The sequence below is a fragment of the Psittacula echo genome (assembly GCF_963264785.1).
Source record: "Psittacula echo genome assembly, chromosome: 14".
In the NCBI taxonomy this organism is placed as follows: domain Eukaryota; kingdom Metazoa; phylum Chordata; class Aves; order Psittaciformes; family Psittacidae; genus Psittacula; species Psittacula echo.
In genome coordinates this window covers 1,075,620-1,198,267 of record NC_137750.1, presented here as the reverse complement: position 1 = coordinate 1,198,267, position 122,648 = coordinate 1,075,620, and the positions used below count along the sequence as shown (strand labels likewise).

General features: G+C 43.1%; 1 protein-coding gene across 5 annotated transcripts; it reads left to right on the top strand.

Annotated features, from left to right (window-relative positions):
- Positions 1–1,181: 1,181 nt before the first annotated feature.
- Positions 1,182–62,498, top strand: SPAG9 (sperm associated antigen 9). 5 transcript variants are annotated; one of them, XM_080629609.1, is made up of 30 exons: positions 1,182–1,620; positions 8,038–8,158; positions 19,709–19,779; positions 28,049–28,143; positions 32,790–32,943; positions 36,583–36,793; positions 37,309–37,408; positions 38,509–38,630; positions 41,658–41,715; positions 42,290–42,442; positions 42,530–42,581; positions 43,005–43,135; positions 44,720–44,776; positions 45,643–45,816; positions 46,512–46,641; positions 46,870–46,962; positions 47,242–47,409; positions 48,184–48,355; positions 49,069–49,293; positions 50,025–50,217; positions 51,013–51,135; positions 51,672–51,752; positions 52,242–52,309; positions 53,258–53,406; positions 54,492–54,663; positions 55,634–55,747; positions 57,484–57,522; positions 58,386–58,562; positions 59,346–59,486; positions 61,317–62,498. In XM_080629609.1, exons 1-30 carry the CDS (start codon positions 1,315–1,317, stop codon positions 61,430–61,432), a joined length of 3,966 nt encoding a protein of 1,321 aa, XP_080485735.1. In that variant the 5' UTR covers positions 1,182–1,314; the 3' UTR covers positions 61,433–62,498. The 5 variants fall into 5 exon arrangements, with proteins under 5 accessions (XP_080485735.1, XP_080485734.1, XP_080485736.1 ...); XM_080629608.1 differs by having other exon boundaries at positions 49,066–49,293; XM_080629610.1 differs by lacking the exon at positions 57,484–57,522 and having other exon boundaries at positions 49,066–49,293.
- The last annotated feature ends 60,150 nt before the right edge of the window (positions 62,499–122,648 follow it).

Genomic DNA, 122,648 nt, shown 5'->3' with positions numbered 1-122,648 from the left:
CTACTGCTCTCCAGTGGGAAACAAAGCAATCACCTCGAAGTTCACCATTTCTCAGGCTTTGGCATTTTTTGTAACACTCATTGCTTTATGCAATGCTGCCATCAAGTTCCTTAACTCCCTTGTACACAAAATACTCCTACTTAACGAAAAATAGCGATTTTCCCAATTAGGAATTGTGTCATAAAGGTTGTGCCAGGGGAGGTTTAGATTGGATATTGGGAAAAATGGAGGGCTGTCAAGCACTGGACCAAGGCTGCCCAGAGAAGTGCTGGAGTCACCATCCCTGGAGGTGTTTAAAAGACTGATGTGTAAATGTGGCACTGAGGGATGTGGTTTAGTGGTAGACTGGGCAGTGTGGGGTTAACGGTTGGACTCGAGGATCCTAAAGGTCTTTCCTTTTCCTAAACGATTCTATGATAAAAATAAGGGATGTGAAGCAGCGCTGAAGCTTTTCAATCTCAGAAGGTGGTTTCAACTTTACTATGAATGTCTAGAATAGCTCACACCATTCCCATGACAAAGCACATGATCCAGAATGCACTTCACTGTCCCAAATCCCTGGAAAACCAATCTCTCTTAGTAACTGCAAGATGCTTTCTAAATCGTGTTATTGCAAATAAACCAGGATTCCTGATATTATCTGGAGACCTTATCAGAACTAAGGGGTCCTTTCGCTGTCAGACGAGCCAGCACAGCAACCCAGGAGGGTTTGGGAGCCACCAAGTCCTGAACCCTGGGTTTAGCTCCATCGGTCATCCCCACGAGTCACTCCATCTATTTATGCCTCTGCGGGTGCAGTACATAAGTAACGGCGCTTCCCCGGGAGCTATCAGTAGCACTTCCTCACATCTTTCGTTCAGAGATGAAGGTTTAATCATGCGGCCCCACGGGTCGGAGCTCGGCCTCCCGCTCCACAACCCAACACCCTAACGCCGCACTCCCTGTCAGCAGCGCTCCGCCCCACACCGGGCGCATCTGCTTTGGCTCCGGTGCCCTCCCCAGCGCGCCGCACACACCCGACCCTCCGCGGCCGCTTCGCCGGTCCTGCGGCCCCCGATGGAGGACACGGCGGCACCGGGCTCCCCTCTCACCACAGCCGCCGCCATGGCCCCACCCGCCGGCGCGGCCCCGCCTCTCCCGCCTGACGCGCGCCCCGCCCCGGCGCGGCGGGTGAGGTCAGTGCCGTGCGCCGCCGCTGTCCGCCCCCCGGGCTGCAGGCGAGGCCCCGCCGCAGAGGCAGGAGGAGCCGCCGGGAGCGCGCTGAGCTGCTGCCGCCCCTCCGGGCCCCGCGAGGGAAGGCGCTCGCCGGCAGCCATGGAGCTGGCGGACGGCGTGGTGTACCAGGAGGACCCCGGCGGCCCCGGCCCCGCCATGATGTCGGAGCGGGTGTCGGGGCTGGCGGGCTCCATCTACCGCGAGTTCGAGCGGCTCATCGGGCGCTACGACGAGGAGGTGGTGGCCGAGCTGATGCCGCTGGTGGTGGCCGTGCTGGAGAACCTGGACTCGGTGTGCGCACACAGCCAGGAGACCAGCGTGGAGCTGGAGCTGCTGCGGGACGACAACGAGCAGCTCCTCACGCAGTACGAGCGAGAGAAGGCGCTGCGCAAGCAGGCCGAGGAGGTGAGGGCGGGCACCGGGCCCGGAGCCGGTGGAGGGCGGGGGCCCGTTCCCGAGGCGGGCGGCGGCTCCGCGCTTCTTCCTCCGCGCAGGCGGGGGAGACTTCCTTCCCGACGCGGCGGCGGTGGGGCTGCCGAAGGCGGGGGGCTGCGGCACCCGGGGCCGGGGAGCGCCGCGGCCCGGCGGCGGCTCCTGCCGGCTCCATGGAAGGAGGCCCCGGCGGTGCCGGGTGTATCTGAGCGGCCGGGGGCACCGAGGGAGGGCTCGGGTCTTGATGCGTTTGTGGAGCGGGCAAGCACGGAGCGCCATCCCTGCCCGTGCCGCCCGGGAGCCGGTACGTGATGCTCTGGGCAGTGCCGGGCGGCCGGTGAGCACAGCCGCTGGTGGAGCTGCCGTGTGTGTCCCGTCCCCAGCACTGCTTCTCTGAGAGGCCTCTTAAGTAACTCTCTCGAAGCGCTGGTCAGCAGGTCCAGAGGAGAAAAGCAGCTCTGCTTTGCAGAGCAGACGTGGACCCATGGACCGGCTTCTCTGCTCTTTCACTTTCCCTTTGGATTTTCCCCTTGTCAGGAGGCAGGTTGATCGTGTCAAAGCGGTTGTAAAGGGTATTTACAGCAAACAAGGAGGATGCATGGCGGAACCCATGGAAATCACTGCTGTGTGGACTGAAGTTCTTTGGAGTTGGTGCATAGAAGCTGCAGTCAGCAACAGGTGGTGCAGGCTGTTCAATGACACAGGCTCTGCCTTCGGGTGTTGCTGCAAAAATTGAAATAAAAATACCTAAGAACTATTTCAGCATATATAAGCTTGTGAAGCATTGTTTTCTGCGAGATTATAAAGCACTACGATAGAAAGCAGCTCTGCAGGACAACTTCCTCCAGTGCATTGTCTCCCCAAACTCTTATAGGGAATTGGATTGACAGCATTATCTGTAATAGAACTAGCCATCTTATAAGTCTGTTTCCAGACTTGGTGTCCTGTGCTTATCTCTGTGGCGTGTCTAGTTTCTAAATTTCCCCCAAATCAGAATGACAACACCAGCACTGAGGGTGGAGACAATATTGACAATGAAATCTAATTGGGAAACTTCAGCCCTGTACAAATATTTGTATATGCTATTGTTACAAGTGAGGGCAAAATGTTGTCTGCACGTTGTGGCAGTACTTTGTCAGTTTGTTACAATCAGTGTATCTGTAAACTGTATCAGTGATGTGAACTGTGTCCCTCCAGCTCTTGCACCAATAGACCGTTCCTCTTCCTTGTCAAACATGTGGTTGTTGTAGGATGCCGTATGGATTTCAGTGTGGGGCCTCTTGCCATAAAGAATCAATCGCTAGTTCTAACACAAGCTGCGTGTGAAAGACTTTTTTAGCAAACACTTTATTAAGAGCATAGGAGGACTGATAAATATTTTCTGAACTAATTCATGAGAAAATCAGTCGGGCTTAAAACACAGGCAGCACTTGCCAGGTTGAAAACAAGCAGGCTTGGGAAGAACAGCAGAAACATAATGTGATGAAATAGAATATGGTGTTAATTGTGGTGGTGTGGCTCTGCAGGAGCTGTATGTACTGATGCTGGTAGTGTATTTTGCTGCCATCCCCATTCCTTTGTGTCATGTTACATTAACTTGAAGGCACTGGTGTTACGTAGTCTAAAAACTAGTACTCATGCTGCAAGACACTTTACTAATGCTTTCCAAAGTGCAGTTAGACCAAAGACCACGTTTTCACCTGTAAGCACAAAGGTCACCTGTTATGTGGTATGTGTATGTGAAGATGTCTGTCATAGGTACAGCGCAGTATGTTCGTGAGAGGTAGATGGTTTATTCAAGTCTGATTGTTGCACATTTTTTATGAATGTAGAGATAATCCGATGGGTGCAGTATGGTTGAAACAGAAGGAGGGACATGAATATAGCACTGCTTTTCTTGGACAACAAGTTACTGGCTTAGTGTGTATCTTTCCTTGTGGAGGTTGCTTGTGTAAGCTGACAGCAAAATGGAGATTTTTGAGCTACTATGTTCAGTATTCCATCCCATCTGTTCTGACTGCCCTGAAGAATTAACATATCCCTTTTTACTTTCTGCTTGCTGCTTAGGAATTTTTGTTTGCAGCAGTATCTCGATGAATATGAATAGCTTATTATTTGAATAGGCATCTCCTTACACCATTGTCCATGTTACTAAAGATGCATCTTGAAAGTTGTTGCCTGTGGGCTTCTGTTAAGGTGATTTCAGAAGTTCTGGTCCTACTTCTCAGTCCTTTGGGCAGCAGTCATGATCTTTTTAGTTGCTGTGAAATCTCTTGTCTGGTTCTTACCATGGTGTGTTTTGTGATATGGCTGAAGTAATAGAGGAACCAGCTGTTCTGCTTACAGTTCTGCATAACTTATCTTCCCACTTAGTGAATGCTAGGCAGCGCGCCCTGCCACAAAGAAGTGAGAGAGGAAGAACATTTTGGGGTTCTGCTGTTTTATACACTAATAAGCTTGACTTCTCTAGGAGTACATGGCTCCATACCTGCGTGTATGGTGCTGGCAGAAGGTGTTTTGTGTAGACTTGGAAACAAGACAAAATCTGCTCCTTCTAGCCATGTCAGGCTGTCCAGTGTATCTTTTAGCTTCTCTGCTGTTGGTGGAATTAAGCTGTTCTTGAGATCTTATGTTAAATACGTGGTTGCTACTTTACAACCATGAAAAAGGATTTAACACTATAAAAATCAGTCAAGGCAGCCATCAAGTGCACTTTCCTTACTGTTCCCAAAGTTAACTTTCTTCCTTAGGATTGTATGTTAAGTAAACAGTCTGCAGTAAGAGTTTAAGTATTTTATGGGAGAACAAAATTGAGATCCATTGTACAGAAAGCTTGCTAAAGTAGTGTGAAAGTTACTACGTTGTTCTCAGGAACATTTGTTTTTCTCTACCCCAAGTCCAGCTGAGCTGGCTTGGTAGTTAATTCTCTTTACCTACTCCAGGAAGAACTTGCCATTGGCTGAAAAGCTGGCATTCATTGCAGTAAAAATTACTGAAGGGCATGTCATAGAATCATAGAATAGTTAGGGTTGGACAGGACCTTAAGATCATAGGGTAATAAAGACTGCCAGGTAGGTGGAACCCTGACATCAGATACGCTTGATGTTGGAACTGGATCGTGTGATGGGAAAGCAAGTTAAAACACAAGGAAACAGAAGATGACTTAAATGCAGGAAAAGATGTTTCATTTGGCTAGCACTATATTACTGAGTGATTAAATGGTTGTATGCATATGAGAGGACTCCAAATGTGTATGCTGTGTTGTTCCATTGTGTAGTCTGAGTTTGTAGTTATTGCAATGTTTATTGCTGGAAGCTTTAAGTAGATTAAAAATGGATGACAAAGAGTTCTGAACCTTATTGGTGAAGTACTTTTTATTGGAGGTCTTTAAGAACAGGTTAGGCAAATGTTTGTCTGAAATGACATAGTTGATACTGCCTGGAGAAAATGGGAAGGATTAAATGGGAGTTGCCAAACATAGTTTCTGAAGGTATCACAGGCTTGGATTTCAGCAGCAGGCACATGCAGGAGGAGGCGTGCATCATATCCTGTGCTTATGCCTCATCATATCCTAATCAAAATTAGGATCCAGGCATCAACACAGATCATCTGAGCCTTGAAACAAGCTGACCCGTTAAGGGCCATTCTAGCCATATATTCTGTAATGTTGTGGTATTGGGTATGATTGTTTTAAAGATGGATTGGTATCCTTCAGCTTGTTGTTAAAGAAGAAAGCACCAAAATTGTCTCACTTCTTGTTAGAGTTGCAAGGTACGGCTTTGTGGCTTAGGCAGGATGTCAGTTAAAATGAGGAAAGCTAAAAGTTTATCTGCCTCGTTATTTTGTGTAACCAGTAGCTCAGGATGAAATGAGTATGTCTAATATCCCTATTTTGAGTGGCTAAATGTTCCTCCCATATGTTGTGGCACTTATGTTAAGCAGTGCAGGTGGTTTGCAATGTTTGAATATATTGTCAATGTAAATAAATAAAAGAAGAAAAAGGTCTTTCAGTATGGGTGCTCAGCCTATCTTTGGTTTGCCTAGTCCTGCCATCATAGAATGGTTTGGGTTGGAAAGGACCTTAGGATCATCTAGTTCCAGCCCCCGTGCTGTGGGTAGGGATGCCTCACACTATAGTCATACAAGCGTAGTCAAGACAAGGTGATCAATATCCTAGGGCTCTGCCTCTGTTAACACCACCGGAAGGAGAGATGAAACCAAATAGAAACAAAGTCTAAAGTATTCAGTCCATGATTTGATAAGCTATAGTTTTCAGCAGAGGAAAAACAAGTTCCCCAGCTCTACTTATAAAAATGCTTTGAAGAGATGTAACTTAAATTCTATCTTGAACAAATTGAAGGTAAACTAGTGGAAGGTAATAAAACCATTTAATACAAAACTTGTTTTAATCCTTGCAGTTGAAGGACTTCAGAGGTAATATTAAATGATATCTATCTTTAGTTCCATGAGTAACAATGACATTGATAGCTTTGAACGGCTGTTTATTCAAAAGTGTAATTGTCACTGGTCTTTTGCAAGTTGAGACACATCTGACTTTGGGAAATCATCAGAGAAGCAACTAAACAAAGATGTTACAGTTCTGTAATTCTTCTTTCATATTTTCCCATGTTAAATGTAACAAACCATGTGGGTCTTTAGCCTCAGTGCCAAATTTGTGTCAAACTTTGAAGCCTTTTTCTATAAGGGAGCCTGCTAAGAATAAGCCAGACATGACTTGAATATTTAATATAAAAGGGGCAAAACTTTTGTATCATTTGCTACCAAGGAGACATGAAACAAGTTGAAAGTTGGGGTTTTTCAGCATGACATTGACAAATTAATCTTCTCAAACTTTGTGTTGAGGGGATTGAAAGACTTTTCCACACCTCTCTTTTTCTGAAGCAGGAGAACTCATTTTGAATCATAGAGCCCAAAGCAGTGCTACCTGGGCTCATGTCAGCTGTTTCTCAGTTGTTTCATGGTTTAGTTTCAAGCACAGTCATATGAACACCATGCCTAGTCCTGTGATAGCCTTGTCTGAAAGGAACTCTTGTTCCACTTCATAGATTTTGATGCATTTCCACAGCAGAAGTAACATTTTAAGCAGAACTTTTTCTGATGACCCCGCTAAACTAAAGCTGTTTTTATAGGGTTACGAGTGTCTGCTTTTGTAAAAGCTGTAAGACACAGTGGCTAAATCTCTTTAAAAGTCAGTGTGAACATTTGAAGTATTTTTTGCCACTAAGTTTTCCTAGCAGTATGTAGGAAAACACATTCAAATCACCTATAGCATCACTATTTTTTAAGTTGCTGCTTCCTCTGTCTCTTTGCTTCCATGTGGTACCCAGCTGCAGCTTGCTTTCTCACCCTTCAGCTATCTTGAATGTCTGGGTTTTTTTCTGCAAAGGCTTCTTCTGTGCTCTTCCTCCCTGTATAATGGGCCTTCTGCATAACTTGTGTTTTGTGCCTTCCCTTTGCAGTGCAGAATAGGGTGTACTACATGTCCAAAGATATCTTTGGCTCTTGGTGTTCTTTGTGCTATCAGTACATGGTAAATTTCTGAAGGTTTTGGTTAAGAAAAATAGCAAAAGTACTTTAAAAACTGCTGTTATGATGAATTGGGAACTTTAATGCAATAAAATGTAAACACTCATGTATGCAGCAGTGAGACACGAAGTCGGTAAACCAAGGTAAGCAGCAGAGGATGGTGATCAGCACAGTTGCAGAGTGCTTGGGAATAGTTTTCTGTGCAGTTGACAGATTGTAGGAGATGGTTATTAAGTATTTGATGAAGACTCTAAGCATTTATAATTTATATATCAAATGATGAAAGATTGGTTGGGAATGAAAAGACAGCATATAATTTTGGTTTGCCCTATTGCTGGCGTGTTCCTAGTGCAGTGTCAGTCCCTTTGTGGTTTACAGGTGAAGATAAGCTTCACCCATGTTCAGTCACATCTAAGAATGCCAAGACTTTCTCTATTCGCGTGCAGTGTTGGCAGGCATGTGTGAAGTTAGGAAAGAGGGAAATAATTCATATTTATGTTAGTCCCAAGCTGGCTTCATTGAAGTAGTTGGCACATAGTTGATAGCGATTACACAGAGTAGCCAAGGTGGGATGCTTGACTGGTGGACACTGGGCTAAAATAGTGTTCTCCATGTTTAAATGTGGGCTGTAGATGTGCTTAGGAAACCTGTTTACACCCTTCCTTGCTGGGAAGGACTGATGTACTGTTGCCTACATGCTGCTCAAAGTGGAAGTCTTTTTAAAAACAAATCTAGGAATGATCTCTCTTCTTTCTTTTTGGAGAAAGAATTTGCTCAGGCTTAAAAACCAAACCCAAACCTGTCATTAATTGTTGAGCTTAACTTCACTTTTTTTTTGTTTAGAAATTCATCGAGTTTGAAGATTCTCAAGAACAGGAGAAAAAGGACTTGCAGACCAGAGTGGAAGCACTAGAATCACAGACTCGACAGCTTGAGCTGAAAGCAAAAAACTATGCTGATCAAAGTAAGTAAAATACATTGCACTCCCTGTAACTGATAGTAGTGTGTTAACTTTTGTTCTGTGAAATGATAGCGCAGCTATTTAGCACATGTATTGTCTGATACCTTTATTTTGACAGATAACTGGGTTTAACTCTTGTGTATCTTTGTTTTCCTTAGTATTAAGGCAAACAGATACAAGCTTGTGACTTGTAATCTGATTCTTCTGCTATCCTGCCTGTGGTTGTTTTACCTTTAGACTATGCCATTTTCATATTTACCTACTTTTTCAGGAGAAAACCTGAACATGTAGAACTTATTCCCTGGTTAGTGATTATAAAACAAGCAAATTTTCTTCCCATTAAACTGTTTGTGCTAAAGATAAATGTAACCTTCAGGTTTAGAAGCACTACTGGGATGAGAATACCATTGATGCCGATTTTTCATTAGCTTTTGTATGATTTCTGCTGCATTATTTATTTCTACGAGGCACTTAGTTTTTACAGAAAGAGTTAGGGGAGAAGGCTTCCGCTTTTAGAGATGTTCTGTGTAATTTACAGAAGCTTGTATAAGTTTTGGAGAAGGATAACAATGATCAGTTCTTCTGATACACTGAAAGTTACACTGTGAATGCATTGCAGCTGAGACATTCTGCTGGACTGCTTCTTAGCCAGGTACACCGTCATTGAATGAAGCTGGGTCACCAGCTTTTCTACTACTAGTTGAGTAAAGGGTGGAGGAAAAAAAATACTCAACCCCACACAAATCTTCTCGTTTCATCTCCCTCACCCCCTAATCTTAAATTGAAGATGGAAGACCTATGGTGTTAGTTGTTTCTGTGAGTCTGTTAGTCATGCAATGAAAGTTCTGATTTTTGTTTTCATTTATCCTTTTTGGCACAGTGTAGAAATAACAATCAATATGAATTAATGGAACATTTTGTCAAGCTTCTAAACTAACTTCTGTTGACATGAGACTAGCTTGTCTATCAATTATTATACAACTTTTATTGCTGGGCCATACAGAAATGTAAAGCAAGACTGAAGCAAGCCTGATAAGGTTGAGGTAAGATCAATTGCGAGAAGCAGTGTCAGTTGTCAGAGTAGCCCCTTTTCACAATTATTTCTTCCTTTATTTCTACTCAGCCACCTTCTCTGCCCATAAGGCAACAAGCTGTAGCTCTCTTTTGGAACTGAAGGTGTAATAATCTTCCTGTAAAGTTTAATTTTCAGTGGCATGAGTGAGTCTATAGCATGTTAGAAGTATTAGTGCACCAGTGTTAAGATTAATGTGGGTGACATGCAGAGCTGAACCTTTCTGAAATCTCAGTTGTTTAAAATGCTGTTGGCAGATCTTAGAGGTGTGTACTTCAGGTTCATTGCAGTTAAAATATTCGTGGATTCTGTACTGTGATGGAGGAACACTTCAAGCAGTCTTTTCTAGTGAAAATGGGGATGATTGGTTTCCAGGAATGCATCTTTAAAGGTCAAGTCAAGCTAAAATGGAGAATTTAAAGCATATTGTAGAGACTGGTATCAGAAATGCTGTGTTTCTTGTGAATAGGAATATGTATGTGTTTAAAAGCAACAGCAAAGGGGAAAAGAAAACATTGGAAGGAGAGCTGAGTGGTCTGTTTTCCTAACGAAGCACACTGTTTCCAGAAGGCCTCTGCTCTAATCCCGCAGCCCAAACAACTTAGTAATGGGAGACCCTGTACTCTGACAACAAGATTATGGCATCAAGATTGCTTTGTGTCTTATAAGCCTTTACTTTTTCTGTTAATGTAATAAAAAGTACAAAGTAGATGCACAGAAAACTCATTTGAATTCCTGGCAATGTATGTGGCAGTGCACCTGGAGTTTTCTCTTACAGAAGTTGCACTTACCATATAGTGATGTGCACAGCACTGTTCTGTGTTGTTCTGTGAATCTGTTTGTGGTAAATTCTTGGTTTTGCCTTGAATATTAAGCCTTCAGTGTCTGATTTTAAAGTTTTAATTACATTTTATGTATATATATGTGTGTGTATCTTTGTAATGAGAGTATTTGTATGAGAAACGCAATTGTTCTGGTAGAACCGCCGAGCGTTGGCTAGAACTACTTGTTTTTTATTTGTAAGAAATAGTGTTGGTGAAAACAGTTGTACTACCTTAAAGTTCTGGTGTTGGAGCATTGACTTTTAAACAGTTCCAGAATGGTTTTATTGAAGAAAAACTTTTGTGATGGCTAAGATGTAACTCTGGAGAAGCAATAGGGTTGTGTTGAACATTGAGTTTTGCTTATCATTTGGATTGGTAAGTTGTCTGGGACAACATGAAAGACTGTTGCAGAGATTTTGACGTGCTGCTGCTGCAGAGCAAGATCAAAGAGGATTTAAGCACAGTTGCTGAGTACCTAATGAATATTATGCAAGTGAACTGGGTTTTTTAGCACTCTCGATATCCAAGGTATGAAAACTATACAAGTGTACATATTGGTGAAGTAGTCTAAATCTACCTTTTGTTTTCTGTTTTATAGGCAAGGTGATTTGTATGTCCTATGATAACAGAGGTACCAATGTGCCATTTTAATTCACTGGATGCAGCTACAAGTCGTCTTGATATTTTCCTCTCTTCTACTTCCTATGCACCTAAATTAGTCTGTGGTATTGCCGATTGGTACCCCGTCGACGTGCAAAATGGTGATAGTATTATCACTGATAATGGGAATTGCAAAGCCTGGCACAGAGCAAGTAACCAAATAATACCTGGCTTTGATTTTTTTTTTTTTGTGTCAGTGCAGAGTCTGAGATAAGCAACATCAGTTTATGACATGATTAACAGAGAGCAAGAAAGACTTATCGCCTCATGTAGTACTTTAACTACCAGACTTCCTGCTTCTTGTACACTACTTCCTGTGCTCTATGTGTTTTTCCTCAAACAGCCAAGGCCTGTAAGAACAAGTTTTGTCTATTAAAACATTTTAATTCATTGCCTTAAACACTGTCCAACCTAGAGCATTTAGTGAAGGCAGGTTAGCCCTGGGATAGGGCAGCTCTTAAGTTACATGGTCTGGTTCCACAGGATCGTATGTTCTTAAATGTGCATGCCAGATAAAATTGCTCAAGAAGCCACAGTTTTGTAATGTCTTGAATTATAAGTGCTTGGTTTTGCAATCTTTGTGGCTATCACACTAAAGAAAAAGAAATAAAGAAATATTTCTTTGCACTTCAATTTATCATGTGGGATTGCATTAATAGCCACATACGCAACCAGCTGGGTGGGGATAAATCTGCCATTTGAAATTAAAGAAGTGAAATAAGAAGCTTATTTTGTCAACCGGTTTCTAAGTTCCTGTGGTTCACTGATGGTTTTCATTGCATTACAAACTTAAGCAGTTGCTTTCAGCCACCTCCTAGATGAGTGAACTACCCTACTCTGCTTTTCCATAGGAGGAAATGGAAAGAGGGAGCAATGAGAGTGTGACCTGGTGGCACTGCTGGGAGGAGTGTGAGCCATGGTAGATGGTGAAATCCTGAATGCTGGGGAACAGACACATGCTGAGTTACCAATCTTGTGTGATGTGTAGCACTCGGTCCTGGTATTTGATGGGTTATGGTGGTTGCCTGAGTTTGCTGCCAAAAAAGTGTGACATGTTGCATCCTGGGATATATCGGTAAACTTTGTAACTGCTTAAAGGAGAGCAGAGGTATAAGGATTTGTGACTTCTGTTTGAGTGCAGGAATGTGCTGCAGTGGTGTGGGTCACTGGCCTGTGATTCATCTCCTTGTCTCATTTTGCACTACTGCTCTTCTCCTTAACCATCTGTGGTTACCTCTGCCCTCATGTTAGTGTGTGCTGGCTGTTAGCACTACCTGTGCAGGGACCAGAGGAAAGAGCACCCGTGCTCTCAGGGGTCTGTGGCTTGTGGCAGTTAAAGCAAGTTAAATATCACGGTTCCTGGAGGTTTGTGTAGGGATGATGTTGGTACAAGCAGAGTTCTTGGAAGTGGGTCGTCAGCAAACTTGTGCTGAGTGTGAGCAAATGTCTTGTTTTGCTTTTGTGACTTGACTTTCATGGATTATCTTTCTCAACAGCAGAGGGCAGCTCTGAATGGTGTGGAGGGGGCAGTGAGTGTGGAAATGCCAGGGTTCCAAAAACTTATTAAGTATTAATAAAACTTATAAATATAATACTTTATAATAATACTTTAATAATTTTTTAATAATTTAATAATTTTTAATAATACTTTAATTTAATAATGTTTAATAGGAATTTAATAATGTTAAATGTTTAATAATGTCAACTATTAATCTAATAATGTTAAATAAATTTAATAATGTTTAATACTTAAATTTGTCTCTTCCCTTCCACTTAGTGATGAGGCCGAGGCAGACACCAGTCTTGATATAATTTTATGCATCTCTTACAAGAGGGTGTATATATCTTTCACATTATTTCAAGTCTTTGCTGTGGTGAGACTCCTTCACTCTCCTTGTAATTAGTTTGCAGCATTGGAATGCTTCAAATTTCAGCCTTTAATCTGGAAAACCAGGCACATGGAGCTGTTAAAAACTTGTAATAGAAAATCCGCAGCTCGCTTGTCCAGCAACACTCCATAAGGGCACATGATACTGCTTTGGATACTGCTCAGTCTCCAGTTACTGAAGGGGATAAGAGCCTTTCGTGCTCATGTGATGTGCTACTGAGCTCTGTGGGCACTACAGAGGTTTAGTTTATTTCCCTTTCTTGCCTCCCTCTTTGGGGACATTGTTTCTTTCTACGTATTACAGGCTGTAAGTTAATTATTTTGGTGTAGAAGACAACTGTGGTGTGTTTTGGCTTACTACAGGAATGAAACAACTTTGGGTGTGCTTCCTGGAGAGATCCTTCTCAGAGTAACTTATTTATAAGAGGATCTGAAAAGCATTGATGTCTGCATGGTTGAGGTTCTTTCAGATGGAGGTGGTAGGCTGTGGGAGTAGAAAGATTTGGTTCCTTTTCTGGATCTGCCTAGTGCTGAATTACAACCGAGGTAATGTACTGCGTTTGACAGGACAAACAAAGCACTGATATATTTCCATAGCTCAGTTTATTAAATCTTGGCTTTTTAATTTATGCTCAAGTTAGATGATATTTGGGGGAAAAAAAAAAGGTTTTTTAGGCAAACAAAAACCTCAAAACCCCGACAAAACAACAAAAAACCAAGAAGCAACTCCTGCTTTTCAGAAACCAAATGTTGTGACACAGCTGTTGGGGTGATTGTGTTTCCTATGTCAGGTGACATTACGCAGCAATTGCTGTTGCTTGCTGTAGGTTTTATTTGGAATATGAGACAAACGTTTTGGCAGCTGACCTAAAAACATGCAGATTTGATTTCCTTGGAAGCTGAACAGAACTATTGCTTTTGTTGGCTTCAAGAGAAAATGCAAGACCCGGTTCTGTTATCTGCAGATGTTAAATTATTTGGTACTTGATTTTCATCTGAGCTAAGCAGATACCAGCATTACTGTAACATACACCCAGGTAGACAGCCTCTTGATATAATCTGAAGGCATCTGATACTCTGAGATATACCTGCAGAGAGCTGCAGCGGCAAATTAACACAGACCTGTCTAGTTAAGAGGGAGACTTAATACGAACTTTCAGCTGGGAAAGCTCATGTTGTTTTGAGTTTTGACTCGAGTTGTGATCTGTGCACATGGTGATGTGAATAAGTAAACTGGCATGAAATGCATCTGACAGTAATGCTATTTCTAGGTATGGCTCAACCCTGTATTTATTCTAAGGAATACAAGAAAGCTTTTCAGTTGGTCCTTGGAAGAAGTTGAAGAGTTAGGGTATGTTCAGTAGGGGTCTGGATTGTTCCTACATAGTTTTCAAAGACTGAAACAGCAAAACTAATCTGCTGCCCAACAAAGAAGAAACAGCAGCTTGGCTTCTTGTATTTCTTCATTAACAAGTTCAGAGCTTACTGTTTACTGCTTCTTTCTCAGTGCAGCAGTTTCTCATCCACATGGGTTTGTTTACAAAGCAGATTCCCCACTGCCCTTCCCTCCACTGTGCCTCAGGTATCATTGGCTAAACTTGAAGAATTACAGAATCCCAGACTGGTTTGGGCTGGAAGGGACCTTAAAACTCCTCCAGTTCCATCCCCCTGCCACGGGCAGGGACACCTTCCACTAGAGCAGCTTGCTCCAAGCCCCATCCAACCTGGCCTTCAACACTGCCAGAGATGGGGCAGCCCCAGGTTCTCTGGGCTCCCTGTGCCAGTGTCTCGCTATATAGAGTCTTTCAATAAGGAGATGTGTGATCAAACTCCACCTGAAAGGAAGGCTTTGTTTTGGACTAAAGCATTTCTCAGTTACCTTCTTGCTGCCTTATGCTGGGAAGTCACAGGAATACTTTCTCTGTGTGTTGTGTCTGGAATCAGTAGCCAGCAGATGGAGCAGGGGGTACAGTAACAGAGTCATCCTACAAGGCTGGAGGTGAAAATAAAATGGAGTAGAAAATCAGAGCAGCCGTTGGCCTGCTTTAAACTTGTCTATTAATATACATGAACAAAAGCGATGTGAGGAGGTTGAAATCCACCGACATATAATTAACTGCTTATGTACTTTTTTAAATGAAGAAGTATTGTGCTAGTGGTTTAGGTGTTGGAGTTTGTTATAATAATTCTACTGCTGTAAATGTTGCAGTCGAGAAGAAAATGGCTTTAAATGTCTTCTGGAATTTTAGATCTCTGAGTTGTCACTGGTTATCTGGTTTTAAAAACCAGTCTGGTCTGCTGTAGCTTCTGTGCTCAGGCTGATTTCATGTTGGATTTCCTCAAAAAGTGACTGGTTTCAATAGCCAAATGTATAAATGGAGCCTCCCACTGCTTTCAAAACAGTCAGTCAAAACTTTTCTCATTGAAACACTGTTTTGACCAGACATGTGGAGTGAAGTTGATGCTGGATCCAAATGCTTTTTAACTTGATTTTGAGTAAAAGTTGGCTTGTATATATCCTTGTTCATCTGAATTTCAACCCCTGTGAGGAATCTCCTGGCATAAGGTTGTCTTTATATTAAAAGTTGTAGCAGAACCTTTAAGGAGATGTTTCAAGTTCTATATCAGGTTTGTGGCGATAAATTTCAGTGATTTTGTGGCTCTGAGACAGTCCAGAAGCGTAAGAGATAAGACCATGCAGCTGTATGCATTGATATTTGCTATCAAAAGAGCATTCTTGAGAGCTGAATTATCTTTATAATTTAAAGTGCCTTACTTTTTAAACTGAGAACTAGACCTCTAGTTCACAGTAGTAAGAGCTACTTGAAGATGTCAGTCTTGCTAAGGAGCGGAATTTATCACTTGCTTTACAAATCAGTTTTCTGTGCTGCTTATTTCCAGATGTTATCTCTTTCTGGTTAAATACTTGTTTGATAGCTTCAGTCCCTGTTTCAGTCCATGGTTCATGTGTGTGCTCTTTAGCGACTACTTAATAGGTCGTAAGGTCCTATTGGATTGTGAGATTGATTATGCTTGGTCTATATCTTACCTTTAGCATAGGACCTGCTTTTAAGAATGGAGCTGAGCCAAAGCTGTGCAAGAAGAGCCTTCAGATAGTCTAGTGCTAGGAAATTCTGGTTAATGAGCTGAATCCCTGTCCTGGCTTGTGTAGCAGGAATTTGTAATTCCTCTTGAAGGCATTGTACCAGTTGGATTTGGCGTTCTAGCAGGTCTGTTTCTCTTTCTCCCCCTCAGGCTTATCAGCAGTTTGAGGCAGAGGACAACATACAGATGGAGGGTGTTCCAATCTTGGTAAAAGCCATCAGACTTGGGAGGTAAGCTCTGATTTTTGAACAGGCAGGGTGGGCAGCTTTGCTGCCTCATTCCTAGTAACGCTGTCAGGAGGCAGAAACTCCGGAGGCTTCTCTCTAGTTTGCTGTAATATTTAATCTCCCATTTTTAGGTGTGATTGGTTTGATTTGAGAGAACATCGATTAGGTTTGGTACTTGAGGTCACTGAATGTGTTAGGGTATAGGCAGTGCTGGGGAAGGTCGCGCGTAGCCCTTGGGCATGAGTTTGTGGTGTTGCTCAAGTGGGATGCTTTTTCATCAGCCTTAAAACTACTAGAATATTTGCATTTTATGCTCATACTTATGATGCTGGAAGACCTTCAGAATTTTTCCATGTAGACTTTAACCGTGAGTAGTGAAACTTTTTTGATGTATGTTATATTCTGTGCATGTAATATCTCACACAATGAACTTTTGATGTCTTCTGTGATTTTAACAAGGATATAATGGCTTTATAAAGACATTACAACAAAAAGAATGGATATTTTGCTTTTAGGATATAAATAATCAAACCATTTTTATCATCTATGCATTAAGAACCTGACATCTTAGTGGGGAAAAGTCTTAGACTGAAATACCTGAGGAGCTTTTTCTGTTGTTAGTCAAGTCAAGTTGATGGGAACTGCGATGCTTTGCAGACCCAGTATGTCGGGCAGTGCCAGTGCCCAGCTCCGTTCCTCCCGGGGGGATGTTATCGGCATCGTGCCAGACTTCCACTCTTTGTGTGCTGGTGGCGTAAAATGGAACTGATGACAATTGGTTTTAAATGTAGGTGTCAGTGGACGGCACTTTTTTTTGTCTCCTATTTAGTTTGCTGTTACTGCTGATGGGAATGTACCTTTAATAGTGGCACAATATGTTTTTCCATGGCTTTGAGGCCAGAATCTGGTGGGTCTTCCTCAAAATCCTTCTGGCTGTTCTTCACTAGGTTCAAGTATCTTTTGTCTTCAAGTCTATAGTGGTCTCCAGCCCTCAGGGAATACTTGATCTCTTCCAGATTGTTTAGTTGGAAAAGAGAAACATATTCTGTTGGTTGTTTTGTCAAGATCAAGGCATGTTTTTGGTAGAATGGATTTCCGGTGTCGTGTATCATACTCCTGGTATTGGAAAAGCCTGGTTTGAGAATTATTGATGTGGTGTTTGTTGTGGGTATGTAAACTTAGTGTACATCTGCTTACCACTGGAACTTCCACCTCTAGGACTGGAACATGTTACCCAGCTGGAAGTGGCTTCCAGAAGAAAATGCTGAATGTCAATTAAATCATCTTCTAGGGCCTTTCTTTTAACCTTTGTAAGTAACAAAAATAGTTACAGGATTAATGGAGATACCCTCTTTAACTATGCAGTATCCATATCTATGTACATTTGTCTTCTGTAACTTAGGGGACTACTTAAAATTGGGCTGCAGAAGGAGAAAATGGTGTGCTTTCTTATGGAACCTCAACCCTTGAGTGAATTGTTTGTTATATCCATGATGGCAGGAAACACTCCTGTGGATTTAATGAAGGTAGCTACAAAGAAGGTGTTTGTGACACCAAATGTGGTGTTAGTCTTCAGTAAGTGTGCTGTGTGAAGTACTTTTTCCCAGAATCCACTGGATAAAATTAATCTCTAGGAGCTGGCTGTGCTGTCTAGACACGAGCATACCAACAGCCTCGGGGTGCATCACTGTGGTTTCTTTGCAAGTTCCTGGTGAGGCTGTACTGAACCACCATTTCCCATCCAGCATGGAGCAGTGGTGGTTCCCAGGAGGCAGTGTGGCTGCCAGCCTCCCCCTGGGTGCTTGTTTCTAGGAGAGGGACCTGGTTTCACGAAGCATGAAGCCAATTAGTCATGCAGTTTGCACTTTCTGATTTCCAGGCTATTTGCCTGTCCTAAAGCAGGTTTAGCACAGCGGAAAGGTTTCCAGGCCCTTGGTCTGCAGAGAAGGAAGACGTGCTGGGAGCTGTAATGCAGAGCCCAGAAATGGTGGATTCCCAAGCGAGCTCAGCCATTGCTGACTGGGGTATGGGCAACTAAAGCCATTGAGCTCTGCCTTGTAGCTGCTGACTGGTTGTTGCTAGGATGGCTGTAATGGTCAGCTGTTGTAAAATGTAATTACTTCTGACTACAATGCTGGTGGATAAATCTGGTTTGTCACGTCTTGGCTTTGTAACTACAAATTCTGACACTTGTTTCTGTAGGCACTTAGCAAAAACTTCCATATAACCTCCCTTTAAATGTATGAGGAGGTTTAAAACATCCGTTGCCTAAAACTAATCAGCTAAAATCTTCCATTCATTAGGTATTGTCTCAAAACCAATGTATGTATGTATTGTGCTTTTATATTTTTATAGATGTTGTGCTGTCAGAACTTGTACATACTTACTGCTATTTGACCTAAAGGGGTTTTTGTTCAGTTTGATAACAGTGCAGAAACAAAAGTGTTCAGTCTTTGTTAGTATAAATCAAATTTGATACAATAGGTATTTATAGGTGGAGTGCAGAAGGTGTTGTTAAGGAACTTAATGTTCTTATGAGAGCAAGATTAGATTAGGAGCTAAGAATGTTTACACAGGTTTGAGTGAGTAGACAATTGTGTATTCTGGTTCCAGCATCTGGTTCTGGCAGAGATTGTTTTTTTTAATTGAAAATACTTGCCGTAAAGTATTGTGCCAAAACACAGAGATATGGAGCAAAAAGCAATGGTATAGTGAAAATTCATTGCAGAAGACCCGGTTGGCAATATGAAAATGTGCAAATGGCAGAGAAGGTGCTGGCATTTGTCCTCAGATAACGTGCATTTGGCAACGAGTCTCTGGAGATGGATAACCATGAATTTCAAGTTTCCCAGGGGTATTTAAACGTGGCAAGTGGAATAAGAGAAGCTCAGTTACAGAACTTGAAATGTGCTTATGTCACATAAATATTGTGCCTAGAAGTACCTAAACAAGTAGATGGAATAAGTTCTAAGCAGCAATAAAACGTGTTCTGTTTTGAGCAGAAACAATGAAGTTGTGTGAAGAAAATTCTGAATTCTTTCAGCTTTTCTGCAGATAAACTGCAGTGTCCCTGTGCAATTAGTTACAGTTAATCTCTTAGTAGAACCTTTAGACAATGAGTTCATATTAAATCTGCTAGTTGTATTGCTCGTTTCTTGGAATACCTACAGAAATATTCAGATATTTTCTCCTTAATCTATTGCCTTTAATGCTCAGTGGAATATGAGTGGGTGCCAGCAGAACTCTTCATTTCTGTAGCACAGCATATGACTTGCAGCTATTTTAGACAATACCTTGTTCGTATTTGCCCTAGTTAAACACCTCTGGAGATGATGGGTTCTAGGAAACCAGTGTGGAGCCTTAACTGGACCTCACAGCTTTCATCTGAGACTGTAGGTACATGATGTGACTTCTCCCTCTTCCTGTGGTTCCCGTGTGCACATGTGATCCAGTCTGGATTGATGTGAGCAGTGAGCATTGGTGTCCTTGAATATAAAAATCCCCTCTCAATGGACTTTCAGTCAGCTAGGGAAGATAATATTGGGTTTTTAATGAGAATTACAGCTTGTAAGCTTGTGCTGCTGTTGATGCACTTGGGAAGCTCAAGTGACGAGAGTTTAAAAACACAAGAACCAACAAGCTTTATATGCTGCTCTTTGCTCTTCACTGCTAAGAATACTCTTATCACTGATCTGGTTGCCTGGTCCCAGGCAAGTCCATCTTATTTACTAGAACTCTGCATTGAATTGTAATTCTTGTTTATTTTTTTTCTTCCAGTTAGCAGACTTGAGGAGAGGGAAGCAGAACTCAAGAAAGAGTACAATGCACTTCATTCAAGACATACGGAGGTAGGTTGTTATGCCAAGATAAATTCAGGGAATGTGTAAAAATGTAATCTATGGAAAACTGTTGTGAGCGGTTGGGAAAATTATTGGATGGATTGGTTTATTCACTGATACTTGGATGCTTGGATTGCTAATGTTAGCCAGATGAAGCCTGGTTGCAGCTATATAGTTTTTTCCTCATTTACATCAAAGTGTCTGTTTCTCCATGTTAGTTTGATTACACATTTGTCCATTTTGTAGCTTTGTCAGATAATCAAAAGTTTTACAAAGCAGGAATTTACTTTTTTGTATTTCGAAGTTAGTTCTTCAGAGAAATAGGAAGGCAATTGCAATTTCAGTACTCTGCAGCCGTTTTCTGTGCTGGTTTTACTTGCACCATGGAGGGAACAAAAACTTGCCTCCTACTGAGATTCATGATTAAAGGAAGTCCCTGCCAGATTAATTGATAGCTGTTGAAAACAGGGTTTGCTAATGAACATGGGACAAGTTTGACTGTTAAATAAATAAGCCACAATTTTAAAGTTGGTTCTAAAGCATGAAGGGACTTGCAGTGCTTTGATTTTTAGTAGCAGGTCATCTTCCCCATGCAGGGAGGCTTGCTGACTGACTGGTATACTTATTTTAGGGAATCATTATGTTCTCTGAATTATTCTTATTAATCTGAAGTCCCAATATTGAGTGCAGTTCTCCTCCTTACTCTGATTGCTCTGCCTTTGTTTGAAAGGTCAGCTAGCTGCTTTTAGATCATCACTAGCAAGAAAGAGAATGCAGTACTGACTGTTCCTAGTTCAAAAGACCACATGTGGGGAAAGGGAAAGCAAATACAGATGTCAGATTTGGTTGCCTTTAGTACTTCCTTAGCAATCTTAAGATGGGCGTGTTATACTGACAGCAGCTGAAGGTGTCTTGGAACCACAACCAGCATGTAACTTGAGTATTGTGTGGCAAGACTTCTGTAGCTCTTAAATGAAAATATTAATGTATTTTCTGAAATCCTAATGTATTTAACATCACTTTTGTTATTAAATAGCAGCTTTAGAATGCTGCAGCTGTTGAAAATGGAAATTTAAGTAAACTGAAAAGCTTAATGCTCCCTATTTAAGTTTTACACCCTTTTGAATTGGAAGTACTGTGTGCTTGCAGAGTTTTGGCTTATTTTAGTTAGAACCTCTGAGTACTATTACTATAGAAATGGCACTAACTGAATGTATTGGGCACCATTAATTCAATGAAATGCTAATGGAATGTTCTGGATATCTTTTTACGTAGGTTTTGCTCCAAAACGGACAACAGCCTCTGCTGGTTTGATTCCAATTTATTAAATGCTTTTACATCTTAAATTCACTTTCTTTGGTGTAGGGAGAGGTGTTTCCTTGGGCTTTATTGTTACTGAGGTGACTATGTCCTTTCTTCATAAGTAAGTTGTAATGCAACATGGTATATTCACACATCTGTGCTCCTAAAAGCAGGTCTCATGCTTTCTGCACTCCTTACTTCCTTCTGTCTTTGCTTCCCCAGTCTCAGCATTATTTATTTTTGCCATTTTTAATGTTTCAACTCCCCCTTTGTTTAGAAAATACTTGGCTTCTAAAAACAAACACCTTCAGGTTAGGGTATTTCTGCTTTTGTCTACATAGACTTTGATCCCTGGTTTTAGGTGACAAGTGTGTGTACGTGTTACTTACGAGAAATGCACAAATTCTCAGGCCACCAGCTGGCAGCTGCTGAAATGCAACAGTATATTGAAGATAGGACATGGAGATATGACTGGGTTTGTGGGCTGTGAAAGCTTGGGTCTGGGCTGGGAACTAAGGACAAAGAACAGCTACCAGTGGTGTGGTTGTTGATAAAAGGTTGGAAGCCTTTTTGACACCTCTGTGACTAACCTCAGGAAGTTAACTACATGTTGCTTATTTGCTGAGACATTTTTGAGCACAAGGAGAGAGACTGTTGTGAATCTTGGACAGTATGGACTTCCTGCTATATCTTGCTTTAGTTGTGGACTGAAGTGTCAGGAGGTCAGCACTTTAATGCTGGTATCTGGTGAGTGTTTAAGACTTGAGGACTGAAATCCCTGGGGACTGGAGAGGACTATGATAACAGTGCCCATCTTTCCCCATCCTCTTTGATTCCCTGGTTCCCTTTCTCCAAATGAATTCCAGTGGTTTAGGTCTGTAGTAACTTTTTTAATGCAAGATACTTTGGCAAATATCCAACCTACTTTAAGCACTAAGTTACAAACTTTATTGGCCTAAATATTTCTATTGCAATACTTGTTTCTGAAGCCTTTCATGTTTTTCTAGGAAAGAATATGTTTTTCCTTCTGAATCAGCTTCACCATTGTCTTTGCGAGTGATCTATCTTTGGTACTTACTGCCATGGCAATTGTTTTTATTTCAATTGACCAAATAATGAGCAGAGCATTAGAAAGTGGGTTTTTTTTGGTAGCAGCTCTAAGATGTTGGCGGTGATTACTTTGACAGATGTCTTGTTAAAGATGCAGCCTGACTACATTTTCTGCAATCTGGATTTCTAGCAGTTTTCCTCTAATTCTGCCTGTCTTCAGTATTTGCTTCCCTCTATTCTCCCTTGATTCTTAAATATAGAGCGTAGTATTTCAGACTATGTCTTTCTGTTCCAACTCTTGAGTTCACTGAGGTTCTGTAACTATGTCCTCTTTTGACGCTAACCCTACTTGCCTTTAAGAGGAAATTTTTTCACAATGAGAACCATCAGCCATTGGAATAATCTCCTCGGGGAGTGGTGGGTTCTCCACCATTGGACACTTTTAAGATTTGCCTGGGACATCTAGTCTAGGTCATGCTTTGCCTCGAAAGGTTGGACAGGATGATCCTTGAGGTCCCTTCCAACCTCATACTCCGTAATTCTATGGTTCTGTCTGTGGTTACCTCTTTGCCACAGATCACTGCCCTGCAAGCTTGCTGGCTCAGCAGCTCACAGGAGTTGCACCTCAACAGTTTCAGTTGAATGGGCCAAGACCTACATAAACTGAGCCACGGAAAGCTACACCTGTGATGTGAACTGGAGAGCTGAATCCTTCACTGCAGTGTCATTGAGATACATACACAGTGTCTGTGCAGCTGCAGCTTGGTAGAGCTCTGGGAAGAGCCTTTAGCCTTCTTCACCCTTCCTTTAAATTAGCTTCTGTCTTTCTCGTTGCTCTCCATAGAGTGGGAGATGAGCTAATGGGTGTGAGTGGGATGTATTCCCTTAAGCTTCCTCCCCCAGTAAGTCTGTGCTTGAGCTAACTGCCTGGATTTTAAATGGACTGGAGTATGACAACCTGAGCAGTTGCATTGGCAGGTTGGAAGGTGGAGTGTAGCTGGGCATTGTAGCAGGTAGTGAAGAACATAAATGTTCAGTCAGAATAGAAGGTACGCATGAAGCCTGAACATATTCTTACATCCGTATCATGATCCACTGCTTAGCTAACATACTGTCATCCATGGTCTTCCTCTGCTTGTAGTGTATCTTGATCTTGCACTGATCTTGCTCTGTTCTAATGCTCACAACAGATGAGCAATAAAACAGTATGCTGGAATCTAACTATGCAAAGTCTTGTTTCCATCTTTCTCTGGCTATAAAGGACCACATGCAGGAAGCAGTAATAGAGCCACAGTGCTGTGTGCTGTAAGTTGGATTAGACTTCTGTGCTAGAAGGCTAATCCAGAAATCTTCAGACCTTTGCTTTATAGACTTAGAAAGGAATTTTGCTACTCAATTATAAATTTATCTTACACAAATCTATTTAATAGAAAATTGTTTTGTTATACTACCTGTCTAAAGGCAGTTCTGTCTTCTTACATACCTCTTGGTGCTTTTTTACCTTGCCTGCAAGAGATGATGCCCTGCTGCTAGTGGCTTTTAGAGTAAGCCCCCTGAGTTAGGAGGCAAAGGGTCTTGCTTTCTTGTTTTGCGTAGTTGATGGGGCACACTTCATAACTATGGCACTGGTGTCCTAAAGCCTTGGCAGAAGGCAGTTTTATGAGTCAGTTGGGAAACTAAGGCAAAGCAGTACTTTAGCATCTACTTGAGATTTGGCAAACACTTGTGGCACCTCTATGCACAAATTTCCAAAGTAACATTCCTTTTTTTTCCATTTAAGGAAGTGTTTCTTTTTATCCTTTGGGAAACACAAAACTAAGATGGTTCAATATCGCTTTCCCTGACACAGAATATGGACTTAGTTTAATGAAGCATAGTTCGGCCATGGAAGTTTCTCAGTGTTTTGCACTGATACAGTGTGACAGAGCAGTGAGCCTGTCTCTGGCACTGGGAATGGATTTTGTTGGGTTCATCTGGATAAGCGTATCCCCAGCAAGTCCCTGTGCAGGGAAACAGCCTTCTAAGTGGATTTGACTAGTTACAATTGTGGGTAAGGATGAGTACCAGTCCCGGTGTTTTTGAAATGAGGCTTAAGCTACCTGTTCAAGCAAATAGTTTTTCCAAAGCTTTATGCTAAGCATTAGCAGCTTGATTTATGAAGCCTGGATTTAACATCTTTGCATACTGTTGTATCTGCCAGCAACATTATCTTGTATGTGGAAAAAGGTGGGCCAAGCTCACCAGTGGGAATGATGCTTTTACATCACTTTAGCTCACCACAAATCCTGAAAGGTAAAAGGTAGTTACACGGAAGCGTTTAGGACTTTTGTTCTGAATCAAGTTAATTCTAGAAATGTCTATTACCTTAATAAATCCAGATTATGTGGGACACGAAAAGATCTATATATACACAGTTGGTTGCACATTCGCAAAGGGAGGAGCCACTTGTGCCAAACTTGATGGGATCAGCAGAGCGAACAGCGAGGGCTGTAGCACTGAGCCTGGTCTGACAGCAGAAGAATTACAAAGACCTGTCCTGGGGGAGTTAAAGTGTTGATACAAAAAGGGAGGAGGAGTGAAAAAGAGAGGAAGGTATACAGGAGGTGCCCTCAACCTGGTTGAGGAAAAGGTGCAGGTAACAGTAACCATGAGATGATACATTCACATTTGTTTGTGACAAAGTACTAAGGTTGTGTGCATTGGGAATGGTTGTATTTATAAGGGTAGGAATAGAAAATAGTGACAGGATGGTAACTGTCTTTCAGTGAATGAAGTTTAAGACTTAGAGAAACCTCTAGCACTTTCTGCAGTTGTAGAAGTTGTCACGTGCCCCATGAGGAAACCAGTCTGAGTGCTTTTGAGATGGACAGGCATTGCATGGTTGTCACTTGCATTCAAAGGGAATGGCTTTTATATTTGTGCTTTCACATCTTTAGAAGCTCCTTGTGGTCAGTTTGTACACGTTGTGCCCTGAAATGAGCTAACACATGAACTGTGAAGTGCTGTTAACTAAATAAGGTAACTCTTCTAAATTCTGAGTTTATCTTTAATCCTCTCAGCTGATGGCAGTTGAGCAATGTATTTAACTACAGCAGTGCTGAGATTGGCAGTATTTATGACACCTTCTTTGGAACATTTGGTTGTATTTAAAATAGTTGCAGACTTCAGGGGCAGCCAGGTGAGCTGTCAGGAGAATGATTACATACTGACTGCAACTCTTATAGAAGAAAAAGGTAGTAGATGTAGTCCTTTATTGATCAGCTGTACCTTAGTGTAACTTCATTAAGAATTTTCCTGAGTAGAGAGCAATTAAATCGATTTAATTCTATTTTTAAATTGTAATATTAAAGCATTTTGCTTTGGATAGCTGGGTAATCTCAAAGCATAGCAAAACTTTGGATCAGATTTTGAGCTCTGAGAATTCTGGTGGGTTAGTTCATCAGGTTTTATTTGGATCAGGGTGGCACTTCAGGGATATGCTGAGCCTCAGAGTAATTTAGATTGAGATCATCTCTGGAGATCATCTGGTTCAGATCCCAGTGGTTTTGGGGGAACTCTTTAAAGGTTTGATGTAGATGGGCAGTGAGCTGCCTTCCCAGTAAACTACAATGTTTAATTTAGTATTTCAACCCTTAGATTAACTGGTTTCTAGTAGCTGTGAACCCCTGTGCTGTGTCTCTACAGATTTATTTTGCCATCTGCATCATTTTCGTTTGCAGAACAACACTAAACCACATAGTCCTTTGAATTGACCTACCCTCCAGCCTCTGTATGTGGGTAATAAATGTGATGAGACATTTCAGTAAACAAGAGAATAGACTGAGAGGAGGGAATCAAGTAGGTTAAACCATGTACTTTGCAAAACATGGAAGTTATGCAGGTTTTACTGACCCTGCTCTTTTTTCCCCAATGTGTTAGTTGTTCCCTGGAAGGGTACTGGTTACATAGCTCCTGTTCACTAGCTAAAAAGCACCACACGTGTTGTGTTTAACATTTTACTGTGAGAAACCAATTAGTGTGCTGCAAATTAAAGTGCTTGCAGGCACATCAGCTTTTGTTCAGTAATATCTCCTTTTCATGGTGAGGGGATAAGTGAACGGATACAGCAGAGCCTAGATACAGGATGGTCTAATGGGGAGTTCAAAGTTATGCATTTTTTTCCCTAGAATTTCTAAACTAATTTGAATTGCAATAAACCTGTGTAAAACTGCACAGGAACCATTGGAACACTGAATTTTGGTTGCTTGGTAGAAAGAGAAAAACCAAGAAACATGGATAGTTGAAGGTGAAGCTTTCAATTCTTTTGATTGCTTCTGTGTGTGAGCAAGCATTAAAAAAAACAGAAAACAAATGAGATGATCCTAAAATGCTGCATTTCTATCATTTTGTTGGAGGATAAATGTAAGCTTTTGACAGCAGTTAAAGTATATTATATAATGTTTTTCTAAAAATAGCAGGATTTTTTTCTGGTCTGAATTATATTATTTAGTTCAGGTGAATGCTGGGAAAACCAGGATCTGTACATAACCAATTCTTATTTTAGAGACTCTCCATCAATCAGGGTATCTTAAGCCAGTTCACTCCAGCAGAAAAATATGAGTATATATTCACATACAGCTACTGCTGGCCAGCAGTGTTTGTGGAGAAGCTGATGGTAATTGAAGGTCAAGCTTATGGACTTTGGACACATCAACCCTGACTTGAAAGTAACGTGGAGATGCAGGTTTCCAGGTCCTGCTGAATTCAGTCCTAATGTGTGCAACTGCCCCCAGAATAAAAGGTTATGTAATATTGATTGTGTTAATAAAGCTCTCCTAAAAGTGTGTGTATACTCCTACAATAGCAGGAGACAATAGCTTTATGGAATAGGTATTTTTTTTTTCTATTTGAAGCCATTAAGGTACAACCTGAATACCTGTCAGGAAGAAAAGTACACTGAAATCTTCTGCAGTGCACCTGTGATTTGGTTCTTTTTCTCATGTACCGAGTGCCCTATTCATCTGTGAATGTGAGTGCAGAAATGCTAAAAATACCAAGTGTCATGTAGGCTTCTCTTCGGGCTTTCCCAGCTTTCCTTTCAAGGACATGTATGTCCAAATTAACCTTTTGGAGTGATGCAGCGATACCTGTAACTTCTCCCAGTGCATGTCCTGGATCAGTTACATGCTGAATAGCATCATCCTTTGGCTGATTGGAATCAGGATCTGTTAAATAAGTCATGACTGGAGGAGTTCACATGTTGGCCTGGGGCTGTTGCTCTTAAGAGAAAGAGCAAGCAAGAAAAACTCTACAGTGCTGAAAATCCACCTGCACTCACTCGTTTTTGAGATGTCAGTTTAGATGATGTAAAACCAGACTTCACTTCTAGAAAATACAGAAAGCTTCAATTTACTTAAATGTAGCAGAACCTCTCCCCCCCCCCCGCCCCGAGATGCTGACTTCAAATTTCTGCCAACAGAAATAACCTGAGTCTTAGATTGTGGATTCATTGTGCTTAATATTTGAGGTTCGTGTTGTCTGACGGTACTTTGCAATTAGGTTGTAGGCTTGTTGTGTTGCATAGTAGATGTTAATATCTGCCAGACACAGAGGTCTTAAACAGCCTCCAAGATGGATTTGACCGTGGTACTTCTGTTCAAAACTCCTTTGTAATATCACATGCACTTTATGTGCCCTTAAGATGTTCCCTGTGCGTGAATGCACAAGTTCTCCAACTTATTTATTATGGGCTTCTCTTCTGGTTTGTGGTTTTACACACTGCATAATTTTGCTGCTTCTTTCACCTATTGCTTTAATGCTTCTGAATGCCTTTACTATTTTTAGCATTACAGGGGGAGATTATATTGTACTGGCCAAGAATTAGGTGGTTGTAGTAACAGTAGATGTAGTTAAATATTTCTTGTTGTTTCTCTGTCCTTTTAAACAGATGATTCACAATTATATGGAGCACTTGGAAAGAACTAAACTTCATCAGCTAACAGGGGGTGATCAGCTCGAATCCACACCACACAGTAGAATTAGGTAAGCTATTTACTATGCTCTCACCCTGAAATGAAAGAGAAAAAATCCGTTCATTTGTGTTTGCAAGACTTTGTTCTTTAATCCTACAACAACGGTTTGGCTGAATCGGAAAGATTTGTTGTATGATTGGAATGTGGTAAGAGAACAGTGTAGAAATCAGTAGAAAGAGGCTTTTGCTGTTGCACTGTTAAACGTTGAGATACACTTTGTACATCAGCCTTAAACGATTTTGGGTTTTTGGAGTGTTTGCATTCAGGTAGACTGGGAGAATGTCAGCAGCTGTCCCAAAATAATGGATATGCTGCCGTGGCTTTGTGTACGGGTTGGTGGAGGTGTGCGTTGTGAGACCCGCTTGTTCTTAGGGCTTGATGTGAATATATTATGCAGATTTTGAAGCTTTCTAGCCTATGAACTCTGTGTGGAAGGAGGGGAGAATAACTCCAGGGCTGGCTGTGTCTCTGCGTTGCTGCATCGATGCTGCGAGGGGGAGGAGAGAGGTGATGTCATTGCTCTGGAGCTGCTGCAGAAGAGTGGAAAGCTGCTGCTGATGGCATTGTTTTTGTGGCAGCGGCTGAATGACAGACTTTGCCTACAAAGATACACCCTCGGCCCCTGTGTAGCCTTCTCGGTTCCGGCGTTTCACCATGCCAGCACAGCGCCATGAATCCTGGATGCATGCTGCTATTTGTGTTTGGCTTCGTTGGCGGGGCGGTGGTCATTAATTCTGCTATCCTGGTGTCTCTCTCGGTTTTGCTGCTAGTGCACTTTTCTATTTCTACTGGTGTGCCAGCTCTGACGCAGAACCTACCAAGGATACTCAGGTACTCTGCCCTACTGAACCTTGGCTTCATGTGCTCTTTCTATGTTCTCTGCTTTCCATTTTCCTTTCATACAGAAAGAGCAAGGATAAATTAGAGATGTCAATTGTGTATAGATTTCAAATTCTTTTGTAAACTTACTTATGGACTGGGATATAGCAATATAGGTTATTTTTATACACTCAAATTTCATTGCCTTTTAAGTAAGTACAAGGTCAGTTTATGTGTATCTCTTAGAAGGGTATTACAATGGTTTATTGTAACCTGCAGGAAAAGCTGCGATAATGTCAAGGATAAAGCTCCTGTTCAGTGTATTGTCAGGTACGTGCCTGATCTTGATAGCCATAGATGTATGCAGTCTGAGGCCTTGTACTATTAAATTTCACCTTTTACAGTCTAAACACCTATGTAAGATGAGTTAATTGATGATCACAAGCCCTCAGAAATTAGTTGATCATGTTAGTTTTAAGAAATCTGATTATTGGTTGGTGACGGGAAAAAGAAAATCTGTATTTAAGCATCAGAGCTCTAAAAGCCCGTTCACTATTGTTCACCCAAATGTTATCCTCTCCTCTTTCTCTATACTTGTATGGCCAGTTGCCAACTCTGTCTGTCCCCCCTCAAGTTATGTTCTGTTTGTCCTAGTTGCCTGGAGCAGTAGCAGAGATGCATTAGAATGTTGTGACCAAAAGTAATCTTGACATGGTTTAGTGCTACAATTACAAATGGAGAAGAGCTGGAAAAGTTTTAAAATGCAGCTTTCTGACCTGAAAACCTGGCATACTTTAACTGTGGTTGTAAATTTAATAGTAAACCTTATGTATAAAGTGGAAAATGCTGGGAAATAGTGTTCTCTGAGAGCTGTGTGACTAATACATGGTATATGTAGACTTTCTGTAGTAGATGCCTTTAACGTCCGTCTCTCGGCACAGAAGAGTACTTCCAAAGGTTAAAAGCCAATCAATAGATGCAAGAAATACCAATTATTAATAACTGAAAATAAACATGTATGAATATTTAAATACAAAGAAATACAATAAATTTGAAGCATAACTCTATAGATTGATCTAGTTAGTAAGGCTGTGCTTGCTTTAAAGGATGGGGGAAAATCCAAACCCGAAACAAATAACCACCAACTCTAAGAAGCCAAAGCAAAATATTGAGCTTCAGTAAGTTATTAGACTTTATGTTGAACCAATCAGATGGCTTAAGAAATAGGGTTTTTGCAATGTGCTTTTGTTACCCTAGGAAATAGGGTTTGAGGGGTTTGGGAAAGCCATGCTTTTTCCCGCCCTTAGTAATTGCTTTTAGGAATTGCAAGAATTGGGATGCAGGTCCTTAGTGTTCACAGAAAAAAGATAAAAATATAGGATGAAGGAATCTAATTGTAGAAGCATTGTTTCTACTTTTCAGATTTTATAACACTGCATCTGGTTGCTTATCCGAAATGCTTCAATACCTCACCTCAGAATATTAATTCAGACTTTAAAAACCCATGCCTGCCTCCTGCTCGCTGTTGTATTTCAAGGTGTTTCTTGGACACTGGGGGAGTAGAAGGGGTTCTTTGCTTTCCGGTCAGCAACCAGGGAAATAAGTTGAAATTGCTTCAGTTGAATTGGGTAATTTCTTCTAATGCTGGCACATGAATAATAACCTTCATTCCCAAAATAAACCCCCCTTTCACATTTCATTTACTCCTTCACCTTGCAGCGCACCTGAACTGCGTTTTAGCACATCAAAATACGTTCAGTATGAAACTGATTTAAAACTATTCCATAAAAAAGGCACATGTCAGTTGTGAAAGTGTTTTCTGTCACTCATTTTGTTTAAATTCTCTCTTCTGAAGACCACAAAGAAGATGGGCTTTGTGGCATATCCTGCAAGTAAGCAAATCTGCCTGCTCTGAACCATTGCTCTGGGAGGCGTTTCCCAGGGCGAATGCACAATGTGGGCTTTATCACCAGCTTTCTCTGCCCCTGAAGGGCAGCTTTTTCCTCCTCTTGTTGCTGGATTCCTTAACCAATGAAAGGGCTTCAGGCTGTCTTTTGACATAATCTAAGCTTGTGTGGCGTGTCTTTTGTTCCCCACACACATTAGAGTGGTGGGAAATCTGAAGAAAAGCAGAACCTGTTACAATAGCGGGAACCCTTGGAATCGGATTCTCTTTAGTTCTGTGGCTGCTTTTCATGATGACTTGTCAGCACACTTAGTTTGCAGGTGCTGAACAGTATCTGATGCTTTTTATTTTCTAATCCTGACTGATCTTGCTTTACTTTGCTAAACCACCTCCAAATCAGTGACCTAACTTGAAATAATATAAATGAAAGGCCAAGGTATATGTGATGTGAGAATTAGTTGCAAAGGTTTTTGTGACAAGGAGCATCTTTGTTATACCTGTACTGGAAGGGTTCATGCAATTAAAATTGTTATGCTCTTTGAACATTGTTTTCTTGGTGATGTAAAATTAACAAAAGGAGTTTATGGCTTAATTGCTAAATACAATCTGTTCTTGGCTACCTTTTCTTTTATGTAATAGGGGAAAAAAAACCCAAACCCAATAAAATTTATAGGAATTTTTGATTTTCAATGCTTCCTGTAATATTTTTGCGTATAATTTATATGCAGGTACTAATTCTGCATAGAATTCTGCCTAGGTTGTGTTTCATTTGTGAAAAGCCTTGCAAAAGAAAGTATATGTGGTTGTGATTTGCCTTTTATGATGCTGAAATGTGAAATTTCACATATCTTGATACTTTGGATTATCTCTGCAGGGTACTTACAAGCAATGTTTTCTCAAGCATGATTTTCTGCTGTCACTTGTGCACATTTTTATCTTTGTCTTCAGTATCCTTATTGCTGTGCTAGTTGATTACCGTCCTTTCTTCTGTGTTTCATTGTTCTGACTGAACAAATAATTTGCTTTATCTCAATTCTATGCTTGGCTGGTATTTTTCCTTTCCAGGGCTGGCTGTAGCATCCTCTGAATTGCGTTCTGCACCCTGTTTTTGTCTCTTGCTAGCAGGAAGAATTAATCCTTTTGTTCACTGGTCACGCTACTGATGGCAAGATTGACTTGGGGATTTTCTTTTTTAGAGGGTCAATATATGAAGCTTTGGAATTTCCAAACGTTATTTGCTATAGGGAAGTGATAAAGGTAGCAGATGATGAAGAGTTGAGACGAAGTAATTTGCCTTGCTAACACAAGCTTTTGTATAGCTTTAGGGTGAAGTTAGAGTGTTAAGACTACACAATTTTTGGCTGCGCTAGTTTTTAACGTGTAATTCCTTGATCCAGTTGTTTTCAGTTATACAAATCCATGTAATTCTATGATCTTCAGGAGAAAAATACCATACATTTTGAGAAGAGTTGGACTTCAGGTTGATTTTTTTACAACTTCATCAAATGCTTCAGTTAAGGATTTAGCTGTTGCCTGTTGTAGCAGTTATGTGGTACTGTATCTTGCACAAAATGTGCAAAATGGTCTTTTTAAGAGTGGCTGCTAAAAGCCATAGTTTGAAATAAGGAAGCATTTTCATCTTACACTCCTCTTTGTATTGCAATTCTGTAAAACTTTTGTGAACTATAGATTAGCTACAGTACAACCAATAACTGCTATCTAAAGCCATGGAATAGACTTTGCAATCAGATGATGTGAAATGATGCTGTAATAGCATTGAATTGTGTACATTGTATATTTAATACAGCACAGTGTATCAATGTTTGAACCTATAATTTTACCACTTCCCAGCTGGTTTCAGAGGTGTACAGGAGAGTCAATAGTGTGACATCTGAAATGGCTGATGAAACCTGTCTCTGTCTTTCAAACAGAAAGGAGCGTCCGATATCACTGGGCATCTTCCCATTACCTCCAGGAGATGCACTGCTTACGCCTGACACACAGAGAGAAGCAGGGGAAACGCCTGGGTCAGAGCACTGGAAATTCCATGAGCTAAGCCAGCCACGGTCCCACACAAGCCTGAAGGTGAGCACTCAGCTTGGCTGCCTTATGTGCTTGGAGAAGCTCCCATAAACAGGTTATAGGTTGTTGGTGGGGAAAGAAAGCAAATTGAAGTGGAGCTCAGAAAACCCTAAATCACCTTTGTGTGAGCCAGAGATGTTGCTTACTCAGATGAGCTTTGAAGGAACTTACTGGAAGAAACAGAGCTTGGGTTGTGTTTTCCAAGTGAGTGGTAATACAGGCTACTTCTTCTCTTACTCATAAGAGTGGGTTTTTTCTTTCTAAGGAACCTTTCCAAAAGGTCAGTCACTTGTTCTTTACACATTAGGTTTGTAAGTAGAGAGTTGTAAACAGGTCTGTTGGTTTAATACTGTTTTAGAAGGAAAGCTTTGATTACTACATAGGCAGTACTCTTAAAGCAGCCTCTGTTACTATCAGGCATAGAGCGTAGGTATACCACAGAGCTGAGAATGACCTAACTTTCCTAAATTAGCCTGTGATTATGATTTCCCTTACATGTAGCTTGGCCATAATTCCTGCAATTGTTCAGTGTTCCAACAGTGAGCGGGTGGCATAGAACAAGCTGCAGACATGGAAAAATGGGGGAGTGGTGTTGGAGTGTGATGAATCTGGCAGTCAGGACTAGGGCGCACTAAAACACAACGGGAGAAGGGAGCTGCAGGGTGATGAACAACTCCACAATGTGTAAAGTCTCCCTATATATTTACATCGATGAGGGTATTTTTTCTTTGGAGGACTATGAATGTACTGTTAGTTCTGAAAAGGCAGTCAGCTGAGGGGAATTTCCTCCTAAGTGAACTTCATACCTAGCAGGGAATTATTAAACTGATAAGAATTAAAATGCTAACCACGAATCATTGGAACCCAGGGTTTTTTTTCTCCTAAAGGTCATATGGAGATAATGCGAAGCATAGGTAATGGTTAATTATAACCATATCAAAGTAACAAAAAGGACTTTGGATCTAAAGATTTGTCACTTAAGCTCTTGGCTAGGACCATTTTTGTATCTTAAATTTGTCCTCCACCAGTTAACATCAATAGATTGACAGACTTCACAAGAACTGACTGAAACACAACTTCAGACTAGGTAGAGATAAGGTATAAAGGGAATTCTGTGATCCCATCCTGTCCCCTGAGAAAATTATATTGGTTACTATATATTGTCAAAATAGGCTTCTTGGTGTAGTTCTGAAGATAATGCACTGCTAAAAGAGAATTCACAGCTCAGACTGTAATCTTTCAAACCTAGTTAGGGTAAGTTGATTAGGTCCAAAGCAGCATCTTTGGTTTTAGGTGAATGTAAGGTATTTCTGAAATCATAACCAGGATTTGAAACTTTTTTCTCCTAATACTTTCATTTCCTCTGAATACTTTCAACATGAAGTATAAGGCACAAGCAAGATGCTGCTGCTTTGAGGCATCTGTTTTGCTTTCATGCATGAACATTTAATTAATGGTGTCTCTTCTAAATGTATCACAAAGAGAAGGTGTCAGGAGAAACGTAGACGGAAAAGACAGAGTACTCTGTAGCTCGCTTAGTAGTGACATTGCTGGATATCGTTGTAAGACAACAATACAGTTAGCTACTATTCATTCTCTTCTTATTATTTCTGCAAAGCATTGCAGATGAGCTGCTACTTCAGATTTAATTATCTAATTTTTGAACTAATTGTCCTTTTTCAGGCAAAGTCTTCTGGCAATATGGCCAGAAAAGTCCAATTTGCTAAGCCAGCATAGCAGTGACTTTCAGATGCTTAGGCTTTGGGATATTTTGATTAATTCATTGTCACTTAATGGAATTGTGTTTCATTCTCATTAGTTGTAGAACAAACACTCATGATTGTTTAATCAGCAGTTTCCAAGAGTTAGCTAACAAAATAAAAAATGCAGTAAAGTCAGGAATGTAAAATAGATGGGATCATTTGAAACTCCCATAAGGAAAAGGCCGTTCTCTTTGCTGCTTTCTCTTGTGCTATCAAGCTGTTTTTCTTGAGCTTTGTGTTGGAAGTCGCTGATCAGTTTGTGCTGCATCAGTTAGTGGATGCTTTCAGAATACAAAGATGTAGTAATGTTTGAACAGAGCCAACAGCTCCACTGAGGGTTTATTCCTTGTTTGTGTGAGCTCTGGAGTCCCTTGGTCAGGGGTAGCATTTCCTCCTTCCTGTATCTGCTTGCTGAAGTATGAATCATTATCCAGTGTCTGAACTTCACCAACTCAAGAGGCAATTGAGTAAATTGTGTAGCTTTCCTTCCTTTTTTGTTTTAAAGGGACACACTGAGAGATGCATTTAGGGGCATCTGTTATTTGACTGTATTTTTGAATAATTTTGTCAGAATATCAAATATTATTATTTAATATCAAATATTGTTATTAATATTATTCAGTTTCCCTTCCTTCTCAAAAAGGGATGCTGTCAGTACAATGAATTTGTGCTTCATAAAACCTAAACTTGCTTCATTCCTGCCAAGTTCAGGTTTCCTGAGTGAATAGATAGATCCTCTTTAAATGTCACAGACTTGTCTGAGAGCTTTGCTTTCACTTCCAATTCCAAACAAAATGCTAAAAGAACCTGTTATCAAAACCTACCATCCTGCCTCCCCTTTTTGCATACCAGCCTCCTTGTTTCACCTTGATCTTTACTGAGGAGATTCCTCTAACTCTGTATGCTAGAAAATATTGGCCTAAACAGACCAATTTGTTTTCATATCTGCAGTGAACTCGTTTGATGTTCTGTCTGTTTAAGTCAGAATCAAGATCTCTGCATGCTGGTGTGGTTCTGGTCCTGAATGAGGGGTAAAATGTGAATGAGAGAAGACAAGCTGCAGAAGAGGGCTGTTAGTAATATCAGGTAGTAGCCCCTAGTTATGTCAAACACAGTTGCCTGCCCTCGAGCACAGTGCCTGATGCAGCCCTGTCTGAGTAATGCTCGTAATTGTGAGTCAGGAACTGGATTAATAGCCAGACTTGTGGTTCTTGATGCACTGTCACTGACATGTAAGCTGTTACCAGGAATCGGCTTCTAAGGAGGAGCTGTTTACTGATATTCCATAGTTGATCTGAATTCAACCAGACAAGCAGTCAGTGCAGTTCAGTGTCTCCTTCCCAATGTCATCCAGGGCTTACAGTTAAGACTGGGAAGCATGTGAAAACAGTCTGAATACAAATACTATACATCAGTAAAGTCATTGTTCTGCATCAGTGCTTTAATGTTTACTTTTAAGATGATGTTTGAAGGTATCATGCACATTTAGCAAACTTGATTTGATACCAGCTTTGGGAAGATTGAGCAGTTCATTGTGCAGTTAGGAGGATTACTAATACGGGAATACTGCCTTTGTCTAGGAGACTTTACCAGAAAACCACCATAAAGTTGTGACTATTATTATCAGCTGAGGTCAAATATTAGCATTAAAAACAAGGGCATGTTTTATATGGCTATAACCTCCCTAAGAGAAGTGAAACAGCCATAGTCTGAAGATGAATTTGGCAGTCCTGGCTTATTCTTCCCATTCCTGTTTCTTTGCGTTTGCATATTCTTTAGTAAAACACAGTAATTTTGGTATTTGTTCTTCAGTTTATATGCCAAACTCTAGTAATTCTTTAATTTGAGTTCATTTTTTAATGTAACTGCCCTATTTTAGGATGAGCTCTCTGATGTTAGCCAAGCAGCCTCAAAATCTACTACTCCAGCATCCACAGCTGCTTCAGATGTACCTGTACTGCCTGCAGAAACTCCTCAGAAGGAAGATGTTGAAGGGCTTGCAAAGGGCGCAGATATGCCGAATGAGAAGCTGGACATAGGCAAGAATATTGAAGTACAGGTAGCTCAAGAGACAAGAAATGTGTCCACTGGTGAGCTGCTTTAACTCTTTAGAGTATGGTTCCTAAGGGCCTCATTTAGTCTGTTATGAAATACCTTAATTATTGTGTCACAAATGAGAAATCATTTTTGACTCTGGTTTTAGGAATACAGAGTTTTGATAAGAGATACAGGTCTGTTTATGGGTAGCTTTAGCCCTTATTTTTCTAGAATAAGAATTATTTATGACATTTCCTTGTAAACAACAGAAGTGACACTCATCTAAACATAAAAATTCCTGAGATGATAGACATCTGCTTGGTTTCAGTTGCAGACATAGTGGGAAATAACTGGCATTGGATTTACTTACAGTAAATTCAGGGGATACTTAGAAATTCCACTGTCTGCACTAGAGTATCAAAATCTGTAGGTCTTAATTAATTACCTTGATAAGTCCTTGAACAGAAGTTTACTAAATTGGTGATATGTTAATAACAACTGCATATAGGTAATGTCGTTAAGTGGTGGCGATCTTGTTTATGGAGATGTACCACTTGCTTTTCCCTAGGTGGAAATGAAAATGAAGAAAAATCTGAAGTTCAGGCAATCATTGAATCAACTCCTGAGTTGGATATGGATAAAGATCTCAGCGGATATAAGGGTTCCAGGTGAGTTGTGTGTTATATGTGAGTAGGAAGGCCAATTTTAGAAGGTACCGGACTTCAGTTTTGAAATTGTGACTTCTTTAGTAACTTTACCAAACTGAGATCATGCTTCATATAATGAATCTCTTACCTCTGTGGCCTTACTTCCCCCAATTCCTTCTGAGCTTTTAACTACAACAGCAGTTCTTTATTCTCTTGCTACACCTGATGAATGGTCAGGGTATTTCATATTGCTGCAGACTTAAGAATGTTTACGTATTCTTTCTGTATTTCGAGCAAAGGGTCTAACTAAAAGGCCTTTTCTCAGTAGATCCAGTTTCCAAGCTGGGCCCTTGTGTTTTCACCCATCTCTTTAAAATCTGGATTTGTGGTTGACTTTGCAAGGTTACAGCATTTATTCACCAGATTCTGTTGGAGGAATCTCAGTGTTAGCGGAATGCATTTGCCTGAGTCTGCTTCCTTGCAGGCTTTTCCTTGTTGAAGTATAACATTTATTTCCTAAGCTCTAGAGCCCAATGATATAAATGCACAACTGCTGTTTGAATAGTGTATGTGGGATGCCTGATCTTTTAGGCAAGCCTGGAAAAAATTCGGATCTAGCCCCAAGTCCTTCAAATACATTATGTGTCTGTGTAGTTCACTCCTGTGATGAGGTAGGGAGAAATTACCTTGTATATTGAAGGTTAATGACATAAAATTGTTGTGTGAAAGGAGCCCCTTTTCTGGCCAGAGGAATATCTTGATCTCTGTTTGGTTCTCTCGCATTCTTGTTATATTAAATGACCTTCAGTTTGGCTGAGCTGTTTGTTCTTCAGGCATTTGGGCTGACTAAGTCCTGACAGGGCTGAATTTCTATATGCCTAAAGGTGATATGCTCCGATTTAATAACTCCTGAGCAGCTCAATATCAGCAGCTACCTCAAGTTTGGGATCTTGATGCCAAAGTAATAATTCAAAATAGAATCTAGGACTCTCACCCAACTGAAAGCTTCTGAGAATTTCACTTCTGGATTTTTTTTGGGAGGTAACAAATGATAGAGCTTTCTTCATTGTGGGAATGTTTTCCTTCTGCTTTTTGATGTCTTGTTTTAATTCTTTCAATAGCACTCCTACCAAAGGCATAGAGAACAAAGCATTTGACCGTAACACAGAGTCACTCTTTGAAGAGCTGTCATCTGCTGGTTCTGGCCTAATTGGAGATGTGGATGAAGGTGCAGACTTACTGGGTAAGAAAGGTTATTTAAAGATGCAGCTTACAGGAACTTTCCTTGTTAGTGGAGTGCTTAATTATACTTGCTGGATTTACTGTTAGGATTCATTTGCATTAAAATCATTTGAGTATCATCTTAAGATGGTCATTGGAATGCAAAATAGCAGGAGAAAGTGTTTGTTCTTTCTTTCAATATAATGATATCAGCCTTAATCTTTGGGGGTACTTCTTTATGGTATTCTCTGTTTCAATTTTCCCTCTGTTCTCTGACACAAGGGTTTTTATCTTGAGCGAGAATTTCTGTCATGAACTGGTTTTAAGTAGTTTAATGCAGATTGTGCCCAGTCTTTAATGGCCTGGCTTTATCACCTCTATGGAATTTAACTTGTAAGAGGGGATTGCAGCAGAATGCAGTCGTGGTAATTTGAGAATCAAGCCATTAACTGGAAGGGGAGGGGAAACCCACACTTCTCCCCCTGCTACTTGTGTGCTGACTGAACAAAATATAAGTTTTGGGAATATGAATTGATCAGGAGCAAAAAGGTCATTAAAAGCATCTTTCTGGAAACAACATGACAAGATATTTCTGGCCATATTGATGTTCAGGCCTTATTTTGAGATGATGAAAGCTGGTACTGTGGAATGCGTGAAATGCAAATGCAACTCTTGTGTGTTTTAGAAATGGGTTTTAAGCAGAAAACCAGCCTTCTGCTTCTGTTGTCTGACCCAGCAGAAATACAGATTGTCAGTAGTATTACTTACAACTGTTGTGTGTGCAATCTGGATTTCTGGTTGTTCAGTGTTCCATCGAAAACTTACTTTACACCAGGCAGGTGATGTTTCTCCAAAGTATTACTCACCAGGAGTAATGGGCCTATCTCCAGTCTGAGATGGCTTTTCTTTGTCACTCTGCTGGCTTGAGCAGTGAGGACCATCACATCCTTGTTGAAACATACTAAATCTAAACCTCTTGCACTCTGTTGTCACATGGGCAACTAATGACACATTCTGCATGCAGAAATGCAGATACTGGGGAAATACTAACTTCCATCCATTAGCTATGTGATTAATTGTATAAAGAAATAGAATTACTGTCAGGACTTCTTGATACTAAATGCTTTGTTTTCCATGGGCAAAAAATAATCACCTTTTTAGTGTAACCTATCAAAATGTTGTTACTGATTACTTTGCCATTAAACTACTTCAGTGTGTGCAAAATGAGCACATTGTTATAACTGCATTTGTAACGTAGAATGTGTTGGTCTAAAAGTTTTACTATACAATCATCATTTCACTCTGAGCACAACCATAGTCCAAATTACTCTCTATTACTTAAGAGCCCCATCTACAACCAGGTTAACCAGTGTGTTGCAAGCATTTAGATCTGTTCTAAGAGAGCATTAAACTTCAGTTTGGAGTTCTGTCCAAGCAGTTAATTGGGATTCTCTAATCTGTTTTCTCTTGGGCTGCATACCCAGGGGAATATTCTGGTGTGTATGCTTCTTTCTTAACACAAGTTCTCTGAAACCTGTTGCTTCTGCAGTTAGGCTGTTCTTGGCTGCTGCGCTCATCAAATACATTCTCTGCATTTTTTTCCCTGCTTGGTAACATATTTTTTTTGCCTTTGCACTCTGGCTTTCTAATTTTTTTGTTTTTGCATTATAAAGGGAGTTGAAACCTGTTGGGAAGCAATCCCAGGTGCTTTTATCTGTGAATACTGGAAGCACTTAAAAAGCAATAACCACTTGAATAAAACCTCTTGGTGAGTGTAGTGTGGAGGATTTATCCTGATATTGGTAAAATAGCAATAGCTGATCCAAGTTCCTTCACTGTTAAATATAATTTAAATCCAAAACCCAGAGAGAGAAATTCCAAAAGAGGGAACTTTGGCTTGCATGTCTACTTTTAGATACTGTTTTTTGTTGTCCAAATATCCAACTCATCTGTTAGCAAACTTACTTGCAAGATTGTGCTCGTAGAGTAATTCAGAAAGCTTCCTTCATTAACTTTTCTATTAGTTAATATTGAATCAGCATAATTCCTGTTAGCAGTGTAGTGATTATTTTTGCTGTGCAAGGTGTAAAATAATTATTTTTTTTGCCTGAAAGTTTGTATCTTTTTTTTTGTGTATATTTTTTTTTTAAATCCTGCAAATTTTCTGATTTTAGGCATGCAAACAGGAGGGTGAGAAACTGGTTTTCCATAGTAGCATTTTGATTTGAAATTCTTACTGAGTGGCTTCGCGTTTCTTCCAAGTACTGGGCTTCTAAATTACTTTGCAGAAAATGAGCTAGACTTTTCTTAGGTTACTGGTTTTTATAAGAGATCTAACCAGTAGAAATGATTGTGACAAACTTTAACATCTGTCTCTTGCATAAGTCCTGCTTCTAATCACATCCCATTGCCCTTTGATTTCTTTGGTAGCACCTTTGTTTTAATTCGCTCTTACTTCCTAAGTCTAAATCTTCTATTGCTCTTCGCTCATACTACACCTTACATGAACTGTTTCTTGTTCTTGTTTTTGCTCTACATGGAATGCATGGGCTTTAAAGACCATAATTTCTTTGGTAAGGTATCATTTGCTCTGGGGAAATCTGCAGGGCTTTCACAATCTGAGCTTTATAATTCAGCATGTCTTGTGTCTATAACTGGTATACTTTTGTGTTTAACATGGTATAAAAGACAGTTGAGCATTTTAAACCTAGCTTTGTGTAGTGATACTTCTCAGTAATGCTGTGGTTGTTTTGATTTACTAGTACTGTAATCTTCAAAATGGTTAGAGTAGGTGGAGGTAGCACTAGCCACCAGCCTGTGGCTAGCCAGGGTTGCCTTTAAGCTTTAATTGAAGTCAGACTGGGAAGAAGGTGGAGGGAAAAGCTAATTGTAGAAGGTAGGTCAGTCCTGAAACTTCAGATAGCTCACAACTTTACTGACATACTTGTCATACCTAAAATTCAGCTGGTTTTAGACAATGGCAAAACAAAGGTTTTATGAAAGCATCCATTTTATCTGCTAATTTCATGTGTTTGTTTCCTTTAAAAAGGAATGGGTCGTGAGGTTGAAAACCTTATTTTGGAGAACACTCAGCTGTTGGAGACAAAGTAAGTGAGAATATAGTATGTAAAAAATCCTGGCCTTCTCTGTTGTGTTTTGTTTTACCTTTAATATCTTCGTACACAGAAAATGGAAGTTATACAAATGTACTTTCAGTTCCAAAAGTAGTGGGGCTACAAGTAGTTTGAGTCTGTGGGTCTATCTGGCTAAATATATAGCTTAATTCTTCTAGAATTCTGGTATTTTTCTGGAAATTAAGGATCTAAGAAGCAATAGCTGCTTTTTGTTACTGCTACAAGAAATGCAGTGCTATGTCCTAGTGTGATCCACTCCCTGTACAGTTACAGCTATAACTGCAGAAGCTAATCCATTGGAGCACTGTTGAGGAACTTCTAAGCAAACTGTTCTGATTTATCGGTCCCTTTTTCCTAATACAGAGTTGTGAATGTGTTTGGGCATTTGAGATTTGAGGGGAGAGAGTTTGACCTGGTTTAGAAAGCTGTACTTTTTACAGCAGCTCTATGTAAGAAATCTGTAGGTCTTCAAGAGTAAAATCAAGCTGAAGCTTCACTGTGAGTCCACAGTCATCATTGTAATGGTGTGTTTTAAATGTTTGTGTAGAAATGCACTGAATGTAGTGAAGAATGATTTGATAGCAAAGGTGGATGAGTTGACCTGCGAGAAGGATGTACTACAAGGTGAATTGGAAGCTGTAAAACAAGCTAAACAAAAGCTTGAAGAGAAGAATAAGGAACTGGAAGAAGAGCTGAGGAAGTAAGTTTAATGCCATGGTTGTGAAAAAGACAGAGAAAAAAACCCCACTGTGGTATCTAATGCAGCTATCTTTCATTTTGTATTTAGAGCTCGTGCAGAAGCAGAGGAGGCAAGACAGAAAGCTAAAGAGGATGATGATGTAGGTGTATGTGTGTATGTGGGGTTTTGTATTTATAATTCACAATGGGACATTATAAGCTCACATGCATTGAGTGAGTGCTGCTAAACTGCTGATTAATAAGTAGTGAACTTCATCCATGTATAGGAAAGACAGAAGATCTGAAGAGCACAAGTAAACTTAAACACACCATGTCTAGTTTTCTTTCCTTCCTCTCTGCCCATTATTATGTTCTTTATGTTGAGCTGGTTTTATTCAGATTATACTCCATACAAAGGATGGGAGGAGAGGAAGGTAAAAGCAAGTCAGTTTTACAAAGCCCCAAATGATTTGGAATCTGGAATTGTGCCCTAAACTGACTCTTATTGGAACGCAGAGGCTGACTCTGCAAGGCCCTACTGTGCTCCTTTGTTTGTCCTATGTTTGGTTTTTTTGTGTGTTCAGAGTGATGTCCCCACTGCTCAGCGGAAGCGTTTTACTCGTGTTGAAATGGCCCGTGTTCTGATGGAAAGAAATCAGTATAAGGAGAGGTTGATGGAGCTTCAGGAAGCTGTCCGATGGACTGAGATGATAAGGTAAAAGGTTCTTCCTAGAGCTCCTTGGATTGTACAGACTTTTCATTTATTTTTTTTTAGCTGCAGAGTGATCTGGTCAATGGGTTTTGAGGCCTTTATTGCCCTTCTGCTTGTGTCCCCACATGCCCATGAACAGCTTTGGTTTTAAGTTAAGACCTCATAGCAGCCTTCCAGTACCTGAAGGGGCCTACAAGGATGCTGGAGAGGGACTCTTCATCAGGGACTGTAGTAATAGGACACAAGAGGGAATGGGTTTAAACTTAAACAGGGGAAGTTCAGGTTAGATATAAGGAAGAAGCTCTTTACTGTGAGGATGGTGAGGCACTGGAACAGGCTGCCCAAAGAAGTGGTGAATGCTCCATCCCTGGCAGTGTTGAAGGCCAGGTTGGACAGAACCTTGGGTGACATGATCTAGTGTGAGGCATCCCTCCCTATGGCAGGGGATTGGAACTGGATAATCTCAAGGTCCTTTCCAGCCCTAACTATTATATGGATCTAAGTTATTTGCATATAATTTAACATTTTCTAAATAGGTTCTTGGTGAGACCTCAGTGAAGATGCGTTACTTTGTATGATGTTCAGTAAGCATCCCTTGAAGAAATGTGTGTATTCTGTAACATTTATAAAACTTGGTAATTGTAAGTAAGATTAATTTGATAGGCAGGAAAAATTGATGTGTGTGTGTGTGTGCGCGTACGACTTAAAGCAGTGAGCCAAGTTTTCAAAACAGAAATAACATACAGTCTTCAGACTGAGTGCAATCCATTTGTAAGGACTTAACTTAAACAGCTTTAAAACTGTGCACGGTTTATTAAATATAAACAATAAAGATGGTCATTTGGTCTAATTTGCATCCTGAATATTGAGTTGTCTGGAAGGAATGATTTTCAAAGCAAAAGTGTTCTGCCTTGGAGCTCAGCCCAGCTCGTTCTTGACACATCACATCCCACATGTCCAGAGGTAACACTGTCATTTGGTGCCGCCTGCTGTCAGGCAGAACAATGGCATTTGATTTTTCTATTGTCCTCAATCCCTGTGAGCCATTTGAGTCTGAGAGGAAAAATACATGTTCCCAAGCAGACATGGCTTGCTTTTCTATAGCTCCTTATCTGCTGTAGAAATCCTCTCCTATCTCTGTTACTGCGTCTATGGCTTCAGGAGCAATGACTTTGTAATTTTTTTTTTTTCACTGATGTGTTGAAGAATAAGGGGTTTTAAAATAAAAAGCAGTGGTTAAAATATTAAAGAAATAGGAGGCAGAAGAATTTAGGATGGTTTGCTGTTTTCTTCTAGATGTATTCATTGCAAAATGTTACACAAATTTGTCTCTTCTCTCTGAAAAGCACTCACCAGTTGTGTTTGTTGCAAGTAAATGTGAATGATGTTTCCTGTGTTACTCCAGTTCACAGTGAGAACTGTGAGAATTGCAGTATTGTGCTCTGATCAGAAAAGAAGTGGCAATGGGAAGAAACAGGCTTTGATACTTTTGATATCCTGGGTTTTTTAAATAAGAGTTACATACTGTTCCTTTCCTTTTTTTTTAATTAATGCTTACTGAGTAAAGTTGGAATTCATTTCTTGTAGAGCATCGAGAGAAAATCCAGCCATGCAAGAAAAGAAGAGATCAAGCATTTGGCAGTTGTAAGTATTGAAATGCAGCTCACTGGCAAAACCAAATAAAAGACCCTCACCAATTAGCTGGCACATTTTTGTATGTTAGCTAATTATCTTTTGGCAGATGAAGATGTCTTAACTCTTCTCCTCTTGTTACCTAGCATGCCAGCTCGGTAAGGCTGTCCTTGAAGACAAAATGTATCGTAAGCTGCATCACATAGTGAATGGCTGTGCACTTTGTGAAGTTAAATGCCAAAGTGCTGTATTTTTTTTATTCTAGTCTGATATGCGCCAGGACTCTTGTTCTGATTGTTTTATTATTATTCTTTTTAATGGTGAAAAATAGAAACCTGAATAGCTCGTGTGGACTGCATTTATTTCAGCTTCCTTTTCCTCTATGAAGTCCAGCTTAATGGTTGTTTAAACTCTCCTTTCTAACTTCAAGCTCTTTAAATATGAAAGTGTTATTCACAACAAAATAATTGTCAAATAATCCTTTTGATTTAGTGGTTTGCTGGTAACTGTTCTGTCTTTTAGCCTGGGAAATGGGGTTTGTAAAGTGCTCTGTGCATGAACTAATATGCTTCATAAAACTGTCTTCTAGATGTGATGCTCACATCCTAATTTTGTTGGTTCCCTGTAGATGCTCATTGAAGATGAAGATCCCATTAAATTGATAGACAAATGGGATAAGAATTTCTTGAGAGTTTTTCTTACTGACATGAGTTTCTATGCTTTGAGAGTGTTGCTGAGTGTGGTGGCTGATCCTATGTCGGGCTCCAGTTTCTTAGTCTAACTGGCTTGAGCAGGCTAGCATATGCAGTGTTTTGTCTGCATAGTTAAATTTAGTGCAACTTAAACATCTTGATTCCCATCTTTCTGTTTTCTTCTAGCTTTAGCAGGCTCTTCAGTTCATCTAGCAATACAGCTAAGAAACCAGAACCTCCTGTCAATGTAAAATACAATGCTCCAACCTCACATATTACTCCATCAGTCAAGAAAAGAAGCAGCACCTTATCTCAATTACCCAGTGACAAATCTAAAGCCTTTGAATTCCTCAGTGAAGAGTAAGACATTTTGCTTTTATAATACTAGATATGCTTTATCAAGTATTTACTCTTTTATTCCTCTGAGATAAATAGTATGCTGATAAGTGAAGTATAATGTTCTCCTGAAATGAGTGTTGTTGGTACATAAGATATTAACGTGGTGCAGACTGAAAAGTGTTACTGGATGAGTATTTTGGGAACCTGGCAGTGTATTCTATTTGATAAGTATCAATGCCTTTCATAAAAGTGCATTTAGGCACAGGAGGCAGCACTTGGTACGCTTTTATATACAAGTGGTGTAGCTGAGCAATAACTTTACAGGTACTTTCACTTTAAGTTCAATGGAAAAATAGAACAACATGAGTCAGGCTAGCAAGTATCTGTAATTATTTTTCCCTTCTGTCCTTCTTTTTGGCAATGTATACTTCTGGCTTACAACTTTTAAAGCTTCTAGTGGAGGTACATGACCCAAGTTTTTTGTCTTTAAGGATGCTGATAACAGACTTTCTGGTTTTGCCTGTCTTTCACAGGTCTCTTAGAAATAGCCCACAGGAAACCTGGTGTTCTGTAGGTGATGTGTGAAAAACTAGCAATCTCTTTGGTAACCCAGTGCTTCCACAGAGGTCTTGTATTGAGTTTGACTGCAACTCCCATTAAACAAAGGATTTTAAAGAGCGTAAATAATAGGTTCTTTAATAATGATTCTTCCCTAGAACTGAAGCCAGTTTAGCCTCGCGCAGAGAGCAGAAGAGAGAGCAGTATCGCCAAGTGAAAGCCCATGTTCAGAAAGAGGATGGTAGAGTGCAAGCATTTGGCTGGAGTCTACCTCAGAAGTACAAACAGGTAGTAGGCTCATGTTTTAAAATGTAGTGGTAACAACTTCATGTTTTGTGAAATTTGAACAGAGAATTATTTAAAAGCTTGTGCTTTGTGGTTGAAAGAGTCTTTCTAATAAAAACCACAATGCAAAGCTCTTAATTGTGTTTAACAAAGTCTGATCAATTGATTCCAAAGACTGTAAACCTGTTTTAAATAGGAAAACCTTTCTGTTTCTTCTTTTTTTTGTCCTAGGTGGCAAATGGTGGCCAGGGTGACAATAAGATGAAGAACTTGCCTGTACCTGTTTACCTGAGACCTTTAGATGAGAAGGATACCTCTATGAAGGTAGGGTGTACTTACAGTGATGATAAAGAGACTCAGCCTATAGCTTGAATAGTCTTATTTTGGCCTCAGTTGTTTTCTTTTTTAAATAAAGGTGTTTCTTTCTAAAGCCATAGGGGAAGCTAAGCTTCAGTAGAAATGTACATGTCTTTAAGGTTAATGAATTCCTTAAAATGGACTACATATATACAGTGATTAATAATTTTTAATAAGCATATTTAACAGTGGTGTCTCATTTTTCGAAGTTTCACATGTAAGTGAAGAATTTATTTTTCTTTCAAGCTGTGGTGTGCTGTAGGGGTAAACCTGTCAGGAGGGAAGACACGAGACGGTGGGTCTGTGGTTGGTGCTAGTGTGTTCTACAATGATGTGGCTGGTACGGACGCAGATGGCAACAAGCAGCAAACAGGATCTCAAAGTAGTTTAGACAGACTAGATCAAGAGCTCAAGGTAAGGTCACCTGAAAGGCATGTTGAATAGTTTATATAGTTAAACATCTTTACAAAATATTAATCTACAGTTATATGATAATCAGGCTTATTATAATTAGGCTTATTTTTCTTGGGTAGTCACCACCCCAAGTTGTTTGGGTTATTGAATCCAACTACAAGAATACTGGGATTATCTCCTGTGTACCAGCTTGTTGTCAAATCTGAGGAGCAAAGCAATTTTGCATCAAAATCATGCACTTCTCATACCAGTCCTGCCAGCTTTAAAAGGCATTTGTGACAGAATTGTTCATGCTCTGACTGCCATTTAAAACAAGGGCTTTTACCCCTACAGTCCATTAAACATGTGTTAGTCTTCGTGTTTTCATGAAGAAGCAATGAATGGAATTCATATTAAGGGCATAAAAACAAATGCTTAACTTGGAAGTGCTTTGGGACATCACATTAATCTGTGGTGAGACTGAATATGGTAGCTGGCATGTAATTATGTTCTTATATAGCTTTATACTTGTCTAATTGTATAATTGTGCAGTATAATTATTTTCTATAGTTTTCTACACAAGCATAAAATATGAGGGGGTCTTATATTCCAGATACATAGAGAACAAGTACCTGTATGTGTTTTTACAATGGCATTAAAGATATTTAATGTATCATGTTTATATATAATTCAGTAGTTGATAATGTGAGAACATACAAAAACAAAGGTAATAGTTCTATCCCTGTCCCCCTTCCTGTTGTTTTTCACTTCTGTTTTGCCTTTATTCTCCTTCAGGACCAGCAGAAGGAGCTGAAACATCAGGAAGAATTATCCAGTCTAGTTTGGATCTGTACTAGCACACATTCTGCTACAAAAGTTATCATTATTGATGCTAATCAACCAGGAAATATTCTGGACAGTTTCATTGTTTGCAATTCTCACGTGCTTTGTATTGCCAGTGTACCAGGTAAAGACCTGTGATGGTTTAGCTCTTACTTTAACTACGTCTTATTTGGGTATTCTCATGCAATGAAAGACCAAAGATGGGGTAATTGGTGTGGTAAAATGTCACTGTAACAGCAAGAAAAAGTGTTCAGCTGTAGAGGAAACTATTGGATTTCTCCTGTTCCACTCTTTGGTTGCCTCCTGACCTGAATTAACTCAAAGGTAGAGAGATGTCAGCAACCAGGACTGTTTTGTCTGCTATGTTATAAATTGTGCAATAGTGCCAGTGCTGTATGGAACTGTGCATTTTGTACTTGTTGACACATCATAAAGGAAAAATGTTGGCTTTTTAAAACTCTTCAGCCTCTTGGAGATAAGGAGCAGATCTTGGAACATCCTATAGAGGGAATCCTTGTTATGTTGAGAGTGTATGTGGAGAGTGTACTGAGGAAAGTGTAATAGGAGGATATTATAATTCTGGAGAAGAATTAATTGTGCTTTTGAATTTCTTGGGTTTTGGTTTATGCTTATTGAAGATAATGCTTTTACTTTGTGAGCTTTGGCAGCATCTTTAATGTCTGCTGATCGTGTTAAAATAAGCTTGTAGATAGATATCTGTGTGTTACATCTCAGTTGCTGGAGAGTTCATTCAGTTTGAAGCTTAGTTTGTGACTAGATAGAAAATTGAGTCAGCTTTATCCCTTCCAGAAATGTGAGTTTAATCTCTTTCAGGAGCAAGGGAAACTGACTATCCTGCAGGAGAAGAAGGGTCTCAAGAAGCAGATCCCAGTCAAGTGGACAAGTCCTCTCTGTGTGGAAGCATGACTAGCAACAGCTCTGCAGAAACCGATAGCTTGCTGGGAGGAATAACAGTGGTTGGCTGTACTGCAGAGGGTGTTACAGGAGCACCTGTAGCTCATGATGCAAATGGTGCCTCGCCAATGACAGATAAACAGTCAGGTATGAAAACCTTATGTGTGCCAGGCATGGCCAAACACCACGAGGTGTAAGTGAAAAATTAATGGTGTAAGTATTCAATGTAACAGCTTCCTGTAAGCAGTGATAACATGAAACAAATACCAAATATAGGAAATGGTTTGGAAGTCTGACGTATTTGCACTGTATAATTGTAGCTGTACACTTTGTGGAGGTGACTTTAAATGGGTGTACAAAATTCCTTCTAAAATACTTTTCAGAGAACTCTTAAATTGTGCTTGGTCTTAAAAGAGCTTTTAAGTTATTCAGTATTTGAAGTGCAGATCTTGCTGACAAGTATTAGGGAGAATGTGAATGCCTTCAATCTTGTAAAGCCTTAATAGAGATTTAAGTGAAGCTACTTGCTTTACTGGTATTTTTAATGTTTTCTGTCGTATGCCCTTCAGAGCTATACGGTGATACAATTGTTAATGGGTATGTGGTTGTTGGATTTGTTCACTGCTGTTCTAGTTAATCACTTAAAAGGCAATCTGTACTATGAGTCACTGGTTGGTACTAAAAATGCATTTGACACTTGTTGACACAGTGTAACCTACTAAAGTTTGGGTGTTTGTAATCTGATTTTTTTTCAGATGAGCTATTAAATCTGGATTTTGACCATCTGGTTATTACAGCTATTCACTTAGTGCAGGCTTACTTAAATAAGTAAGAACAATTGCACAGCTGTTAAGCTTTTCAACTTTTTTGTTCCATAGATACTGCAACCGAAAGTAATTCGGTAGATGAGAACATTCCAACAGCAGAGGAGGCAACAGAAGCAACAGAAGTCAATGCAGGGACAGAAGACACAGCTGATATTGCACAAACTGGAGTCTACACAGAGCATGTCTTTACAGATCCTCTGGGAGTACAGAATACAACAGAGGCATCTCCAGTGTACCAGCCAAGGTACACAGTCTCAATCCTCATACCTCTTAAAATGTATTTAGAAAGAAAAATACTATGTTTGTTGGAGCATAACATGAGGATGAAATAACTGCTGGTTTTTTAGCTTAAGTATGTTGAGGTTTATATAAGTAGACTTGGTATAAGACACTCTGCACTTTGCTTGCATGGAAGGTTCCCCTGTGCAGTTGTTTGTCTGTGAACTCGTATCGCTTGAGTACAGATACCTCCACAAAGGAGTAGTGAGTGTCTACCACTTTGTCACCATGTCCTCTCACAGGCTTCATGTGAATGACACAAGAGATGCCTGTTTAAATTCCTTGTTTAATACCTAAATAACTTCCGATCAACTGGTTCTTCAAATGTATGTTACTTTTCTCAGAATAGTCAATCTGTGAGTAGTTACAGGAGTGGAGTAGTTTGAAAGCAATCAGTACTTCAAATCTTCAGCTGTCTTCACTCTTCAGACACAAAAATATCGTACAGCTTATTTATCTTAACGTGTACCTCTGATGCTGTGACTCTTCTGCCATTCTCCAGGGATAACAATTATTGACAAGTGTGAATGGAACCTGAATTTCCTTGTATAAGTAAACATCCACTGGAAGAAATTCATTGTTACTGAGATTTGCATTTGTATCCTTGTGCTTTCCTGCTCAGTTACTGGTTTTGTAAAATGCCTTATGTCCTTCAAAAGTCAGTGTAGAAAGTAACAGCAAAGAATTGAACGTCAAGGTTATAATCTGAGTAATCTGTGCACTTTAGTCAATGTATTTTAACTGTGCTTTTTTTTTTTAGTACTGAGTCAGAGCTATATAAAGACGTTGCAGTTTTGCCAAATGAGCAAGATCTTGTGAGAGAAGAAGCACAGAAAATGAGTAGCCTTTTACCGACAATGTGGCTTGGAGCACAGAACGGATGGTAAGAAAATGCTCATCTTGTTAAATTCATTTCGAAAAACTATTTTAAACTTGCTTCTTGTGCCTGCAGGCCCGATAACTGTCTCGAGTCAAGATTAAGTGCAAGAAGATCTCAAGAAAGCCAAAACTTTGTGCACTTTGCTACATTTAGGAATTACAAAATTCAGGGCGTTGTAGGTGATGAGCAAGCTCTTTTTGGTGGATAACACTTGAATCTGCAGAAAAGTTTTGCTTGGTTTTTTGTAGTCAAAGAAATTAAGGTCTCATGATCCCATAGCGTTCAGTATGTTGTTACACTGGAAAAATATACTGCCCTTTTTACTGCAGATGTATCTGCAAAGGAGTTACGTTTTAGGCCTCTAAAAAGCCATCCTGCTGCTTAGAAGTTTGTTCTTTCAGTCTATACGTATTTTTCAGTGGAAGATGAAAACTTATTTTGCCTTTGGTGGAATTCAGTTGTAGGGTTTTTGCTTGTCTTTTTTTCTGTCTGGTAGACCCTTCCTAGTGCTTTTAATCCCTCCTGATTTGTCTTTGCAGCCTGTATGTTCATTCGTCAGTGGCGCACTGGAGGAAATGTGTTCATGCCATTAAACTTAAAGATTCTATTCTCAGTATTGTGTAAGTCCTGAAAGATGTAAATCATAATCAACCTTTGTTAAAATACTTGCAAATTAGTTTTATATTTCCTCCTTAGATATTGGGAATGTCAGTTGCCATAAATGCATGCATGTTCTTCAAGGGGCAGTAGAAAACATTTGGGGAGTAAGGAAAACAAGAGGAATCTTCTGTCTGTTGGAAGTACTATAAGTCAAATGATTTGTAGCTGTATATTTGGTATGCTTAATGGTTGTATGCTCAAAACAGATGTAGGTTGTTATCCTTGGTGTTTTCTTCAGGCATTGTAGCTAGATGTGTTTTAAGCTTTCTGCACTGGATTTTGATGCCTTGTTACTGTCCCTTCTCTTGAGTATGTTGTAGAAATCAAAACACTAGGGCTAACATCACTATAAAAAGCATGCTGAAATATAAAATGTTTATACCTGTGAACTTGCAGTTTGAGAAATGCAGTCTAATAGTGTATATTCTTGTGCCTCCTTTTTTTCCCAGACATGTAAAAGGAATAGTATTAGTTGCACTAGCTGATGGAACACTAGCAATATTTCACCGAGGAGTTGGTAAGCATCCTATTGGATCTTGAAACTAGTGAGGTTGGAACAGCATTTAGGGAAGAAATGTGCCATTTAGAAACAGAGTTTTGAGAATGTATTCCCCGATGGCATTTTTACAGGTTGGAATCTTGAGAAATCTTCCTAGTATTCCATTTGCAGTTTTGGGTACCATCTCGCACTGTTGTGGTGCATTCCTAGAATTTTTTCGTACTCTTGAGAAGCAGGAGAATGGGATCTATCTGAGCTAAACAGTGGAAAGCCTGTTGATAAAGTCTTTGATCATCATCTCTTCTGCTGCTTTTGTCACACTCAATAGTCATGTCTTCTGTTTTGTTATTAGTGTTAATAATTGTCTGTGGCCAAGTCCTTCAGTGAGAATTTTGTAAACTCAAAGTCTCGGTGGTTTATAATCGTCAAGGATATTGAGTGAATGTCAGTGATGATCTGTGGCTTAGCTCAGTCTACAGAAGAATTTTACTTGGTGTTGAATGACCAAATTTAGTATGCTTTTAGGAGATTTTGGGTGCCTTTCTTAAGATCTTGCAGCATGTTCTAAAAAAATCTTGATGCACTGGCCAACATTTGTGTTCAGTCAAGCAGCAAGTGCCTAGTGCTGTGTGGGTAGTTGCTTGTTGTAATGTATGCTGCTGCCTGTCCAAGTAAAGCGTTTAGCACTGGGTAATTTGCCAGTTTTAAAAGTGTTTTGGTGTGTTTTGAACATGAGTCAGTGTACAACCTTATTATACTAAAAACGAAGTAGCATTTGGGATGTTGGTCTAACTAGGTTTTTTTAATGAGGAGCCTAGCCATAAATTTGCATTGATTTATCCAGAGTATTACAGTGCTTTTAAAAAATGAGACTGTTAAGGTATTTGCCTGTACTTTGAGGTTATTTTTCAACTCATAGGAACCTATGTTTTGTTCTGTTTTTAACTTTTCCTTCTGTTTTTAAAGATGGTCAGTGGGACTTGACGAACTATCACCTCTTAGACCTGGGCCGGCCACATCATTCAATAAGATGCATGACAGTGGTACATGACAAAGTCTGGTGTGGGTACAGGAACAAAATCTATGTTGTTCAACCAAAGGCCATGAAAATAGAGGCAAGTTAAAATGGTGTTTAAAATAATTCAGTGTTAGATTTTAATGCCATCACGTGCTACAGCTCAGACTCCAGAGAACAGTTGTTTGGTCATCAGTACAGAAACAAGCATCCAAACAAATTTGTCTTGGGGAAAGACTGTTACATTTTTCTTAAGATATTTTCAATGTTTTGAAAAACTTTAAGCCATGATGAGACCATTCTCATTTATTGACCAGTCTGGGGGGTTGGGGGTAGTTCTCCCCTTCTAATGCAGAGCTTGTAAGGCTAGCTCCCAGCCTGTTCTCTACATGCATGCCTCATTATGTTCTCCACCCACCCCTAACCTTCTCTATAATCTGTCTTCGCATACTTCAGAGGTTTGTAAGTGTTAATCTTGAATGTACTCTCCCTTCAGTTATGGAATAGGTTGTTTATATGAGGTGTGTCAGCTGGTGTTTGTGCAGTGTTGTGTGTGTACCTGGCATCTCAAATACAGAAAGGATGTAAGGTTTCTGAACCATTAGCAGAATTAACACTTCAGCTTTTACTAATTGGCCTGATGCATGGGCCAGACCATTTGAGAGTGACTGCTCAGCTCTTCGAAAATATCAAGCGCCTAACTGATAATCTGTTTCTGTGAAGACTATATATATGTGTATGAGAAAACCAAAATGAAGGAATGCATACAACAGTGAAGTTGGTTCGTGAATTTTGCATCGTGGGTTTGTATGCAAGAGCAAGGCTTAACAGAACTGGGAAGAAAACCACTTTTTGGGACATATGTATCGTGTGCTGTGGCAGGAGGACCTCATACCAAAAAGGTGCCAGGTTAAATGGAGGCAGAAGCCAGAGTAGGCTGGGATGAGATACATAAATGAAGACCTGGTAGGAAACTATGGCTTTGAGATCACGCTTCAGGGAAGGGTATTAGCATTTATCAGCATTGTATGGCAGTTGTAACTTAAGCTTAACGCTATCTGCTAGTGATTTTTGCAAATCAGGGGGTCGTAGTTGACTTAAGAAAATGGTCAGTATTGATTCTGAGAGTAACAGAGAAGTCTCTTTCTTGTTTCATCTTCCAATTTAAAATCTGATCTTTTGCAGAAGTCATTTGATGCACACCCAAGAAGAGAAAGCCAAGTGAGACAGCTGGCATGGGTGGGTGATGGGGTATGGGTGTCTATTCGTCTGGACTCCACCCTGCGTCTCTATCATGCACACACGTATCAGCATCTACAAGATGTGGACATTGAACCTTATGTAAGCAAAATGCTAGGTAAGTTGATAAGAAAAACTGCTGTATTCTTAAACCTCTTGCTGTCTGGAGCTTTCTTTTCCTGTCATGGATCAGGCGGTTCTCATGGCAAACTAAGGGGAAGGGTGGATTGAAGTCAAATCCTGTTTGTGAGAATTTGAATCTGGAAGTAGAAGCTTAAGTCAGTCTTTAAAGCATGATGAGGATGATAGATCTTCTGATACAGCCAGCTGGTCCTATCTGTTATCTAAGGTGTCCTTAAAAGCTCAGAACTAATGAGGAAAATGGTGAATGGGTTGAGCAGACGTCAACAGAGATGCTAAAATCTTTCTCTTTTTTTACTGTACTGATGCTTTATTTTAAATCTAAGAACGGGAAGAATTCATTACTTGCTTGGGAAAACTGCCTCTTTTTCAAGAAAACACAAATGCAAAATGGCAAACTTTTATTGCTCTTGAAGCTAATAATATTTGAGATTTTTTTTCCATTAATGTTCATGTAAGAGCAGTTTGACCACCTACATAACTCAACAAATACAGGTCATGAGATACCTTTCACAAGTAACTGCTGAGCCATTGTGCTTAGCTGCTCAGCTGCCTTCTGCTTCCCTCGTAGTGCTAACGGATGAGAAATCAATTTTAATGGATGGGAAACCATTATCTTACATCTGTAAACTCACCTTTTGTTTTGTTTGAAAAGCTACCCTGGTACTATAAGCCCCAAAAGACTTTCCTCTGCAGCATTATGGAGCATTATGACTTTGTGCTTTCTCACAGTTAGTATTAGTCTCCCTCTGTATAGGTTCACAACTTAATTGTTGTAGCCTTTTAGACTATCTTTACAACTTAAATATTCCTCTACCTTGTTTCTGTTTGAAGTGGGAGGGAATTACTTGTCTGCGTGGTTTGGGAGTTGGAGTTAAGATTCTCTGTTATGGAACTAAAATTATTCTTGGTCATGATTTTTGATGAAAAGCATCTTTTGTTTTTAGGTACTGGTAAACTGGGATTCTCATTTGTGAGAATCACAGCTCTTATGGTGTCTTGTAATCGGTTATGGGTAGGAACAGGAAATGGTGTCATCATCTCCATTCCATTAACAGAAAGTAAGTAAAATACAAATGAATAGCACTGTGCAATATGTTGTAGACACAAAGAGAATATGTAACGCCATTCAGATGCTTGCTAATGGATAGAAAGCTTTACTGCCAGGTGTGAATCTTTCAGGTTTGTAACAGATTGGGCCTGTGTGATGTTCAGCACCTAATCTGTGCACGTGGTTACAGTTACTCTGAGAAAAAAGCACATCTCCAAAATCTCCTGCACTTCAATTTGAGCAGAGTTGCTGTAGCTTGAATGAGTCACTTTGAAGCTTTGGAGCTGTTACAAACATTAGGAGCATTTATAAAAGTTTATTGTTTGTAAGAGATGGCTTTAATTTTCTAATTAATGTTACTCTTTGATTTCTATGTGGTCACCAAAGTGGATTTTTGTTTGCTTTGAGCAAGTTGGTATTGTTGCTAATGTCATTTGCTTTAGTTCATGAGAGTTCATCACAAAGCTGGTAGAAAGGACTGGAACAGCAGTAGTACTAACTGCATTAAAGGACATATTCAAAGTTGCGGAAGTTCTAAACACATTCTAAAACAGGGCATGAACTTCTAGGTGAAATTCCAATAATGCACATCCAGGTATCTGCTTAATATCAGACCCCAAACTCTTGTCGTAGGCTGAAACTACTTGGGGGTGGGAGACGAAGCATTCAAACATGGACAGTTGAGCCTCAGGAGAAGGAAAGAGTCTAGTTCAAGGGCAAAACAAACCTTAAATAGGTAAAGTTTGGGAAGAATCTGTGTGTAATTTGATTGCATTTAAAACAAACAAAAACCCCAGTGCTTGTGCCTGAGAGTAAGGTTAAAACACATGGACAGAAGTTTCAGAAAATAAAATGCAGACCTTTGATAGTCCTGGTTGTACTGTTGCTATATAGAAAGTACAGTCTGACAGGTAATTTTAGTGTAACTTAATAGGAAAAACTCTTCATGTTGTATCTGCTTTGTTGAACAGCACATACACGCGTTGTTTCTCATAGTGTTCCATTACATTGTCCATCCGTTCAGTAAATGTCTTTTTTTGCATTGCATGAATGTATTAAGGGCAGACTTTCTTTCATGAATATGAATTACTTTAAATCATGCTTTCAAAAATTACAGCTCTTAATTTGTGTCAAGCTTAATTCAGTGTTTCAAGAGGAGTTTGGTTTTAGCATGGTAGTGAATATGAAATCAACCCCATTAAAGCCGTTCAGTTTAATTTCAGTTTTGTTGGTTGTTCATGAATCAGAACAACTCTTTGTGGATAGCTTGAGAGTGGGTTTGAGAACTTTTGTTGCAAATAGTCATGGTTGTCAAAAGCGGTCACGTCCTCACATCAGCAGTCATATATTTCAGTTCCCTGGGTCTCAGTAGTAGGGCATCTTTGAGATCTGCAGGTGATATTTCAAAAGGCACTTGAAAACATGAGTTGTTATTTACTACTTTGGTAGCCTCCTGCCAAGGAAAGAGCGAAAGGGGAAACGCTGATAATCAGTAATGAACTTTGTGGTGATAAAGCACATAAAAGTGGCAGTGCTTTTGTTCGTTTTGTACTGAAGCTTCTATGACAAGATGCTGTTCTTTGACTTTTTATTGAATCATCTGTAATTAGGTATTTACTGGTTTTAGGAGCTAAAATTTTAAGCTCTACCTTATCAAAAACCAAAACATGAATGGTGGGTTCTCATTAATCCTTCTCCTCTACTGTCATACCTATCCATTTCCCCTTTCCTCCTTTCTCACTTTAGCTGTAATCCTCCACCAGGGACGTTTACTGGGGCTGAGGGGTAAGTGCAGATCCTGAACAAAAATCTATTTTCAGGCTTCTAATAGCCACTTCAAGGCTGTTTCCCACTCCTTATAGATTTACCCTTTGTATGTTCCTAAATGTTTTTCCACTTGCAGTTACTGCATTGCAGCAGTTTTATGTTTGCTAAATGGCCACCAATCTGCTCAGCAGTTTAGCATATCATCCTGTGTTGCAGCTGAACTTTCATCCAGACTTTGTTTTTCTTCCAGCCAATGTAATACCATACCTTTATAACTTTGTCATTAATCCACATCATTTACTGTCTTGTTACAAATCACTGTTTCTTTCACTACTCTGATAGTCTTTGGAATGGAGATGGCTTGTATGTCTAGCATGAGTACTTCTGTTTTCATGGATTTTAAAACTTTCTGGTTAAAAACTAGATGTAGAATGATAATAGGGTAGCTCCTTTGTGCCCACAGGTGGCTATATTTAGAGACTTTATACTGGCAAGGGGATACCCTATGATTAGTTGGAATGAAACTGTCTTTAATTATATGCTTAAGTACATTGAATTTGCTCTTACAGAAACACATTAGTAGTACTTATTTTTCCATGAAAGATACAGTCCCTTCACAAATTATTTCCTTCCAAAAGTAGGGTATTGAATTCTGGTGTTTATGCTAGACTAATAAGTATCCTGCTCCATTTTCTGATGTACTTAAAATAACGAAGCATGCAATCTTTTTTCTTTCCAGCTCTGTCTTGAATTGGCATTGCTGCCCTCCTGTTTCATTTTTACCTAAGTTGGCTTTAGCTTTTAGACGGTACCGTAAGGTTTCTTAACAAATAACCAGTTCTGTAATTTGCATTTTCAACTCAAAACCACTTCTTTTACAGCTAATAAGGCAGCAGCAGGCTCCGGAAACCGTCCGGGGAGTGTAATACGTGTATATGGCGATGAAAACAGTGACAAAGTGACTCCAGGAACATTCATACCATATTGTTCAATGGCACATGCGCAGCTTTGCTTCCACGGGCACCGTGATGCTGTTAAATTCTTTGTGGCAGTACCTGGTGAGGTTTTATTACCAATCTTCCAATGCAGTTTCTTTTTTTGCCATCATTTGCTTAGTTAAATGTAGTGTTTAGGCAAAGATAGCAAGTGTATGAAATCATGCAGTCAGAAACTGTTTATCTTTTATTTACAAGACTTGTCTGACTCCTAAGTGCAGTATTGTTTAATGGGAGAAAAAGGGTTTGGTCACAAAGAAAGAAGTTTTTTGCTTCCATCTGGGCAAAAGGCACTGTGATAAAGGAGCACTTGCCTATTAAGAAGGCAGTCAACTGCTAATTAATGTCCAATTTAAGAGGCTGATACCATGCAGGAAGGATGAGCTACTGAGGGAGTAGCTCCTAGAGGAAAGACTGTCAGTTGACAAAGCAGAGAGTTGCCTAGAAGCTGCAGTGCTGTTTGAATGCCCTCTTGGCACTTCTGTGCACCTTGTGTGCTGCACGTCAATGACAGAAGTTTGCCTGATGGGCTGACGTGCATTGAATCATTTCAGTTGTGTGTCTGAAAGGCTTTAAGTCTGTTTTAATGTCATTCTCTAGATCTACATGCATGTGCTGTGAGAAATATCAGGAGGCATTTTGTTCTTTGATTTCCATTGAACTGACCTGAACAGATTCTTCATCTCTTTAGAGAGATGAAATCAGAGCAAAGCTCTGTCCCTTGCTGAATTGATACTAGACTCCAAAGTTAAGTGTATCGTTAGGTATTATGTCATCTAGTGACCAAATAGAAGTGGTGGTATTCTGCAGGATGTAACATAAAAGTATATTCTCTTTTTAATTCAGGTCAGGTTGTTTGCCCACAAAGTAGTAGTGGTGGAACAGAGCTAGCAGCTGATAAAGCGGGCCAAGAGTCCTTCAACCAGAGTCCCTTAAAATCAATGTTGGTGATAAGTGGTGGAGAAGGATACATTGACTTCAGAATGGGTAAGAAAACTGAACTTAAAATTAGTTATAACCTCTTCATACTGCAAGGTCATTAACCAGATAATAGCTTGCATTGTGATTGCAGAGTGCATTTGTGTAGCCGGTTAGTATATGGTCTTTACTAAGCAAGCATAAAGGTAGAAGTATCTTTATTCTCACACACACACCCCTTCAGCTTCTCCTCCTCCCAGTAAACCATGACCTCTGAGATGACTGCGGAAAAAGGCTTATTTGAAACTCTGGTTTGGAGTCATGCACCACTTTACAGTTTATGCTTTCATTCTTCTCTCTCAAACTGCTGGAATACATGTCCCTTAGTTACTGAAATATGCAGACTGATGATAAAGTCAAGTGTTTTGTGAAGGACACTCAAGCTAAAATTTACTATTTTTTTTGAGTGAAAAGGGAAAAAGTTCACATATCTTCTCATGCCCTTCTGATTCTGATCACTGCTTTTCTTGACTAGCACTTTGGCATGCTCTAGCCCATAGCAGATTTCTTGTTTAAATGTTTGATTTTGTATTTTGTTTTTATTGAAGCTTTGGGGGAAATAAGAGTGCTTGTGGTTCTGTGCTTAGAATCTGCAGCTGGAGACCTCGACAAAAAGGGTGTAAAAAGGAGTCACAACTCCTGGTTTTGACCTTTTGCCTAAATCTGTCTAGAGTGCTTTTCAAAAACAACCAAATGGCAATAAAACCCCCACAAAAACCACAACAAAGAACAACTCATGAAGGCCAGCCCAGATTCTGTCACCCCCACTACTCAGTGATAAACAAGTTCCTGCTGGTAACCTCACTGGAGTTAAAGGGGAGGCAGGGCTTGAGCAGTTCTGTGCCACACTCCAGTGAGTACTGATACCTTTGCACTTGTTCCAAGCAAGCTGGTATGGCCACATACCAGCTGAGCATTTTGCTGTCCTTGTGGCGTAATACAAAGCTGTGAATGTGTCAGTGCTAGAGCTGCATTAGCTCAGCCATTATCACATTATTGCAGCAATGGCTCAAGCAAGTTAAGGCTATTCTGTGTTTAGATTCCTCAGTCCTCTGAAGTAGCCTAACCAGAAAACCAGCCAAGCTGTGACTTGAAACCTTCCTGAAGTTGTTGGGTGGTTCCCATTTCATCTGATTAAACTGATATTCTGCTGTACCACAAGACTGCCTCTGTATTATTATTGTCTAGGTGTAGTTCTGTTCAGTGGCTAGTCTGTCACCTTGGTCCAAGTCAGCTCGTATCACCAAGCATTTAGATGCAGTTACAGAACTGGTTTTGTCTTTTGAAGAGCAGTAAGGGAGAATAGGCTTAGGGCTGTCTTGTGCTGAGCTGTGACAAGCTGTGAACAAGAGGAAGGAAGGGGAAAGGTTCATCACAGACATGAACGTTGCATTGTCTCACTTCCACTTAGTTACTGCTCTGATTTCCAAAGCACTTGATACGGTTTATATGTTTATGCTAGCTAAACTCATAGCATAACCATCTCCATTTCTCCTGGGAGGTGCTGCAAGTTTGCAAATGAGGTGGTTGTTTCTGTGCCTTAAAAGAGTTCTAAGTAACGAAATGTGTAGAATATGGATACTGGCAAAACTGCAGTTAATTTGGGGAGCTAGAACTGAAGAATATGACCATCGGAATACTTGGCTCTGAAATAATTATGCAACAGACTTGCCATCTGTAATGTATATAGTCGCAATCTTGAATCTGATTTTATATAAGCATATGGCAACTGCTGTCTTTTAGTGTATTTCTTGTAAATCTAGATGTTACTTGTCTCGTCTCAGTTGATGTTAATACTGTTCTTTGTTGTCAGCCTGAATCAAAGCTGTTGTTTTTCAGGTGATGAAGGTGGTGAATCTGAACTCCTTGGAGAAGCTCTGCAACTTGAACCTTCTGTAGCCAAAGCTGAGAGGAGTCACTTGATAGTGTGGCAAGTAATGTGTGGCAGTGAGTGAGGAGACTGTAGGATGCAGCTGGAGACCTTAAAAAAAGTATAAGAAAAAAAGCAAAAAAAAAAAAAGCTTCTGCATGTTTTTTATTTTGTGAAACCTGTTTCACTACATGATGTTGAAGCGTTTCTTTGCTGTTTAACTTTATATTGGAAATCCGTCATACCTTTAACTATACAGGAATTAGCTTGTGCTGTTTTACTGCACCCGTGTTACATGGAAGAGTATAATGAAATCAGATCTTTCTCAGAACTGGTGTGCACACCATAGTAAGCAACTGAGACATTAGTTTTACTGTACCACAGCAATCTAATGTAGCTCACTTCTTCGGTAGTCTCACTTGAGTTCAGCTTTATTACAACTGAGCTTCATTTCACTGTATAATGCATTGAGTAAAACAGCAAAGTTGTTCCCAGAGTATTAATAAAATGGACAAATTCAAGATGGATTATTAAGACTCATCCAAATACTCAGTGAGGGCTAAAGCAAACTGTAAATTTCCGCTTTTGTTTCCAAACTTGGCAATTCTTGCTTTTACATAGTATAAATGGTTTAATTTGTTACATCCATCAGAATTTCTGAGGGCAAGAAGAGATTGTATAGGAATCAAGATGACAATATTTAAATAAAATCACGTGTTTTCACTATTGAACTTCTAAAGTTTGAGAACTGCTGCCCTCGATGAGCGATTTCTGAGCATAGTGTTTTTCCATCTCCCTGACATGGAACTATTCGGTTTCCAAAGGGTATTCTTAGGATTATTTAAATCTGGAAGTAACTGTAAAATTATTGAACAGGGGATACGTTTTGTTCTTTTCTTGTCTCAATTCCTTCTGTCCTAAGCACTAGAATGATCTTCTCTGCCTAGCTGGTCAAACTCATGAGGCACACTACATGTGTGAAGGTTAGAGACCTCGATTAGAGCATGAGAAAAGACTGAGGGTGTACAGGAAAAATGCATTCTGCCCAAGTGAGATTGCAAAGGAACTTTAGTGCCAGAAAATTAGGTAGAAAATGTATTTTTTTGGTAGTTGCATACCCCGATTAATTAAAAAAAAAAAAAAAAAAAAAAGCAACAATATTAGCAGGTAACACTAAGATTAAGTAAATTGATGGAAGTCTGGAGACTCTAATATTAGGCTGACATTCTGTCTACTCACCATCTATTTTTTTGAACCATAAGTGTGAGTTGAAGACTGTCTTCCTTTTACATTGAATTTCCTACATTCAGCATCAACCCTAAGTTAAACACTTCATGATTTCTGTACTTCAGAATGCTTTTAATCCCAGATTTGTGCTTTCATTTAGTCTGGAAAGTCAAAGTTTTGAGGGGTTTTAAGAAACATCTGGCATTTACCCCCCAAAAAGGCTGGGACTGTTCAGATTAGCAGAGAAAGGGAGTGACTTGATGATGGGAGAGAACTGAACAGTTTCAGAGGAGTAAATATAGAAACACTTTTATAAAACTGCCTAAAGATTTTTATGCAATAGGAGCAGTTCTGGTCTATCAGGCAAACATGTGTTTATATATTTTCTTAATTTTTTAAATGAACACATTTAGCTGAGGTCTATTGTGTAAATATATATTTAGGCAGCTTTTTCAAATGCATATCATAGCTGATAAACCAGAAAGCCTCCATTCAGGTCTATTGGTTAGATTTATATGTATAAATACTTTTTAAGCAACATATTTTGTACACAGCTGTTCTCTCGTAAATATGTATTTAGGACATGAACTATGTAGTAAAAAAAATCCTTATTAAAGATATTAGATATCTTGGTAGTATTTTTCTCTTCAGAATGCCAAAAGTGATGAGAGCATGTTGTTCGTAATTTGCTTTCCAAATTCATCTTTAACGTCACTCTTCAAGTACTTTGGCTTAAATATGAAGTCTGGGAGCTTTTCAAAATCATACGAATACAGAAAGTAACCTGAATAAACACTCTTGGACCTGTTTAAAACTTACCTAGAATATGTATGCTGAACCTGAAGCCCATCTCAGTTAACTTATGAAAGTGGATGTCTAAGCAAAATGCTGTCTGAACTTTTACTGTTGTGCAGAATCTTCACTGTGAGTGGTGCAGTTCCATTACTTCTCCTGCCATTTCCTGTAATGGTTTTGTTTCCTCTTTGGAAGGCACGGTCTCCAAAGCTTTTGCTCACTGGTTGATTGTCACATTCTCATGTTCTCAGAAAAACAAAGCGCACAATTCCTTGGTTCTTGTGTAGCATTTTATGTGTCATTGGTGATGAGCTGTTTTCTCGGAGCGGCTTTCCTGCTATCAAACAGAGCAGTTCAATCTGGCAAGTGTGTACCTGGTCTTTTGCCAAATGTATCTGGTCCACCGTGCCGTTTCAGTCACCTCAGTGGGCCGACTCCTGCAAATCTTTCAGAGAATGATTGTTTCTGTCCAAAAGTGGAAGGGTTTTAAAGAAAACAGTAGGATAACGATGTACCACTGTGGGTGTAGATAAAAGGCACGTGCACTTCTCTGTATTTCTCATTTAAATCTTTATCCCCTGTCCTAAGGTACAGTAGATTAAATGGGTCCCTATTGTCGTCACAGTGCACTGGGATTTATAAACCCTCCTTCAGATGGCTTTGAATGGTGAATAAAGCACGTAAAACCCCGGGGCATCGAGATGACAATACACTCCTACAAATCCATCTCAAGAATGTGTTTATGCAGACACTCATGTGATTAAAGCATCATATAAATAGGAGCTAATCTCTTGATAGCTACAGCTTGTGAATAGTTTGGAAACATTTCGAGCACAAAATATGCAGCACATTACTTGCCTGGGTAAGGGTGTTTGCATGGTAAAGGTGAAATGCGTTGTATAAGCTGCTGCATTGTCCATTTCTTGTAAAGGTCTTCCTGCGTTGGATCAGATAGAGCTGACAGAGCGTAGACACTTTATCATAGGCTGCCTTAGTAACAAACAAATGTTAAACCTGTTTTATTATACTAACTGTTCTAAAGAACGTGTGTCTTTTAAAATGCTGTGTAACTGAATATTTATTTCCATGTGAGTATTATAAAAGTTACCAAAGGATTAAACCTGACTTAGCACTCTTGTAAGTGGCCCTGTTGAGGCAGTGTCTTGTGACGGCCCTGCTCTGTAAAACGAGACACGATAAACTCAAATCCAGTTCTTTAGGGAAATGAAATGTGGGGGTTTTCTTTTTCTAACAGGGTTATGCCATATTGTAACAACCTATGTTGCACCTCAAAGCATTTTTCTATACACTTAATGTCTCTCCCGCCCTCTAACAAGATTAAGTTTCCTTTATTAATTTCTGTTGATGCACATTTCTCAATCTTTTAAGCATATATTTTAAAAACATTTTATGGTCTGTAATTTTTGGAAGTTTTGTCTGTTGGACACTTTACGCTGAATTTTACTTGCCTCTGTAATCTGAGATGGATACTACAGCGTTAAACTTGCTGTCTGTTAAAACTTGAGGCTTCTTTTCTGTGAGCAGAAAAGCTCATATAGCAGTGTAGTTATTTCAGTATTTATTTCTATTATTGAATCCATGGGGTTCAGAATGTAACTTTGTACATGAAATATATATAAATATGTATATGAAACATGCATCGGATTGGTGTGTTCTTTGTAATCTCCTATTCCATTTGAAGATTTTTGATGCTACCAGAAGGCATAATCATGGGGTATTTTGCACTAGCAGCCAAATACTGCCATTGTAAATAGAGGTAGCAGTGTATCTGAGTCAGCCCACACCTAGTGTAACCCTGCTGTCTCCTCCTGCACCTAAGTAAAAATGCTGAAGAAAAGCGTTGTTCACTGACTGAATGATGCCCTGCTGTCTTCTCCTGATTGATGGGGTAGGAATCTAGATGAGATCTGCCTGACTGCAGCTCTGGTAATCGCCCTGGAATCTATTGTTCAAGTTTTCTTAGCACCTTACCAAAGATCCACCTGAGCTCACATGCACGGTGGCTGCTTACTCTGGGGCAAGGGAAATAGCCTATTTATAAGGCAGAAGAATGAGGACTTGGTGACAGGAGACTCATTTCCACTGCAGAAACAGAACACTTGGCTGGAGCCAGGGTTTTAGTTTTTCCTGGCTCATGTGCCACTTTCTACCCACATTTGTCCCTGATTGGTATGTGACAAGTGGCTGTGCTACTGGAAACACTTGGTTAACCTTGGGTATAATGGACTGGGGGGACCCTGGTGTGCTTGGGCACAATGCTGTCTGGTCCCTGTGCAAATGGGTGTTGTTCTTGTTCCTCTCCAGCAGTAGTGAAGGGCTTATGTAAAGTCCTTTTGTTGCTTTTGAATCCCTCTAGGATGCAAATACTTAACACTTGCACCTGCAAACATAGGAATCATCCAGCACAAAGTGTGGTGTTACCAGAGCTGCACAAACTTGAAATTGTATTATCTTAGTGATTAAAACAGGATCTTTTTGCTCACTTTCTTGAGTTTTGCAAGACTTTTGCCTCTCCAGAACAGCTGAACTGACAGAGTTCCCTCCTGGCAGTGCTTATCCTCTGGATGTATCTGTTCGCATGGCATGTCACATCACTGCAGCATGCAGATGTATGAAGTGGGAGGAAGCAGCATCAATCTTCACTCTGGGAATGTTTAAGCTCTTCTGGCAGCCCCTCAGGTCTGTGGGTAAGTTAATGCAATTGTGACCTAGGGTAAGGTGTTACAAATGACAGTTGGAGGCTGAAGCTTGAAGCCATTATAAATACCCATGTCCTTCTGCAGTGAACGTGGTGATAACAGGAAAAGTACTTGCAGTTTCTGTAACAGATCTTTAGAAAGTGCTCTCAGTTATATCAATCTCAATTTGGAATATGTAAAATGTTAATAATCACACAGGAAGTGAAAAGGTTTAAATGTGAATGTGTTTTGCTGGAAATTAAACCTCAAACTTATCGAGAGAGAGTCAGGATTTCCCTTTTTCTACAATGGAATACAAACCAAAAGGAGAGATTCTGTTTTCAACCCCCCCCCCTCCATTTTCAGTATCCTGTCATCTGTTTGAAAGCTACCTGAGCAATGCATCTTGTAAAGGTTATTTAACGTTATGATGATCTCCTAATGCACAAGCGCCCCTTAATTCTGCTGTAAATCAAGCTTTGAGGGGCCTTTTGGCCTTGGGCTGTACCTCAGTTCATGCATGGCCTCGGAACTTGTTGCACTCTTCAGAATCCCAGCCTGGTTTGGGTTGAAGGGACCTTAAAGCTCCTCCAGCTCCAATCCCCTGCCACGGGCAGGGACCCCTTCCACTGGAGCAGCTTGCTCCAAGCCCCTGTGTCCAACCTGGCCTTGAACACTGCCAGGGATGGGGCAGCCACAGCTTCTCTGGGCACCCTGGGCCAGCGCCTCAGCACCCTCACAGGGAAGAGCTTCTGCCTAAGAGCTCATCTCAGTCTCCCCTCTGGCAGGTTAAAGCCATTCCCCTTTGTTCCTATCACCAGATGCCCTTATAAAAAGTCCCTCTCCAAGCTTTCTTGTCAGCCTCTTTAGGCACAGGAAGGCTGATTTTGCATGCATATACTAGACAAGCTTTTTTGCAGTGACAAACCCAAGGATGCGAATTGCCTTCTTGCTTTTCAAAACACTGTAAATTGATGGTGGGAAGGGAGCTGATGAGAAGTGACGTGGGTTGTTGCTGCTTGTTATCTGCTTGTGCATTTAGGCAGGATGGAAGCCCCAGGTTTCTGCGCTGTGTTCAGACACAAGGTGGTGCTCTTACAATCCAAAGGCAACACGGAGACCTAGAAGGAAAACGCTGGAGTATTCTCTCCTCCTGCCTTTCTCCCAGCATCCAAGTTGCCGGTTTCCTCTAGCCTTCCGGATAGTCCAGCTCCAGTTTGCAGGAGGGATGTTAAGGACCAGCTGTGTTCATACCTGCCTGCAGAACTGCAGTTGAAAAGCCACAAGCCAGCAGCAGGTCTGGCTGTAGCAGTGAAGGGGGATGATGCCTCTCAGTTGTACCCATAGACCTTTCCAGCCCCAATGGACTTTGGGCTATGCAGGTGGGTTCTGCTGTTACACAGAACATCACTGCTCTGTCGGCTCTCAGGGCTGGAGCTTAAATGAGTAAGAACAAGAAAAATCAAAATGTCGAAGTTGGAAACCTTCCCAGACTTCACATCTGCTTGTCACTTCCACCTCTGCATGTGGGGACATGGGGAGTGCTGCATCCCAGCGGCGCTGGGGCCCTGCCCTCACTCTGTGCTGGTGGGGATGGAGCTGCCACCAGCCAGGTCCCACGTCTGGTGTCATTGGCACTGTCTCATAGCCTGGTTTGCAGACCCAGTTCTCGGGGTCTCCTGTTAAAATAAGATGAGACTGACGCTTGCTATGTGTTTAAGGGGGAAAAATGCTGGTAAGCGCTCTACTGGGTCAGACCATGCATCCTGCTGTCCTGTCTGATGGTGGCTGACAGCAAATGCCTGCTGGAAAGAGCAAGAACAGGGTAGACCCATAGGTCACCGCACACCCTGCTACTCCTTTGAGCTTGAAAACTCCGCTTGTACCTTGTGGAAACAAGTGGATTGATGGGAAATGGTGCAGCTGCCTGCATCTCAGCAGGAAATCAGAGAGCACATTGGTTTGTGAAGGCAGTGGGAATGCCTCTAGGTACTTCTCTGGATGTGGTAAATACTGAGAATGAGAGAAAGCTTTACACTGCTGCCACTTCTGTTTGTTTGGGCATCAGGTGGGTGCCACTGCAGGGACGTGGGTGCCACGCATGGCTCTGTCCCTGCTCACTTCGGGCATTTGGGATTTGCTCCCTGGGGTGGCAGAGAGATGTCTCTGGGGATGAGGAGCACGTGGGTCATGTGTGAGGAGGTTCAGGCTTCGAGGTGTATTGGTGCTGGCTGGGGTACAGTTAATTTTCTTCATAGTAGCTGGATGGGGCGATGTTATGGATTTGTGCTGAAAGCGGTGTTGATAACACAGGGATGTTCCGCTGCTGCTGAGCAGTGCTTGCACATTCAAGGCCTTTTCTGCTTCTTATTCTCCTCTGGCAATGAAGAGGCTGGGGCTGCACAAGATGTCAGGAGGGGACCAGGAGAGCTGACCCCAACTGACCCGAAGGGCACTGCGTGCCATATAGCATCATGCTCAGCACTGAAAGCTGGGGCAAGAAGAAGGAAGGGGGAAGGATGTTTGGAGTGATGGCATGTCTTACCACACAACCATTGTGCCTGATGGAGCCCTGCTCTCCTCGAGATGGCTGAACACCATGGGAAGTGCTGAATGAATTCCTAGTTTTGCTTTGCTTGTATGCGTGGCTTTTGCTTTACCTATTCCTAGAATCATAGAAACAACCAGGTTGGAAAAGACCTTTGAGATCATCAAGTCTCCAACCATTACCCCAGCACTGCCAAGGCCACCACTAAACTGTCTGTATTAAACTGTCTTTATCTCAGCCCATGAGTTTTCTCACTTTTCCTGTTCTCTCCGTGTCCCGCTGTGTGGGGCTTTGTTGATGGCTGGGGTTAAACCACAACACACACCAGATCTGGGAATGCTCAGGGTGGGAAATTGCATGGGAAAACGGTGTTTAGGGCTGATGGGGGAGGTTGAATCCAGGAGAGAAAAGGTGCTGAGGACTTCTTTTGGCTCCCAATTGATGTGCTCAATGAGAGAACAGCAGGATGCGTGTTGGGGCAGGGAAAATTGAATTCTTGTCAAAATTGCCCAGAAGATAATGCAAATCCCTGGGATGAGGAAGGTGAATTGTGTGGCATCCACAAAGCCATCAGAGTCTGGTTGACTCGCTTGCACGTAAACACTGTGTGGGTGCTTACTAGCAGAAAAAGCTCTTCTGCCCTTTACAGATGCCTGCCTCTCGTTCCTCCTGGGAGGGAAGGATGCTGCAGCTGGGGTGCCTGTGCCCAGAGGTGCAGGGGGTTCAGGACCAGCCCTCAGAGCCACACTGCAAGGTTACCAGACCGGAGGTGCCCATCCTTGCCTTGCTGCAGGGGCTGTAGTTTTCCACGTGTGGGAAAGAACATCTCAAGAGGGGGAGATGGCACCAGGCACATCCCTGGCAATGTCTGGCAGTGCCATTGCTCTGAAACACCAGGATGGAGCAAAGGCTTCGTGCAACGGGGGTAAGGAAACAGTTTTGCTGCCTTTTGGGTGACGATGTGTTGTCAAGCTGACCTGCCTTTGGCTCAACGCAGCGAGTCAGACGCCTGGCTACTGCAGGCGTTGTTAAGAGCTGTTTCTCAGCCAAATCTTTGCACTTTTCAGGGTGCTCGAAGGTCATTTCTCCATAGCAACCCACAGCAAATGTCACGATTGGGCCCAAGGCACGGCTGAGCTGCTGCTGTGCACAAGAGGTGGGTGTGTGGCACAAACTCCACCTTGGCTTGCGCCACGATCCCTGTGGGGATGCTCATCCAGGTGAAAGATGTGGCTCTTCAGCTCCTTCCTGCCTGTGCTTTGCTACACTCCCGGTGTGCAAGATGTGGGCTCTGATGGGCAAAAGCTGTTGGGCATTGGGAGGGTAAAATGCCTGCTCTTATGAAAAGGAGTACCTGTAACCACTGTGGGGCTTGTCAGAGGCATCTGGGTCCCTCTCATGGTAGTGGGGAGGGCAGGAGGGATGGTTCATCACCAGACTGGGTCCCTGGAGGTTCCCTCTGACCATTCAGCTGGGGACGTGACACAAATGGGTCAGAAACTGCAAAAGGAAGCACACAGGAAATTTTGGGAGGAATGAAGAGACTTTAACAACGCTGTCGGGAGCCAGCAGCAGCCGGGATGACAGCAGCCCTTGGGTGTTGAAAGTGTTCCCGCTGGGGATTTGCAAGCACCATAAGGTGTGATCTTAAAGGAGACAAAGGAAGGAGAACTAAACCAGAGTAGGTGCCAAGGAGTGTTTTCAGCCTGTGAAGGGAGGCAGCGCTGGGCTTGCCCTGCTGAGGAAGTGAGAATCTGTTTCTGTATGGTTCAAGCACACTTTGCTGGGCAACTTGTGCATCCAGCAGCCAGGGTGCATTATCCCCCGCTGGGCCATGCTGCTTAGTGCCTGCTCAGTGTTGCTTTAGGCTGGTATCTATATTGTAGTTATATACCGTACATACAGATATATATATATACACACCATAAAATATTGGTCTATTCTCAGACTGTTCCCAAAAATAAAACCAAAGCTAAAACACCGGTTAAGAGGGTGATGCTTCCAGGAGCTGCAGATCAGGCACAGCATATAGATGTGTGGCAATGCCTCAGTGGTTGGAGGGTTTTCGGTGCTGGTCCTCCTGCTTCTCCAGCTACTCTACACCCAAATACTGCCCTTAGAGCACCATGCACAGCACACCTTCCTGCAGGGAAGCTTTGGTGCTGGGATGAGAGACATGGGACGTTTCTCGCGTCTCCACAGCTGCTGCAGTTTCCCGTCTTGTTTGTACAGATTCCATTCTTTCAGTGTATCTCACACCCCGCATGTGCTGAACCGGGGCAGCTCTTGTCACTTCTCATCAGAAACTGAATAAATCACTGGTGCTGCAAACCCTGCCTTCCCCTCCAGCTGTGAATCACCCTGCACACTGGCACTGCCTTCCTCAAGGGCACTGAAGTTACTCATAGAGCAGCTGGGATGAAGCCATTGCCCTGCAGCTGGTGCAGGTGGAGTCTGGGCTTACTCAGACTTGGGCTGCTTTGCACCCAGAGGTGGGAGCTGCTGCGTGAAGGTGTCCGGTCCTGGTGTGGGTGCGGATGTTTGCCTGCACGTGTGCTGCCCGCACAGCTTCAGCAGCTGGGGACAAGCCAGCCTGGAGGGTGAATAAACCTTGGGATGTGTCATTGTGAGGCATAGTGGAGTAGTCCTGAGAGCAGGGCACTGATCTGTGTCATGGGTATGGTCCAACTGGCTGCAGGCCCTGGTGCCATGCTACTGCTCAGAGCTCCTGGAAGGGCCAGTGCTAAATCTGGGCAAATTCCTGGCAGATGGAGCAATATCCTGTGGGTCAAAACTGCCAGTGCTGGCTGTAATCACAGGGTGTTGGTCCTTGATGTTGGTGCTGGACAAAGAGTGAATCCGCAGGTAAGCCTCCAAGGTGATGTGGGCACCAGGGGGGCTTGTGACAGAGAGAGATGCTCTGAGGTCACCCTGCAACTCTGGCATGGCAGCAGAAAGCTCCTCTCCAGAACCAGGTCCTTCTGCAAGCAAAGAGGTGGATGCAATTTACCTGTTGAATTTACCTCTGTAACCATTTTAACTTGCTGTCATCTAAAGGGGTGAGTGAGGGCTAAGTAAGGAATGCTATCACCATCCCTTCTGCAAACCCCTGGGGCTAAGACTGGGGTGAGGTTTTCCCACCCATGCAGCCTGGTGGGAGGCTGCATGTTGGTGCTCCCTGGCTCTCCTACATCTTGGAGCCCCCCATTTCTGATCCCTCCAACTGCTCAACCTCACTGCATCTTTAACAGAGCCCAAATCAAGAAATACTGCAAAACGAGCTCATTGGGGTGCTGGAATAGGAGCCCCATCCAAGGCCAGTAGTAAACAAAGTTACATAAATCAGTAGGTCATAGTTCTAACTAAGCCTTTTATAGGCCATAAATCCACATTTCCTGGATTTTATAGCTTCTGGTTAAAAATATCAAAAATACTATGTGATTGGAATAAGCCACTTGATCGTCTCTTAACACAAATCCTGTGCTGGGAAAAGCTCCTCCTCCCATGATCAGGGGGTTGTGCTCTGCGGGAAGCCCAGGGATGCTCCCAGAGGAAAGCTGGGTGCAAGCAAACACTGAGGCATTGCCACACATCTATATGCTGTAACCAAGGGACTTGGCCAGTGCCACATCACCAGATGGTGACATGATGTTGGCTCTTCCCTCTAAATAGTGTCAGCTTCCAGCATCTTCATTTCTGCAGGTTTTATGGCTGCGGAGAGCGCAGGAACCTATTGGCTTTTAACAGCTTGGGGTTGTTTAAGGTTTCATTTGCCTGACAGCACTGAGCGTCCTGGGATGCTTTAGGAAGTGGGGTAATTAAATGTTGTTATCAAACACACTCACTTGGGGAATGCTAAACGTTTGCTACTGGTTACTGCAGCTCAGGGACGGTCCTGGTCTCTTCAGGGCTGTGACAAGTGCTGGAGCTGAGCAAAACACCAGGAGCTGAGCTGGTGGCCCAAGGACGGGCACCCAGACCCTGTGCACTGACCATCCTGGAGCAGGTCTCCAGTTCAATATTCCTGCTGGATGAGTGGCTTTGGAAGCACGGTCTGGGTATGTTGAATTGCTGTGGGGTGCTTGGGGCACCAGGGATACTCACCCCAAATATGACCCCTGGGCTCAACAGCCTCAAGCCTGCAACCTTCTAAGCATGCACTTAAAGTCGCAGCACATGACTTCAATGGGGCCCATTCATGTGCCCACAGGAAGCATCCGCTTCCCTTCTTGTGGGATTAACAACGCTGCAAACCTTAAATGAGGGCACGAGAAGGGAGGAGAGAAGTGAGGTTTGCCCTCAAAATACCACGAGTTCCTTCATTGCCATGAAGGCAGCGATGACGGGTTCAGAGTTTGGAACTTCGGTAAAGTGGGGAAACATCTTGCTGCTTTCCCCCTTCCTAATGACGTTCTAGCTGGGCTTAGCGTGGGTCAGTCCATTGGTATCAGAAGACCTGTTAAAAGCAGCAGTACCTGCCTGAAAGACCTCTGTGCTGCAGGAGATTTAAAACCAGAAGAGGGACCTATGGAGGCTCTGGAGGTACCTGTGTTATACCTGAGACGAGTTCAGCCTTTTGCACCGCTGACTCAGGAGTAGATGTAAATGTCACGGATGAGGCATCCCTTCAGCTGGGGCTTTCCAGGGTGTCACTCAAAGCAAGTCAGGGCAGTCTCACCCTTTTCACAGTCAATGAAGAAAGCGTTCTTGCTTGCAATAACTGCAGGAGACTGCTCCCGCATCTCCTTTGGTCTTCCATCACCTACGCACCGTGGTTATCTCCTTCTTGCCCCTCTTATCCCATATTTTCCAGTCGTTTCCATCCCTCTCTGGATTTTGCCTCCTCGGCTCAGCCTGGGCAGAGCACATTTAAACGTGTGACAGTTCCCATGAGGTTCCCTAAACCATGCAGCACAGGGGACCTTGCTAAGCCTGTGATCCTACCTTGCTCCCTGGTCTGTTCCTGAGCATCTCCTGCCTACCTGCCTGCTCCTTGGCTGTTATTTTTGCTGAGGTTTTTGTGCTAACTTTCAGCTCACGCTGCACTTTGACTCATTTTAATATTGTTACTATCTCAAACCTACTCCTTGTCACATACGTGGGGAGTAGGCAGGAGACATCCAAGAATCTGAAGCCAAAAATAGGGAGAATTGAGAGAAAATAAAATGATGGCTTTCAAGCTCTTCTGACTCAAACCCAGTCTAGCTCTGCAGGCACAGGAGGTCTCCGGGGCACCCAATGGGATGCATCCTTTGGGGTGTAACCTTGGGCCTGCAGCCAACAGCAGTCTCCTCTCCCCAGCCCCAGTGCTGTGCTTGTGCTGGTCAAGACTGCACTGGCCGTGCCATGAAATCCAAAGTTCTTCTACATCTCACCCCCGGATGGCTCCAATGTCCTTCAGTCCACTTATACACCCTATATAGACCATGCAGAAGCAGCACCCCGTGGCAAGAACAGGAATTGTGAGAGCAAGCTGTGTGCTTACTTACTGACAAGAAAGTGTTGGGTTGTTCACACCAGCATAAATGTGTTGTGTATCCATCCCCAGCATCCTGCACAGCTCCTGCTGCTGGAGCCCATCTGTTCGCCCCTCTGCTTGGAGCAGGGCTGCCCCTGCCACCAGCCCTTCGCACGATGCATCAGTCTGTGTCTGGTACCCACCATGTAACATATGGGATACATGCATCCACCGGGGCAGTGGGTGTACATTACCCTAAGGCTCTCCCTTACGTTACCACATGGGAGGTAAGAGGCTCCACACTGGGTTTAACACAGGTGTGTGTGGGGATGTCAGCCTGGGGAGCTGGCATCTGGCTGGGTACCAAGTGAGCTGACGTGAAGGAGTCCGTGCCTGCCTCTCTCGCTGTGGTCAGGGGCAGTCTTGGTGCTCAGGCTCTCTCCATACAGCTCAGCTTCATCTGTGCCATGCAGGGGTAGTTCCCAGCACATGGCTTACACCAGACTTCTTCACAGGTAATGGAGAACACCAAAACCCACCATGTTCTTTATGGCTCGAGCCTGCTTTAACTTCACTCGGGATCATGATGATGAAGTCATGGATTTGTGTTTAAACTTCTTACCTCTTTCATTCTGGTTTTAGCTGCTGCTCGTTCTTAGAGCTGAACTGGTTTTGAATACCCATCTCCCAGTCTGAGCTTTCTTGGTCCCAGAAAAGAAAATGGATTCACTGAGGGCTGTTGCTGTGATGTTGAATCTCTCCTCTATCCCAATGTCATAATGTTTGAGTCAAGTGTTTCCAGGGAAGAGCAGCTCAGTTACATAATTCTGTTTCCAGAGGCATTAAAGAAGAAACTTTCACTTGATCTCATGCACAATATCCTATTTTAACAGAAACCAAATATCAGGCATAAATTGACTTGAGAGATACCTTTTAACCGACCGTGATGTTTTGGTCTGACTACTACAATATGTCATCAGGTATGGGCTGTTGCCTGAACTCTGCACCCACAGGGCTACGGGCTGAGAGCTGAACCTCCTTCTGCATCAGTGTTATCACACTTGGTTCTTGCTTCTCCCTGCTGGAACAGGGCACACAGAGGAATGGGTGGTCCCTCCTGGCCAGGGGGATGCTCTGTACAACATGGACATGCTGGGAGAGCAGGCATGGCCTGAGAGGCTCCATGGAGGGGGGCAGGACACATCCAGGCCTTTGGCCTTGATCATTTCAATCACTTTGAGCACCAAGTAGGGTTCAGGCAAAAGCTTAGATTGCAACCAAGGCAAGCACCCAGTGCTGGGCCCAGCGGGAGGCAGACGGCTGCACTGGAAGTCCCTATGGAAGGAGACCAGGACCATGGCAGAGGGCTGTGCCCAAAGCAGTGGTGCTCCAGCCTTTACTCACCCTGCGGGAGCGGTGGTTCCCCCAGTGGAAAAACCCCATCCCCATGGTGGGGGTGACAGGAGCGTGGTGGTCCCAGTGTGGGGCAGAGGGGGGTAAAACCCCACTGGTGCCCAGCATCAGCCGACCAGGGGTCTGTCCATGCATCATCTATTTTCAGTGGCGCGCCGCGAGCCCAGGACACGCCGTCTCGGCTGCTAAACCCCTGTGAGTTTCCTATTGCTGGAGAGGCACTCGCTCGATGCCCAAAGGGCGGTTAATTCTGACCAGGAGCTCTGATGGATCGTATCACCTCTATTTTTAGTGCTCTCACTTCTGCTGTGAGCTCTCGGCCCCTCTCTGTTTGTCCTTTTATTTTCAGTTTCTTATTGCTGTTTCCTAAACTTGTCTCAGCGCAGGTGGGCAGCAGCTGGGGAGGTATTTTTGTCTCTGTGTGGTACAAGGAGATGGCTACAAGGGTGTGAGGGGACGGTACCGCTCCGATGGGCAGCTGAAACCCAGCCGGGGCTGCAGGCGGTGTATGGCAGCTGAGCCCAAAGCCAGAGCCCCCATTCCTGGGAATCACCCGCATCCCAGTGCTGCGGGGATGGGCACAGCTCTTCCTGCTGCAAACAGACTGCGGTGGGTCCCTCTTGGCCATTTACAAATGCATCTGAGGACGCAGGAGGGGGGGCGTTGTGTTGGTTTTGGGGTTGCACAGATGAGCTTGGTGAGCTCTGGTAAGGGAAGATGTATCCCTACTGCAAGCTCATCACCAGCATGGTTCTTCCTGCACAAATGCTATGGGATCATGCAGAGACAAGGGAGCAGAGGGTGACAAGGGCACAAGCAGAAGAGCTCAGAATCCCTCCCTGCTCCGGCCAGGGACACTGGTCCTGTGTCACCCCTCTCTTGGCACCGGGGCCTCTGGCAGGGACCCAGTGACCTGGACGGGATGGGACGAGGAAACCTGGCCCTGGGGGTGAGAGCAGGGCTGGGAAGGGAACACCCCATCACTGCTGGGTGCTGACGGGCACGGAAACAGCCACTGCCCAGCTCCCTGGAGAGCAGGCACACAGCATGGACATGGGGAGGGAAACCCTCCCTTGGAGCGAGCGACCCAGGCAGTGCCCGGTCCTCCAGGCATTCTCCCTCCTTCTTCCTGCCATCTCTCTGGGCTTCCCAGCATCGCTCCATCCCCTCCCCACATCAATCCCTTCCCTCTCTGCAGGCCAGGAGCTCATCTGGAGGCTCTCAGAGGGATTTAAGACTTTGGCAGAGGAATGGAAGGTTTTTGCAGCGAGGTAAAGCGGCTCTGCTGCTCCGTGCGTGCTGCTGGTCTGTGAATGCATGGCTCTGACAGGCAGGCTGGCACGTCCTGCAATGTCTTACAGAAAACCAAAGCATTGCGTGTAAAACAGAAGTGCCACTTGCACAGGTTATTGGTGGATGTCTGTGCTGTGGGCACACAGCCCGTCCTGATGCAGTGCGTGTAGCTCCGTGGCTGTGTTGCCCGAGTACTGCTGTATCACTGCCCATGCACCACCAAGTCACCCCACAACTTAACAACGCAGATTCAGTTTATGAACGTTCAACCACACTCATCTGACTGTAATAAATCAAGCATGCAGCCTTGAAGCAAAACAAAGGAAAGTCACAGCTTAAGCCTGTGTACAGACAGCCAGGATGAGTACAGGTGGTGAGCACCAGAAATTGAGTCCTCTCCAAATCCATGACAGCGTTCCAAAAGCCTTTGCAGGATGTGGTCCTTTTCAACCCTAGCTATTCTATGTGTTCCTGGAGAGGATGCTTCCCAGCATCAGAGAGTGAAGCCTGTCTGCAGTCAGGGCTGCTCAGCCACAGGCAGTGACTGTCCCTCTGCTAATTGAAGTGTGAGGAATACATTCGAGGTGGTGCAAGACATCTGCTTACCTCAAAATGAGCTTTTCCAAACTCAGTTATATTTCTTCTCCCACAACATATGCTCAGGTGAAGATGAGGACGGGATCAATGATAGATGGAAGAAGCAGATGCGACAACAACAGGGGTGGGTTGGGGCTGGGGGAAGCAGAATCTGACATCTTGCTGTATTTGTGGAGTCTATAACTGACAGGAACATTTTAGGGCTGTGAATACAAGCTGACGTATGCGTGTATGTGCATGCAGTAATCCTGCTAGGACAGGACATGCCGATCACCTTCAGGAGAGGGAATTTTAGGCAGTCTTTTCCAAACTAAATCAGCGCCTAGGATTTGTTGTTGCCATGCATTTATCTTTTTTATTGTCCCTGCTTTTCATGGTTTATTGTAGCAACCTTAGTGCTAAGATTGGGTTTATTTAGCGCACTTTTTATGATCCAGCTTCCCTTCTGCTGGCTGCTGGCAGCTCTTGAAGCCGCTCCAGGCAGGGGGCAGGAGCAAGCGCAGGGTTTTGGTGTGGGGCATAGAATCACAGAATGGTTTGTGTTGGAAAGCACCTTAAGATCATCCAGTTCCACCCCCCTGCCGTGGGCAGGGACCATTACCAGCTGGATGCTTCCGTCAGTCTTCATGGACAGAGACTGAAGTTTTAGCAGCAAGGAGCGGATGGCTGCGATCCTGGGATGGGCATCAGAAGGGACCATGGGAGCCTCCTTGACTGACGGGCAGATCACAGCAGATGTAATACCATGGTGTTTCTGCTGCTCTGTTGAAAGCACAGGCTGGTGATGTACAGCACTTACACACTGCGGATAGCCAGTGGAAGCGGAGGGCTCTGAGCACACAGAGTCCTTGTGTGAGAGATTTACATCAAACCAGACGGTGTGGGAGGGCCAGGTGCACAGTGAAGTCACAGGGCCAAAACTTAAGCCCTTTGAAAGATTCTTTTTCCCCACTTAGCCCTTATGTGAACAGGGAAATTAATCCTGTGGACTGCTAAGTATGATTTGTTGCATGCACTGTGTCCTCCCACCCGTTAATTCAAGTAGCAGCAGGAAGGCCTTTCCCTGTGTATTGGGTTAGTACGAGGAGGTTCACCAGAGCCCTGGGCAAGGCATTCTAGGAGGATTATCAGTGAGAATGTCCCTGTATCTCTGCATATATAAACTGGGTAAGAAACCCAGGTTCAAAGAGGGAGGGGAGACAGCCTGGGGATGTGCTGCAGAGAGAACTGACTCGATGCTGCTCTTCTAGACTGGAAACATAACTTCAACTTCTGCTCATGGGCTAAAACATAAAGGGAAAAGTGTGTGGTGAGGGTTATGTTCACGATGGGCCAGAGCTGTGGCTGGAAGCAGCTGCAAGTTTCTCATGGTTTGGTCCCTCCTCCTCCCACCCTGCAGACTTTTCCCATTGCACAAAACAGCCATCAAGCCTTCTAGACCTGGTCTCCAGCGCTTTGAGATAGACTCAAAGCTCACCTGAGCCCGCACGGCTGCAGTGATGTGAGAATGCAGCAGGTTGGCTATTTTTGGTCAATGAGTAAAATCAAAACACACGTTCCTGGAAGGACGCAGGTACTGGTGTGTGAACCTGCCACCCAGGACAGAGAGGGGGACCAAAGACAGACCTGCTGTAGCACCCATCTCTATTAGGGAGCCAAACTCCCTAACAGCCAGCAGAGCAGTGTCTATACAGGAGCCCCTGTGCTTCACTAGGCACAGGGCATTTGGATAGGGATATTGCTTTTATTGCCTTTTTCATGTGTTACCTCTTTTATTTTAGGGTATGGCTAAAACAGAACATGGAGTAAGATTCCCAAAGACTGAGGAAGAGGGATGAAAGCCTGGACTCACCGATCCTCCAGCCCAATGAACCTCACTATCCTCCTGTCCTAAGAAGGACAGCAGCAAGTTTGGAAGCTGAAGATACTGGTTTGGCAAGGACAGGTAAAACCATAGCAGCAGGAGCTGCCTTGCTTTTGTATTCTGATTTTTAAGTGGTTACGAAGGATCTGCCTCACACAGATCCTCAATGCTGTCAGCTCCAGCAGCTCCCAGGTATTTAGCTGAGAAGTACTTGGGTGACAGAGGTTCACCAGAGCATTCAAGTGCGTGCCCATTGGAATGGCATCCGAAAACACAGCTCAGCAACTTGCTTTCATTTGGGAAACACCCCAGCTCAGTAGGCACGTTTTACTGGAAAAGAGAATTTCAGTGCTGAGGACTAGGATGGAGTTTTCTGCAGTGTAATTATATCTGTGTGAAGGCTTCAGCCTTTTTTCTCTATCTGCCTCCTGGCATTGTGTGACTAAAAGAAAATCTGGGGTTTGGGTTTTTTTATCTTTTATAGTTTCTTACCATTACTGCAATGAAAAGAGCCCCCAATATTGGCGTCAAAAGGTCAGTGGCAGGGAACAAGTTGAACTTCAGGCTTCAAAAAGGATTTCTAACTCACAGCATCTGAGCGGTCAGGGCAAGGTTGACGGAGAAAAGAAACCCAGTTGCCCTTTTCCTTCAGCTGCAAAGGCCAGTTCATGTTTGTGTCTGTACAATGAGGGATCAGGGAGGGAATCTGGCTTGCGATGGAGGCTGGGGGCTATGTCACTGCAGCAGCATCCAGCCGGAGCGCTGGGTAATCCCCTTCCCTGCAGAGCGCCTTTCCCGGCCCTTTTACAGACAGGGCAGCAACGCCTGTCGGGGCTTGCTGGTGGGATTCCTTGGATCAAATGGCTCCATCCGCACCGTCCGCATTGTTCCTGTCTCTTTGCAGCACCCCGAGCAGCTGTGCTTGATGTCACCTAAACCAGTGACCGAATCCCTTTGAGATGGATTATGTCCCAGAAAACACTTGCGGCTTTGAGAAAAGCCTGGGGTGGTGTTAGCTGCCCCCCCGGCATGGCTCAGAATATCTCTGCTCAGGTTTTCTTTACCACAGCAGCTCTTACTTCATATATTTATTTACTGCTCATAACAGCAATGCTTTCTGCTTCTGTTCCGCTGCTTCAGGCCATGGGCTTTTTGAAGATAAGCTGGAAGCAGACCAGTCCCTGGCCACCGACACTGGGAGCAGTTTGGATCTGGGCTTACTCGGCTTTGCTCGCCTCTCTTTATCATCAGCCAAACCAAAACCTTGGATCCAGTTCCCCATGAATGGTGGTAAACTTTGCATCCGAGCTCCTGTAATAAGCCGTTGTTTGCCCTGGCTGGCAGTTTAAGACTCTGTAGGAAAGATATTTCTAGGCATTTTTTCTAAACGGAGAATGACAATAGAAAAAAGAGCCTTGTGCAGCCAACTCATGCGTCCAACTCTTCGGCTTTCCATGGGAAATGAGTAACTGGAATGAAACAATGAGATAAATAACACGTAACTGACATTGTAATGACCCTCGAGCAGTCTGCCCCTATGGACAACCTGCAGATTATCTCCATTGCTGTTCCGTGAGACTTTCAAAGAGGCCATGGGTTATTCACCAAACCCCCTGAAACAATTGGAATTGAACAACAAATTCCCAGTGGTCTCGTTTGAAAAACGCCAGCCCTATCCCTATAGGGAGGTAGAGCTCCAGGTTAAATGCATCATAAAAAGGCTTGGATTTCTTTGTGTGGGGTGGCAGCGCAGGGAGGGAGGATGATTATGTTATGCGTCATTAACAGACCATCGAGCCCATGAAGCCATGAGGTTTTGTTACTTGTTCCTGGATAGCTGGGAGGTTAATTTGGCCATGAAAGCTGAGGTGGGTTTTGCAATGAGCCCTGCTTGCTGCTACGAGTACTGCCAACAGCAGGCTGAGATGGGTGGAATAAAGAGTGTAACATAAGACCTGGCAAAGGATCCTCATGGTCCTTGAGAGGCAAAGGGGGATGTGCACACTGCAGGGAGCCAAGTGTGTGTCCAGAACACCAAGCTAGCTTTGAACCAGCCGTGTCAGGCAGCAGAGACGGTGTGGCTGGGCAGGTTATCCACCCCTGGAGCTTGGGCAGGTTTTGCAGCCCCTGCTGAGCTCTGCCTTGCTGCAACCTGCTGGCAACAGTGGCCTCACCATCAGAGCCTTCTGGGCAATGGGGTGCTGCCTGCATTGCCAAAGGCTCAACCTTGTTCCTGGGGTTGGAATAGAAACCACCCTGAAGATCTGACAGCTCTCCCAGAACTACTTTCAAGTTAGGTGTTGGGGGAATTGGCTTAGATAAAGCTTATGAAGGAATTCTCCTCATCCTGGTCTCTGTGCAGCCTTCTGGCTGCTTGAAATTTAAGGAGGAGAGGAAAGGAGGGAGATGTCTGGAGCTGTCCTATCCTACTGCCTTAATTTGGATATGAAGTACCAGGGAAGACAGTCTTCTGGCTGTACATATTCCCAAAGTGCAGCCAATGGTGCAGTGAAGGAGTAAAGCGGGGATCTCTCTGGGCACATCTCTGTGTTGTGTCTGTCCAGCCTCTGGGAAGCAAAAAGCAGAAGATGCTGAATCCCTCCCCCTCCAACCAGTGTGTGCACGCCCAGAAGCGCACATGCAACCAAACCAGAAACTGGGCTATGGGAACAGCCGTGCAGCAGACACATCACACTGCACGTGTGTTTGTTTCTAAGATCATCTCTTCATCATTTCTTCATTAAGAAGCAAATGGCATTTTCCATCTCAGAAGCTCTCACTTCACAGCTCTCTAGCAACCCTCCCGAGTGTTAATTAGATGATCTTTATGATTTCTCCATTAAGTTGGTAAGATACACAATCCCCATTTTGTAGGCAGATAAACTCCAGCAAAGCAAAACACTGCTCATGAGCCCATGAGGTTGGGTCTGGCTGTCCCACCTGCCACTGCACGGGGGATGAGATGGTGAAGTTATTGCTGCAGAGTCAAGGGGATGTTTCCGTGACTTGTAAATGTACCTGCAAGCTTGCAAAGGGTACACTGAAAACATGTGTGCAACTGTTTGGTATTTGTCAGCAAACTGAGATTGCTTACCCATTCAGAAGGAAAAAACAAAGGGCAGCAAAAGTAATAGAAGACATAGGCAAAGCCTTAGCAGGTCTGCAAACAGAACTCCCCAGATTTATGCTCTGTTGGTAAGGCCACTTTCCCTGTATGAGCAGTAACACAATTTCCCCCTGCTACATCAGGTTCAGATGTTGTGTGTTTGAGGTTTTATGAAGATTAATTGTGTTTATGCCGTACAGTAGAGTTTTACCAGCTAGATGTGGATTTCCAGGAAAAGAGGTTATTTCCTAAGGCATTGAGTAGGGCTCAGTCCAGTAAATGAGCGGCTGACTCCCCTGGCTCTGCTCTTCAGGGCATTTCTTAAAGTGCAGTCTTGGATCACACTGTTTTTATAGCATTAAAAATAACCAAAACAGTATCAAGGCAGAATGGAGGTAATAAACAAAGTTAAACCAGCCTGATAACAATATCCTCTTCCCAGACAAGAATAAGCACCACTGCGTGATGGTGGAATATAAAGTCCTTCTTGTGACAAGGCATTGATTTTCCCAAAAAGGAAACGGAGAACAAATTGCAGCCGTAATGCAGCATGTGTGAGCACAGAGAGGGTATAACGATGACAACACTCAGTAAGTATCTCATCTGCAAAAGCTCGGGCTGCATGACCTTTAGCAGCATTCAGGATCATGTGTCTGTTTAGGATGTCATTAAACAAGAGAGGCTTCCTCCAACTGAGCCATGTGTAGAAGTAATTGGAGTGGTTTTGAAGGGTGAGATTCCAGACTGGCTAGTTAACGAACTTGGAAAAGCTACGTGTCAGTAATGAACCCAACACAAAAAAGAGGCTTGCATGGTAGCTCTTTGCTCCATGTTCAAGTGAGTAACCAGGTTTCCATGACTTGCCTTGTACAGGTCCCAGTGCTTGGTGTGATACAGATCCGAAGGTGGGATATGAATGTCTCTAGGGCAAATTTAGATCAGCTGGAATAGTCCTTAGGATCCTGGTAGTTGAGCTCATGGTGAGTGGATGGCTACGTGATCACTGACAGCTTTGCAGCTCTGTGCAGAAGGGAGAAAGGAGAGACTGCAGGGAGCTGTTGGTGCTCAACCCAAGGATTAGTACTCTAGAGCTAAGGGTAAGTTCTGAGTGGCATTTGAAAGCCACTTTATAAAGTAGAATAACAAGAGTGAACAATTGTAAGATAGCTTGAAGACTGACATTAATTACCCACTAATTTTCTATCTGTGATCCATGAAATACTTGTTGCTGATCCCCAGACAGATGGCTAGTCACATAGGACGGGCTTCTCCTCTTTATTTCCATCTGCTAGATTTTATTAAGACAGCTAAAAATAAAAATATCCCTAATGTTATTTTTCCATGGAAGTTACTGCTGCAGTGATTTGATGCGGCTGTGAACAGGAGTTTCCAAGCGACAAGGCTTTCTTAATTAATTTGTGATCCGTGGCATGAAAAGTGACTGCAAACCCCTACACTTACACTCATCATAAGCACCACACTCGCTTCTAAGTGCTATTTATCTGCAAGAGTCAGTTAAAACCTCTTTTTTTCTGGTAAAAGGGGAGAGAAGAAGCTGCTGTCTCTTCTGTGCAGAACCATTTTTAGGTTCTAACCAGTTGTAGATGGCGCCTACGAAATGGAGATGTAATCAAGGAGATCCCTCAGGCATGAAGTCTTCATTCTCTCTAAGTAGGAGGAATATCTCCAGGAACAGCTTTCCTGCCCAGCTCCAAGCCTCTTTTCAGCTAGCACTAGTGCCTAAAAGCCCCTTTGGGGGAGAATGCATTTTGGGGAGCTTTTTTGGTTTTGTCTGGCACAGATTTTTGGGCTTTAATGTGTCTTTGCGTGTGGGGAAGGTTGGGTTCATGCACGTACAGCTCTACCAATGTCAGTGTTCAGTTCCTTATGTGTTAAAATGTTTTCCAGAGAACCTAAGGTCCCCTCTATTCACCGCAATTTACTTGTTTTCCAAAAGGGACGTAAGCCTGAACCATGTCAGTGTTGATAATACTTTCTAGTCCTTTCCTGCCTTTCCCACAAACTCTATCAGAAAGACAAATACTCTCCCTATTTGATGAAGAAGCTTTAGCGTGTTTTAGAACAGGGAACTGAGAGGTGGCCCAAATGCCCCAAAATGAGGGCAGAAACAGGGAGCAGGGAGCCCAGCAGCAGCAGCTTGGTGTGATGAGGAGCTCCAGAACTCAGCTAACATTTGCTCTCCAGAACTTAAAATGAAATCTGGGGCTGATATCTCAGACCTGGGCTATTTTTACTCTTGACTACACAAGCCATTGCCATAGACTTCCTGAATGGCGATCACAGATGCTTACGAGAGATGAACTCAATTACTTTACCCTACTTTCAAAAGTCTAAAGCAAGCATGCTATTTTAGACCACACAACTCAAAAGTGCCACTAGTACCATGTCTTAGTGATGCTGCCTACAACATAGGCGAGGACCTTTGTTCTCACCCCTCCTCTATTAGTTGCTTCTGCTTAGAAAAGCAAGCAGTTTCCTCACCCTACTGGCAGAGTTCCCACGAGGAAATTCCTCCTCCCAAGCCGGACTATGAAGCCAGTCACACAATCCTTCCTTCTCTCGGATCACGCTGTTTTCCTATTTGCTCGGGCTCTTGCTGCTCACCCCAGCCCATCACCCCAGGAGAACCTTTGGCTCCATTCTTGTGTCTGTTCTTCCTCCTCCAAGAGCAGTTATTTGAGTTCCACCCTAAGATCACACTGACTTAGGCCCCAGTTTAGCAAAGAATTTTATCACACGCCTAAGTGTAGTTGACTTAGACCTTCAATCTGTTTTTAGCTTATCAGAAGCATGGGTGGGTAAAGCCATCATCCTCTTACGCCCTCTTGGCTCCCATGGAGGCTGGCTGTTGATGAGCAAAGAGTGTATGTGCATAAAGTTGAGCAGAAACTGAGATAAGGAGCAGTGCTGTACTGGAGTCCATCCAGCATGGTGGCTTGTCTTTTAAGACCTAATTATCTCCACACAACACTGCAGAGGTGTCAGCTCCATGGCTGTGACACACTGCAGGTTATTGGGTACTTCCACCCCAACTCATAGTAATTTAGTAATTAAACCTTGGGTAGTTCGAGCCTTGATCAAACTTTGCCTTGGGTTTTAGGACTCCTGAATAGGGACTTCAGGATTAATTCTTCAGCTTAGGAGCAGAGAATGTGGCTGAGGTTGGCAAACAGCAGTGATTGCCTCCAGTCCAGAGGAAAACAATCCCATAATACTAGAGTCAGTATTTTATTCTGCTTAAACTACAGTGAAGTTGGACACGATGGCACCTCATTCTCCTGTAGGGAGATCAGTACAAGGGTTAATGACAATAGTTAAAGAAACAGAAAGACATAATGGATTTTGCTTAGCCACTTATAACCTTTGCCTTCAAAGTCTGGCATACTTAATTCAGATCATATAAAAATTCCAGTGGTAAAGGGTGGAGAAAATTCAATGTTGAATGAAGACTTTTGTTTTCCTGAACAGAGCTGAAATGAAGAAGCTGGGTTGTGACGATCAGATTTCTCCTATAGGTCAGAAGTTCAATGTATCATCAGATTTCATGTCATGGGGCTGTTCTGTTTCTAATTGCAACCAGCCCGGACTCTGCACATCAGCAAGCTTTTACTCTGGCTTCTTCCATAAGATATATATTGATGTCAAAGTGGTAACTAAATCACTTTAAATGTATTTTTAAGAGTGAATCATTACCTTTCAATTCTTCAACATACCAGAAAATGAAATTAGATGCTGGCTTATGTTCATATAATATATAAAAGCTGATACACTTAACTGGATCGTTGCTACCCCAGGTTTATTTTGCACAAATTTAACACGGGCATTAAGCTGTGAACCTCTGGTGGCTATGGTCTGAGATTCAAAGATGTCTGGAAACTCATGGGATAGAGGAACCAAACCCCTCAGAAATCCAAGGCCCCAGGCCTCATTCCCAAATGCCACCTGAGGGGATGGATGAACTGCATTTGAGCTGAGTGTAGCTCACACCATAGGTGAGAAGGGGATCTGCGCAAGCAGCACTCCGCAGCACAGGTCCTGAGTGATCCCACTACATAACCAAGTGAATTATTTATACATCCTGGGAAGAGAAACTATGGGCACATCTCAAGCTGAAATGAAAACAAACAGCTTAGCACTTAGCTGATGGCTGGCTTTGTGAATAATTTACGTCCATCAGAGACATCCATGGTGGAGAAGCGTGACCTCCTATGGACTCCCGTCCATCTGCAGGATTAAATGAGACAGAGCGAGCACATGAGCTGTTTGGCCAAATCACAGTGTTAAACAGAGGAACAGGAGATGTTACACAAGGATGATGTGGGGCAATGACTGAGAATCAAGGTAGGGGGTCTCACGTTGGTCCCATAGCTAATGAAGGTTAATCTACCAACCCTAAACCAGTTTTACACTGTGCATGTCTTCTGCTGAGTGCCTTTCAGCCCACCTCTGCTTTAAGACATCTTTGTCTCACGTGGTGATTAACTCTCAGAGACATTTTATCCTTCCTACATCCAAAACAAACCATCTTGTGACCTGCAATGCGTTCCCTTCTTAATAAGTCATCTTCTAAACATTTTCATACTGAACATAGGGCTTTCATGGGTTTCAGCATACTCTGGTGTCCCATGTTAGGAAGAATGAGGCTTTTGCCGGTGCTCTAGGACAGTTTTGAGATGTATCTTGGGAGAACAGTGCCAGCCAAGAGGAGCAGGACTGCACAGAAGACACGTCTGTGTTCCTCAGATGCTATGAATTTCTCTTCAAGCCAAGAAACCTGAAACTGCAGTGGTAAGTCAGACTTCCTCTCGAGATGGAGTCGAGGCAGGCTAATTTTAGTCATCATGCACTATGCAAATCACCATTCCATAGCTGAGTTTACTTTTGAAAGTGCTGACAGCCAGACTGGCTGCAGGGAATAGACTCTTCATATGGGTCTTCCAGAGGTTTGAAACCAGCTCTTTGGTTAGTGGTGCTACGTTCAGATGAAGCGGGTGTATGCTTGAAGGGGCCCTACTAGAAAGCAGACTTTCTATGGGGAAGGTATAGATGAGTGGTTTAGATCATATGTTGGTTTTCTAACTGGCCAGAATTAGCTGTTAGTGGGGTTTCTGGAACATATTTTTGGTTCTATGTGTAATTTTTCCTTGCAACCTCCCCCGATAAGCTGCATACCATGGGCCCACAGGAGATGATGGGAGTGCTGGTATCTGGATCCCTCGCAATATCTGTAGATAAAGGAAAGAGGGGTTAGATTTATTCCCTAAATATTTGGCACATTCACAGAGTTCACTTTTAACCAGGATTGATCTGACTGCCTAGGGAAAGGGTAATTCTTAAAAAACTATATTGTTAGGCTGTGATTCATGGCACCCATTTAAAGACAGAGGCAGATAAAGTGAATGTGGAAGCAGAAGCAAGGCAGGGTACGCTTCCAGGAAGGCCCAGCTTTAGCAGGGACAGTAAATTGTTACGTTTCTCTTCAATATTAAAAAGCTTCAGCATGCAGACTTTCATCTGATAACTTTCATAATGTCTCTATCACGAGTCAGACTAGGACTGAATTGTTCTTTGTGTTTAAAAGAAACAATACTCCATTATTTCTTATCAACCTATCATAGACAGCTTCAGAAACTTTCCTTTCTTAACCTCAAGAACAACCACTTCCAAGTCTGGTGTCTTACCCATAACCTTCAAGGCATTTATCCATCCAAGCAGGTCTGCCTGGAGGTGAGTTTGGGAAGGGGCTTTGAATCCTGAACTCAAAACTGAGGCTGGAGCTTAAAGCAGGACCTAGTTGTCCACTGTGAGTTTGTTTTAAAAGGCGTTCCTACGTTCTGTGGCTGATCTTGAATCTTTAACTGAAGTACTTTGGATCTCAGGCCTGAAATGTAGCGAGTGGTCAGAATTTCTCCTTGAAATCTGTTGCAGGCTTTATGGGGGTAAAAAATTGGATTAAAATTGAATTAAAAATCGTGCATAGCAAAATCTGATTTAGATATAGTGGTTGTGAAATATCCGATTGCATTTAGGGCATGGAAAGGCACTGCCACTGTATTCCTCCAAACACAGGGAGCTGCTGCATTGTGCACTTATTTCCACTTACGTGAACAATCTGGTACTTTGTGAGAGCCCGGCGATGCTCAAAGACACCACCAAGATTCACACAAGTAGGATGTATATGGAACACGTGGCAGCTCCCCATTGGTAAGGTGGGACTGAGGGAAAACACCTTTCCCATTGTAAAAGCCCGGGACCATCCCAGAGGAATGGCCTGGGGCAGAGGCGCGGGAGCCAGGCGGCCGCTGGATGTCAGTGGTTCAACGCAGAGCTCACGGATGGATGCTCGCAGGAGGGGGCTTAAGGGGGCTGGAGGCCACAGAGCTGGAAATGATTCACCTGCTTAAATCACAGGATCTTCCTAAAACCATGTCCCATGGATGCGGAGCGGCGTCCCAAACCCAAGCCCACGGAGCAATAAAGAGCTCCTGTGGAGATGAATGTTGTGTTTGTGCTGCGGAGTGCTCCACCAGCCGAGCAGAAACGCTCGCTTTCAGTATGGGTGCTCTCTGGTTTTGTGTGTTTTCAGTGTCATTTCATCACCCCTCGGCTTCGTATTAAATCTGACCTTTCCACTGCACTTGAGTGGGGAAAGGTAATCACCTACTTTGCTTTCTTTGGGGTTTTACGTCATTGCACATGACAGGTAGATAAATGTATCTGGAAAACAGTGTTGCATGTGAGATTAGGCAGGCAACAATATCTGCGAGTAGGTCAGGATCCACTTGAAGACCTGCCAGGCCTGCCTCAGCAGGAACATGTTTTTCAAGCTGGGTATTTAACTCCCACTGGCCCCCATGAAAACTCAGTGATTGCAGAAAATCTTTGCCTTTGAACAGTGCAAAGAGACATCAGGTCCCCCTTGCAAGCTGCAGCAGCAAGGCCATGACCAAGCACGGAGAGGCTTCTGTGATTTGTGATGATACAAAGAGCTGGGAAGTTACAAAGGAATATTGCAGGTTTCATACAGCTGCTAGAGATGGATCTGAATGCGCTGTTGTGCAACCCTTGGACTGGATCTGGGACTGTATGTTGCATAAAAAAAACATCACTCAGAAGGGGTTTAATACCTACGTGCAGCATAAGCATCAGGGCTTCCTGGGGGATAACAATAACGTCACACAAACGGCTCTGTTCGAGCACCCTTACAGAAACTTAAGGCAACACTTTAATTAATGCCACTATAAAATACAACCATCAAGTGTGGATTTGATCTGCTGCCCACTGATAATACTAATTGCTGTGACACGGTGGCAATTCTGAAATGATGACAGAGCAGGAAAGGTGTGGGAATGCAGCGTGGCTGCTCTATGGGTCAAGCAATAAATAGCTTCCTTACAGCAGTGTGTATTTTATATGTCCAGGAGCAGAGAAAAAGGGCCTGCACTGTGCCCTGTGTTGCTACAACTGTTTATTCTTATTGCTCTTTAAGGGATCTGGATCTGGAGCCATCCAGTGGTACCCAGATATTCAGGATATAACCTCAAATGCAATAATGAGGGGCTGAGGGTCAGCTGCAGCAAATGAAAGGGCAGGGCTCCCACCCCTTGGGGTCTGAAATCCCTTAATGAAGAAAATGCCTTGGTATCACAGCTTATACTTCTCATTTTACTCATGTAGCAGCTCTACATAACATCGCAGTGATTACCGAGTAAGTTAACTTGATACAAAAGCATTACCCAATGAAAACAAAGGCAGTTTAGCTAAAATTGGTTTGAAAATGCTCATTAATTAAGCTAATTTAAATTTGCATAAGATGCAGGCTCTCTAACACTCTTTCCCCCCCTCTTCTTATCTAAATGGGACTAATTATTTCTCTAATTATGATGTGATTGTGTGGCGTTGGGATCATTGATTACAGATGCGCTTCCTCGCCTTGGTGTTTTGCCTGAACCCAAGCAGAAGAGAGGGATGCTCCTCTGGGATGTGCTGCTACTCCTTTTGGCTGCAGTCTTGACCTTAAAAAAAGAGGAAAAGAAAAAAGTGAGTAAGCTGAGCTATTTATAGTTGAGCTAATTATTTTGATGTGATATGACAGCAGTAGAGTCTGTTTTCTCTTCACTCAATGGCAATGGAAAAAGCATTCAATACCCTTTTAACAGGATTCACTGGCTACAATACAAACCTTTGCTTAATGTTGTAAGGTGCAGGATTTTGCAGTAGAGCAGTGGGGGGGCATGGTGCTGTCTTGTGTTTCTGGGTGATGCAGGAGAAGCTTCGATGTGAGGAGCTGCAAGGGGGCTGCCGTTATTACAAACAAACCCACCTACTATTAGTGAGAAGGTAGCACACAGCAAGCCTGTACCAACCACCATGTAGAATCATAGAGGTCAAGGCTCAGGTATGTTCTAGGATACTTCGTGGATATCAAGGAGTCGAGGGTGCTGAGGTGCTGGCCCAGGGTGCCCAGAGAAGCTGTGGCTGCCCCATCCCTGGCAGTGTTCAAGGCCAGGTTGGACACAGGGGCTTGGAGCAAGCTGCTCCAGTGGAAGGGGTCCCTGCCTGTGGCAGGGGTTGGAGCTGGAGGAGCTTTAAGGTCCTTTCCAACCCAGTGATTTGGAGTTTGAAGCAGCCAAACTTTGCTATTTGCAAGTGGAGAAACTGAGGCAGGGGCAGTTAACTTGGCAAAGATCGCAAAGCAAGTAAATGGCCAGAGAGTGATGATCTCAGTCTGTGGCCTCTGACCCATCCAGAGAACCAGCTTTACACTGATTTTCAGGTGGATTTACATTGCTTTTCATTGTCCTCCCCTGCCTTTATGCTGCTCCCATGAACAAACCCTGGGAGTGAGTCCTGCTGGGCAGAAAATAAACTGGGAAAAGTGGAGGGGACAGAGGGGGATTTCTTGGATGTTTTTTTGTTGCCTGTTACTGAAGATTCTGTATCAAAACCCACCCCTGAGCACCGCGATGTGCTTCCTAGGTCTCTGGGGAGCTGCTGATATCAGCTACCCCTGGTCTCTGTGTTCGAGCTGGACAAGAACCTAGATTCTTATTCTTTTTTGGCATTTTATTTTTATATCTATATATAAATACATATATAATTTTTGCATAAGAAACCAAATATGGAGCAGATCCTTCTCTTTAACCACGACAGAATTCGAAATCCTAAACTTTTGGGAGTTATTTCTGGTGGAAAAGCACTTTACCGTTGAGGCTCAGGTCTTGCTCCCCCTTCAAGGCTTATAAAATAGCTTTTCTCCCTTGCTCCTCACCACCCTCAGGGTGTTCTGCAGCTTGTCCCTCTCGGTGACCACACAACTCCCGCCAGAGGATTTGCTGTGTATTACAGGGCTTTCTCCGCTGTTGCAAGAGAGGAAGGAGAAAACCCATGCTCCCTCCTCCTTTTAAGGCTTTGATCGTATCCATGGGACCTATGCACTTCTCTGGTTGCTTCTGGTGACCTTTCAGGCTCCGGGAAAGGAAAGCAGGTGCTGTTTGTGAAGCCTTTACGTGACTGTCGCTTTGTTTCCCATGTATTTATCTTCTTTAAACATGTGGGTCAGGCAGCTGCAGGTTCAGTGCAATATTCATGAGAGGCTCTGATTTATGCAGGCGCAAGGCTGTGCAGCGGGACTGCAGGGCACTGAATGTTATATGCAGCTTTAATTTCTTTTCAGGACCAAAGGATACAGCCAGAGTTTCTCTAAGTTGGAATTTATGAGAGCCTCATTCATGCACGTTTTAAAGGGCCCCTGTATCTCCAGCCTTGCAAAGCTGCTGCTCTGAAGGATGGGGCGAGCAGCTTGCTCAGCCATTGCCGGTTAGCAAAAGCCAATGTAAAAACACAGCCAGGGCAATTAGTTTGACACCCAAACGGCCTCTGCGTGCAGAGTCAAGGCACTCAGGCAGTAGTTATGCAGCATTTATGCATCCTCAGCACTTCTCTGAGTTACAGAGGCAGAAAGAAACTCCATGAAATACTTAGAGTCTAAAACCTGAGCAGGGATTTCCATGCAGTGCGGTGCCAGCGCTTAACTTCACGGCTTCTAAAAGCTGCTCCAGTGCAAACAAAGGAACAGGGGATATCTGTGGCAAATCTGGGCACCATTTGGGCCTCCGAACTTCCAGTTCTGTGCTCCACACTGACACAGCTCACCCCTGTTCTGACTTCAACTTTGCACTTAAATATAGCCCTGTAACATAACATGCGCATCTGATGCAGTGAATTATCCAGCCCTCTCCTGCTTTGGGCATTACACGTTGACTTACATGTATTTGCATCCCACATGGCTATTTTGGGGAGAGAAATGATTCTTTGGGAAGTCACCAAAGTTTTTGTAATGGAACTGGAACCTTTGGTACATTCAGAAACCTGATCATGGGTTTCTGGTGGCAGATGCTCCCTAAACACCAGTTTAAAGCATTGAGCCTGGCACTCTGTGTCTCCAGCCCCAGAGTCCCTGGCAGACAGTGGAGGAACCTGCTCCACTCTCCGCAAGCACAGTGAGAAGGCATTCCCAAGCCGGACAACTCAGAACAAGGCTCATGCTTGGCTTTCCAGGATGGGGTCAATGCATGGTCCTGCCAGTGAGCCCCAAGTCCTCATCTCATGGATGTTGCTGTTGCAAACATCTCCGAATCCAACCTGGGCAAGTGGAAAAAGCTTTCCCCACCTCCTGCAGCCAGAGTCTTCAGCTTCTATTTCTGCAGAAAGGAGCTTTCCATCTCCCCTCCCTGCCATGCCATCCAGGAAAACAAAAAGGCACTGCTAACATCTGCTCTTTTCTCCTCCTACATGCAGGCTCTTTCTCGGCTCTCTATTAAACCCCTTCCCACACAGCGGCGTAGGCAGGCTTATGCACATACATCTCAGCGTACAATCCCTCCCATCCCTTGGGAGCAACATTTGCAACAGTGACTGGGAAGGGTTTATTTTTGTTCTTCACTAAGACTTTGGTTAACGGGCGTCTTGGGCTCCAACTGCACCTACTCCTCTAGTGCTCAGCCCGTACACCGTGTAATGGCAGGGCAGACATGGAAGCTCATGGAGACACTGCCAGTGGGTGGAAATGGATGCAGAGACGTATGTAGAAGTTCCCCATTGCGGTGCGATGCTCAGGTGCATTTACTTCTACCCAGAGGGGTTACTAAGGAAACAAGGAGCCATTTTCAGGGATAAAAATAGCAGGTATTTCTAATGAGCAATGAAAGCTATACTTGTCCTTCACCTTTGATGTGACGGGGCCTGTTCTTTGGTCTCTTGTAATTGAAAAGTGTCTGATTTCAAACCTTGTCCCAGTCCTGTCCCTGGGTCCCACAGCCGTGGCAGGGTGCCAAGCCTCCACCATGAAACACATGAGCTCTGAGTCACTCCAGCTCTTGGCAAAGGGAAGAGGAGAATCCATCTGGGCTCGTTCCATCCTGAAAAACTTGCCATGTTTCGCAATTTGCACATTCTTTCTCCTCCGATTGGAACGGTTTTGCTGCTCCTGAAGCTGGCATGGAAAAATCCCCATCAAAATAGATTGTGCAGAGAAGTTTCATCCAAGAGGTTCAAAGCTAAACAAAGCCGGCTGCTGCGTGGAAAGCTCTGCAGAAAGATGCTCAGCTTTTCCCCACAGCCCTCATCAAGCCTGGCTGACAATTATTGCTTTGTGTGTATGTTGCATCCTAGCTAGGATGGGGATAAAGGTACACAGTCAACAAGGCAAGGGAAGAGCAGAGGTTTGCCTGAAGGGTACATAAGAAAGGCAGAGGTTTGAAGGCACTGGAAGAAGAAGGATGTGCTGCCCTGGTCTCTTCTTGCAAGGCCCAGAGGCAGGATTTGCAGTGCTGGGCTCAAACTGTGCAGACAGGAATGGAGAGCGGCTGATCTCCAGCCCACCTGAGGCTTGCTGAAATAAGTGATTTACTGGGTGAGAAATAGCAGTTATCCCTGGAAACACAACAAGATGATTAATTGCACCGTGAGGCATTGATAGTTATGTCAAGAGTACCTACTTCATAACATCCAAACAGAAAGGGTTTGAAGATAGAGTGCTACTCTATAAGGGGAAAAACTTTCCGAGTTAAGAAATCAGATCCACAGAGCTAAAACAATTCAGAAGAGGCTGTAAAAGAAACATGAATAGGAGCAACATCATTAAGAAGGAATGTTTCAAAAGGAATTCTAATCCCCAAGTGAAGTTCTCCAGTATAAAAGAAGGGGTTTTTTTATTCTAATTGTATTTCCTGAATAGTGTGTTTAGTTTGGGGGGATGTGACACAATTGTGTATTTCCCACCATTCAGAAAGTATAATTCCCCCAGTTATCACAAGGAACACTTGCTCATTAAAGAAATCAAAATCTAAGCTTGCAAACCTGCTGCCTTTTGCAGCGTGATTAACTTGCTGGCTTCCAGAGTATTTAATTCAAACAAAGAGAAAGTTCAAAGAGAACAGTCCAGTTTATCTGAGTGTATAATTCTTTTTCCTGGGAACACAGAAAAAATACCACGTAACAGTTTATGTTGGTTTTGATAGAGGTACAATCCCGTTAGATCACACCCAGGCCATCCTGAAGACATGCTGCTTTTAGGCTTTGCTATCAAGCAATTTTAAAACCCAATGCCCTGGAAACTAATTCCAGAAGAAAGGGAAGGAAAAGATTGTTTTTCTTCCACTTTCCCTATTCTTGCTAGCATTTGTGTGCAAATAGCAATTGGGATAGGGGAAAAAAGAAAGAGGTGATTGTAGGAATGTGTCTATTTTGCAGCAGGAAAGGGTCTTGTGTTTGGGGTCTATATTATACCTGGCAGTGACAAATATTGTGTGTCCAGCTGTGATGCTTTCTAGTGATACAAGAGGTGTGTATGAAGCAGATCACATTCTTCTAGAGGGATCAGTGCTTTTCCTACAGGGAAGTAATAGATTTTACCCGAGCACTGAAACTGCTCCCATCAGACTGGATACAAAGGGCTGATCCAGAGCTGAAGCCTGTGAAAAGTCCCCAGGGCAGCTGCAACTTCACCTTCTCTTGCAGGAGAATAAACTGCCTTTACCCAACTATGTTTACCCAAGGGGTTGCGCTGCTTGAGGGCTCTGTTTCAAATATAGCAGCCCCAAGGCAGGTCCCTGGGGGTGCGATGTGGTTACCCCTCCCAGGAAAGGAGTTTCTCCTCTGCTGATTTAGGACAGGTTAAAAGTGGTGCTACCAAGATGAGAGGAAATATAAAGGAAGTTTTTGGTAAGCAGTTTCATAGCTTGCTTCAGTATCCTATATATTGCTTTTAGGAAGCATTTTTAACTGCCCTGGAATACAGTCTCACAGTGTTTCCAGCAGTCACAGGCTGATCTGGGATACTGTTATTTTGCAGTTTTTAATAAGAGTGAGAAGTCCTCAAATTACGGGTTGCACCGAATAGTGGTTTGGGTTTGGGTGGTGCGGTTTGTTTGGGGTTTTTTGTTGTCTTTTACACTATGGTGCTGTTCTAAAGCTATACCAGTGAGGCCAGCGAGTGTGGTCACAGCTTCCAGCTCAGTAGATCCTTCTTTACTTACCTGGGAGAGGGGGAAGTGAAAATGTTTTCCTAAGCAGCCCTGCAGGACACCCGATCTCTGGGCAGGTATCACTGTGCTGACCTTCGCATTGGCACCAGCACAAAATGCCCACTGGACCTGCCAGACCTCCCGGGTTCACAGGGTGGTCAGGACAAGCAAGTGATGGGAATATTTTTGGGATGAGCTGGGATTCCCCCTGGGATCCCAAATAGCACGAGCAGTCTGACTATTTAAAAGGAGTTTTGAAGTCAAAGAGTACAACACCAGCCCGTTCAGCCCCTGATGGCTGCTCCTTATCCAGCTCAATGTGACTGAGATTGAAGGTTGTCAATTAGAGAGAAATTAAGAGCCCTGAGAAGAAGAGCTCATGCTTAAAACACCACTGGAGTTTGCTCAGATCCAGGTGATGTTTCCTGCCAGCATCATGGCCAAAACAGCCCAGCTTCAGTCCCAAACTGAGGGTGCTGAAGAGTTGCAAAATACCTGGTTTTGAAACCTACTTGTACAAATAAATACTGAGTAACCCAGGCTTCACCTGAATACTCTGGTTTCTTAAAGAGGTGCAGCCCTAAAGCCCTGGCTGTGAACAAACATTATCTGAAAAGTGTCATAGAATCCAGCCTGGTTTGGGTTGGAAGGGACCTTAAAGCTCCTCCAGCTCCAACCCCTGCCACGGGCAGGGACCCCTTCCACTGGAGCAGCTTGCTCCAAGCCCCTGTGTCCAACCTGGCCTTGAGCACTGCCAGGGATGGGGCAGCCACAATGTGGTGTGCTTAGAGCATTCAATTAAAAATGAAGAAGATTGTGTATGTTATTCTTTTGGTGAGGAATTCTTGCTTGAATGAGGAAATCAAAAGAATGTCTGCTTTTTGCTTTCAATTTTTTTTTTTATTTTTTATTTTTATTTTATTAAAATACATCACCCCCCCCAACCCCCCTACCACCTCCTCGGGCATTGAAAGTGTTGAAAGAACCACTTTAAACCCAAGGCAAAGCTTTTGAGCCTTCAAGAACTGCTGGCAGGGAGCAAACGCTGCCATCTGCTCTTACTCGTGCATTGTCTGAGGGTTTAACTTCAGCCCTGCCCTGCTGCAGCCGTTTCCTGCTCTCCATGTAAAATGGACACACATTAGCCTGGATCTGACGGCACAAACCCAAAAGTCCATGAACTTTTCAAGGCCTTTTTTGGGCTATTTTACTTTTCCACATATTCAGCATTTTGTTACTAAGCACTTGATACTGGGTTTGATGCTGAAGGGGTGATGGCCGGTGGGTTTACATTTAAGCCCATGTCTTGTACAGCAAGGGTCGCTAAAGGATGGGTCTTGTATCCCAAAGGAAGCAGGGCTGTCTTCAGCCAGCATGTTTCTCAAAAGCTTTTCCATGAGGCATCGCTGAGCCTTCAAAACAGGGTTTTCCTGCAGTGGCAAATGTGAATACACAGTCAAGTGTTCTGCTGTGCTGCAGGTAGAGCTGGCCAGTGCTGCTAGTAACCATGAATCCCAAGAGCCCCTCAGTCAGTGGCAGCACAGGAGTCCTTTTCACTTGCCTCCTGCAAACCTTTGTGCCTCTGGGAATTGTAAAGCCAATGTGGGAAATGCTGGTGTTGAGCAGACCTGAAAGTTTCCATTTCCCCAAGCATTTGTGCAGAAAAAAAGCATAATTAAAATAGTGGATTTATCCCACTCCAGCAATGGGCCAGAAATGCATCGTGTAGCTTAGTAACACCAACGGTGACTCTGATTTTATATATTTAAAAGCCTTTAAATATTTGCAGTGAATTGCTCAGGAAGGAATTTTATAAATTACTCATTTCCATGGTTGTTCTGATACAAATTCAGAAGCAAATTTTGAGGAAAACACCTCATTTGAGACACTTTACGGCAAGCACACGGCTCCAACTCAGCTGAGCCAGCACCTGAGATTTATTTGGGCAGTTATAGTTGATAGGAAATGTAAGTCTCCTAAAGAAATAACATTTTCTTCTTGAGCAGTTGATGATCTCTGCAGACCATAAATGATATTAAAGGCTTTGTGTGTGCTCAGGCAGGTATTTGGACAGGGGTTTGGGGTTTGGGTACCTTTTTCCCTGGGGTGCCTCAGCTTGCTCCAAAGCTCTGCATGGTTAGGCTCAGACCAGTACAGGAACAGCCACGTTTCCTTCTGTTTGGGGTCACTGAGTTTATGCATCCAAGCTCCAAATCAGCCCAAGTTGATGTGAAATGCTGCCAGCATGGCTCAAGATTTGAATGTTTGAGTCTAACCAGGAAATCTCCTTTTGATGAAAGTCAGGGGAGGGGTGAGGGTACGATCTGTGTGTTATGTGCACTTCAATGATTCTATCTCCAGTGATTTTGCCTGCAGTGAGTTTAGCATTCAAAAGACCCATTAAAGAAAGAAAAAGTAAAGGTTTGTAAAGCAAAGTTCCAGTTCATGTAAACTGCAACTAAACTTTACTATTTTGTATTAAGATATCTGAGAATGCGCAAACCCCACTTCTCAAATCTTTTCCATGCTGGTTAAAACCCTCCTGTGCATCTCATAGAATCACAGAATGGTTTGGGTTGGAAAGGACCTCAAGATCATCCAGTTCCAACCCCCTGCCATGGGCAGGGATGCCTCACACTAAACCATGCCACCCAAGGCTCTGTCCAACCTGTCCTTGAACACTGCCAGGGATGGAGCATTCACCACTTCTTTGGACACCCTGTGCCAGCGCCTCACCACCCTCACAGGGAAGAACTTCTTCCCTATATCTAACCTGAACATCTCTTGTTTCAGTTTAAACGCATCTCCCCTTGTCCTATCACTACATCTTCTTGCAAACCACCCCTGTGGCATTGAAGCTGAATCAGATCAAACCATGCTCACATGGGGACGATTCTGCCATGCACTGCTCTGGGGAAGGCTGGTTTTTTATGGAACCCCACACTGGGACGGGAGCCTAGAAAACCCGGGGACACTTGTCTGTGGCAGAGGTGTGAAGAGGATAAGTTTGGATTTGCCCAGAGCTGGCTTGGCAGGGCTGAGAGATGAAGGTCATGAAGTAAAGGGATCTGGGGTTATTTATACACGGGGCAGCCGCCACTGAGAGCACCAACATCTGATCAGGAGCTCTCCCGGATGGAACCCCCGTGCATTGCAGACAGGCACACAGCCCGCCCCAGGGTGCATCAGTTACCAGTGGTTCCCTCCTGCTTGGGTTTGCAAACAACTCGCTTTGGGACAGGACTGAAGGGCAAATGTGTGAGGCTTGAACCTGCCTGACCTGGTGGCAGCACTTGTGGCACGAGTTAGTGGGGGTAAACCCATCGCAAATCAGGTCCCTGGGGCTGAAGCGTCTTTCATCTGTGGGCAAATGCTGAACTAGCACAAGTCAAAGTTTCTTGTCTTAGAGCCCACTGCTGGTTTGTGCAGTTTAATGATTTCCTTAGTTATTTTTGTAGTTATTTATTTCCATTCTCCAAAGGCTCCTGGCTCTTTCACTTTTTTGTTAATGGTATTTTCTGAGCCTGTTTTCAAATTAAATGTTAATGAAAGACGCCTTGCTTGAGAGGATGGGGTTTGAGGAGCACTTGGGCCTTATTCAGCAAAAGCACTTAATTATATTGAGTTTAATTTCACAAAGTAGTTAAGTACATGCCTAAAGCTAGGTATGTCCTTAAGTCCTCTGCTCAGCAAAGCATTTAGACATGTGCTCGCTTTAACCAGAGACAAGGGACTTTTAGCATATGCGCAAAATCCTCCCCTAACCTGCAACCTGAGCAGCTCTGGCACACTGTTACCTTCCTGCTTTTCCAGAACTGGTGGGTCTGTCACACTGCTAAAAACATTATGAAAAGTAATCCTTAAAATATCCTATTTCTGGCAAAAAAGACGCACTGTCCCACAGCGTCCTCCCTGGTCTGGGGCTGCAGGGACCATTGCCAGGGCCGGGAAGGGAGGGATGCTTTCCAAGTGAGCGAAGCTGTGTGGTTGCTCTGACTGGCGTCTTGCTCTATATTTGGATGTTGTTGTACACATAGAGTGCAGGTCCCTGCCTGGAGCGTGTGGGTGTTGCTGAAATACAGATAAGTGGCCAGTGCAATTCGACCGCTTTGCTGGGTACATCTGAGCCCCTTTGCTGAATGTGCCCATTGTGGTGGCAGCTCCTACAACCCCTTTCTGCTCTAAGGCTTCGAGAGTGTTAGCATGTTTAAGATCGGACCTCAGTGGGGGGAAGCTCACACTGGAGATGTTCTGGGTAGAGTCTGGCAGTTTGTCATAACAGTCAGCAGAGATGGTCTGATGCCCAGTCCAGCAAAGCCAGGCAGGATGGGATCAGCAGGGCTTCCCCTGGGATCACCTGTTTGGTTCCTGGGCATCTCCTGTGCTGAGTTTCTCTGAAACCCAGGAGATTGGCAGCACTTGGACTCTCAAATCAAATTATCCTGGAAAGCAGAAAGGCTCCAAGCCCTGGCTGCGCCAGAAATCAGTGTTTTCTGCGATTCAGTAACAGCCTTAAATCACAGCTTCTGTAACCCACATTTGGAAAAAGCACCATTCAGATTTTTGGTCCAGAGTTGCATTGTGATGCAGCCGTTCAAGAGGTGCCTTAAACACAGCACCAGTGGCCAGAAGGCATGACACCATCCTGTGTGCTATCATCTGGTGTGTCAGGCACCATCACCCCTGTGAGCAGGCACTCATCAGCTGTGGATAAATAAGGTCTTTCCTTCTGTATTTAAAATTAAAGATCCCTTTAACAGCAGTGCAGTCTTGCTGCCATCTGCTCCCGTGCTGCTTTGTTGAGGTCACAGAGGGTACAGATGAGCATAGTGGGTGCTGGCTCCCATCCTGCGCTTGGAAACCAAAGGGGTGATGAAACACAACTGTTACAGTGGTGCTTTGGGTGCATTCGCTGGCACTTTGGGTAAAAGCTACATTTCCCAGCGTAAGGAACCTCTTTATTCTCCCAAATAAAACCAGCTGCTGATCAGGTAGTTCCAGCACCAGGCGAAGGGCTGGGGACTGGGAAAGGAGAATAAACAGATAAAAAATGCTGGTTTCCAGATGCGGATGATCCAAGCACCGCAAGAAAGATCAGACCCATTCCCAGCTATCCAGCCAAAGCTCACCCTTAGGATGGGACAAAGCAAAAGTCTAGATTCAAAGAACTCTCAAGTGGTTTGGATTCAGGAATCCACTCTGGTTGTTGAGGATGTGGTTCCCTCTTCACCTGCCTAGTCCCCTTTTGTTTGCCTTGGCTGCGCAGCTCTATCAGTAGAGACTCCCTGCCTTTTCTTTTTGCCAAGGCATGGGGGACATTTAATAAAGCACATTTTTTCCAGACTATATTCCTTCTCTGCAAAGCTCTGGGCTATTCCTGGCTTTTTAAGAAGTCTTTAAAGAGACGAAAAAAAAAGGAAAGTTGTTTGTGGTGCTAACGGTATGGAATGAGCTAAAGCTTTATGCCATTTTTAGCACTCTTGGAACAGAGAGAATTGGAGGAACTGAAAATATATGCTTAATCGCCCCCAGGAAAGGCTGCCATAATATTTTGGGTTGCATAAGCAAACGAAATTGGAAATCTGGAATGTATTCAAGACCTTTTGATCGGGGAGCTTTGCAAGTGCAGAAAAGTAAAAACACAGACAGATGGGGATTAGAGTTGAGCATCAGGAGAATAATTTCCTCTTTTAATTTCAGTTCCGCCAACATATAAAAAGCATTAACAATCCACTTACGTAACGTGCACCCGAGCCCAGCTATAGGAGCAAGAATGTTCGGTGTAATGAAGCCATTACCCAGCCCATGTTTGCTGCATGGAGGTAGGAGTCTCTTTGCAGAAGCAAATGAACAATCCCTCCTCCCCCCCCACTTCAAAATGTCCTGGCCAGAATTAGAACCAGTTATCAAGGCTAATAGGAGCTGCAGGGGGTTCAGGGGAAATTGGAGCCTGCTCTGAGGCACTGCTGGGTTCACGAAATCCAACTGACGATGACTTGCAAACCCCAATCCACCCTGGCTTTTTCTCAATCTTTGTTGTTAAATCAGCTTCAGTGGGAGAAGGGAGATTAAGGCTGAGGAGCAAGCAGAGATATTTGTGCTGATTGTTTGATATTGGGAACAATAGTCCATAATATACTTTGTGTCACTCTAATAGTAGGATCTCTGAGAGAAGGCACTGCAATGTTTAGAGGCTGGTAAGAGCCCCACAGATTTGAGACTGCAAAGGCTGGCAGAACAGATGAGATTTCTGCTCTTGCCTGTTTTCCTCTTCCCTGGGGATATTTTTGCATACAGTGGATGATGCAGAGTGATGCAGAAAAAGTACTAAGAAAGAGGATAGTCTAAATAAGACCACTTACATTTTAGGATCAACCAACCAGTTATGGCTCCTGAACAGGTTTTGAAGAGTCTCTGGTACCCCACAATATCCATATTAAGAACTATTTGCCTACTGACATCAACTCCCCAGACTGCTGATGTCTGCAGCCTTTAGATAAAAGCCTCTTCTTCCAGGTAGCTATTTTTTGTTAATGTTCTTTTTTTGCACACAGATTGAACTGCAGTTACTTCTGCTTGCATTCACTCTTATCACATGAACTTGGGTGGGAGTAGGACTGAGATTTCACAGACCGGTTCTGCTTTTCTTCATTTCAATTAATATCACATATGGGAAGACATCTGTATTTTTGGCATTGCTTTATGATACTCTGCATAGGCATGAGCTCAGAGGAGCTTTGAGGAAGTCTCTGCAGTGGGAGTGGAGCTGTCCTGGGTGTTTTCCTCCTGCCTTGAGAAATCCCCAAATTGGCCAAGACAAACCCTTGGAGCTCTCCCACCAACCGCCCTTGCTAAGGCCCCTTGTGGGAAGGATACAGCAAGGAAATCCCAACCTCCTGGCAAACCTGGAACAGTGTCTGAGGCATCCGGTAACCTCTGCAGATTAGAGCTGCTTGGAGCCTGCTGGTTTAGGCGCTGCACTGGGCTCAGGATTTGGGAATACACAGATTCCCACTGAATCATTGAGCAAGCGTGGAGCCCTGCTGCTCATTGGACCTGGGGACCATGGTTATTTTTGGACCACAAGAAGACCACAATGACAAGAGTCAGTCATGTGTGAGCGATGCTCTCCGGGCTGATTTGCTACAATAAATAAATAAAAACAAGACAGAAGCATTAAAAAATGAGGTTTTACACATGACTGGCACGTCATTTCCATTCAAATGGGTTACACCGTAGGTGCACATGAGATCATAGGCTGCTATTTCAGGAGGAAACCTCTACTTATATAAATGTCTGATTATGCAACTGTCATGGAAACCAGAGATGATAAAGATGCATTAGATGAGCTTGTCCATTCCGTCAGTGCAGGATTGTTCCTGGTGGTTTATTTTTTTGCTTGGGATTGTGAGAACTGAGCAGTGGCTGCTGGGTGTCTTGCTTGAGCAGAAATGATTTATAGTAGGAGCTGAGCTGTCATTTTTCTAAAGGTGATTTGCTTTGGAAACTCAGCTATAGAAGCACTTAAAGTCACTGGCAGCATCCAGCAACCCTCACACCAGCCCTGTGCTTACATGCTCAGAGGACCGTTGCTTTCATCACCTAAAACACATGCCAGAGTCTCAAAACCATTCCTCTAGCATTCTGCCTGACCCTTCTTTAATTCTGATCCCCAAACTCTGTTGTCATTCCAAATAATACTCAATTTTCCCTGTTTTTGCACCCTGCCAGCATGGCCCTCATTCGCTGCTGTTGCTTAGCCAAGCTACACAAATTTAGGTCGTCTTAATCTGTTCTCATAGGTCAGCCTCTCAAGCCATGCTCATTTTTGCTGCCACACAGGGAAATCAGCGGAGATTAGTGTTTAATCTTCTTTCCCTGTTTAAAGAAACCCCAGGTTCTGTGCGTGTTCAATCGTTTTCCTGGGACTTGAAATTAAAATGTTTAAAAATAAATGGACTTCTATCTACTTTTCTCAACGTTCACCTCCAGTTCCTCTCAGTCACTGATTTGCCTACTCTTCTTCAGTCTTATTAGAAAATGGCTTTTATATTTTGCAGATTAAACTTCAGTTTGGTTTCTTATCATGGATTGCTATGTCGTGAGCTATATGGTTTGGTCTCACCCGTGCTAATCCTGCAGGATTAACCTGAACTGGTTTTAAACCAAACCCTCTGGGTTGTCCAGTCCCACCGGAGTTGGGATTTGGGAGGATGCATAGACAAAAAGATTAATCTGCCAGTGGTATTTACTCTCATTTGTGCAGGCTGGTTCCTCTTTTACTGTGTTTGCTGCTGGCTTGCAATGTACTTGGTTGCTGTTGTTTTCCTTGAAGGTGATCACCTTGCCTAATCCCAGTGGTCACTGAACTATTTTGCTCCCCTTATGTCTAAATCAGATAATGATATACAATCCCAATAGGCATCTTTGGTTCTTAAGACCTATTTTGGACCATGTTTAAAGAGTTTTAAACAGTAAATGCTTTTTATCTGTAGCTGGACTTTAGCCAGGGTCATAAGGCAAACTAAATTGAGGCTCCATCAGGTCCCAGCAAGGAAACAGACTGCAGAGTTGGGGCTTCTCCTCTGACAGGAGGTCCCATTCCTAACCCGGTCCTGTTCCTTAACTCTTGGTGGCAATGGGAAAGCTGCCACTGCAGAACATGGGGAGAAGCCGATACCTGATGAGCAGGACCTCGGAATACAAAAGGGCTCCGCGCTGAGTTGTTGCATCAGGCTTACAGGCTAATTCTGGTCTTGCTGAAGTCATTTGAAAAACTCTTTTTAGTGTGGGCATGGCTTCTACTGACAATGCTGCCAAGCACCTCGGCACTAACCTACAACACCTCCCCTATCTCCCTGTGCAGCTCCAGGGCTATTTTAGCCAAAGCTGTCAGTTGAGCTGAATTGTTCCATTATGTGATGGCTTTGCAATGTGGAAAAGTGTTCAGGAGGGACCACTCTCTACATGAGAGGAGAGTTATTGAGTCTCTGGGGCCAATTCAGTCATTGATTTTTATTTATTTATTATTTTATTTATTATTTTCCTGAGGCAGCTGATACAGGGAACAATTACAGTGGGGATTTTTCTCCAATACAGATCTCAATTGACCATGCAGTGCAGGGATGCGTGCTTATTCCACATGAAACCCCGCTATGGGGCACTGCTTTCCAGCCACTACTGAACTGAGGCAGATTTAACCCTAGAGATGGAAATTCAGATTGTAATGTCTCATTCCGTATATCCTTCCATCATTGAGAAGACAATGAAGTGCAGTGCTTATAGGATGATTTATAAGAGCAAAGCACTCTGGCTACTCATCTTAAATCACAGTGATAGGACTATGTATAGGCAAGCAGACTATCTTGGAGCACTTCAGATGAGTTCCAACCTCCTCTTTAAGTATTTAAGAGAAGTCCTTAAAAGCAGGAACCTGCTCTGTTGCATTTCTTAAAAGACCAAGCTCCCCCAGGGAGAACCTGCCTGGTCCCCCCCCCATTCCTCCACAGCCCACATTGCTGCTGTCCCCTCTTTCATGAACAGACACATTTCCGCAGGAATGATCCCTGAATGTCATCTGTAAGAGCCTTTGAGAGCCTTCTAAGTAATTCCAGCATGTGCTATCGTTAGGAAGTTAAAATCAAAGGCAGAAGGACCAGCATATTTAATAAGATGGAAAAGGCTTTCAGCAAAATGAGAACCACATTGAAGGATTTGGGAGTTTCTCCTGTATGGATTCAGAAAGGGGTCACGGGTTTGCAGTGCACTGGCAAGCCCAGAGATGCTGTGTATTCAGCATAGGCAGTAATTACATCTCCTCTTTCTAAATTATGTTATCAAGAAACATCTATATTGTTTGCATGGGGCTCGATTACGCTCTGAGAATAGAATGTTCTCTGCATAAAGAGCACGGCTGGAGTAAATCAATGAGGATGCACTCAGCAACATCAATTAAAGGTAATATGAGTCTTTAGCACAGGAGCAGGGAGCTAGCAGAGTTTGAAATTCCTATTTTCCCAAGCCTGCCTCCATCCTAGGGAAGTGACAATGCAGAAACCACTCAGAAATTCATAAGGTTTAAAAATAAAACCCACGTCTCCTCTCATCCTCATCTTTACTTGGGTTTTTACTCGGTGCTGTTTCCCAGCGTAGCAGATGAATGTAATGTTTTCCTTCAAGAGATCTCAAACTTCTGCTGGGTTAAGGCCTTGCCCTTCTGCAAGTGTCACTAATTGAGTACCTTGGTTTTGGGGTATCTGCTTTGGGACACCTGCAATCCGATTTCCTGAGATGCCATGAGCCCATTGTGCTTCCAGTGGGAGCTGAGGTTTCCCAGCCCTGCTGAAAATCAGGGCCCAGGCTCCTTGAGGAGAGCACCAAGGAGTCTCAGGTTTTCAAAGTTAACAGTTGCCTCTAAATATAAAATAACAGCAAAGCTGTGATGGAAGTGGGAACAAAATCCAGACCTTTTGCCTTGCTAATATGTAATACCTGGTGCTCATTGCAGAAGGGTTACAGATCTGACCCTTTGGACATGATTAGTAAGGGAGATGTCCACTGGTCCCAGTGATTTCTGGTTATTTAGGAAAAAGGGAAATTAACGTGAGTTTTCCTTCAGCCTATTAATTCTGCACCCCCATCACAGACATTAATTCAAACATAAAACCTGAGCCTGGGTTTCAGCCTCTCCTGTGCTCAAAGCAGTCCATGCCCAGGGTTCTTGTTCAGGCCCATTTGTTACCTGCGTGACATTCATCCATCATCCTGATTGTAATGGTGAAAGGGGGAAAATGTTCTCCTGGCTACTGAGAAGAAAAATGACCTTACATAGAATTCACAATCTTCCTCATCTGAGCTAATTATTCAGGAAAGGGTATTTTATACTGCAAGAAGCCCAGGGAAGCAGATTCCATTCGTAACTCAAATACCAAACAGCTTGAGCACCTTTGGGTTTAGCAGCTTATTTTATAAATATTAAGGGGGGGGGGGGGGTAGGTTTGTTATTTTATGGTGTTTTTTCAGTGCTCTTTCCCTTCGGGCAGAAAGCTGCTCCCTTTTCGTCACAGCCTCGATAATGAATTGCAGTGTACAAAGCCGGTCATACAATACGCAGCGGCGGCAGCGCGGAGCGAGAATCTTTGGGAAGAGTTTCCATAGAAACATTGACGTCCTCCTGGCGAACAGGACACCGAGTTCCTTCAATGGGAGGTATGGGGTTTTAAAGGAGCAGTGAGGTGGCGGGAAGCCAATCCAGCAGAGCTATGACTCTGCATCTCCCAGCTGAATAGAGGCTGGGGGGGGGAGGTTGAGCTGATGGGATCAAAAAAAGACATAAAATAACCCAATTACCCTCACATTAGCAAAATGTCGGATTAGACGGTTGCTGCACAAGCGGTGCTGTGCATAGGCTGGTAAATAATTAAACTGCTGACCGCAGAGCGCAGTCAAAACCCATAAATCCCCCAGGCTGTGAAGTAGCAGCTTCTAAAAAATCTTGTCAGGTTTTGTCACAGGCTCCATCCCCAGAAGCCTTAAATTCAGCACGAATGGGCATGACGCAGGCATAAAGCTCCCAGGACGAGCAAGGTTGCACCCCGGCGATGCGCACCCTCCCCTCCCCTGCTTGTCTTGGAACGAGACAAGTGTTTTGCTAGTGTTCCAGCTCTGTGTTTTAAATAGCCTCGTGTCTACCCAGCTCAATAGTGGCAGAGCAGCCCTGTCTGGAAGAGGCTGTTTCTAGAAGGAAAACAGTCAGAGGAAATGTTTTTGCCAGAAACGCTGGAAATCATACAAAACAAAAAGGGAGCGTGCACAAGAATTCGCCGCCGAGCGCTGCCGGGTGTTTTTGTTCAGGCTCACAACATGCTTTGTTTCAGAGCCATCCCCAGATCAGATTAATGAAGGTGACAGGCGTCCCTTCTCAGAATGAGTGTGACCCATCCCAGGGCCATGTTTGACACCCAGGGACATGAACTGGAGCCCTCTCACTGGCTGCAGGGGCTTTGGCTCCAGACCGAGGAGTCTGAAGGAACTGACCCAACCTGGTTGCTCTCAGCCTTCATGGCTTCCTCCAGCTCTTTGACTCCAAGCTGGATATCTCTATCACAATTCAGACAATTCTCTGGTGCAGTTCCAATACATCTCACTTAGGGTCTTATGTGGATGACCCTCCCAATTACCCAAGCATCTTCCCATGGCGAGTTGCGCAAGGTGAGAAGCACCTGTTAGAGCTCTTCCTCTATGTCTCCCCAGCATTGATATTGCAGGGGTGACTCGTTGTGTGACCAGAAAATCCCTGTGGTATGTGATTTGCTTTGTGAAGGTGAGCAGGAGGTTGAAGGTGCTCCAAGCGTGGGGCCTGGGGGAAGCTTTGCTACCTGCAGGAGCTGGTGCCATGGTCTTCATCCTGCCTTATCCTCTCTGCTTCTGTTATTAGAAAGTATCTTGCAGCTTTGCATACTTCTGGGTTTTGTGTACACAGCTTAAAGTCTCTCCAGAGTGAGAGACTTTTTATTTAGCAGAAAATACAAAGCATCCACAACCCCATTATGGTTTAATGGGAGCCTCAGGTACTCTGTACCTTCTGTAATCTTCAACTACGCACCAAAGGCAAACTCCTCTTGTGTGGATGCTGACCTTAATCACTTGGCCTTTGCAATGCTCAGAAAATGTGGCTATTTATACTGCTGTTATTGCAGTACTGGAAACTCTGTGCTGAAAGCTAAATTATTTCAAATCTATATGGTTATGATGCTACATGAAGTTCTGGCTTATCACCTTATAACAAAGCCATCCATTTATTCAGCAGGCTCCAGGTAGGACTTGGATACAGGATACGGAATTGACCTATTTGCAAAATGTTTGCATGGAGATTATTTTGGTAAAACCTGTTCAGCAAGATTCATTGTAGACACAGAAAAACAGAACAGTCAGTCAGCAAGTCAGGGGATCTCAAGGAAGTGTCTTGAGTTTTAGGGACTTATTTGGATTGTTTCAAAAGATGATGGCAGGAATTATTTTCAAGGGAACAGGAAGAGAGGGACAGAAAGACGTCCATCTTCCTGAGCAGTACCTAGCTCTTTTCATCTGTTAGTCTCAAAGTGTTCTGCTACAGTTTAAAAAATACTTTATCCTGTCTTGCAGAGGCAGAAATAAGGAGCAGTTTAGAATGAAAGCCATTTTACTTGAGCTCTTTGTCCGTATTTACAACCTAGGTGAATGTGAAGGCTCATTAATTCTTTCTTGATTAACATCACTTTATAAGGTGTTCAGCTAGCACGGAGATGAACTCCATTTCAATACCCATGCAGGCTGGATTTGCATGCTCCAGGAAGGGCAGAAGACAAACCTGGCCCACACACCCACCGCGATAAGGCTGCTGGGTCAGAGGTGGGGCTGGGGACAACGCCTGGTGCTGCCACCCCGAGAAGCAGGGACTGAGGTCACAGCACACAAGGCTCTTGTTTGGGCATGAGCCTATTTGTACACGCACAAAAAGAGAGCCCTTAATTATACTGAATTAGGAAGAAATAGAATTAAAGCAGGGGGCCACGCTGGGCTGGCTGCAGTTGTACCCTCCAAGCACTTTGACGTGGTATTTCTGCAAGAGCGAGCACTAAGTGGAATTATCTACTTGAGTGATATTAAACTGGCACACCACAGCAGCCCGAAATTTCTTCCAAACCAAAACTTATTACAGCCCCTCCTTTGGCAGAGGTGCTTTCTCTTCCAGATTATCCGCAGAACAGTGGAGCTGGGTGTGCATCCTTTATTCGTGAGGCACTTTTAACCAAGACAAAGCCAGTGCTCCCTTCAAGCTGCTTATGAGGCCCTTGGCCGAGCAAACCCTCTTTAGAGACACTTAATTGAGGAAAACTCATCATGGAATAACAAATAACTCCCATTAGGGGCAGATTTATCTGCAAGCTGAAGGGAACAGGGGCTGTAAAGAACCATGCACCTTGCTGAGGGGCTACAGCGATGACTCAGTGAATCCAAGCAGGCTCATGCTTAGCCAAGGGATGCTACAAATATTTCTGCATACTTTTTAAAACTCATTTTTTTTACTTAAAAAGTGAGAAGAGAGCCAGTTCCCTTTCCATGTATCTTGTAGTCAAGAGCTGTCGAACACATTATAGATGTTGATATCCAGGTGGCTCTGTTTAGATGAAGCACTGGTATCCTGCTCTCTAGCTGAATCAGGGAAGTCTGTCTCCGCACCTGAGCCCACATGGCTGTTCCCTTTAGGTGGAGCTTCTGGAAAACTGCAGCCATGGGTAACTGCAGCCAGCAAACAGTTTGCAAATCCACCCCACAAACCCATTCCTTCTCCTGGACCAGAGCCTGTGCAAACAGCAAAGAAATGGTATTCTCTGTGATATATTGTTTGAGCTTTCCTTCCAGCACATCCTGCTTCTTTTTCACATCAGCTCCTCTCCTGAATCTAGGACGCGGGAGATGCTCAATCCTGCCTTCTGGGCTCTGGTCCATCAGCTTTGCATCGTTTTTGTGATACACCAGTAATCACAAGCTGCTTGCGTTAGACGGCACGCTATCAGCCAGACCTTCCAAAGGGCTCTTACTCTTTGACTGCTCCTTGTACTAGCAGAAAACAAAAGTATCTCTTTCAACACTGAATTCCCACTTTATCCTTCATAATGGTGCTGGGTTTCTATGCCTCAGACATGACACAAATCCATTGCAGGGGCCATTTTGAACACCCAAATTTCCTATAAACAGCTGAAGCGAGGAAGGAGCCCATTGCTTCAAGCATTGTGATGGAAGTGGAGAGCCTGTACTACAGAATAACAAAAAGGAAGAACAGACTTAGTTAAAGATGGGAATTTGATACCAAAAATTAAGTATGGCCATAACAATTACAGCCATCTAGTGGGCAAAAGTTGTTTTTTCTAAATAAAAATAGTATTGCAATTGAATTTCAAAAGTAAGATACTTGGAAATGAAAGAGGGAGGAGAGCGTCTGTACTCTTGTGGGGTTTTTACTATTCTTCAGGAATACATAAAATGTTCAATATTCTCCTTCTTGCGTTGTAGTCTGCAAATATTAGGAAAAATAGATCTCATCTGGTGCTACTGTTTTAATGAAGGACTTGCTGAGAATATCCAATGCAGTACATTGCTGTTGAAGGGACAGGACTTTGTTAACAGAGATTTCCTTTCTCCAAATGGTTCTTACATTTTAAAGCTAGATATATGACAACATGAGCTTTAAGTTGATAGCAACAAATCAACAAGCTTCACACTGATTAAGGATCTCTTTCTTCAGATGCTTTGTATGTATTCTTTTGGCTCTTGATGTCATCCATCATTTCAGGCTCCTCAGGCTTCACAGGGTATTTCATGTTCGATAGGATCTCTAGTGAGTTTCTACTGAAAAAGCAAATTGGAAAGAAAGTATTTCATCTAAATCTTTGCATATCAAAAGGAAGAAAAAGTACATCCCTTTATCTTACTTTTATATGGAACATATGGGCTGAAACTATGAACTTCAGATCTGAATTCCAAAAACTCCAAAGCATTTTGATTTAGCCCATAATAAAACCTGCACTGGGATTTTGTAACAATGCTTTTTAATCCACCTCAGAGGAGGGAAAAGATTCTCTGTGAGAGTGTTTTGCTCTCTTAGAAGTTTTGGGGTTATTGTTTGGGTTTGGGTTTATTTTCTAAACTTAAGTCATCTGCATTCAAGATTTTAAACCCATATTTTAAGAACATATTTACAGAACAAACAAAGCTTCTCAGAATAATCCCCACAGGCTTTTGATCGCATGCCTCAGAGTGGAAGAACAGGCTATAGGATCTCTTTACCCTACGACAAGAAATAACTGGCTGTGAATTTTGGAAATCCTCTTTGGCATGTGTTCAAGCCGGTATTAATGCAAACCACCCCATGCCAATCTCCTGACTCATCCTGAACGGCAGCTCCTGACACTCATCCCATCGTCGCCGGCCTTCCTAAGGAAGAAAACAAAGCAGCTCCTCCCTTCCTTCCTGCGAGCTCATGTGTTCAAACTGCAGCTGAACGGGGGCATCTTCTGTATTTCCAAGTATTTAACTTGGTGTCTGATGTGCTGATCTCAAAGGGGAGTTTATCACTGTATAATTCATCTTGACTCCCAGGGCGCAGAGCAGCTCATGGTGTGCATCCTTCTGCCAGCCCCAGTTTCATGTTCAGGGCATGAGACTCTCTTTGCAGCAAGTATGTTACATTTTCTTTGCACCTCTGGTGCAAATCTCTCTGAAGACAGCTATATGTCAAATATAGCATCATGTTGCTTCTAAATCCTACATATATATAGGACTCAATGATCCTTATGGGTCCCTTCCAATTCAAGATATTCTATGATATACGTAATTTCTATATTATTTACATAGTGTATAAATATCCAAGTAACCATTATCCATATGCAGGCAATGTTTGTGAAGGAAAATGCTGTTTAAATAGCCCAGTCCTGCAGAATCTTGTGTGTTGGATTAGATCTCGGCCCACACTCGTTTGTGCTAATTCCGGGGGGAGTTTCCCTCATCCTACAGGCGAGAGGTGAGGAGTGAAGGGCTGGGGTTCAGCTGCTCTGTCTGTGAATTTCTTGACCTCTGACAGTTCGGGCTTTTTTTTCAATCACAGCCTTTTCCAAGCATAGGCTGTGCAGTAAAACATGCCATATAAAATCTCTGATAGATACAGAGCTAGATTTGTGATGCAGTTACTGGTATTTCATTAACCTTTATCTTGACAAGTGGAAATAACACGCTGTGATTCAGGGTAAATTTTTCACTTGCAGAGAAAAATGGTGCCAAAGGAAAGCAAATGGGCTAGAAATTAATAAACACAAATCTCAATAGCAAAATTCAGATTCCAGCTGGACATGGCCCCTGGTGCATGTTTTGGACATGTTGGGCTGTTGTGATGATGTTCTGGGGGTACAACTGGGCTGCGGCTTGGACATTGCTGAGGAGCCCATGGGCAACCACAGCCAGCATTGGGAATAGGGGTGGTCACCTCCAGGCTTCCTCCCTTGCTGTTTCCACCCAGATGAAGATATTAGCCTCAAGGATTGTCCACCCTGCCTTGGGCTGTGGTTCCTCCATGCTGCATTGGTCTATGGCCCCATGTTCCCACTAGGCTCAGCAGCAAGACTCTTCTCGCTCTGCAAAAAGGCTGCTCGTACTCACGATCCAGAGCACGTGGATATGCAACCACCGAAACCCCAGGGAAAATCATTTCTAGGAGGGCCTGAGCTAAATACAGCCTCTCTTAGACTGCAGACTCACTGGTGGCCGGCAGAGTCCCCCAGAGGAGACAACAGAGCTGGTGAGTAATAAGGATAACTGATGTTTTTCCAAGCTGAAACCAACCTGACTCACCACTATTTTGTTTCTTTTATTGTTATTTGTGTTGCTCTGATGCCAGACAGCAGATCTCAGTTATTGAGCCCAGCATTTTATCACCATATAACAGGAGAAAGTGCCCACTGAAATGCTTCCAAACTAAATCAGTAGGAGGGAGAGAAAGAAAAAGCAAAGCCGCTTGCTCACTGCTGCCCTGTAATTCAGGGCTGAAAACCTCCAATGCTCTGCTCCCAACTAAGCACCTTCGCTCACCCATGGTGGCATATTTTCCAGCTGGCCTTGCCTTGTAAGCTTAGGTTTATAAATAGTCAATACCAGCTAGTTTTCCAAATAAGAGATCTGCTTAGAGCACGTGTTCCTGGACCCCTCGTGCTCCGGGGAGCACTCGCTGCTGGCAGGGGCTGCTCATATCTGCAGCTTTCCATTGAGATACTGATCTGAGGCTGCAGGAGAGCAAAACTTGCCATCAGAAAATGAGCAGGAACAGGTAGCTATACCATGGGTATGGCAGAGGCCACCCCTGCCCTATTTGCCCTGGCCATGCTGTCCTCCAGTGAGCAGCACACCCCTGTATAACCAGCTCCTGCTTCTCTATTAGATGAAGTCAGGATCTATTCCTGGGCAGGACTGCCATGGAAAATGTCTCTCTGGAGCTGGTGTCTGCCAGGGATAATGTCCCTCTCAAGCCAGTATCCAGCACAGGATAAGATTCCTACTGTCTGTGATACACATCAGCCTCTTGAGGCTTTTGCAACACCCTTGGTGTTGCTGGTGCAGGGAGCAGTCATACCCACCATCATATCTGCAAAGCAGAAGATACCCCAAGGAGTTTAATAAAATATCAGGGTCTGGATCTGGCAACATCAATGGAGGCAGAGTCATTCCCAGATCTAGAGAGAAAAGTACAAACGAAGAGAACCTAGATGTCAAAGAGACAAAAGCTGGCTGGGAGATCAATGCAGAAAAGCTCTGCGAAAGGTCTGGGGTTTAATGAGAGATGAGTAGGATGGGACTTGGCATAGATCAAAGTTATTAGGAACAGCAGAGAAGAACACGAGATGCAGATAGTGAGAGGGGAGAGAGAACAGCTGGAATAGGAGGCTGGGAGAAAAGCGGGTAGAGGATTTTTGCAGCTTGGATGCTGCAGAGGACCATGAGTGGTGGTCACCCTTGAGGACAGGCATCCCCACTGCTCCCAGCCTCTGTGCTGGGCCATTGTGGAGGCAACTGCTCTGGTTTTGGTTGGGTTGGGTTGGGTTGTTTTAAAGCCCAGATGGGTTCAGCAGCGGCAGCTCTAACTTCAGCCCGAAGCCTCAGGCCACAGCGCACCCCACCAGATCACATCTTGGCTTGGGAAGACATGCCTGGCATGTTGGTCAGTGTTGGCTCTTGAAATGAATCATCATCCGTTCTGGAGAACCGTGCCTGAGTATTAGGACAATTATTGCTTTCTTCCAGCCTCGGCTGTGTAAAAATGCACTGCTCCTCTTTATGAGAAATTCTCATCTCGTTCTGTCAGTCATCTTGTCTCAGCAGGGACAAAAATCCCCAAGCCCTGTCATATCAGAAAATGAGAAAATTATCAATATCTAAAGCATATGTGAAAAACGAGAGCTCGTTCTCCATTGGGCAGAATGGATCTTGGTTGTAAAGTCTTATAAATGTTAGCAGCTTCTCAGACATTCAAAAATGTTAATGATCCTCCGGTACTAAAATAGCTTCCCATAGACTTCTCCATATTTAAAATACTGTCTTGCCCTCTGCAACCATCTAGAAGACTCTCTCATAGATGAATGGTTCCATACATCGCTTTATGTATTCCGAAAGCAGAGTCAGGATTAGTATATTCATGCAGACACAACAGGCTCTGATGATTGCCTGAGTATCTGGAGCTAGGATTGAGCTTCAGAGCCTGAAATCAGCTTAATAAATACTATCAGCTTCCAGTGAGCGTAGGAATAGAACAAACTCTGTCAATAGCTGTAGCTCTGAATAGGAATCCTTGAGAAAAATATATATCTCCCTCCTTCATCTTTGTGCTGGCCTCATTACACTGCCTTAGGGAGAGAGTAGGGACTCAAGAGGTGACAGTCCCAAACCCTGCAGCAAGGGGGTCCCTTGCCTGCCCCAGGAATGACCCCCTCTTCAGTCATAGGGGTGTCTGAGCCACTCCTGGGGTCCTCTTTCCCCTGAAAAGCAGCAGCTGACTGCCCTCTCCTACAGCCATGCATAGATCCTTGTGCTGTCCAGGGGCTCGTGCTGTTGTTTTCTTCAAAACAGTTGATTTTGGAGTCAGCTCTACATGGGAAACCTGGGTGCAGTTCCTTAGTTGCCCGCAGACTCCAGCAGACCTCCCTCCTTTGGCTGCATGCAGCTCCTGTCCTCGTGCCTTGTGCTGGGACTCATAAACATGCATCTCCAGATGCTTCAGCACAGCCTGGAGCAGCCAAAGCTGCCACATGCCAGAGGTCTTAATCACATCCCCAGGCATGCAGAAGAGTGGATTAATTCAGATCTAACCCTTATTAATGCTACCTGAAATGACAGGTTTGAGCCGTGGCACCTGTGAAGCTGGCTGGCTTGGGGCATGAGTGGAGGAACACAGAGGAACTCACTGCTTCTACAGCACTCCTGTGGTAAGACTCACAATTACATTTGAATCTGTTGTGCTGTCTTCCTTCGCAAACATCTGTCCCTTTTGCTTTTAGGAGCCATTACTTGCTTTATTTCTCTATCAGATTAGTTTGTTCCTCTCACTGTAGCTTTGGGCTTTTGCAGCTGAATGGGACCCAGGAGACTTGAGGATCAGGACTGAAGACATGGTACAACACCAAAAGGGCAGCTGGCGCTTAGCAGACACCACAAACCACTTAAAATGTCTTTTGTTTATTAGCTATTGTTCAGTTAAATATAGTACCTGTAGCTTGAACAATGGGCAGTGGCAGAGTACGTGCTTTTTTGTGCAGTTATGGGCTATTACTGAGCGCCGAGGTGCAGCTTTAACACCGGAGGCCAGAGGCAAAGTACAGCACTTTGCCTGGAAAGCCAAGATAATGCCATTATAACCAGCCCATTAGCAGAGCCACCGAGGGGAGGACAGAACTGATGTTTATTGCCTTTCTGTGAGTGAAGGTTATTTAAGCAGCTTTGTGCAGGGAAAGTGGATGTCAGCAGGGATTTGGGCTTCCAAGCCATGGGATGGGAGAGGGAGCTGTGGGAATGCTGCTCCAGGAGAGAGGTTCAAGTCACCCTAGATAGACCACCCATTCTGGGCTCCTCTTCCTCCCGTGCCAAGGTGCTCCAGATCCCAAGGACAGCTTTCCTAACCTCCTTTGAGCCAGGAAGGTGATTTCTGGGATGCTTGAGCTGGAAGTAAGGGCTTCATTGCCCCTGACCTGCTGGGACCCCAGCCCCATCCCAGTTCAGCATCACCTCATGCTCCCTCTGCTCTTCAGCTGCCTATGGACAAGAAATAGGGCGGTTTCAGACACTATATCAAGCGCTTTCTCAACACTGGTGGTAGGACTCCAAAAGGAGTTACTGTTTGCATCCATCAATCCAGTGCTTTTTGGATGCACCAAGTGAACAAAATGTGAATTATTATTGCTTTTTTCCATGAATTTCCCCTGTTCTGAAGCCGAATGGAGTTTTCTGATCTAATTAGCCCTCTTTTTCCCAAACAAATATAATGGCTTTGAAAAATTGCCTGTACTTTTATACACCCAACATCTGGTTTTGATAAAAAAAAATGAAACTTTCTAACTGCTACTTGCGGTCTGGAGGAAGGGAGGGTGATATTTAGTACATGATCTTTGCCCTCATTTTGAAGAAAAAAACCCCAAACCATCAATTCTGCTGCTGGCAACTGCAAAAGCAGTTAGGCTGAGCTCTCTTTTAAGTGAACAAACACTTATGGATCTATTTATACCTGCCCTGAAGCAGACTACCGTAGGTGGAAATGCTGTAATTATTTCCTTTCCCTGCTTTCCACTGTCCTATACAGATCTCCTGGAGCAGCTTGTTAACAAGTAAAGCTGTACATGGTGAAATTAAAATCAAGCCCATAATAATAACCACACCAATTTGGCTAGAAATGACTAAAACTGGCTGTAACAAAGGTGAGACAAGCTCAAGGGCTGCTAAGAGACAGCTTTTGTTGCTTAGCCCCATCTATCTAAGAAGGCTGAGAATTACAAATGATGATCATGGCTGGCAGCTGAGGGGGACAGGGACCTGATTTGTAGTGATGGGGAGATGCAATAACAAATTTCCTGTGTTCCTTTTTCCATTGGTGCACATTTTCAATCTAATTCCCCTCCCTAGAGAGCCCCTCTCCTTTGCTATCATCCTACTCTTCTCCCTCCCCCTTCTCCCTTGGTTTGTCTCTCAGAGCAGATGATCTCTTCCCCTCCCCAGGTTAACTCTAGTTTCAGTATCAAAGATCATTTAAGCTGAAAATAGCTTTTACTGAGTCCATGTTACAACCCAGGGGTGTCTGGTCACCAGATAGGATCTCCAGCTGCCTCTCAGACGGCGTGTCAGAGGGTTATCTGCGTTCCGGTACTCTCAGTACTATGGCCACAAGCCATTACTCTTCATTGCAGTTCAGGAGGGTCGTGGACTCAATTACAGCTGATTATGGACCAGGTGGGAGGAGCTGATGGAACAGGGGAAAGAAATTCATTAACATTCAGCAGGGCAGCCTGTTCTGTAAAGAGACTTTTCATTTTCATGGAAAGGAATAGGATTTAAGTGACCATAAATTTTTATCGCTCTCCGTTGGTACAGATTATTAGGAAATGGCTAGTGTTAATATTTACTATTGCCTTCTGGGGTACAGAGTCCAAATTACTCAGTTATGAAAATAAGCCCTATACTGTTTGGAAGTATGAAATGTTGCCCAAGTATGAAGTCATGATGCTTCTGGAGCAAGAGGATGGATGTGCTATAAATCTTTTACAGCACAAGGGAATGGCACCTGTGAATTGCGAACAGAAGGTGTATCTGCAGCAGGAGTTAGATGTGCTCAGTATTTTAGTGGCCCCCTAAATGTATATGAGCATCTTTACTTTGGGAAGATTAAGCATATCTAGCAGAGTGGCGGAGGGAAGGAACAATGAACTGGCTATGAGGAGAGCTACAACGAGTCCCTAAGGAGAGTCCTAGTAGAGATTTCAAAATCCTCACTACACTTGAAAAGTAAATAGACTGTCTTGATGGCAGGAGATGCAAAAAAGGTAGCAATTCAGTGAAGTTTTACTGCAGTATATTTTGGAAGATCTGCCAGATGGCTGGCAGCAAGACTCTTAAAATCTGACTTTTTTTCCCAAGCCAGCTATATTATCATCCATCAGGCAGTCACTTTGGACTGACATTGCAAAGTGTGGCTGTCTCCTTTACGTTTGCCTTGCTCCTGTTTATTTCTAGCTGATTTATTTATATCTGGAACTGATACAAGTGGCACGATTTCTTTGTTTCATTAAAAGATTCCTTGATCTAAACTTTAAAAGATTTGTCTTCAGAGAGATCAAAGTCAACTCAGTGTATGTCTGGCATCCCTGGGTTCTTCTGATATCCCAGTCTTCAAGTAAATCTGGAAAAGGCATTTTCTTGCAGAGTAGTAAACTGTGGTGACTAGGTTAAAGTAGAGCTGGCCACTGAGTTCTTGCATACTAAACCCTATCATCCAGGCTTCTTAATTATTGTTTTCTAAGAGGTGAAACAGTGTTGACAGAGCTTGCACTGTCAAACGCAAGTCAAGGTAAAACCGAGTGCCAACTGCAAGCATGGAAAATTACTTCCCACTGCCCAGCAACTCACAGTCAAGCAAGTAAAATACGATTTGCACAGCTGAGCGGAGGCATTGTCAGGGTGCTAACCTAGGAGCCAAGCACTCCTAAACCCCATCTGTCACGACCTGTTGCGTGCTCCTGGGAAAACTGCATGCAGTCAGATCTCTAAAAGAGGCTATTAATTCTGGGTACCTTATTTCTTAATTCTGGGGGGTGAATCTCCATGCTCCCTGATTCCTAGATCTGGCAGTGGCATGCTGTCACCAGGACAGAGCTGTCATTCCTTCCTATTGCTGGAGGGACAGTGGAAGCTGTTTCTTCTCATCTTAGCTCAATTACTCCTTAGAAGTAGCAGGTCTCGAGTGATCTTCTCAAGCCTAGCTCCCTGTTACCCGCCAGAGCCATTGAAATGGTGTTTGTGGTGCTTTGAAGAAGTAAAGCTGAATAGAACTGCTGAGTGATATTGTGGATGGTTAGAGTATGTCCTGGATATGAATCATCTTGCTCTTTCTGACCTACTGTCCTAATTGAGAGTCATTTATTCTTTAGACGCTTGTCACTGTCTGGGCCATACCTTTGTGCAATGAAGCAGCAGCCTGGAGCTGCAGGTGATTGCCCAGCGCCCTCATTATGTGACAAATTAAAGGGGATTTAGTAAACTGACATGCTGAATCATGGATCCTCCCCAAACATGACCCCAAATCCCTGCCTCTTTGTTTTGCTGTTTTCTGTGGCAGGGTCAAGCCAGGACATGGCTTTCCTGGTGGCTATATGAATTTTACTGCTAGGCACGTTCCAGTAAAATCAGCAGCCTTAGAACAGGGATTCTGTGGAAGCTTTTTTTGTCAGCACCTTTACCTCATTACTTATAGTTTAGAGCACAAGCCTCAGGGCAGGACCAGCACAGTTGCTCCTGTTTGATTACACGAGCATTACTGCTTCTTCAAAAACCTCTTGTCGCCTTGAGGATCAGTAACAAGAGATGTTCCATCCTTGTTTCTCCAGCACGTTTAAGAAGTGTACTCCTCCCCAACCATCTTCTACCTTCTTGTATTTATTAAGGGGGACTGATTGCCTGCTTCAAGACCCCTGTGGTGACAGTCTGCCTGCCCGCATTGCTTTGAAGAATCTCTATCCAAGGGCTTATCTTCACTGCAGAATATACCCGAGGCTCTCAGTGAAGGGTCCCCTGCCTCCCCACTCTGCCCACACTCCTCCCAGCAGCCTAATGGTAAACTGCAGCTGAGCAACCCACCAGCTGCCACAGATGAGTTTAAATGGTGGAGTTGCCAGCACTGCTGCAGTGATGCAACCATTGCTATGCATCGCTCTGTGCTGCAAATCCCATGGTGCTTCCCTCCAGCCTTCCCAGTGATGTTCTTCCTTGTCATGTAAGCGCTTCCCTGATTCAGCTGAATGGGGGACATTAATATTTCCACTGTTCCACGTGAATGTCCCTTGGACACGCTGGTGTGAAGCATTTAGCAAGAACGATTTGGATAGGAATATTGAGCTCAAATGTCTGTTTTTTTCCCTTTTGAAAACACTTCCTGCATTAGAGGTGACAGAGAGCTGTCAAATGCAGCCTGGGCCAGGAGTAAGGAACAAACCCAACCCATCAGAGGAAGCCGTGGATATTTTTATGTATTTTGATGCTATTTTTGAAGGGTTCAGTCTTTTTTTTTTTTTTTCCTCAGGACATGCTGCTTTCTTCATCATTGGAGATTCCTCTCTTTTTTTCATTATGCCTTTTAAATGTGCCTGCATTTCATAAAGTTACATTGCAAAATCCGCCTTTGTGCAGATCAACAGGCAGAGATCAGATCCTTAACTCTGACCAGATTCTGATCCAGCTCTAAATTTCACATTCAGCCCTCCATGCTATATTTCTGGTGTTTTTTTAAAACCAATTTTATTCTTCTATCTTAGGGGTTCATTTGTCTCTAGAGATACATTCCAACCGAGTTTCTCTTTACTCTGTGGAAGGAAGTACTTGGAGAAAAGTTGATCCAACTTGGAGGAGAACTTCTAGGTAACAGATGCCTAATCTCCCAGTGGGAAGGAACTGCTGCATTATTACCTCTCTATAGTTAAGTACAAATGAGATTTATCCTCTTCAGGGCAAGGCAGGTATGATTTATTACCATACAGAAAAGGTTAAGGATCTTGGTAAGGAACAAGGCTGTGCGGAGAAAAGTGCTTCTGGAGAACCTAAGCCTGACTGTGACTGCCGAAGGCACTCTTCATTTCTGAGCTATTACCTGATGTGAAACCAGTTCCGTGTATAAAAGAAACAAATTTCAGCCTCTTCCCTCCCTGATTTTCAACAGCTACTAAAGGAATGCTTCAGTCAGCAAGAAAGGAGATGTTCATAGCTAGCTGGACTCTAGTTGTGCCACTTCCATGACTGGTTTCACTCCCAGATCCTCCAGATAAGGGCTGGCATCTTCTGCAAATCCTTGTGGGTGGGATTGTTGGTTAATAATTACTGTTTTCCCAATAATTGAGGTCGTTGCCCTTCTTCCACTCCTTTTTTTCACTACCTGAGTGACAGTCGGAACAGAGATTACCCAAAGGCACAAGTGCCGGTTTGTCCTATTGCCACAGTCAGCTAAATTTGAGCTCTCTGCCCAGTATCCATGGCTCGGTTCACCTCAGATCTCTGGCACTGCATCTTCAAATTGCCCTTCTTCCACTTACATTTCAAAACCTGAAAATTGTTGTGGGTTTAAGGACAGTCACACAGTTACCTCCAAATGGAGCTCTGTGATCTGAGGCCATTTTCAAGAAGAAAACCCTTTTTCTATTTAAAATACTCAGGGCTGTGTTTTCCTGCTCATGTCTGCAGGTGCTTTTATTAAGAGTCTGCTATGAGCAGTGTCATGTACGTATGAAGCTTCAGATTTGACTGAAATGAAATGGTGAGAATTTATGGAAAAGCATTTTGTGAGAAAAAGCATTCACAGCTATGTAGCCTTAGAAACTAGAGAGATAGAGTTGGAGCTCGGAGAGTGGCTATGAATATGGAGAGCAGGAGTTGGAATAATCACAAGGAAAGCAACTGCACCAGGAAGGATAAAAGATGACAGTTTCAGCAGAAAATTCATCAAGATAACGAAGCAGGGGGAAGATGTCTTGTGGCAGCAGCTGGATTTGTAGCACCCAGCCTCAAACAGGAGCATGAAACTGAAGTTTGCTTGGAGGGGAGGAAAAAATCAATCAGAAGATTGCACATAGGATTGTGAGGCTGTAGAAAGCTCCAAGACACCTGGAGCGCTGCATCATTTGCCCTAATCGGAGGGTGAGTCAGCACTCAATTATGTTCAGGCAATTTTATATTCAGTTTTCTCTGCGTTGGCGACAAAGCAATTTTGATAATATGGTCATATAGGAGAATCACCTTCTTTACAAATCCCAGCTACATTAGCTACAATAAAAAGTATGTCACTCCGAGTGCTCATTTCCCAGCGTCTAAGATAATCATCATGTGGGATCAAGAAGAAATCTCTTCTTCCCATTGCCAAAACCAACGTAATTGTGCAACATGGCTGTTCTATCCCTTCTTCTGAAGTTGTTAGTTATGGCTACTCTT

Coding starts and splice junctions, on each gene's coding strand:
- SPAG9 (XM_080629608.1), top strand. CDS start 1,315: ATGGAGCTGGCGGACGGCGTGGTGTACCAGGAGGACCCCGGCGGCCCC. Junction 58,563..59,345: donor ATTCTTTGTGGCAGTACCTG/GTGAGGTTTTAT, acceptor TTTTTAATTCAG/GTCAGGTTGTTTGCCCACAA. Junction 59,487..61,316: donor ATACATTGACTTCAGAATGG/GTAAGAAAACTG, acceptor GTTGTTTTTCAG/GTGATGAAGGTGGTGAATCT.